Source organism: Vulpes lagopus, chromosome 10, assembly GCF_018345385.1.
Source record: "Vulpes lagopus strain Blue_001 chromosome 10, ASM1834538v1, whole genome shotgun sequence".
NCBI lineage: Eukaryota > Metazoa > Chordata > Mammalia > Carnivora > Canidae > Vulpes > Vulpes lagopus.
In genome coordinates, this window is record NC_054833.1 from 69,372,573 (window position 1) to 69,516,751 (window position 144,179).

Consider the following 144,179-nt stretch of genomic DNA (forward strand, 5'->3'; position numbering starts at 1 on the left):
TGGGGACACTCGCCCCGGCCTCAGCCCGGCTCCTCGCGGCCCCTCCCCCTCGGAGGCCTTTTGTGTCTTTATCTCTTTTTCCCCGTCTTCCTACCTGGATAGAAGCGCGAACTCTTCTCACTGTAGCGTTCCAGCTGGTCTCTCTTTAAATCTCAGGCCGAATTCGTAGGTTTTCAGGATGATTGGATGGTTTTCTAGGTAATTTGCTGAGGACGGGTGACCTGGAGACCCTACTCCTCCGCCATCTTGCCCCTCCCCCCATTTTTAACTTCTTGAAGAACCTCCACACTATATTCCAGAGTGGCTGTACCAGTTCACATTCCCACCAACAGTGCAAGAGGGTTCCCCTTTCCCCACATTCTCTCCAACATTTCATATTTCCCGTCTTGTTAATTTTCACCACTCTCACTGGTGTGAGGTGGTATCTCACTGTGGTTTTGATTTGTATTTCCCTGATGGCAAGTGATGTGGAGCATTTTCTCATGTGTTTCTTGTCCATGTCTATGTCTTCCTCTGTGAAATTTCTGTTCATGTTTTTTGCCCATTTCATGATTGGATTGTTGTTTCTTGTGTGTTGAGTTTGATAAGTTCTTTATACATCTTGGATACTAGCCCTTTATCTGATACGTCATTTGCAAATATCTTATCCCATTCTGTAGGTTGTCTTTTAGTTTTGTTGGCTGTTTCTTTGGCTGTGCAGAAGCTTTTTGTCTCGATGAAGTCCCAATAGTTCATTTTTGCTCTTGTTTCCCTTGCCTTCATAGATGTATCTTACAAGAAGTTGCTATAGCCAAGTTCATAAAGGTTGTTGCCTGTGTTCTCCTCTAGGATTTTGATGCATTCTTGTCTTACATTTAAATCTTTCATCCATTTTTAAAATAAATTTAATTTTTATTGGTGTTCAATTTGTCAACATATAGAATAACACCCAGTGCTCATCCCGTCAAGTGCCCACCTCAGTGCCCATCACCTACTCACCCCCACCCCTCGCCCACCTCCCCTTCTACCACCCCTACTTCGTTTCCCAGAGTTAGGAGTCTTTCATGTTCTGTCTCCTTTTCTGATATTTCCCACTTATTTTTTCTCCTTTCCCCTTTCACTATTTTTTATATTCCCCAAATGAATGAGACCATATAATGTTTGTTCTTAAGTCTTTCATCCATTTTGAGTTTATCTTTGTGTCTGGTGTAAGAGAATGGTCTAGTTTCATTCTTCTGGATGTGGCTGTCCAATTTTCCCAGCACCATTTATTGAAGAGACTGTCCTTTTTCCAGTGGATAGTCTGTTCCATTGATCTGTTTTGGGGCAGTACCATACTGTCTTGATGATCACAGCTTTGTAATACAGCTTGAAATCCAGCATTATGATGACCCCGGCATTGGTTTTCTTTTCCAACGTTCCTCTGGCTATTCAGGGTCTTTTATGATACCATACAAATCTTAAAATGATTTGTTCCAATTCTGTGAAGAAAGTCCAAGGTCTTTTGATACAGATTGCATTGAATGTGTAAATTGCCCTGGGAAGCATAGACATTTTCACAGGTTTATTCTTCCAATCCATGAGCATGGAGTGTTTTTCCATCTTGTTACATCTCCCTCAATTTCTTTCGGAAGTGTTCTATAGTTTTTAGGATATAGATCCTTACCTCTTTGGTTAAGTTTATTCCTAGGTATCTTATGGTTTTGAGTACAATTGTAAATGGGATTGATTGCTTAATTTCTCTTTTTTCAGTCTGTTAGTGCATAGAAATGCCACTAATTTCTGGGCATTGATTTTGTACCATGCCACGTTGCCAAATTGCTGTATAAATTCTAGCAATCTTGGGGTGGAGTCTTTTGGTTGTTCTATACACAGTATCATGTCATCTGCGAAGAGGGAGAGTTTGACTTATTCTTTGCCGATTTGAATGCTTTTTATTTCTTTTGCTCTCTGATTGCTGAGGCTAAGAATTCTAGTACTATGTTAAATTACAGTGGTGAGAATGGACATCCCTATTGTGTTCCTGATTTCAGGGGGAAGACTCTCAGCTTTTCACCATTGAGAATGATATTCTCTGTAAGCTTTTCATAGATCGCTTTTAAGATGCTGAGAAATGTTCCCTCTATCCCTACACTCTGAAGAGTTTTGATCAGGAATGGATGCTGTATTTTGTCAAATGCTTTCTCTGCATCTATTGAAAGGATCATATGTTCATATGATCATATGCTCTTATTGATGTGTTCAATCATGTTGATTCTTTTATGAATGTAGAACCAACCTTGCACCCCATGGATAAATCCCTCTTTGTTGTAGTGATTAATACTCTTAATGTACTGTTGGATCCTATTGGCTAGCATCTTGGTGAGAATTTCTGCACCCATGTTCATCAGAGACATTAGTCTATGATTCTCCTTTTTGGTGGGGTCTCTGTCTGATTTGGGGATCAAGATAATGCTGGCCTCATCAAATGAGTTTGGAAGGATTCCCTTCCTTTCTATTCTTTGGAACAGCTTTAGTAGAACAGGTATTCTTTCTTCTTTAAACTTTTGATAGAATTCTCCTGGGAAGCCATTTGGCTTTAGACTTTTGTATCTTGGGCGTTTTGTGAGGACTGCTTCAATTACTTCACTGGTTATTGGCGTTCAGGTTTTCTATTTCTTCCTGTTCCAGTTTTGGTAATTTGTGGGTTTCCAGAAATGCATCCATTTCTTCTAGTTTGCCTAATTTGTTGGCATTTAGTTGCTCATAATACGTTTTGAAAATGGTTTGTATTTTCTTGGTATTGGTTGTGATCTCTCTCATTTGTGATTTTATTATGTGCATCTTTTCTGTTTTCTTTTTAATAAGGCTGGCTATGGGTTTAACAATCTTATTAGTTCTTTCAAAGAACCAACTCCTGGTTTTATTGATCTGTTCTACAGTTCTTGTGGTCTGTATTTCATTGAGTTCTGCTCCAATCTTTATTATCTCCCTTCTTCTGCTTGGCTTAGGCTTTCTTTGTTCTTCTTTCTTGATTTCCTTTAGGTGTGAGGTTAGATTGTTTATTTGAGGCTTTTCCAGTTTTTTGAGGGAGGCTTGTATTGGGGTGTATTTCCCTCATAGGACTGCATTTGCTGTATCCCAAAGATTTTGAATGGTTGTATTTTCATTTTTGGTAGTTTCCATGAACATTTTTAATTCTTCTCTAATTTCCTGGTTGACCCATTCATCATAGATTTGCTGGGTGCCAGCACAGACTGGAAAACCACCCAGTGGTGAATGCTAACTTCTCTGTCTCCTGTTGGATCATTATTTAACTATGGCCTGAGGTAGGATAAAAGGGATTAATAAATGTTTTGTATGATTTTTTTCAAAATTTACAGATGAAAATGTAATCAAGAATGCTGACCTTATGTGATACAGTTTGGTGCATCTGTGTAATGACTGAATTTGAAACTCTTGGCTCAGCACTGACTTTTGGAAATGAACCCCAGGGAATAACTGAGGATGGAGAAGGGTAGCCTTGTTCCTCTGGTAGATTTTCATATCCTGGGGAGGCTGAGAGAAATGGGATGGTATGGATCTGCATCAGAAATGAGGGCCTCAGCAAACTGACCCCATCCCTTCTGGACTGCCCCTTCTTCTCTGCCTCATCCTGATGGATGAATACAACACTATTATGTCTCCAAAGACTCCAAAGGTCGATACTGACAATTGATGTGGATACTGAGGATGAACTCACATGAGAGCCTCTGGCTGGTATAGACATGGACTGCTAACCCTGCAGAAGCATGTTATGTGCAGATGGACTGAAGCAGATAAAATTATGTGAGAGTGATGAAGATTAGGAGGGGACAGGAGAGATAGTGCATTCCAAAGCTATTGCAAAGCTACAAGCCAGCTGGGTGGAGAGCATTCATTGTGTAACACTTGGCCTTGCACTATGCAGGCTGCAGCCTAGAGTTTGGGGTAGGCTAAAGAAAAGGAAATGGAAGTGATGTCTCTGTACTTAAGGAAAATAAGACCCATACTAGAAAATCAGTGGATTTGAAATTTAAGCAGAAGATGAGTGTGAGTCCTGGCATCCAGCAAATATGTGTTCTGGGTGCTGGGACCCTTGGCTGACTGCCTGAACAGTCACTCAGAGAGGGCATGTCAGAATGAGATGTATTAAAGAACTTATCCAAGATGAGGCTGACAGCACCCCATAATGTTACTACTGTTGGTAGGGACCTTATGAACCACCAATTTTCTGTCTAATATGAAAATACTCTTTCAAAACATTTTTCAATATAAAGCATAGATGTATTCATATAGATTATTTTTATTTTATCCCCTGGCTTCATGAATATGTGTATTTGCATGTGTGTGTATGTATCCATGCATATGTACCTGTGACAGGGAAGGCATAATGTGTTTTTCACCATTCTTGCTGTTTCCAAGCTTTGGCAGCTTAGCAGGGGTGGTGCTGGTTCTTCTGCCTTCCATCTCAGCTCCCTGTCAGTGCTGATCCTTGATATGTAGGCAGTGTCATCTGTCATTGATAGAACCTGAAACTGCAGAATGGATATAGTGGTGATACCTTTAATTACAACCAGGAGATCTGAATTATCATTAGACCTTTGCTCAATCATCTGTGTGGTCTTGAGAAAACAACATGTCCAGCCTTGGTTTTCTTTTGCTTGGCACAAAGGGTTTGAGGTAGGAGCTGCACCATGGTAATATTCCCTTCAAATTTTAACATATTGCAGTTAAAACTCATCAGTTACAACATTGAGATTATAAACTGTTTTGAGGGATCCCTGGGTGGCGCAGTGGTTTGGCGCTTGCCTTTGGCCCGGGGCGCGATCCTGGAGACCCGGGATCGAATCCCACATCAGGCTCCCGGTGCATGGAGCCTGCTTCTCCCTCTGCCTATGTCTCTGCCTCTCTCTCTCTCTCTCTCTCTGTGTGACTATCATAAATAAATAAAAATTAAAAAAAAATAAATAAACTGTTTTGATATAAGCCAAAGCTTCAGGGTTAAAACCTATTTTAGTTAAAATATTGAGAGTATTATATGCTAGGTTCACATTTGGAGATGATTGCAGTTTTTTGGCATATAGTTGAACTAGAAAGTGAGCTCTGAGAACCAAGATTAGAAGGGAAACATCCAGAAGAAAAAGCTCAGAGAGTGAATAGGTGTAGAGAAAGGGGAGGCAGGGTCTGCTCCACAGAGCACAGCAAATTATCACCTAATCTCTTCAGAAGCTGCCAGGTATTTATTTTCCTGTAGCTTTTTGGACTGGAACATTCAAAAGAGAGGAGTGTTGTACCTCTTTTCTGTCTCCCACAATCATGTGCACCACTATGAGGCGTGTGTATCATGAGCTGACATTGGTGAGGAGGAACATCAGAAAGGATATGAGTGCTTATAATGGATCTAGGTCCTCTTGCCATCTTCCTAAGAGTCTGTAGAACCCCGAGAGATGGGAGACGCTGCATTTTTATAATGTGAGTATTAGCAGGCACCAGAAGAACTGACATTTGGACTTGTTTAGATGAGAAATCAGACATTATTATTGCTGAGGCACCTGGAGGGCTCAGTCAGTTAAATGTCGAACTCTTGATTTTGGCTCAGGTCATGATCTTGGGGTTGTGAGATTGAGCCTCAGCTGGGGCACTCAGCCACTCAGTGTGGAGTCTGCTTGAGATTCTCTGTCTCCCTCTGTCTCTGCTACTCCCCCTGCTCATTTGCACTAACTCTTTCTCTCTCAAATAAATAAAATCTATAAAACAATTATTATTACTTAGGAAGGAACAGGCCTGAAGCATAAACACATCAAAGATTCTGCAGCTCTGCGCCCTGCACAGTGCATTCACCCTGAGCTATTCACTCTTGGCAACTATTTAAAACAGTGAAAGGACATGAACCACCTCCTTCAACCTTAGGTGGTTATTTTCAGAGAACAAGGAAATGACTGCTTTGCTCACACTCTGTCTTGAATCAGGTAGTGCTAAGCCTTCAAATTTGGCCATTGCATATCCTTATGAATTTTTAAATTATTTTGTTAATTTTAAGACAATATTGCTTGGACTTTGTAAGGACATTGAATATATAGATCAATTTGGGGAAAATGATCCTAAGCATCATCCCCATGATGTTGACTCATGACCTCTAGCCAGGCATAGTTCCTCCTTTATGCAGGTCTTTTTCTCTTGACAATGTTTTGTACTTTTCAGTGTCACACATCTCTTGCCTGATTTAGTGCTAAATATTTCATATTTTTAATCTTATTCCAAATAGTATTTTAGAACCCTAAAATATTCTTTGTTATTATTACAAAATGCAATTCATTTTTTGTCATGAATATATATATTCCTAAGTAGATTTTATTTTTTAGAACAGTTTTAGATTTACAAGAAAGTTGAGAAGAGAGCACAGAGAATTCACATATATCTGCACCCAATTTCCATCACTGCAAATAACTTGTGTTAGTATGGTACATTTGTCACAATTTATCTATAATCTATACTGAGGCATTATTATATACTGTAGTCCATAGTTTATTCAAATTTCCTTAGTTTTGTTTGTTTGTTTTTCCCTAATGTCCTTTTCCTGTTCAAGAGTTCCATCCAGAAAACCACATCACATTTTGTCATGCCTTTTTTATCTTTTCCTGGCTCTAACAGTTTCCCAGACTTTCCTTGTTTTGGATGAATTCAACAGTTTTGAAGAATATTGGTCAAATATTTTGTAGAATGTTCTTGGAATTCAGTTGGATTTTCCCTGATGTTTTTCTCATGATGAGAATGAGTTTACTGAGTTTTTGGAAGATAGACAATCACAGAGGTAAAGTGCCATTCTCATCACGTCGTACCAAGGGTTGAGCCTATCAACATGAGCTATCATTATTATTGTTCCCTTCATCACCTGGCTGGGGCAAACTTTATCAAGTTTCTCCACTGCAGAGTTACTCTTTTTTCCCCCCTTTCCCATATTGGACTTTTTAGAAGGAAATCACTGTGTGCTGCCCACCCTTAAGGACTAGAGAGTTATGCTATCCCTACTTGAAGGAAGAGTATCTACATAAGTTTTTGGATTCTTCTGCATGATGAGTTGTCTCATCTTCCCAGTGTATTTGTTTATTCAATCATTTATTTATATCAATGTACACTCATGAATATTTATTTTATGCTTAACTGGGTTATAATCCGATACTACTTTATTTATTTTATTGCTCAACTTTTAGTTTTAGCCATTGGGTACACACGTATCTTTGACATGCCTTCATCAATGTGGATTTGTTGCTCTTGTTAGCACTTTTTTACTTTCTGGTAGATATATGGTGCTCCAGGATTCTCTTGTCTATTTCTTGTCCAGTCTTAGAATTAACCATTTCTTCAGGGAGTCCTGGTTCCTTTTACTGGAGAATGATATTAGAAGCCAAAATATGAACAATAGGTATAATTGATTTTCTTTTGAAATCGAACATTTACTATTTTAATCAAGTTCTATCAATACAATTTTTCAAGCAAGAGCCAACTGGAAGACCAGGCCTAGGGATTCGTAAAGGAAACTAATCTTCCAAAGAGCAAGAACACGAAGGTCATCTTCTACTCCAGACGCATTGTTAGTGGCCACAGCAGCACCAGTTGACCAGTGTTAATCTGATTACCGAGTGTTTACCACATCATCAATTTTCAGAATGCTCCAGACGGTTTCAGTTGCTAGAGTCAGTGCACTGACTGAAACCAACAAAGGCTGGACAACCAGTTCCTCCAAAATGTTGGAAATACCACCCTTTCGGACATTAATGCTGGACATTTTTTTCTCCTTGGGCATGTCGGTTTCTTAGTTCTCTTACTGTAGAAATGGGATTCAGACCAGCATTTTCAGCTAGTGTAGATGGAATGACTTCCATAGCATCTGCAAAAGCACGAACGCAGTAGGATTCCATGCCACTCAATGTTCGTGAATATTCAGTTAACCGCAGGGCCAATTCTATCCCTGGAGCACCACCTCCTGCAATAAGAGCTCTCTTCTTCACTAAACAGCGAATAACACATAGGGCATCATGAATAGAGCGCTCAGCTTCTTTAATCACCAATTTGTTAGATCCACCAACAACAATTCTGTTTTTCCCCGGGCTTGTACAGCCTGTAATCTTAAGCAGTTTGCCAGAACCATTTAAACTGACCTCCTCAGCTAACTCAGCTGATCCCAGCATGTCAGCAGTGAATTGGTCAATATGAGAGCACCTGGCTTGGTTCCAATTGTCTTAAAAATGAATCCAGTGTCTTCTCTTTCAATATCCTTAACCACCATAATCTTCATCTTGTTCAGGAAATGTAATACAAGATCACTAAGAGTATCTCTCAGGATAGATTTCTGTATGAGGAGGACATTACATCCTGTTTTTTCATTTGCTTCACGAAATTGAGAATATAGGCTCTCTCCTCCCGAAGCACTTGATCCATCTGGACGTAGTCAGAAACTACAATTTGATTATCTATATCCATTTTGGGAGCAGATAAGCAAAACTGAGTAAGCCCAATCTTAGCCTTTTCAACTCTGGTTATGCCAGAATTTGCCACCTTCTGAGTAAGTACCAGCCCTTCTACCAGCTCACAGTCATCAATTGTCCCACCAAGTTTCTTAACTATTTTAATGTCTCTAAGATCTACACTAGTGGCGGTGGCTGGGTCAATCACTTTCATCACTGCATTTACACTCATTGGAGAAAGCAGACTTGAATACTGAGACACAACCTTTGAGTTCAAGGAAGTGATAGCACTATTTAATAGTTTCTCTGTCACTCAGTTCCACAGGTCGAGACATGTCAGTCAAGATTTCTATACCCTGGTTGGCATCTGGGAAGCCAGCGGCCCCGTGTCTCTGCAGCTGCAGGCGCTGGTTTAAAGGCGGTGGCGGGAAGCCGGTGCACGGTTGGTGTCGTCGCCCTTGCGCCCGCTCGGATTTTTCATAGTCAGAATTAACCAAAGAAAATAAGCCAAGATGTCTGTGGACCCGATGACCTATGAGGCCCAGTTCTTCGGCTTCACGCCGCAAACTTGCATGCTGAGAATCTATATTGCATTTCAAGACTACCTATTTGAAGTGATGCAGGCTGTCGAACAGGTCATTCTGAAAAAGCTAGGTGACCTCCCAGGCTGTGAGATCAACCCTGTCCAGGTTCGTAAATGCACAGAGAAGTTCCTCGGCTTCATGAAGGAATGTTTCGATAACCTTTTTGGCAAAATGGAGCAGCTGTTTTTACAGTTGATTCTGCGCATTCCCCCAAACATTTTGCTTCCAGAAGATAAACCCCAGGAGCTGCATCCTTGTAGTGAGGAAGAGTTCCGGTTCCTCCAGGAGGAAATTGAACAGTTACAGAAGTATAAGACCGAATTAGGCACTAAGCAGGCCCTTCTTGCAGAATTAGAGGAACAAAAAATTATGCAGGCCCAACTTAAGCAGACTCTGGTTTTGTTTGATGAACTCGAAAATGCTGGCCAAGATCACGGGACTAGTGATTTCAGGGAAAGCCTGGTGTTCCTGGTCCAGAACTCCAGAAAACTACAGACTATTAGGGACACTGTGGAACGGGAAGGCAAGAGAATGAAAATACTGTAATTTCTAAGTAGTGACAGGAACCCGTCAGAAAGTAGAATAGGAAGGGATTGATGTGAGTGATATTCTGGTGAACTGAATGTCTTACGGGATTTCATTTATTGGCTCTTTCTTGTACTCCACACTTCCCTCTGTCTGGCCACACTCTGCTAGGGCATCTACACTACCCTGAACTAATCCTTGGAGCCCATGTTCCCTAGAGGCCTCTCACAGATGGGAAGGGGTTCCTGGTCCAGCAGCATGTCACCGGGCACCAGGACTGCAGCAGCAGAGCCCTCCTGGGCTGGTCAGAGAGATCTGTAAAAGCAGTTCCTTGATCAGGGGCTCCTTGTAACCTTGATCCTTCTGACTTATTCTTTGGATGCGATTAAATGAGAAAAAGTTTAAGTGGGTGGCTTCGTTAGGAACCAGCCACTGCATGGCCAGATGGGCGCCGGCACCCGTGGCCTGCTCTCGTCCACAAATTGCCTTACACAGCAAGTTAGCCGATGGGAAGAAGCAAATAGAGAAACACCACCTGTGTGATCCTTAGTAAAGAGGAGAGAAGTTGTTTTCGTTCCTAAAATAAATGCTTTCTGTGATCATGGTGTTGGAGATGTGGAGCTATTTGCTCTCTGGGAGCCTGGTTGGGAAGACCATGGACACAGAAGAGGCAAGTGTGGCTGGAGTGGAGGAGCAAGCCTAGAACAGCCGGGAGCAAAGTATCTGAACTGACCACTAGGTATTTATGTCATTTTCCTCCCATACTTCAGTTTTGCCTTGTCCCTAATATTTTTAACTTACTTATTCATACTCCTACGCCTCAAATATTTAGTACCCACAGTGGGAAATTTTAGCTGCCTCATGCTTGGATTTAGTGGAATCTAATATTTTCTTCTGAAATTAAGCCATGTGAAGTGTTATATCACCCAGAAAAAGGCAGAATATCAGTAGCTGCTCCTACGGTGTTGCTTACTTTCCATGTCTTCCAAAAGAACGGGATTTCGAGTTTCTCCTTTATGTAGAAGAGTAGCTCAGGGCGTTAATACTTGGAATTAAATATTCATAGATTTTTTTTTAATTTTATTTATTTATGATAGTCACAGAGAGAGAGAGAGAGAGAGAGAGAGAGAGGCAGAGACATAGGCAGAGGGAGAAGCAGGCTCCATGCGCCGGGAGCCCGATGTGGGATTCGATCCCGAGTCTCCAGGATCGCGCCCTGGGCCAAAGGCAGGCGCTAAACTGCTGCGCCACCCAGGGATCCCAATATTCATAGATTTAAGATGCCTGTATTCACCTGGAATCTGTTACCAGAGTCTTTTTTTCCAATCCTGTACGTGAAATATATATATATTGTAAAGGCTTTTGTTTTCAATCTGCTGTTATTAAGTAATCTCTATGCCCAAGGTGGGGCTTGAACTCATGACCCTGAGATCAAGAGTTGTATATTCCAGGATGCCTGGGTGGCTCAGTGGTTGAGCATCTGCCTTTGGCTCAGGGCGTGATCCTGGGGTCCTGGGATCTAGTCCCTCATTGGGCTCCCTGCAAGGAGCCTGCTTCTCCCTCTGCCTGTGTCTCTGCCTTTCTCTGTGTCTCTCATGAATAAATAAATAAAATAAAGAAAATCTTTAAAATATTGCATACTCCACCAACTGAGCCAGCCAGGCGCCATGTTTGTAGCTTATTTAAAATTTCCTAGTATAGAGGGGCCTCTGGGTGGCTCAGTCGGTTGAGTGTTGAGTTCTTGGTTTCAGCTCAGATCATGATCTCAGGGTTGTGGGATCGAGCCCTGAGTCAGGATCCGCACCCGATGGAGAGTCTACTTGAAGATTCTCTCTCCCACTGCCCCCTCCCTGCTGACATGTGTGTGCATGCATACTCTCCCTAAAATAAGTAAATCTTAAAAAATAAAAAAAATAAAAAAATAAAAAGAAAGATTTCTATACCCTTTTCTAAAGCCTTCTGGAATGACTCAGAAATGATGGTTGGATGAATCCCTTTCTGAAGAAGCTTGGTACAGGAATCTAAGAGCCAGCAATGATGACCACTGATGTGGTGCCATCTCCTGCTTCTATATCTTGTGCCTTAGACAGCTCCACCAGCATTCTGGCTGCTGGATGTGACACTTGTATTTGTTTAAGAATGGTGGCACCATCATTTGTAATGAATGGTCACATCGCCTTTTCTATCTTGAATCATTTTATCCATTCCTTTTGGTCCAAGGCTTGTTCTAATAGCATCAGCAACAGCTTTGGCTGCGGAATGTTGCTGAAGTGGATCTGGGCCGGCTTGTCGCAGTCCCTGTAGGCGGTTTTGCTGTGGCCGCCAGTGGCTGCAATGGGGCTCCCCTCCAGTGGAGCCGCGTTCTCATGCATGGCCAACTCAGCTGGGTCTCGGTATAATTGATTTTTATTTTTATTTTTTTTAAAGATTTTATTTATTTATTCATGACAGACACACACACACAAAGGGGGGGGGGGGGGAGACACAGGCAGCGAGAGAAGCAGGCTCCATGCAGGGAGCCTGACATGGGACTTGATCCTGGGTCCCCAGGATCACACCTGGGGCTGAAGGCAGCACTAAACTGCTGGGCCACCCGGGCTGCCCATAATTGATTTTTATAATGAATTTGTATACTGCAAACTTGCTAAACATATTTATTATTTCCACTACGTGGTTTTCTTTTTTTTTTTTTTAAGATTTATTTATTTATTTATTCATGATAGACAAAAAGAGAGAGAGAGAGAGGCAGAGACACAGGAGGAGGGAGAAGCAGGCTCCGTGCCGGGAGCCCGACGTGGGACTCGATCCCGGGACTCCAGGATCACGCCCTGGGCCAAAGGCAGGTGCCAAACCGCGGAGCCACCCAGGGATCCCCCACTACATGGTTTTCTTTTGTTTTTTTGTACTTTATTTTTAAAAAATATTTTATTTATTTATTCATGAGAGACACAGAGAGAGAGAGAGGCAGAGACACAGGCAGAGGGAGAAGCAGGCTCCATGCAGGGAGCCCCACGTGGGACTGGATCCTGGGTCTCCAGGATCAGGCCCTGGGCTGAAGGCAGCATTAAACTGCTGAGCCACATGGGCTGCCTATACTTTCTTTTTAAACCTAAGTTATTATCTGTGAAGAAAGACCGTTTTACTTATTTCTTTTCAATCTGGATGTCTTTTATTTACTTTTCTTTCTTTCTTTTTATTTTATTTTATTTTTTTAATTTTCTTTCTTCTTTAAGTCTTAGAGGTTCTAAAATATATTGTAAATAAGGATATGTCTTCTTATTACTGAGGAATTTTTTAGGAAAGTATTTAATCTTCACTTTTAAGTATGATGTTTAACTAGAGGTTTTCCATTGATTCCTTTTACCAGGGTGATAACTTAAGAGTTGTCATTATGAATGGATGTTAGATTTTTGTCAAATTTTTTATCAGCTGAGATGATCACATGGTTTCTCTATCTTAGATTGTTAATATGGTGAGTTACATTGATTGATTTTCTAATGTAATCTTACACTAATCACTACTAAGTTAATGGCTATGTCCTCCACAAGGCTGCCCTCACTTAAGATGCGGCCAAACTTTGTGGTCTTTAGGCCACCTGCACTTAGACCAACTGGCTACAAATCCAGAAGGTCCCCACAACCTTCCTCAAGTTCAGTAATTCATGAGAATGACACATACAATTCAGGAAAACTGTTATTATGAGTACTGCTTTACTATAAAGCATATAGATTAGGACTAGTCAAATAAAAAGATACAGAGTAAGAAGATCTTGAATACAGAGCTTCCGTGTTCTCTCCCTCTGAAATCAGAGCATCAAGTTCTGTTTTCAACTTATTTTGAGTTTGAGTTTAATGTTGTCTTTCATTTCTGCTAGCCCAAACTATATTTTATAATTTTCACTATTTTTTATATTTTTTATATTCCCCATATGAATGAGGCCATATAATGATTTTCCTTCTCTGATTGACTTATTTCACTCAGCATAATACCCTCCAGTTGCATCCACGTATACCCGACATTTTTAAATTCACTTACAGTAAGCATGAACACAGGTGATGATTAGGATGTTTCCATATCTCTGTCAGTTCTGTTGGAACAAGTTGGCAGCCAGCTGCTCAGGGAGTCAGCACCAGAGATTCCATAGCCAGAGCTTCTGAATGTGACTCTGGGGCACAAGCCATTTGTTTGGTAGAACATGGACAAGACTGGATCCTCAAATACAGATTCCATCAAGAAGTGGGTCAGAAGCAAGAAGATAAGTTCTTGGACTATTTCCAGTTGTATTTGGTCCAAAGGAAGCTTTAGCCAAGAGGTCTCATAGACTGGTTAAATATATTCATATGATATTGGTCATCAGTCAAATACCCATGTCCAAACTGGGTAAATTCTAAGAATCAGAGGGGCACCTATGAAATTTTTGCCTGAGATAATAGTTCCAGGCAAATCTGTGTATGTTGTGCTGGTCATGACACCAACATGCCAGAAGAAGACCATCTAGCACCTCAAACAGTATTCTCTCCTTTCCCAGAAGAGGGCAATATCCAGTGCCCACTTCAGGCTTCTGCAAATTGTGTGTGTGGGAATCACCTCCATTTCTTTTGCAAATTCAGGAAGCCTAAAAGACATCTCAGACTTTTGAGTGTTAGGATCCAGAATGATATTACTTATATTTTAAGTTAGAAGAAAGACCTAGTGTCTTGGTTTCAGTTCAATAGTCTAATAGCCTGAAGCCATTCACATTAACTTTCCTAAGTATCACTTTGCTCATCTGTTAAATGGGGGTAATCTTTCCTGTCTACCCACTCAGTGTTTTTCTGAGTCAAATAAAACAAAGCGGGTTAAAGTTCCCCATGAAGTGCATACTGTTGTCAAAGATAGGAGCCCATTTGGGGACATCACTCATTCTTGGTATTAGAGCAATTGAAAGGAGGAAGAGGGTGTGTGTGTGTGTGTGTGTGTGTGTGTGTGTGTGTACATGTGCATGTGTGTAGGTGTGTGTGGTTGTGAGCTCTGTGGATATCACAGAAAAGACTCAAGCTCTTCAGGTTGAAAGCCTTGGTAGGGGAGGTACTGAGGAAAAGAGAAAGAGATAACAAGGCAGTTCTCCCTAGGACTTCTGGCTCCTGGAAGGACAGTGGAAAAGATGAAGCACTGCAGGAGCCACAGATGTGCAAACAGATGCTCTGGGGTGCCAGTATTTTATATACTAAGCCAGTGGTATACACCCTGTCCTTGGGATAGAGATCATTCTTTCCTTTTAGGTTTTACAACACATCAGAGAGATTATGGGGGATGATCTGATGCACATTAGGTCCAGAGAACTTCAAAGATAAGAAATGTGCAAAAAAGTGAGACAATTTCAAAGGCCAGGGAAGAAAGAACCAGAAAGCAAGGTTAATAGTAGAAAAATGAGAGGCAAGAAATCCCTTGCTTTGTTTTGGTTCTAAAAATAAAGACTTTTGGATTCCTAACAATAAATTATGAAATAAACTTAAATTCACACTAGTATATCATATTAAATATTGTTATGCAAAATGCTCTGTTTCATTAAAGCTTGTTTTTAAAAAAAATTATTTAGGCAGAGACAAATTAGGAAGTTCCAGCCATTGCTGAAGGGAGAGGCAGATTGCATTTAAATATTCAATACACTCTTTTTGAGGATATCAATTTCTTTCTTCTTTAATAATAAAGTTTTAATTATCAGTTTAAGTATGCCCTACATAGATTTTTTTTCTCCTTCATCATGTGTAAGAAAAGTCATTAGAACTTAAAAGAATCAAAGCTTGGAGAGAGCAGGGTCTGACAGGCAGTCACAGCAACAAAAAAAAGAAATTCATCAAGCAACACTGCTCAGAGCCTGGAAATCTAAAGTTTCTAAACTAAGATCTTCTGAAACCATGGAACTGAAGTTGCAGGAGGCATTTACTACCTTGATAGACTTTATGACAAATTTTAAGAAAAATGTGGAGGAAGGAAGATTGGACAGGGGAGTACTGTAGCCAAAGCCTGATCTTAAAGCTTTGGAATATATTAAGTGATGACTGACAGACTAATAACAAGAATTTATTGAGTTCTTATTACCTGGCAAGCTCTGTTCTGTGTTCTTTATATCCATTATCCATTGGCTTATCACAACTACTCCAGGAGGTTTATCTATAATTGGCACCATTTTAGCAGATGAGAAAATTAAGTCTTATGGAGGGCAAGTAAAATTTCTAGGTCCACAGAGATAGTAAATAGTAGGACTGAGATTAGGAACCCAGAGGCCATATTGTTAACCACAGTGATAAGCTGTCTTCCATGACAAAAACTTAGAGAACAAGAGAGAATACATTTGATTTGTTATATTTAAGTCTGTCTTGAAGGAGGAGGCAAGATGGAGGAAGAGTATGAGTCTTTATTTCATCTGGTCCCCCAAATTTAGCTAGATGACTTTCAAACCACCCTGAACACAACCTGAGATGTACAAAAAGAATAATTGGAATGCTATGGAGAGAAAAAGTGGTCCTTTCTCAAGCCATTCTGCGCTGGACAAAAATGACTAGAAGGAAGAACTCACCACAAAAGAAAGAACCAGAAGCAATACTCTCTGCCACAGACCTAATGGATATGGATTTAAGTACCATGTCAGAGATACAATTTAGAAGTACAGTTAAAAATTACTGGTGGCTCTCGAAAAAACCATAAAGGACTCTTAGAGATTCTCTTACTGTAGAAATGAGATCTAATCAGGCCTAAAGTAAAAAATACTTTAACTGAGATGCAGTCTAAACTGGATGCTCTAACAGCTAGGGTTAATGAGGCAGAAGAGAGAGTGACATAGAAGACAAATTGATGGGGAAGGAAGCTGAGGAAAAGACAGAAAAACATCTAAGAGCCCATTAGGAGAGGCTCTGGGAATTAAGAGATAATTTGAGAAAGAATAATGTTCAATTGAACAATTGAACAATTGATTGCCTCAGCAATCAGAAAACAAAAAGAAATAAAAGGCATTCAAATTGGCAAAGAAGAAGTCAAATCCTCCTGCTTCACAAAAGGCTCCAACTCAAGATTGCTAGAACTCTACAGCAATTCAGCAATGTGGCAGGATACAATATCAATGCACAGAAATCAGAGGCTTTTCTATACACTGACAATGAGACTGAAGAAAGAGAAATTAAGGAATGAATCCCATTTACAATTGCACCCAAAAGCATAAGGTACCTTGGAATAAACCTAACCAAAGAGGTAAAGGATCTGTACTCTTAAAAACTATAGAACACTTATGAAAAAAAAATCAAAGAAGACACAAAGAGATGGGCAAAGATTCCATGCTCATGGATTGAAGGAATAAATATTGTGAAAATGTCTACACTACCCAGAGCAATTTACACATTCAATGCAATCCTATGAAAATACTATGAACTTTCTTCACAGAGCTGGAACAAATAATCCTAAGATTTGTGTGGAATCAGAAAATATCCTGAATAGCCAGAGGAATGTTGAAAAAGAAAACTAAAGCTAGGGACATCACAATGCCTGACTTCAAGCTATATTACAAAGCTGTGATCATCAAAACAGTATGGTACTGGCACAAGCAGACACATAGATAAATGGAACAGAATAGAGAATCCAGAAATGGACCCTCAACTCTATGGTCAACTAATATTCAACAAAGCAGGAAAGAATATCCCCTGGAAGAAAAGACAGTCTCATCAATAAGTGGTGTTCGGAAAATTGGACAGCCAAATGTAGAAGAGTGCAACTGGATCATTTTCTTTTATCATACAGAAAGATAAACTCAAAATGCTTGGAAGATCTAATGGGAGATGAGAATCCGTCAAAATCCTAGAGGAGAGCACAGGCAACAACCTTCTTGAACTTGGCCCTAGTAACTTCTTGCAAGATACACCTATGAAGGCAAGGAAAACAAAAGCAAAAATGAACTATTGGGACTTCATCAAGATAAAAACCTTCTGCACAGCAAAGGAAACAGTTAACAAAACTAAAAGGCAACCTACAAAATGGGAGAAGATATTTGAAAATGATATATCAGATAAAGGGCTAATATCCAAGAGCTATAAAAAACTTATCAAACACCCAAGAAACAAACAGTCCAATCATGAAATGGGCAAAAGACATGAACAGAAATCTCACAGAGGAAGACATAGACATGGCTAACAAGCACATGAGAAAATGCTTTGCATCGTTTGCCATCAGGGAAATACAAATCAAAACCACAATGAGATACCACCTCACACCAGTGAGAATGGTGAAAATTAACAAGACGGGAAACAACAAGTGTTGGAGAGGATGTGAAGAACAGGGAACCATCTTGCACTGTTGGTGGGAATGTGAACTGGTACAGCAACTCTTGAAAACAGTGTGGAAGTTCCTCAAAGAGTTAAAAAGCAATTGCACTACTGGGTATTTACCTCAAAGATACAGATGCAGTGAAACACTGGGACACCTGCATCCCAATGTCTATAGCAGCAATGTCCACAATAGCTAAACTGTGGAAGGAGCCATGATGTACTTCAACAGATGAATGGATAAAGATGTGATCTATATACACAATGGATTATTATTCAGCTATCAGGATGGATACCTACGATTTACTTTGACATGAATGGAACTGGAGGGTATTATGTTGAGTGAAATAAGTTAATCAGAGAATACAGCTTCACTCATATGTGGAATATAATAAGAAATAGTGAAAAAGACCATAAGGGAAAGGAGGGAAACTGAGTGGGGAAAAATTAGAGAGGAAGAAAAACCACGAGAGATCTTTAACTCTGGGAAACAAAGGGTTGCAGAAGGGGAAGTGGATTGGGGGACATGTTAACAGGCATTAAGGAGGGCACACGATGAGATGAGCACTGGGTGTTATACTATATATTGGCAAATTCAATTTAAATAATATATATATAAAAGAAAAACGAGAACTGGGCAAAAAAATCTGTCTATATCATGCCATCTTTAGATATATGTTATAGTCAAAATCACTTATGGATACATACATTAACAAAGTTTATTTTAAAAATAATAAAATTGATATACTCAATCTAATCCTATAGCAAATGAATCTTTTACTTTGGATCTTGAAGCAAGTGCTGGTTTTGGATTCTTTAATATTTTATTTCAGATTTTTGAATCAGTATTTGTGATATTAGCCTATAATTAGTCTGTAATACTCCTTTTCTATGGTTATCAGATTTATATCAATGTTATATTTGCTTCATAAATAATTTAAATATTTGTGTTCATCGGTTAGAACAATTTATTTAGCGTTAGAATTATCTGTTCTTTGAAGATTTGGTGGAACTCACCTATGAAAGCATTGAGGCCTGATGCTTTGTGTGTGTGTGTGTATGTGTGTTGGGGTGTAGAATCTGGATGATTTTCTATATTTATTTTATTAAAATTAATCTATTTTGGGCACCTGGGTGGCCCAGTTGGTTGAGTGTCTGCCTTTGGCTCAGGTCATGATCCTGTGCTGTGTTCCTGGTTCAGGGGAAGCCTGCTTCTCCCTTTCCCTCTGCTTGTGCTCTCTCTCAAATAAATAAATGAATAAAATCTTCTTAAAAATTAATCTATTTAGGGCAGCCCCGGTGGCGCAGCGGTTTAGCGCCGCCTGCAGCCCGGGGTGTGATCCTGGAGATCCAGGATCGAGCCGCATCGGGCTTCCTGCATGGAGCCTCCTTCTCCCTCTGCCTGTGTCTCTGCCTCTCTCTTCGCTCTCTCTGAATGAATAAATAGATAAATCTTAAAAAAAAAATAATATATTTAAACTTTAATTTCCTGAGAAATTATTTCACTTTTTCTTTTGTAATGGTAGTCAATTTTAAGATTTCCTCTGTCAGTTGTTTTATACACACATGCTTCTTTCTTTCTCAATGTTAATGGTTTATTTATTTGTTAACGTATTAATTAGAGGTGGTTTCTTTCTCCTTTTAAAACATAATTAGTTTCTGATTATGTGTTCAAACCTCTTCCCTTTTACTTATGTAAGAATTACTTTTTTGTTATTTTCCTATATTTTTAATTAGAAAGGTAAGTTATTCATGTTCCATCTTTTACTTAAAATGAAGAATTTTAGAAGGTTCAAGAATGTGGGAGGAAACAAGTTTGTTTCTGATGTGAAATTCTTGGTGGAAGAAATGACTACAGGACTATTAAGTACAAGAATGTCTAATACATTATTTATTAAATAATTAATTTAGTTTGTTAGATTGACTATGTTGTAACCTCCTCTGTGACTCTCAAATCCTCAGTAAACGTCTCTACATTTAATTGGCTTATGTATTAGTGTTTTGGAAAAAGCATGTTAAGTGTCACTCAAATTAAGGATGTTAAATTCCATGGTCAGTATGTCAGAGGGCAGAGGGAAGCAAAGAAATTAAAATGATAGATAAACTGCAGAGGAAGTATTCTGAAAGAACAGAAACCAGAAGGGGGGGAAATCATGGGAATTCACCAAAATGTTGAGAGCTGAGCATTGGACTTTGCACAATAATTAAGATAGAGGATGGAAGGATTTTTACTTGATTATTAAAAGTACTTGGTGACCTCGTGGAGACATCTAGGTTACTAGGTCATGCCTTGCACAAACCCTTCACTGTCTCCAAAATGGGAAGTGTTATTTATGTTTCTATATTCATGGTGTTGAGATTAAAAGTCCATAAAAATCTAATCCTGGCAATCTTGCCACCAATTCCACATTCTCTTAGTAGATGTCTGAGTTATCTCCTGCCAACTACAGGAGACTAAGGGACATTGTAAACTACATGAGAAATTATCATTTATCAGTAATTCTGAGGAGATTCCATATAATTGGGAGTTTAAAATAGGCTCTTTGGTAATAGCAAAGTAGAAAAGTACTGGTGTATTTTTCTTCTAATTACTCATATCTCAGTTCAGTTATTTAAAAAAAAAAGGAAAAAAAAAGAAAATAAATGCTGTCTCTCTGAGCCTGTATACAGTTTTTCTACTTATTGATGTCCTGTTTTATCCTCCTCAGTATTAGTTCCTATTAACATCCTATATCCCTACATGATACGTGGAAATAAAGATCTGATATGTCAGAGGGGCTAATTGCAATTATCCTAACAAGCATCACCCACTGTCCTCTCTGCTGCTTCCTCTAGGCCCCAGCTCTTAGGCATTAGTTGCTTGCACAAGATTGTTCCAAAGCCATTGCCAGAAAGGTAAGCCAACTAGTACTTGGTTCCAGAGGCTTGATACTACCCAATGCTTCTTGCAATAAATCACTGCTCAGTATCTCTGATGGGCCTGCTACCATGCAGGTCATCTCCCTTCCTGACCTTACCTCAAGTCAAGACATGGAACCCCCTGAAAGCCTCTGACAAAGGAACAGGCATTGCTCCATACCCATTTTCCTGCACCATAATTCTCCCAAACACATTTTTATACTTCTCCTAATTTGCAACTAACTCACATCCAACCCCTCTGGATATACTTTCGAGGTCATTTCTTCCATGTTTGTATGCACAGGAAAGTGTAATTACTTTGAATCCTAAGTTCTTAGAGATGTATATCTAGTGCCTAGGTATTTCAGTTGGTGAACGCCTTTTCTTTGGCCACAAATCCAGGCTGATCTCAAATTTGTTCTTTCTTTTCACTAGGAAGAATTTAGTTGCATTTTAGGAATGAAGTCTGTTTTATAAGAATCCAGTCTTGAATTGTAGTTCTAGCTCTATTATGGATGTGGAATATGATTGACTGTCTTTAAAATGAGCATTAAAACCTGATGGGTACCAAGGTCTGCTTCCACTGTGAGATCTCCCCATCAGCAGGACATTCCATGGGATCTGCATGCTAAGTGGCATTGTTCTCCCGAGAACTTAGACCTAGGACAAAGTCAAGGATGATAGAGATACTGGATGAGTGTGTCCTGGTCCTCTTTCTTCACTGCATTAGCTGTTCACACTAAACCAGACAGGATCTCAGAACAGATGAGGTGGGACTGACGAATCTACCCTGCCATGCTGCCAGCAAATTCTAGCAAAGGCTTACCCACTGCAACCCTGCACAAGACCAGTGGAGGCAGGGTGTGATTGAATACAACATTCTTATGGAATGCGCAGGTAGGTTCCTGTAGAACAATGCTGTGGTCCATTATTTGCCACTCAACATTTTCCTTTATTAGTAAAGAAGCACGGTTACTTCTGAGCAAGAATATGTTGGAAAAAGGTTCTCCAGAGATTAAGATGTTGTAACCCCAACACTGACCAGATTTTCACTGTTGAAATCTTACCCATGCTTCGAGGCTGAGCTCAGGAAGTTAGTCATGGCTATTCATTGATTCCACCTTTCTTTGAATTCCTATATTGTTTTTTCTATAAACAGTTTATTTTTATATAAATTGTAGTCTGATTTAGATTATTTAGATATTTCAGGGATTAATTAATTTAGTTTCATTCTCTAGACTACCAGTTCTTTAGGGCAGGTAGGATATGCTATCCTTCAGCAATCCTTCCTCTTCCTACGCACATACCTCTTAGCAGAGTGATTATGATTAGGCAGTGTTTGGTGAGTACATGTTGAGTTATGCTAGATTGAATGACTGATTGTCCATTGTGACCACTCACCAGACTGATGAGAGAGGGCATCCTTCTGGGGAAAATTAGTCAAGCCACTGGAACAAGTCTGTCCCAGATGAAATTACTTTCTTACTCATGTGGAGCTTTTTTTCCCCATCTCAACCATTATGGTAGGTGTGTGGTGGTATTTCATATAGTTTTCTCTGATGGCTAATGAGTATGATATGTTCTTATGTCTATCAGCAATAGTATTCTCTTATGAAGAACCTCTTCATGATTTTTGCCCATTTTTAAGGGTCATCTGTGTTTCCTCTAATTAGCATTCTAGATATAAGCTCTTTTTAGATATGTGCATTGCACATCTGGGTTATATTTCACTCTTAATGGAGTATTTTTTGATAAACACACAGAAGTTCTTAACTATAATTTAACATCTTTTTTGCTTGTTTTCCTTTTTAAAAATCTTGCATAAGTCTTTGGGAAATCTTTCTCTATTTTAAGATCATGAAAATGTTCTTCTGTGTATGCCTCTTAAGTGCTTTATTGACTGGTTTTAAGATTGAGTCTGCAGTCCACCCAGTATGGCCATTTTTTTGTTGTTATGGTTTATGGTGAAGGTAAGGATCAGACTTGCCTGACAGTATGGAAATGTCTCTGACTTGCAGGTCCAAAGTCTCCACATAGATGTCTGACTGTCTCAGCAACATATATTAAAAGAATATTAATTTTCCCACTGTACTGAGTGATGCTTATATCATAAGTTAAGTGATAATATACTCACATATCTAATTCTTGGTTCTATTTTGTTCCATTGGTCAGAATATCTATTCTCATACCACCAATTTACTGCTAAACAAGTATTGCTTTACAATAGACCTTGATATCTACAAGAATTATTTGGTTTTGCTCTTCCAAATTACCTTGATTGTTCTTTGTCCTTTATATTTCTATATGAATTTTAGAAATGACTTGTCAGTTTTACAACCACACATGTACACAACTTCTGGGAGTTTGGGATTGTTTTGAATCTGTAGATTAATATGGAATGATGGCCCTGCTTTCGTGCTGCCCTGTTTCATATAAACAAACCTTTAGAAAAGACAGTTTAAAGCAGAGGCACTGCATATATTTGTTTATAGGCCCATTAGTACACCAGGACTGTGAGCTCATTAAGATAAGCAGACAAAAAAACCGTGTGGCTTTATAAACAGCTCGTGCTGACTGTACATGGCTGCCCAAGACCCTGCCTGCTGGCTTTTTACTTTTGTCCTTTTATTTTCTTCATTTGCCAAACCATTAGGGGGATTTGGAGACTGTATTGTTTCAATGAGAACTCTGAATTTGAACGCCAGAGCAGGCCCCCCAAAGCCATTTCAGAATCCCTATTGGAAATATTTCATTGTTGCCGTTGCCTTCAAACCATTTAAAAGCAGCTTATGGTAAAAACAGAAAAAAAGCTCAGCCCATGCATCAAGGAGCAAGACATATTACAGTTATCTTTAAGAGAGGTAGCAGAAAGAAACTTAACAGAGCACACATACCCTTCCTTGCAAATGATCTGCTGAGCTATGCTCTCTACTTTCCCAGATTGTTACTTTTCCCTTTCTAGACTGGCAGATTGCCTGTCCACAAAAAATGCATTTGGAACATCATGCAGGCCAAACAAACAGAAGTTAATGGGAATGGAGATGGAGGAGGACCCAGTAGTCACACACCTTTATCCCTAAGGTCTTTGCCCTTGAAAGAGAGGCAGCAAAATGCTTCAGCAATCAGATTTGCCCTCCTTGCCTGCAGAACATCCTCACAATGAAAAATGATTTGCACAAGTAATCTCTGCAGGGTACACAGTGAGTGGGCGAGATCTATCTGAATGTAGGGCATAATATTTTACCTCCAACTTTAAATTTTTTTTCAAGCATTAGAAGTTGAAATACTTGCATAATGAGTTATCACATACTTAAACTCAGATTCTATCATTAACATTCTATGTTGTACCACATATCTATCCATCTATCTTCACATTCTACCCACCTATCAAATTAGCCTGTTGTTGCTTTACAAAACTAATAATAGATATTAAGGAAATGCCTTTCTGGCAAAATAAAGTAGCAGGGATTGACTAAAACAATGAAAAAGTGGACAAACATGAAATATTTTTTAATGATTTTATTTATTTATTCACGAGAGGCACAGAGAGAGAGGGAGAGAGGCAGAGACACAGGCAGAGGGAGAAGCAGGCTCCATGCAGGGAGCCTGATGTGGGGCTCGATCCCGGGTCTTCAGGATCACACCCTGGCCCAAAGGCAGGCGCTTAGTCACTGAGCCACCCAGGGATTCCCAAACATGAAATATTTTTAAGGCACTCTGGAAGGCAGCATGGAATAATGATCTCTAGGATATATAAAACAAGGAGATGAGCTCTACAGTAGACCTAGGTTACTACCCCAAGGATGTTTCCAGGCTGCAATGCAAAATGACAGAAACCAGACTGAGACTGGCTAAGACTCTGCATTGCAGAGATGGAGCTGACAGTCTGGAGACATCCAAACAGAGTTCACAGAATTGAGTGCTAGAAAGGAGACAGATGTCCAGAGATGAAACTCCCAGAGATCTGCAAAGGGTTCCCCTTGGGGACTTGGCTGAATACTACTCAGTATATACATGTGAGAAAACTATTCAAGATCACAAAAAGATCCCCCCCTCACTAAAGCAAAACAAAACACCTTAAAGTAAAAAGTGCCCAGAACTCACAAAAAGTGAGGAATATGAACTAGTCTTACCAGTCTTACTAGAAAACCTCACTATTCACTCATACGGCATTGGGTACACAGGAGGGTCTTGCCTCTGTAGTTGGGAATACTCTGTCCTATGCCCAGAAATTGTGTTCTCTCACCCAGCAAACTTTATAAAGCAAGGCCCAGAAAGAATAAAATATTTTTAAGTGGGCAGGCCAGGTGGCTCAGCGATTTAGCACCGCCTTCAGCCCAGGGCCTGATCCTGGAGACCGGGGATCAAGTCCCAAGTCACGCTCCCTTCATGGAGCCTACTTCTCCCTCTGCCTATGTCTCTGCCCCTCTCTCTCTTTCTCTGTTTCTCTGTCTCTGTGTCTCTCATGAATAAATAAATAAAATCTTTAAAAAATATTTTCAAGTAACTTAATTGTGATCCAGAACAAAGCTCAAAAATATGTTTGGAATAGAAAACTAACACTCTCAAATATAAAATTCACAATGTCTGCAATCCAGTGAAAAAATACTATGCATGAAAAAACACTAAATATTATTCACAATAATGAAAAGTAAAGAGAAACCTAAAAGTGGTGTTGTTAATGGGAGACCACCAGAAATAGCAAAGTAAATAGAGCTAAGATTGTTATATAGATTTAAGTCCTTGTCTTCTTCTCCGTTGATAAGAATTTCTAGAAGTTTAGTTATCCTTATCCTGGCAGACAGGAAGATACCTTTACAAGTAGAGATTTCCCTTATAAATGTAAATTTTCCTTCTGAAAGGGTTATTTTTACTCTGTTTTCAGAGCTTCCTTTGTATCTGCTCTTTCTTAAAAATAATGAGCTTAAATTTATCTTTATGTCAAAGAGACATATTTTGGAGTAGCAATTCTGTTCACCTCCATCAGGAACAAGGCATGGAGATTTCAGGTTGTACTACAAAGCTGTGGTCATCAAGACAGTGTGGTACTGGCACAAAAACAGACACAGATCAATGGAACAGAATAGAGAACCCAGAAGTGGACCCTCAACTTTATGGTCAACTAATATTTGACAAAGGAGGAAAGACTATCCACTGGAAAAAAGTCTCTTCAATAAATGGTGCTGGGAAAATTGGACAGCCACGTGCAGAAGAATGAAACTAGACCACTTTCTTTTTTCTTTTTTAATTTTTTATTTATTTATGATAGTCACAGAGAGAGAGAGAGAGAGGCAGAGACACAGGCGGAGGGAGAAGCAGGCTCCATGCACCGGGAGCCTGATGTGGGATTCGATCCCGGGTCTCCAGGATCGCGCCATGGGCCAAAGGCAGGCGCCAAACCGCTGCGCCACCCAGGGATCCCCGAAACTAGACCACTTTCTTACACCAGACACAAAGATAAACTCAAAATGGATGAAAGATCTTAATGTGAGACAAGATTCCATCAAAATCCTAGAGGAGAACACAGGCAACACCCTTTTTGAACTCGGCCACAGCAATTTCTTGCAAGATACATCCATGAAGGCAAGAGAAACAAAAGCAAAAATGAACTATTGGGACTTCATCAAGATAAGAAGCTTTTGCACAGCAAAAGAAACAGTCAACAAAACTAAAAGACCCACGGAATGGGAGAAGATGTTTGCAAATGACGTATCAGATAAGGACTAGTATCCAAGATCTATAAAGAACTTATTAAACTCAACACCCAAGAAACAAACAATCCAGTCATGAAATGGGCAAAAGACATGAAGAGAAATCTCACAGAGGAAGACATGGACATGGCCAACAAGCACATGAGAAAATGCTCCGCATCACTTGCCATCAGGGAAATACAAATCAAAACCACAATGAGATACCACCTCACACCAGTGAGAATGGGGAAAATTAACAAGGCAGGAAACAACAAATGTTGGAGAGGATGTGGAGAAAGGGGAACCCTCTTGCATTGTTGGTGGAAATGGGAACTGGTGCAGCCACTCTGGAAAACTGTGTGGAGGTTCCTCAAAAAGTTAAAAATAGGGGATCCCTGGGTGGCTCAGCGGTTTGGCGCCTGCCTTTGGCCCAGGGCGCGTTCCTGGAGTCCCGGGATGGAGTCCCGTGTCGGGCTCCCGGCATGGAGCCTGCTTCTCCCTCTGCCTGTGTCTCTGCCTCTCTCTCTCTCTATCATAAATAAATAAAAATACATCTAAAAAAAAAAAGTTAAATATAGATTTGCCCTACGACCCAGCAATTGCACTGCTGGAGATTTACCCAAAAGACACAGAAGCAGTGAAATGCCAGGACACCTGCACCCCCGTGTTTCTAGCAGCAATGTCCACAATAGCCAAACTGTGGAAGGAGCCTCGGTGCCCATCGAAAGATGAATGGATAAATAAGATGTGGTCTATGTATACAATGGAATATTACTCAGCCATTAGAAACAACAGATACCCACCATTTGCTTCGACGTGGATGGAACTGGAGGGTATTATGCTGAGTGAAATAAGTCAATCGGAGAAGGACAAACATTATATGGTCTCATTCATTTGGGGAATATAAAAAATAGTGAAAGGGAATAAAGAGGAAAGGAGAAAAAATGAGTGGGAAATATCAGAAAGGGAGACAGAACATGAGAGACTCTTAACTCTGGGAAACGAACAAGTGTTGGTGGAAAGGGAGGTGGGTGGGTGGTGGGGTGACTGGGTGACGGGCACTGAGGGGTGCACTTGACGGGATGAGCACCGGGTGTTATGTTATATGTTGGCAAATTGAACTTCAATAAAAAAAAAGGAACAAGGCATGGATGTCTTCTCTCACTACTCCTATTCAACATAATACTGGAAGCCTACCTATGCAGTAAGATTTTTAAAAAGAAATAAAAGGTACATGGATTGGAAAGAAAAAACTAAAATCATCTTTGTTTACAGATAACATGATTGTCTATATAGAAAATTATGAAGACTTGACAAAACATTCTTAGAATAGGCATTTAGAGCAAGGTTTCAGGATAGAAAGTTAATGTATAAAAGTCAATTGTTTTCCTAAATACCAGCATTAGCAACTGGGATTTGAAATTACAAAAAAGAAGACCTTTTACATTAATCAAAAAATTAAGTACTTAGGTATAAATGTTATATTTACAAGATTCTTTTTTAGATTTTATCTATTTATTCATGACAGACACACACACACACACAGAGGCAGAGGGAGAAGCAGGCTCCATGCAGGGAGCCTGACGTGGGACTTGATTCTGGATCCCCATGATCACACCCTGGGCAGAAGGCGGCGCCAAACTGCTGGGCCATCAGGGCCATCATATTTACAAGATCTATATGAGTAAAACTACAAAATACTCATGAAAAAAATCAAAGATCTCAATTAATGAAGGGATACTCAATATTGATTAATAGGAAGATTAAGTATCATTAAGAGATCAGTTTTTCCTACTTTGATGTATAATGTAATCTCAATTGTATTAGTTTCTCTGAACTACTATAACAAGGTACCACTCATTGGCTGTTTTAAAACAATAGAAATTTATTCTCTCCCAGTTCTGCAGGCTAAAAGTCTGAAATTGAAGTGTTGGAAGGGCCATCCTCCCTCCAAAACCTAATCTAAAAGTGTATCCGTCCTTGCTTCTTCCAGCTTCTTAAAACCCTGAACATTCTTTGGTTTATGGCAATATAACTCCAGTCTCTGCTTCCATTGTCAGAGGGCCATTTTCTCCCTGTGTATCTCTGCAGTATTTCCCCTCTCACATGTCTGTCCCTGTGTCCAATTCCCTCTTCTAATATAATCATCAATCTAATTGGGCTACAGCCCACCCTAATAACATTATCTTAACCTGATTACATTGGCAAAGACTACTTTCAAATAAGACTACTTTCAAATAAGGTCACAATTACAAAAATGAACAGCATGGATCACAGATCTAAATGAAAATGCAAACTATAGCTTCTAAAGGCAATGTAGAAGAAAATCTAGGTGATCTCGAGTTTAGTGATAAAATTGTAGATACAATACCAAAAGTGCAGCCCATGAAAGGAAATATTGACTTTATTAAAATTAAGAATAATAAAAAGATCTGTTCTGCAAAAGACACTGTTCAGAGAATAAAAAGCCACAAAGTAAAAAAGAAATCTTTGCAAAATGTAAATCTGATAAAGGGCTGACATCAAAATATACAAATACTTAAGAAAAGAAAAGAAAAAAGGCCAAAACACTGACAGCACCAAATGCTGGTAAGGAGAGGCATGATTTAGTGATAGCTTATAAGTGTATATTTATGTAAAAACTTATCAAATTCTATGATTTAAATGTGAGGTTTATTGTATGTAAAATATACCTCAATAAATCTGTTAAAAATATTACAAACATTAGTACACTTCTCACTAAACACTTTATCATGCTTTTCATTTATTAGAGTTCAAATTTTATTTATTTTTATTTTTATTTTGAGATAAAAGTCACATATGATGAAATATTAAAAATTTTAAATGAATATTTGATGGGTTTTGACAATTACAGACGCTTATATAATCCTAATCTCTGTCAAGATACAAAATATTGCCATCACTTCTGATAGTTTCTTCACATCCTTTCCCATTCAATGGAGAACGAGAGACCCCCAAATGCCTCCACCACCACGATCAGGCAACTACTGTTTTAATTTTTCATTTAAATCCAATTAGTTAATATATATTAGTATTATTAGTTTCAGAGGTAAAATTTCATGATTCATCAGTTGTATAACACCTAGTGCTCATTACATCACGTGCCCTCCTTAATGTCCATCACCCAGTTACCCATCCCCATCTCCTCTCCCCTCCCCTCCAGCAACCCTCAGTTTGTTTACTACAGTTCAGCATATCTTATGGTTTGCCTCCCTTTTTGTTTTTATTATTTTATTTTATTTTATTTTATTTATTTTATTTATTTTTCTTTCCCTTCCTCTATGTTCATCTGTTTTGTTTCTTAAATTCCACATATAAGTGAAATCATACAGTATTTGTCTTTCTCTGACATATTTTGGTTAGCAAAATATCCTCTAATTTCACCCACTTCATTGTGAATGGCAAGATTTCATTCTTTTTGATGGCTGAGTAATATTCCATTGTGTATTTATGCCACACCTTTTCTTTTTAAGATTTTCATTTATTTATTTGAGAGAGAGAGAGAGAGAGAGAGAGAGAGAATCTGAAACAGACTTCACACTTAGTCCCAAGCCCAACAGGGGGCTTGATCCCAAAACCTTTTTTGAAGATTAGTTGACCATACAGTTGAGTGCCCATTTCCGGGTTCTCTATTCTGTTCCATTGATCTATGTATCTGTTTTTATGCCAGTACCATACTGTCTTGATGATCACAGCTCTGTAATACAGCTTGAAATCTGGACTTGTGATCTCCCCAGCTTTGGTTTTCTTTTTTGACATTCCTCTGGCTATTCAAGGTCTTTTATGGTTCCATACAAATTTTAGGATTATTTGTTCCAGCTCTGTGAAAAATGTTGAGGGTGCTTTGATAGGGAGTGCATTGAATGCATAGATTGCTCTGGGTACCATAGACATCTTTACAATATTTGTTCTTCCAACCATGAACACAGAATGTTTTTCTATTTCTTGGTGTCTTCCTCAATTTCTTTCATAAGTGCTATAGTCTTCAGAGTACAAATCCTTTACCTCTTTGGTTAGGTTCATTCCTAGGTTTATTATGGGTTTTGGTGCAATTGTAAATGGGATCAATTCTTGATTTCTCTTTCTGCTGTTTCATTGTTAGTGTATAAAAATGCAACAGATTTCTGTGCTTAATTTCATATCCTGTGACTTTGCTGAATTCCCATATCAGTTCTAGCAATTTTTTGATGAAATATTTTGGGTTGTCTACATACAGTACCATGTCGTCTGTGAAGAGTGAAAGTTTGACTTCTTTGCCCATTTGGAAGCCTTTTGTTTCTCATTGCTGTCTGATTACTGAGGCTAGGACTTCTGGTACCATGTTGAACAACAGTGATGAGAGTCGACATACACTCTTGATTTTTATTTTCCTCATAGCTTAGTTTTGCTAGAACTAGATATGTATGTGTTGATTTTTTTTTCTAGACCTTCGCATAATGACATCATTAGTATATATTCTTCTATATAAAGTATCTTTTACTCAGTGTATTGTTTTTTTTTTTTTTGAGGGATTCGTTCATGATGTTGTTTGAAGCATCAGTTCATTCCTCTTTATTGTAGAAGAGCATTCCATTGCCCAAATATACTTCTGTTTGTTTATCCATTCTCCTAGTGATAGAAACCTAGGCTTTTCCCAAGTTTTGACTATTTTAAATAAAGATATATTAATATTCTTTAACAACTTTTTTTTGTCAATACATACTTTCAGGTCATAAGAAATGGGTAGAACCTTTTTCAAAGTAGCTTTTTATATTTCACCAGCAATGGTTGAGAGTTCCAGTTGTTCCTCATCCCTCATCCTCACCAACATTTGGTGTTTTATGGTATCTTATTTTGACATAATTGTCCATTTCAGAGTCTATTTCACTAATACCCTGAATATCAGTTTCTACACAGTACCTGGCCCAAAGACAGAAATTAACAAAAAGCTACCTTTCAGGAAGTGGAAACGTAATGTCTTTTACTGTGTGATTTCCATGCAATCATTCTGAGTCAAGGGCCTCTTTCTTCCTGTCTCCAATATACATTCCAAATTCTCCTAAGACAGCCCTGCTAATTCTCTCTTAATTTCTGCTTTCCTTACTCATAAGCATATTTAATTGGATGGCTATATCTAATACACCTAATATATATGCAGATGAGTAGTCACTAGGAACGTTTGAATATTTTAATAAGTAATTAACAATTTTAATAGCTGGGTTCCTTCTCCAGAGACTCTTATTAAAGAGAACTGTGTAATCTCCAGTCGATTTTAAAGAAAAGCAATGTTTGCTTCCCTTTGAAAGAAATCTGCATCTTTTGGGTACTTTGCAACAATATAGTATTGATTCCTCTTCAGTTTTTCTTTACTGTTTTTGTCTTATTGTGGTGACATTGTGATGGTACTCATTTGGCGATCTCTGTCCCAGCCAACATAGAAAAGTAGGAAGCTCCTGGTCAGACACCACCACTTTTAAGATTATTGGAGGCCTCTATAGTACTGATGAGGATACAGAGGTGGCCAGAGAGTCAGCGCAACCCATAAAAGGTCCCTTGTACCTAGTAGGAAAGCACAAGGACAGTGACCAACAAGGCTGCTTGTGATAATGATGATAAACATGTCATTGTCCACACATCAAACATGCCAACCAGAGGTGAGAATTAGACAATCAGGTTACAATCCAAGTTTTGATGCTATAAACCTGTTTTTTTATCTAAAAACTGGCTTCAGAAGTAACTATTTCTCCAGATCAGCATTTGACTTAACAAATTAACTTATACTAAGTGACTAGCAAGGCCTCTGATACATTATAGTCAGTTAATATATATTAGCCTTCCAAAGTCCCCTTGGAAACAACCCATCCATTTTTCTTTTGTAGCATTGTCAGGGGGGTGTAAGTATATACCTGTTAGTAATCAGTGTCAGGAGAAACCAGTGTGTCCTATGCCTATCTCTGTTCCTGAAATGTACTTCTGATTCTGGAAGCAATGATGAGAGGGATGCATTCATACCTCCTCACAAGCAAAGGCCTGGTCTTTCATGATGGCACATATGGGTTTCTGAAAGAGCCAAAACAGCAGGTGAAGTAACTTTAACAAACACCAGGAGATGCTGTGTGATGCTATTTGAAGCCACTAACTAGTGCTAAAGCATAAACTTCCACCACCTGTCTTCAGATGGACAGGCTTCATGATACAATTATACTCTAACTCATTTTGGGATTGGACTGAGGTTAGACTTTTTTCTAAGAACTTATTTTTTAGAGCAGTTTTAGTTTAACAACACGATCGAGAGGAAGGTACCAAGATTTCTCATATAGCCCTGTCTCTACACATGCAAAGAACTCCCCCTCATTATCAATATCACTCATCAAAGTGGTACATTTTTTAAACCAATAATAAACCTATACTAATACATTATAATCACTCAAAGTCCATAGTTCACCTTGGGGCTCATTCTTGGTGTTATACATTCTGTGCCTTTGGACAAATGTAAAAAGATATGTGTTTATCATCACAGTGTCATATAAAATATTTTCACTACCCTAAAAATCCTGTGTTCCATTTATTCATCCCTTCCCCCACCAGGCAACCCCTGACAACCACTGATCTTTTAATTGTCTCCATAGTTTTGCCTTTTCCAAATATCATATAGTTGGTATCATACAATATTATATACATATGTATACAATCATACAGTAACCTTTCCTGATTGGCTTCTTTTGCTTAGTAATGACTAATTTCTTGATATCTCGTTTCTTTTTAGTTCTGGGAAATAGTCCATTCTCTAGATGTATGACAATTTGTTTATCCAATTGAGTACTGAAGGCCATCTTGGTTGCTTTCAGGTTTCTAGCACCTATGAATAAAGCTCCTATAAAATAAAGCTGCTACAAAAATAAGGTTGCATTTGGGTGCAGGATTTTTGTGGATTATTTTTCAATTCTTTTGGGTAAACACCAAGGAACACAAGTACAGGATAATATGGCAAAAATGTGTTTAGTTTGGTAATGAACCATGAAACTTTTTTCCAAAGTAGCTGTACCATTTTGCATTCCCATTAGTGATGCATGAAAGTTCCACACCTTTGTCAGCATTTCATGTTGTCAGTGTTCCAGATTTTGACTTTTCTTTTTTTTAAATAAATTTATTTTTTATTGGTGTTCAATTTGTCAACATACAGAATAACACCCAGTGCTCATCCCATCAAGTACCCACCTCAGTGCCCGCCACCCAGTCACCCCCACCCACCCCCGCCTATCTCCCCTTCCACCACCCCTAGTTCGTTTCCCAGAGTTAGGAGTCTTTCATGTTCTGTCTCCCTTTCTGATATTTCCCACTTATTTTTTCTCCTTTCCCCTTTATTCCCTTTCACTATTTTTTATATTCCCCAAACGAATGAGACCATATAATTTTTGTTCGATTTTGACTTTTCTAATAGGTGTGTAGGAGTATCTCATTAGGTCAGACTTTCAAAAGTACCTTTTTTGTGTGTGTATACCTCACTTATTTTCTCTCTCTTACCCTGTTTCCCTTACTCCCTCACAGGTATTTCCTCAGGGTAGTCTCTCAGTGAGTCACTTCCACAAGAATTCCTATCTCAAGCTCTAGGAACCTGACCTGACATTGATAGAGTGACAAAGTCTAGTTCAAAAAGTAAGACTTTCAACAGCTACATGGATATTTCCAAATAGTTCGATGTTTTGCCTTTGTAGTCAAAATATCTGGATACATGTCTGCCAGTGTTTGGCATTCATTTTAAAGAAGCCAAGAAACAGGGGTTTGTTAGACAAATGAATGGTTGGTGTAGCAGTATTTCAGGCTTTGAACCTCTCACACTGGAATCTTCTAGCCTCAGGGCTGTAACACCATAGCACATGTTCGATCTAGAAGAATGGTGCTGGGAAATCTATGTATAAGTGTATGAAATCTGTCCCTCCTAACTTGTTCCTCCTCTTCTGGTCTGTATTCCATCCTCCATCCTGGCACCAGATTAATTTTTCTCAGAGCTTCACATAATCAGATATTAAAACTCCATGTGTTTCCTGGGAAAGAGAAGTAACATAAATGTGTAAATTTGTGGTCATAAAACAATAGGGCGGGTAATTCCTATAGAAAACTGGTGATGAGCAGGCCCTACCTACAGAGAATAAGTTAATTTTTAAATGGTAATAAAACACTTTCTTGAGCAAAACATCTGCTCATTGACCTCAGCCTGAGGTCTGTGATTTTGTGCTCCTACTATTTTATATCATGACTGTGTTCAAATGTCTGGAATATCTTCTACCTAGCTTTATGGAAGTACCCATATTTCTCTGGAATCTGGGCACACAATGTCTTCAATAGTTGACCCCAGCCTACCTTCCCAGTTTTTTCTTCCCTCTGCTTCTATGTATCCTCCAATATTCCTGTTGAACTCTGCTGTTGACTATTCCTCCAAGTAGGCAGCACTTTGTCATCTGATTCTGCTTATGTCATCCTTTTTGCTTGAAATATTCTCTCAATGCTGTTTACTGAAATATGACTGTTAGAATCCAGAAGCTGTCTCATCTACATCCTTCAACAATTAGGCTTTTCTAATTACTCCTACAGAGTGTATTTCTACTTTTCCCTTATATTTACATAGCCCATTAGAGAAAAATTTTATTCACTCCTTGAAGCCATTTTATATATTCTTACCACCAATTTATAGATGAAGAAACTAAAATATTGAAGGCTAAGTGAGTTGACTAAGACTGTATGGTTATCATCTTAACAAACCACCTTTCTATGAAATTTTACTTGGACTTGCATACCCAGTATCTGTATACCAAACTATACCTTTACTATTGGTTTTATGAGCATGTGCCTTACCTTTCCAATTTTTTTTTACAATCCACAGGACTTCTCACAGTGCTTGGATCATAGTAGAAGATCAACGAACACTCAAGATTTGAATAGAGTTTATGCTAAGTAGAATGTGTGTGTGTGTGTGTGTGTGTGTGTGTGTGTGTGTGTAGGGTGAGCAGGGAAAAACATCTACAGCAACCTGGGGTGATGGGTGGGGGGGGCTTGTAAGCTTAGAGATGTTTCAGATAACACAGTGTCATTATTTTCCCCAAATTGGGTATTGACAGTTGAAACTGGCATAGCTGGTTCCCCTAAACTTGTTTTAAAAAGTACAAAAACAAAAATATCTTGAATTTCCTCATTGATGGTGACTATCTGCCACCCTCTGGCCATTTCTATCTTTATTTTTTATTTTTATTTATTTATTTTGTATATTTTTTATTGGAGTTTGATTTGCCAACATATAGTATAACACCCAGTGCTCATCCCATCAAATGCCCTCCTCAGTGCCAGTCACCAGTCCCCCCATCCCCCCACCCACCTCCCCTTCCACTACCCCTTGTTGCTTTCCCAAAGGTAGGATTCTCTCATGTTTTGTCACCCTGTCTGCCATTTCTATCTTTAACTCACCACTGGATCCACCTCTTTTCTTATCACCTGCTTGAATGCAAACCAACCCTTCAATACAATAGAAGCTTTGCCCAGCAATGCCATGATTTCTGGAGTAAAAATGAATCTGCTTTGCAAAAGTTCTTTTTTTTAAAATATCTATTTATTTTTTATTGGAGTTCAATTTGCCAACATATAGCATAGCACCCAGTGCTCATCCCATCAAGTGCAAAAGTTATAAGGAAAAAAAAAGGCATTGGAAAGATTGTGTGCATGTGTGTTCAGGCTGAACACAAATGTCTATGCACACCCAATTATCAGGTTTTTTTTTCAGAAGACATCAATAACAAAGTTCCACTGTGTTATCAGTGAGATGAGTCCCACATGATGAAATGGTCTCCATAGAAATGATTTATCATGCTTTGCAAAAATAGCTTGTTCTGAACGTGAGAAAAAAATGAAATAGTACCTTGAATCCCATGTGACCTCTCCCCACTGCTAATTTAGCCTATGAGCATCTGGGTCATGGTTTGGATAGGAGCACGAATTTAGGAAATAAGCTCTATTCCATACAAGTTCTGTGGAAGAGCCAAGAGATACGCATTCCTGGGAATCTGGGACTTGGTTCCTATCATTTATTTGTTCCTTTTCACCAGAGACCCCAGAGGATGTGAGCTCTCTGGATCTAGACACTGTACCTTGAGAGTCATGATAGCTATCTTTTTTTGTGTGTGCATAGCATGCACTGTATAACCATTCTAGATAATTAGCTCATCTAATTCTCATAGGAACCTTAAGTATGAGGGTAGTGTTATTAGGCCCTTTCTTATAAAGAAGCTTCTGTTCAGATTGATTGTGCAATTTAGCCAAAGTCTTTCACAATCAATACAATAGTTAAGAGTAGAACCCAAGTCAATAAACTATACTTTATTGACTCTGGGCCTTGCACAATGCATTCTTCTGGTAGATGTTCAGATGAATGAATGGATCTAGGAATAAATGAGTGAGGATAGGAAGATGTTGATTAAAGTCTTGTTAACTGTCAAGAGTCTACTCAAGGCTGGGGGCAGGTTGTGGGGTTCATACCATAGATCTATCATATACTCATGCTGGTGAAAGCCTTGCTAAATAAATTGCTTAAGCAAATCTCTCCAGCAACCTACCTAATACATTGATTGATAGCCCCTGGGAAAACAATTCACTTAGGTCAGCTAAAGCTGAACCACTCAACCTAAATTCAGAAGTGCATGGAGGCATAGTTTCCCCCAGCCAGAAGCTCCATGTAAGGGCTCTGGATTCTCAGTCACTGGCCCTGATCTAACTCAGTCTCTGTTTCTGGCTCTGGCTCAGCCCTAGCCAGATGGAAGATATTTCTGAAGATGTAGGGTGGTTTAGGAGCTGTGGCTTCCAGATAACAGAAGTGCTGAGTGGGCTTTCGAATACCACACCAGAGGGACTAATGGGGTGGGAAATTTTCAAGAACTATGATTTCTTCCTGGGAGAAGAGGATATTAAAAAAAAGTCATCTCTGCTTTGTCTACGTGTTGGTAAGCATTGATTTTTTTCCATCCGTGGTCTTTTGATGAAATTACCATGCCTGAGGACATCAAACAGACTTACCATCCAGACAGGACATAGTCTTGTCCAATTCAGATGTACAGGGCTCTCTGTTTCTCTTATTCAGCCATAGGAGGTGCAGTTTATGTTCCTCATGGAAACAAGGCCAGAGTCCCAGTCATAGAAGTTACAAAACAATAGGGAAGACCTGGTATCCACCCGTCAGATCTGAGCACACGATAAATATCTTTCCAGCTCTTCTCTATGACTCCTGTCACTACATTTTTACTCTAGACACCCATAACTCATAGTCATTACCTCTAATGTGACAGAGAGTACTGAGACCAGCTATAAAACAGGGACGATTGCAAGGCCCAGGATGGCTGGTTCCTGCTTCTTGAGAGAATAGTAGAGAGAAGCCTCAGTATATAGGGGACACATAAACTGGCTACAGTGTGGTCTGTTCTTTCATCTTTGGCAAAGCTGGTAGTTTATGGATCCTAGAGTAAAGAGAACAGAATTATTATTTCTGATATTTTGCAGTATAAAAATCAGGGAAGATTTTTCGCCTGTGCTATGTGCAAAGTTCTGATGAGGTTCTTTTTATCAAGTCTCGGCCCTAGAGACTCTTATAAACTATGTGGCAGAGAGACATGTAAAAACTGAATATATTTAAAGACCTAAATATAAGATCTGAAACCATAAAATTCCTAAAAGAAAACCTAGGCAGTAATCTCTTGGACATTGGCCTTAGCAACCTTTTTCTGAATATGACTCCTCAGGTAAGGGACAAAAAAAAAAAAAAAAAAAAAAGCAAAATTAAACTGTTGGAACTATATCAAACTGAATAAGTTTTTGCACAGCAAAGGAAACTGTCAACAAAACAAAAAAGGCAACCTACTGAATGGGAGAGGGTGTTTGCAAATAATATATCTGATAAGGGATTAATATCTAAAATATACAAAGAACTCGTACAGCTCAATACCAAAAACAAGAAAACAAATAATCTGATTAAAAACTGGGCTGAGGACTTGAATGTACTTTTTTTCAAAGAAGACAGAGAGGTGATCAACAGACACAGAATGCTCGATATCACTAACTGTTAGGAGAACACAAGTCAAACCCACAATGAGATATTGCCTCACACATGTAGGTTGGGGGTTCTGGGATATCACAGTTTAATCATGTCCACACAGAAAAAGGCTTAGTTCCCTATGAAAGCAGCTTGGGCAGGACTTTCATTTTTGTAAGACTTTATGTCATTTACTATTTTAATTCTGGATCTAGTAATAACATTCCTGATATGGAACTGTGCCTTTGGGATGAAATAGTTCCCTATTTGAAACACTTCATTTTCTTGGACTCCTAACAACTCACAGAGTGTCTTAAAAAAGTAGACATCTATCTTGGAGCAGCACAAATAGGGATGAAAACATGGTGCTGAAAGTTCCAGGTCCAAAAAGAACTCTGGGAAAGATGGCTGAGATAGTGTCATCACCATCTTCTAACTGTGGCTACATTCTTAAGCCAGACCTGGGGAAAAGAATTATTCCTATAGACTTTCACTCCACCCCCAAATCTTCAACATTAAGTGCTGAGATTTTTTTTAAGTGCCAGGATATCTGTGAATCACTAGGTCTTGAAATGAAAAGTCTTCTATTTTCACACTACTCCTTAGGCATCTACCCAGCAAAATAAGCTAATGAGGAAAAGCTGGCCACGTTTCCTACAGGATTTAAGACACATACTCATTTCCAAGAGTGGGCAAAAGATGATTTTGTGATAGCTTTAAGTAAAGATTAAATACATCTGTGAGCCCGCAAGGCCACCAGCAGGAATCTCTATTGAGGGGGAAAATGTTTTCTCTGTTTACAGACATCCTAGCAGTGACCTTTGCTATACAATTACTGGAGCACTTTCATACACTGCTGAAATTCTGGGTGTGTTTTTTTTTTTAAGATTTTATTTATTTATTTATGAGAGACAGAGAGAAAGAGAGAGAGGCAGCGCTAAACTGCTGAGCCATCAGGGCTGCCCTAAACTTCTGACTCAGGGAGCATTTGTTTAGTGGGTTCCAACCCTGTTGATTTTATTCATGGCAAGAAACTAAGTCTCTTCTAAGAAACCGAGTGGAATGGGTGAGGGCAAGGATTTGAGTGAATAAAATAGCTGATATTTGGAATGTGAATGAATTTCCATCCCAGCACAGTTTTTGTTTGTTTATGTTTTTGCTTTTCTGTCTTTTTTTAAGACTTTCTGAGGAACCTGCTATTCAAGATGGACACCTGACTGGAAGTTACAGGCATGGGCTGATGTGAGAGGAGGAGGAGAGGAAGGAGAGAGGCAGACAGACAAGGATGAAATCAGGATATGAGATAAAGACAGGATATGAGGTGATGAAGAAGGTGAAATAAAAGATGAAGCTGAGAAAGGGGGAGGCAATAAGTAGAAGTGAAAATAAAAGGAAAAAATTAAAAAGCATATATGTATAGAGGGATTGGAAGGGAATTAGGGAGAGAAAGGTGATACAAAGTGTGTTCCAGTGAGAGAAGCGAGAGGGAGAAAACAGAGTGCAAGTGAAAGCCTTCAAAAGGGAGGGAAGTTGGGCAGCCCAGGTGGCTTAGCGGTTTAGCGCCGCCTTCACCCCAGGGCCTGATCCTGGAGTCCCGGGATCGAGTCCCATGTCGGATCCCTGCGTGGAGCCTGCTTCTCCCTCTGCCTTTGTTTCTGCCTCTCTCTCTGTGTGTGTCTCTCATAAATAAACAAAATCTTAAAAAAAGGGGTGGGGGGGAGAAGTGAGTATAAAGACAAAGAGGAAGGGAGTCATACCTGAGAGCTAAGTAGAAGAAAAACAGCTAGCACAAGAGAAAGCTCTCCATGGGCAGGGATGGAGGGATGTTGGCTGGTCCAGAGAAAACTGGGGTCTTCTCTTTCCTCTGATGTCCTGGACGTTTATCCCATGTTACAACCCCATAGCTGATGAGTTAGATGGTGAGGTGAAAATAATGGAAATGCCTCTACTTCATGCTGGTGGCCAGACTGCAGTGTGATTAACAATTCGAGAGATTGTTTTTCCAACTTTGATGCATCTCTAGCATATGCTTAAAATTGTTTTTTATTAAAAAAAAGTTAATCCCTTCATGAAATTGAATTGTGACTACCTTGTTTAGATGACAGTGCCCTCTTTGGGGGCTGAGGCTCTGAGCCTGGGCATGCAGGGTTAGAAGTAAACCTCTTCCAAGAGGAGGTTCACTTTGGTCTCCTCTCCTAGCCTGCCTTTTGGGGCTAAGTGCTTAGCATTGTAGGAAAAAGTTGGCTGCAACATTAATGTTGTTCTTAGAGCCAGGGCCCATGGTAGGGACAGAAGTCTTAGGAGAGGATCTGGAGGGACCATGATGCTTATAAGACAATGTGTTCTGAACACCTGCACACCAGCAGGTCCAGATCTACAAAGCCATGGAACTCAGCATTAATCATGGTGTATTAGCAGAAAAGTTCATGAATAAGAAGGCATGGTCCTGATTATCAACTCAGACAGGCATGGAAATTCCTGCTTAAAAACTCACCACAGTATCATCTCATTGGTATTGTGCTTCTTGAAGAGAACTACAGTCTGATAGTACAAAGTAATAAGGACCAGCCCCTCTCTGAAAAAGGAGATCCTCAGGCTGGGGTCAGGGGATTCCAAAGGTCATCAGATCCAGTCAACTGCCTCCAACTGGACTCCACACCCGTGGACTGGGAAGGACAGGCAAACACAACTCAGGGAGATGAAGTGGGAAGGCTGGAGCTACCATCCCACTCTATTGCATGCTCACCAAGCCCTTTTGTCCAATGAAATAATCTTGGTTATAACTACAGAGATCTGAATATTAGGGGAAACTTAGAAGTCAGTTCTCTCTGGATTTGTCATTAGAAAACGAACATTTGAGTTAAAGTCCTTCCTTTAACCAGTGGGATATCTTTTATTAAAAACTCAATCTCTAGGGTTCCCTGGGTGGCTCGGCGGTTTAGCGCCTGCCTTTGGCCCAGGGCGCGGTCCTGGGGTCCAGGGATCGAGTCCCGCGTTGGGCTCCCTGCGTGGAGCCTGCATCTCCCTCTGCCTGTGTCTCTGCCTCTCTCTATGTCTATCATGAATAAATAAAGACAAAATAAAAAAAAACTCAATCTCTCTGAGGCTCAGTTTTTTCACCTATAAAGTGGCATGATGATGCATACTCTATAAGCTCATTGTGGAAATTAAAGGCAACACAGGGCCAGTGTCAACACCCTTCCAGTATATAATTGGTGGCAATACATAAAAGCTTTATCATTACTGTCTTTAAAGAATCTGATGATCTAAACAAAAATTCATGAAAACCACATTTCAGTTAGCTCAATGAGGAAGAAACAATTCTTTCATAAGTGTTGTTTTGGATTATGCTGAATATATATGTACCCTTCCCTCTGCCCCCTCGGTATTTCCTCATACTCTGTATCCCAACATTCCCCAGGCAGATTCTAAGTAAACTTTGTGGTCAAGAAGAGGCCCTTGGTCATAAGGCTGCTTCCCCTGTAATGGTAGAAGAGTTCATTCTCCCACTCCCTCTCCACTTGCGTGACTAAAATTGAATTAATAGAATTCAACAGATTAAGAAAAGTAATGTCATCCCACAACTTCATTACCTTGTAAGAGATAATGGCAACTCCAGATCCCAGAGGGCAATTACAAAACGATAGCACATCATTCATGAATAAACCAAATACATCCACCCCCTTTCTGAGCTGATTTTCTGCACCTTTCTGCAGTGCTTCAGAGAGAGCCTTTCAGCTCAGGGGTGCAGTGAGCCTCCCTTCTCAGCCCTCTACCTTCTCCTTTCTTAATCATCAGCAGGGATGACTGCTCTTTCAGCCATAGCATGTGAGGGAGAACTCAGTGCATAGCTGCATGTCAAGTGCCTATCCAATAATTATATATTACCTTTGCAAAAAAATGTAATTTATTGTCTTAAGGATGCAAACTACAATAAGGGCTAGGATGCAGCTGTGCCTCATGAGTAACTAAATCTCAGATATTGCCAGGCACCAGGACTATTTAATCTTTCATGTATGCTCTTTGCAGATTGGCTTCTGTCCCTCAGATAGACATCTTCCACATGGCTGAATTCAACCTGGCCCCTGGATATGTGCCATTAGGTGTGACAAAAACTTTATCACCAGTGAGGCACTGAGGCTTGTTCTCTTATGCTTCAAGCTAAAGTATCAATAATAATAATAATAATAATAATAATAATAATAAATATTTTTAAAAAAAAAACATCTCTAACCTATCTAGCTTAGGTCAAGGGTCTGGGTCTGCTTTTAGAGCAATGGCTACATCTAGGGAAGCTGGATCAATAAAAATATGGCATCTCTTTTGGAAACCACAGTGTTGGAGTGATGAAAGAGGGACCTATTCCCAGTAGGAGAGGAGAAGGTAAGGTATACTTTCTTGGAAACTCTAAGACCAAGCCAAAAAAATCTATTATGATAGTGTAAGGATTTTCAGAGACAAATCTAATGAAGATAGTTGCTTTTAATGTTAGGCCACCCTAAATGGGATTTTCTGCTTTGTTTGCCCATTTCTCCATTGCAATCACAGAAGCTTAGTTTCTTTGTGTTCACAGTGTTGATGTTGGATGAACTGGAAGAAGTGGGACACTAAGTAACTTACCAACTGAAGATAGGGTCACTCTGACTTTGAAAACTCATTCTTTCCTACTTAAACTTTAATGATTGAGATCTTCAAAGTTGAACACTAGGCTCCTTTTTTTTTCTCACTTTTTATTGAGGATATCACTTTTATTGAGGATATCATTCAAGTCATTATATACCATTATAAATATATGTAAGTGACACAGAGACATATTTTTTTTCAGGACACAATTTATCTCTGAGCTCTAGACATACATAGTCAAATGCCTTCCTGATTTCTCTCCTTGAATGTTTCTAAAGCACACCAAATTTATCATGTAAAAACTATATTCATGACCTTCACCAAATTCTCTCAACTAGGTCATCATCCACTGTGACCTAACAGATTAAATACAAATATTTTTCATCCAGTGTCATGAACCTGAAGCCTTCTTCTCCTTTAGCCCCTATACCTAATTCATTACCAAGACATTTACTAATTAAACACTTCTTCAAAATACCCATTTCTCTATGTATCAAATACGGTTTTAGTACAAGCTATAATTACCTTCTGCTTGAATTGCTAAAATGGCTTCTATTTGGTCTAATGTCCAACATTCCCACCTGCAGCAAAAGTGACCAGTTCAAAACTAAATAAAAGGACTTTGCTTACATTGTTAAAAATTCTTCAATGCTTACATTAACCTGAGGATAAAGCAAAAAAATATTTCCTGTTTCCATGTGAAGCAGGTAGAAGTAAAGTTGGAGCCCCATACAGATTCAAATGCACTGAGTCCAACATGACCCTCAATGACAATTTCAGCATGAAGGCCAATAGAAAACATTTGGGACATAGGGCACTTATCTTAATTGGCCTATACTCAAAGGATATCAGAGGTTTTTTATCTTGGGCATCTGACCCTTTAAGCAGTACTACATAAAGTATATAAAGCATGGTTTCTGCTTAATTGTAGAAACAGATCCTCAAAAAGATATACATGAAAAGACTCCAATCATAAAAATCAGAAAGATCCCCAGACATAAATAAAACATAGCTCAGAGACCTAAAATAAACCAGGCTAAGATGCAATATATAACTGTATGTGTGGAGGTTGTGTAGATGCATGTGAATATTGAGGAGAGATATCAAAGATAGCAAGGAGCTCATGTGAATTTCAAGTCCCCTAGAAATAATTTTGCTGTCAAAGTTTCAGATCAGCAAATATTAAGTTGTTTAATAAGCCATTTAACATAGTAGTTAAAAACATGGGCTCAGGAATACCTACTTCCAAACCTGGCTCTGTTGCATTTACTGCTGCACTCTGGGCAAGTTACTTAACCTACTTGTGCCTTATTGTTATCAATTATGAGAGGAGTGATGATAATAGTATCTACTTTATTGGATATATTCAGAAGATTAATTAATTTATGTAATTTAAGGGCATTCCATGTTCTAATCCCTGGATCCATGACTATCTTACTTATGGCGAGGAGACTTTACATCTATGATTATGATTAAGGGACTTGAGTTGAGAAAACATGAGGTACTGTATTTGAAGGATACTTTCACAATGAGAGCCTTTAGATCTGGAATAGCAAAAACTCTCATGCTTCTGCTTCCCTATTAACAACTGACTATAGTCTCTTTCCCATTCTACCCCACCCATCTACCCTGAGTTGAAACAGAAACACTAAATGTTTCTCCACTCAATCCCCAGCTGACCACCACCAGCCAATTGGTACTGGGAGATAAAACTAAACTAATTTACCTCCTTTTAGTTAGATGTGGCTAAAAGGCATTTCAGGTGGAGGGAACAAGAGTGGAGGGTCAAGCAGCAAAGCCTCAGCTATAAGGAAGCCTGAGAAGAATAGAATAATAATAATACCGATAATAGATAAATAGCATTCATTTTGTACTTGTTATATAATAGGCACCAGATACCTCAATTATTATGACTCTGTGAGATAGGTACTATAATTACTTCTGTAATATGGATGGGGAAATTAAGCAATGGAGCAATAAGTATCATGCACAAAGATGAATGCCTGATAAGATTTGGTAGATCTGAGATTCAACTTTTGGTAGTTTTGCTCCAGAGCCTGCTCCTTAGCCTCTGCCATACTCTGGGGATAGACCTGGGTTATATTGTGGAGTGTCTTGAATGACAGGACCTATCCTATAGGCAATGGGTAATTACAAGAGGTTTCTGAATGGAATGCGATTATGCCAGAGCTGTGCTCCAGAAAGACTGATCTAGCATTATCCGGTGGATAGACTCAGTAAACCACAAAAAGGAATGAAGAGCTAGGAGGAGGATCCCTAGCTCTTAGAATGAAGATCCAAGAAGCAGCATTTGGGAGGGAGAGGTAATAACTCGAGTTGGAAGAGGTACTTAAACTGCTTAACTGGGAATCACTTTAGAAAATTATCGGTCCAAACTTTGAACTGAGCACTGGGAAAATCAGTTTATGTAGCTATAAAAGCTTAATGCAGGTGGCTAAGTTGATTGCTTTGATAGTTTCTAAACTGAGTAATGCCGTGTTAGAGAAAGGGAGGCTGTCTCCTTCAGGATGAAATATATTTGTGTTAATTGCACACACATAAACATAAAGAATTAAATAATCAGAGAGAAAAAGAACCTCATAAAATTGATAATGGTTTTCTAGTATAAATCTCCAGGATGCGAGGGTATCAGGGCATGCTGAGATGATTCAGTTCAGTATCCCTTCCCTCTCTGCTGATGGCTACTCTAGACATGGCTGGTAGACAAACTAGATCCATAGCCAAACCCACAATTGTCATAGTAATTCCAAGACAAAGAAAGTTTGGGAGGACATACTACCCAGCCTAGTTTAAAGAAACTATTTTTCCTCAGATAGAGTATTTACCCCTTTACTTAAATATACATATATATATATACATATATATATATGTGTGTGTGTGTGTATATATAAAGATTAAACCTCTTTAATGGTTTATTCTCTGTGACATTCACTTACATATCCCACATAGCCCTAACAGACAAATATCTGTTTTCTTAGTATAACTTATCCCCTTGGAGGCACAATGCATTAGGCATTAAAGACAGTAGAAAGATGATCATGCTTGGATTTATAGATTGTGAGACCCACTCAAATTCATCTAAAGGCCTCTATGCCTCAGTTTCCTCATCTGTAGGGTAGGCATAAATATTTGCTTTGCACAATTGAAAGGTCAAATGAAAGACTGGCTGTGAAAACTGTTTTGTAAACTGTAACACATCCACACAATGTCAGTGGTGTTGTTATTTTTGTTGCTGTCATTATCCCCCTAAGGCTCACATAGAAAGGGTATTCTACATAGAGAGAAAATTGTGTATGAATGCATAGATCTAGAAACAGGATGGCAGGATCAGTGAGTGTCCAAGAATTATTTGAAACCACAGTGTATGTGCTCACTAGGGGAAGAGTGGGGGTCAGTATGAGTCAGTCAAGGACTGTGTGTGCCCTGCCAGGGAGCTACCAGGTGTTGAACTGAGCATTGAGTGTTGACCTTTGTCCAGATCAGGTGACATCCTGACCATCCCAACCTGACACATCTCCCCAACTCCATGATCATTTTGCCTATTTTAACTCAACTTTCAGCTCTAGCAGAGACCATTTTTGTCTTCTGGGCTGATGCTTGAAGATCCGGGATGACCTGTTCTGCTATGGAAAGATGGGCCTCTCTTCTGCTCAAGTCAAGTCCCTGCCCCAGAACTCATCAACATGTGTTAGTCTCCTTCAGATCAGGAAGGAGGCTGAAAACAATAGGGGAAGAGAAGATGATCAGAAGAGCTTATCTTTTATGACCTCATGTATAGGAGGAGGGAAAAGTTATTTATTAGATTTCTAATATGCTTTGCAAGTACTTTAATAATCATATAAGTATAAATCAGTATTGTTATTTCTATTTTTATAGATGAGGAAATAAGGCTGAGAGATGCCATATAAGATTCCTAAGCTACAACTGAGAGAATGTGGGATATGTAAGTGAATGTCACAGAGAATAAACCACAACTCATGTCTTAGTCTTCATTTTGCTCCATGGCAGAGAAGTATGATAAAGACTGCCATACAGGGATGCCTGAGTGGCTCAGTGGTTGAGCATCTACCTTCAGCTCAGGTCATGATCCTGAGGTCTTGGGATGGTGTCCCACATCGGGCTCCCTGCATGGAGCCTGCTTCTCCCTCTGCCTATGTCTCTGCCTCTCTCTGTGTGTGTCTTAAATAAATAAATAAATAAATAAATAAACAAACAAACAAACAAATAAATAAATAAATAATACTCTAAAAGAAAAAGAAAGACTGCCACACAGGAATAAAGTCTTCTGGGATCTATCAGGGGAAGGTCTATAAATTGGCACTCATGGAAAATTAGGTGGCAGGGATTCACAGCACTGATGGTAAGGTCCCATGCATGCCATTCCCTCCTTGCCTCTCCACTGTCTCTCAGATTCTCTCCTGCCCTTCCAGTGGATTCTTTACCCTGGAGACAGATAGATATCAAAGCACTTGGTCTCAAGCCTTACACAAAACAAAGGCTCAACAGCCGCTAGCTGTTATTTTCTAAATAAGAGTGAAACTCAAGGCAGTGGCTTATCTTCTTTAAATACCTTCTATTACTTTCTACTCCTATTCATAAGAAATTCCTCATTTCGGGCCATTCTCACTTGTGCACCCTCTTCCCTGTTCAGGCTGAACAGTTGCACTTTTGACAACATTCCCAAATTCTTTGCTCCCATGTCTTAGCCTTGTGCTGCTTAGTCTGTGAATTGTTCACCAGATCAACTTCTCAGACACATAGTGTCCATTCAGCTGTCACTTCCTCATAGAAATCTTCCCTGACTCCTACTCTGGTTTTCATTCTGTATGCTTTGTGCTCCTTCCATCCTAACATTGCCATAGCTTACAGCCATTATTTGTGTATTTATCTTCCTGGGATACAGTGACTCCCTCAGTCATGGACCATGTCTTATTGACATTTCATCCCTAGTGCCAAGCCTGAAGACCCATAGTGGATGCATGGGGTATGTTTATAGAGGAAAAGAATGCTTTTCTCCAGTGGAAAGGCTCTTTGCTTCTTCACTTTCTGCCTCAATAAACTTTTCTTTATCACCATTCTTCAGGGCTGGGGTTAGTTTTCCACATCCTCCATGAAGTTTACCTCACCTCTCTCTCCTTCCTATGAGGACAAATACACTCTTTTCCCCCTGAGTTCCCGTCTGCACTGGTAGCCAAACTATATGCCACTGTAAGTGTAAGAAGGAAGAAGAGGCTTTTTTTCTGTTCAGAATTAAAACCAAACAGATCTTAATGACTGTGTTTGTATCACTGTGACACTGGATTTTAGTAAGGCAAGTTTTTTGGAAGAGTTATAGAAATGCAAGGGTGCCATAGTTATCCAAATTCACATATAGCCTTTTACTGGAAATATTTTGAGCACATGCTAATAAGAAATTGTGTGCTCATCAGTAATGCAGCATTATGTCAGGATGCTGTAATAGGAAAGTACACTAATTTTTGCACAGTCACTTCCTTGGGAAAGGTGACACCTAAACAAATTCAGAAAGATTGTTCTCAATTAGATTTGAAATGGAGTTCCCTGAGGACCCGACAGACACCTTCTCTGAAAAGTGTTGCATATAAGCAAGTGGAAATATATTCATGAAACTGTGTTGGTCTGCTCAAAAGGTGTTGGGATGGTTTAGAAGAGTACTTGAGGTACCTGTTTCCCACAGTGAAGATCTGATTGTTCTTACTGCTCCTTTGAATTTAGACTACTAATGTTGCTGAACCATGGGCAGCTCTCCAGGGTTTGGAAGGAAAACTTCTCACTGCCTGGAATGCCTGCTTTTCACTCTTACCTAAGCTAGAAATGAATTTCTGTTCAGCCATTTTGTTAGAGTCTGCTAGTGTTCACAGTTTATCCCACCCAACACACTTTTCCATGACCAACAACTTGGAATTTAACTACAGACTGCATTTTAATGTTCTGTAACTGAGGTGTGCATGTGTATGATAGTGGAAGCTCAACATAAGGCCTTCGAGAGCTGGATCATGATTTCTGCTTCAGTATTTAGGACAGAATTTGCATTTTTTCCCTCTGGTCTATTTTTGGGAGCATTTGTGTAAATTTCGTGTTACATTTTCCTTCAATGACTGGAAGGGCTCACTGGTAAAGACATGTAGTCCTAAATGTGTATGTGTATAGGTTTTAAATCATGTATTTAACTTCTTTAATACTTATTAGAAGTAATCTGACTTTTCTCATTATTTTGTGTGTGTTTCAAGTTATATTTTTCTAGGAATCTGTCCATACCATCTAATTATTCAAATTTACTAGCATAGCGTTATTCAAATATTATTTTATTAGAGTTTTATTGTCTCTACTAATGTCATCTTTTTCAATCCTGGTAGTATGAAATTCTTTATTCTTTTTTTAAAATCAGTCTCTGCAGGGCTTATTTACTTTATGAATCTGTTTTTTAAAAAACAACTTTTGACTTTCTTGACCAGATTTACTAAACATTTGCTTCTCTTTCACCAATTTCTGCTTTTACATTTAATATTTCCTAAGGTGTGCATTTAAACACTTAGGACTGTACCAGGCACATAGTAACCACTCAATAAATGTTAGTATTATTCATGTAAAGACTAGTACTAGAGACTCAGCTCATGGTGTGTGTTATTAGAGTTTATTAGAAACTAGAACTTTGGGGCTTCTGGATGTCTCAGTCAGTTAAATGTCTGCCTTTAGCTCAGATCCTGATCTCAGGGTCTTGGGATCAAGCCCCACATTGGGCTTCCTGTTTAGCAGGGAGTCGGCTTCTCCTTCTCCCTCTCCCTCTGCTCCTCCCCTCTACTTGTGCTCTCACTCTCTCTCAAATAAATAAATAAATAAATAAATAAATAAATAAATAAATAAAATCTCAAAAAAAATAAAAGGAAAGAAAAACTAGAACTTTTACCATCTCCTACATAAGGAGACCTCAGAAAATTTTCAATCTATTTGGCTACATCAAGGCTTTTATTCTAATATATATTATGCAGATACATTCTTTCCATTGTTCTTCATTTCTTCTGGAACCTTTGTGTTTCTACCTGGAGGCATTTTCTTTCTGTTGAAAATCTCCTTAAGTATCCACTTACCATGGATCTTCTAGTAATAAATACTTACATTTATCTATATCTAAAATGTTTTACTTTCATCTTCATATTTGAAGCACTAGAAATGGTTTTCTCTTAATATTTCAAAGTTGCCATCCTAGTGTCTTCCAGTTGCTATTGTTTCTATTGAAACATTAGCTGATAGTGTTATTTTTGTTCATTCCTTCTGGAGGAAAATTTCCCTTTTCTCCTCCTGCTTATAAGAATGTTTTCCTTTAGGGGCATTTGAGTGGCTCAGTTGGTTAAGCACCTGACCCTTGATTTTGGCTCAGGTCATGATCTCAGGGTCATGAGATCAAGTCCCATGTTAGGCTCCACACTCAGCTTGGGGTATGCTTGAGATTCTCTCTTTCCCTCTGCCCTATGCCCCACTCACTCATTCTCTCTCAAAATAAATAAACAGATTAAAAATATATATATATATTTTTTTTTTCTTTCTTTTAGTTTTTAGCAATTCAGGTTTGATGTAGCTTTGTGTCTTTTCTTTTAATTCTTGAAGTTCTTTCACTATTTTTTATATTCTCCAAATGAATGAAACCATATAATGTTTGTCCTTCTCCAATTGACTTACTTCACTCAGCATAATACCCTCCAGTTCTATCCATGTTGAACCAAATGGTGGGTATTCATCTCTTCTGATGACTGAGTAATATTCCATTGTATACATAGACCACATCTTCTTTATCCATTCATCTGTCAATGGACACCGAGGCTCCTTCCACAGTTTGGCTATTGTGGACATTGCTGCTATAACCATTGGGGTGCAGGTGTCTCAGAGTGGGAATTATCAGAGAGGGTGACAGAACATGAGAGACTCCTAACTCTAGGAAACGAACAAGGGGTAGTGGAAGGGGAGGCGGGTGGGGGGATGGAGTGACAGGGTGATGGGCACTGAGGGGGGCACCTGACAGGATGAGCACTGGGTGTTATATTATATGTTGGCAAATCAAACTCCAATTTTGAATGATTATTTCCTCATATAATACTTTACCCCATTCTGTCTTTTTGTACACATACAGGTACACATATACACATACATGCATATACATACATGCATGTTGTACACATATGCATATATATGTAGGCATATACATTCACCATTTCCCATATATCTCCTAAGCTAGTTTCTATATTTATATGTTTTATCTATGTTTAAATCAAGATATATCATTAATACCTTCTTCAATTATGCTTAATCTGCTATGAAACTAATTTAGTTTGAATTTCTTAATTCTATTTATTGTCTTTACCTTTATAATTTGTTTCTTTTATAAATTCTACTTCTCAGGTAAAAATCTGTACCTTGTTATCTAATTTTTAAAATATATTCATTATATTTGTTTTAAACTCCATGTCTGAAGGGGAAGTGGGCAGGGGGTTGGGATGACTGGTTGATGGGCAATGAGGGGGGCACTTGGCGGGATGAGCACTGGGTGTTACACTATATGTTGGCAAATTGAACTCCAATAAAAAAATTTAAAAATTAAAATTAAAATAAAATAAATAAATAAACTCCATGTCTGACACCCACCAGCATCTATTCATCCTATGAGTCTACTTCCCATGTTGGTGGGCTTTCTGTTTACTTCTTTTTCAGTCACATCATCTTTTCTCCTAGTATTACTGGCAAGCAGGCAAGCATTCATTGACTATCAAATGTGTGTATGAAAAATTGTAAAGATCATTCAAATTCTGGCTGATAGTATCTTTCTCCAGAATGAGATTATACCTGCCTCTGATAATTAGGATAAAAAATTAACCTTAATTTAGTCAGAAAGTAGGGTCATTTCAAACAGAACTTCAGACATTTTGAGGGATTTTTGTCTCTACTTCATCTTAACTCTGAGTGTATAACCTTCTGTGGGTCCCAGTGTAACATATGGGCTGTTTGGTGGCCTTTTGTCCTTAGTAAGCTTTGAACTCCCATTTTGTTTCCCTATCTCCATTAGACTTCCAGAATCTCTACTTGTATTCTAAGCTTCTTATTTTCCACATGTCCACTTATTTTTATGGGCATTCAGTAACCATTTAGGGAGTGGCAAATGTTCAGATAAAATCAGTACTAAATGTTGTCTCTGAATCTCTTTTTAAGATCTTGGTCCCTCAATTCTTTCCTTATTTTGAGCTCTCTAATGCTTTCAATCCCCCCCCCCCACAACACACACATTTTGACAAGCTTTTCTAGTCATCTTTAATTGATAGAATGTTCTGCTAATACTTATTTATTGTTACCAAAAGCAAAAATTTTATTTTTTAGTCTAGATCATGAAAAATCATAGGAATTTAGGTATTCTGGAGATAATGTGATTTTAAAAAAGAGTTATATCATGGGGCACCTGGGTACCTTAGTTGGTTGAGCATCCAACTCTTGGTTTTGGCCCAGGTCATGATGTCAAGATCACAGTATCAAGTCTTGTGTCAGGCTCCATGCTGAGTGGAGAGCCTGCTTAAGATTCTCTCTCCCTCTCCCTCTTCCTCTCCTGCTTTCTCTCTGTCTTTCAAGTAAATACAATATTTTTTAAGAGAGTTACATCAGAGTTTTAATCTGATGGTAGTATGGAGGGCCATTTGATAGTAATCTGCAAAAGTAAATTAATAAGGGATGGTCATAAATATAATAAGAGTTTTTATTAAGTATTCGGGATATACTAAGTGCTTAGTGTGTTTTCCTCCTTGCCTTCAGTATTTTCCATAAAATTAATTCAAATAAACTCAAAGGTTATTTTGGTCCTCAATTAAGTGCAAAATAGGGAAGACTGACTGAGAAATAGTTAAAAACTCACATTCCTGAACTATTTTTATAAACAAAAAAAGAAATAATGAACTTATATGGGAAAACACATAGTTTTTGTGTTTCTGCTCAATGTCAGTGTCATACAGAAGAGTGAATGAAAAAAAATCATCCCTCTCAGTAGAATGAATGTTTAAATACAGATAGATAGGCCTATAGATAAATGATAGATAGATAATAGAGAAAAACAGACACAGATATAGATATATAGACATATATAGAAACACAAATGCACACACACAAACCTGGGGAAAGAAGGAGAGATTGGGGAAATCATTCTGAGAGAACAAAAGGAAGGAGCTGAGTTTGGAGGATGAGTAGGAGTTAGATATATAAAGGATAAGAAAAAAGCTTTGTAGATTAAGTACAGAAAAACTTTTTTTTAATTTTTATTTATTTATGTTAGTCACACACACATAGAGAGCGAGAGAGAGAGAGAGAGGCAGAGACATAGGCAGAGGGAGAAGCAGGCTCCATGCACCAGGAGCCCGACGTGGGATTCCATCCCGAGGCTCCAGGATTGCGCCCTGGGCCAAAGGCAGGCGCCAAACCGCTGCGCCACCCAGGGGTCCCCAAGTTCCACAGAATCTGTGGATCCACAGATCCACAGAAAAACTTCACAGCAAGCTCTGTCGGGAGATCCAAGTTTTCCAAATTTTAAATTTTCACTTAAAAGCTTAGATTTATCAACAATACACAATATCAGCTGCTTTCCTTGAAGTTTCATTAATGTTTAGAAAATATCCTATCCCATGAAAAAAAAAATCACTTGGCCAGCTTGCCAACCAAGTAATTGTGTGTGTGGTTTTCCTCAATATAACTATTATGCTTCAACACACATCAGAAGTGTTTAAGGTATATTCCCCATTTTACTTTACAGAACATGGAAAGATAATCACTCAAGGAATGAAATTTAGTAACATTTATAATTTATAATTTTTACTGCTTCATCAAGGACATCTTAGAGGATAACTGGCTTGTTTTATTATATTTTATTTTTAAAAAGATTTTATTTATTTATTCATGAGAGAGAGAGAGAGAGAGAGGCAGAGGCACAGGCAGAGAAAGAAGCAGGCTCCATGCAGAGGCACAGGCAGAGGGAGAAGCAGGCTCCATGAACGAGCCCGATGTGGAACTCGATCTGGGGTCTCCAGGATCAGACCCAGGGCTGAAGGCGGCACTAAACCGCTGAGCTACTCAGGCTGCCCAATTAGCTTGTTTTATATTCCGGGTTCTGTTTTGTTGTTATTGTGCATATGTGGCACTGAGGAGTACCATGACTATACTGTGGGACCACTATCATGATCCAGAGCATGGGACCAAGGATTGTCTCCAGCTTTGATTTTATCCCCTCAGTACAAATGTCAGACTAGCTGTATTATGAAGACTTGAGAATTGCTGATGTTAGGACTTAGAATGTGGACAGAGTCCTCTCTCTCCTCCTCCTCCTCCTCCATTTCCTGCTTCTCCTGTTTTCCCCCCTCCTTCATCAGTCTGCTGTCCCTGAATTTTACAGACACCTTTCTTATGAGTAGGAAGTGATGGATGCTAAACCATCTGTAGATTGGAGAATATTCTGGCTCACCACTGGTTCTGACTCCTTTTTCCAGTGTCTTCTCTGCATTGACTCATCCAACCTTCATGCTGTCAAAGCAAATAAAATAAGAGAATGTCAGTGCTAGGGGAGGAGGGGCAAGATGGCAGAAGAGTAGGGGTCCTCAACTTACCTTGCCCCACCAACTTACCTAGATAACTTTCAAAACATCCTGAACACCTATGAATTCAACCTGACATTTAAAGAGAGAACAGCTGGAATGCTACAGAGAAAAAATAATTTCACTTCTCACAAGATAGGAAGGCAGAAAAATAAATAAATAAATAAATAAATAAATAAATAAATAAATAAATAAAAACAGGGGAGGGGCATCACGAGTAGCACGGCAGAACAGAAGGAAAGCCCAGCCCTGCAGAAGTGGGAACTTTAAAAATCCACCCTGGATTTTTCCCAACAGAAAAGTGTTTAGCAGGTAAATCGAGGAAAATTCCAAGAGCCACAGTGAAGCCTCAAGATTCCCAGAGTCACTATTAGAGGAAGTACACCCGGGGGAAAGCTCACCGCAAACCTCAGGCCAATATAGGCAAAGGGCTGGAGCACTGCAGCCCTCCAGGAATTTGAGAGAAGCCAATCAGTTAGGTGGGCCAGCTCTGGACAGGTGGCTGTACCCTGTTCCCTGCGGGACACACGGCCCCCAAAGCATGGGTCCAGCAGCACAGTGCCTCAGATACCAGGGCACCCAATTGGACAAAGCCAACGATGCTGCCTTCCCCCTGGGACAGGCAGAAGCAGGGAGGGCACAGGACGGCAATAACTCTCCTGCCACTGGGCACCCCCAAGCTGTGCAGATCAGTCCACCCACACTTGCCCCAGGAGCATCTAGGCCACTGTGGACTGGGAGCTCTGGTTAGTTACTCATGGGGAGCTCAACTCCAGAGTTGGAAATCTGGCCACCACCATTTTGCTGTTTTTCCTCCTTGTTTCACCTTGTGCCTGGGAAGGGAAAGGTGCCAGAAAACAAAAGCCTCACAGGGTAAACAGCTCACACAAAGCCGGGTAGCCAGCAGAGGGTGGAGCATCTCTGTCCAGGCACAGACTCCTGAGAATCAGGACAGCAGACCCCTATCCTGGGAAGAACTGCTGGAAGTACAATAAAAGAGCAAGTTTATTGACCAAGCAGCGCTGGAAGGCTCCAGGACAGAGGGAAAATCGAGGGAAAATAGTATATAGAACTAGAGGTTCCCCCTTTTTATTTTTTCCTTTTTCCATTACAACTCATTTTTTATATCAGACTAAAAATTTCCAATTTTTTTCCTCTTTTCCCACTTTAACTACAATATATTACCAGCTCTTCATTTTTAAGTTTCTTCCTTTTTGACCTTTATATTTCTTTTCTTTTTTTTTGACCTTTATATTTCTACAATTATATGTCTTAGATATATTTTTCACTTCTTTTTTTTTTTTAAATCAGATTTTTTTTAATTCATTTATGATAGTCATACAGAGAGAGAGAGAGAGAAGCAGAGACATAGGCAGAGGGAGAAGCAGGCTCCATGCACCGGGAGCCTGACGTGGGATTCGATCCCGGATCTCCAGGATCGCGCCCTGGGCCAAAGACAGGCGCCAAACCGCTGCGCCACCCAGGGATCCCTATTTTTCACTTCTTGATTCCCTTCAACGTTTTCAATTTAATTTTGGAAGATATATGAGATATGGATTCTTCTTCTTCTTCTTCTTCTTCTTCTTCTTCTTCTTCTTCTTCTTCTTCTTCTTCTTTCTTCTTCTTCTTCTTTTTCTTCTTCTTCTTTTGTTTTCTCTGCCTCATTTTGGCCTACAATGGCAGAAGTTAATACCTTCTAAAAAATGACCAGCATACATCCAGAATCAAGTGGAATACCGTACTGGTTCATCTGTGAGAATATATTCTATCTTCCTTCCCATTCTGTCCCCCTCTTTTATCTTTTTCATGTTTTGATTGTCAATGTTGGGGCTTTCTCTAAATATTGCTGGTTTAGGGCAGCCTGGGTGGCTCAGCGGTTTAGCACTGCCTTCAGCCCAGGGGTGGTCCTGGGGGCCCGGGATTGAGTCCCACATCAGACTCTCCCTCTGCCTGTGGATCATGGAATGAAGCCTGCTTCTCCCTCTGCCTATGTCTGTGCCTGTGTGTGTGTGTGTGTGTGTGTGTGTGTCTCTAATGAATAAATAAATTAAATCTTTAAAAATAAATAAATAAATATTGCTGGTTTATATAAATTTGAGATTGAGCATCTTCTAATATACACAACAAAATATACTCAGAACCAAGAGGATCACCATTTAGGACTCCTGAGGTAGACTATATTCTCTCTCCACTACCATGTCTTTACCAACACCATCCCCAAGCCACCACCCCCCTTTTTTTCATTTTTTTCTCTTTTTCCTCTTTACTTTTTTTCTTTTTTCTTCTTGTTTGTGGCTTTAAGCCTTTAATTATTTACTACTTGGTTTTAAAACTTGTTTTTCACTTTACTGGTCCTTTTGTTTTATTTTGTTCTGACCTTTGTTTTCATTTTCTGGTCTCAGACCTCATCAGAAACATCTAGGGGTGGATTTTACTTGGGTTGTGGTTCATGTTTTTTACTCTGCTCGCTCCTATAGCCACTCTGCACTGAACAAAATGACTAAAAGGAATAACTCACCACAAAAGAAAGAACTGGAAACAGTACTCTGCCACAGTTACAGAATATGATTTTTAATTTGATGTCAGAAAGCCAACTCAGAAGCACAGTTATAAAGCTGCTGGTGACTCTGGGAAAAAGCATAAAGGACTCTAGAGACTTCATTACTGCAGAATTGAGATCATATCAGGCTGAAAACAAAAATAAATTAAATGAGATGCAATTCAAACTGGATGTCGTAACTGCTAAGGTTAATGAGGTGGAAAAGCGTGTGAGTGACATAGAAGACAAGTTAATTGTAAGTAAGGAAGCTGAGGAAAACAATTAAGAGACCATGGGGAAAGGCAAAGGGAAATAAATGATAGCCAGAGAAGGAAGAATCTTTGTATAACTGGGGTTGCAGAAGAGGCTGAGAGGGAGAGAGGGAGACACAAAGTATATTTGAACAAATCATAGTGAAGAATTTCCCTAATTTGGGGAGAAAAACAGGCATTCAGATCCAGGTGTTAAAAACTTCCTCCCCCACCCCAAAATTAATAAACACCATTCAATACCTCGATATTTAAATGTGACACTTGCAAATTCCAAACATAAAGAGAAAATCCTTAAAGCAGCAAGAGACAAGAGATTCTTCACTTATATGGGGAGAAATATCAGACTAACAGCAGACCTCTCCACAGAGACCTGGCAGGCCAGAAAGGGCTGGCAGAACATATTCAGGGTACTAAAGAGAACAACATTCAGCCAAGAATACTATATCCAGCAAGGCTCTCATTCAGAATAGGAGGAGAGATAAAGAGCTTCCAAGATAGGCAGAAACTGAAAGAATATGTGACCACCAAACCAACTCTCCAAGAAATATTAAGGGGGACCCTGTAAAAAAAAGAGGAAGCCCCAGGAAATAATCCACAAAAACTGGGACTGAATAGATTTTACGATGACACTAAATCCATATCTTTCAATAGTTACTCTGAATGTGAATGGGCTAAATGATCCCATCGAAAGATGCAGGTTTTGACTGGATAAAAAAAAAAGCAAGATCCATCTATATACCATCTACAAGAGACTTATTTTAGAGCTAAGAACACTTCCAGCCTGAAAATAAAAGGGTGAAGAACCATTTATCATTCAAATGGTCCTCAAAAGAAAGCTGGGTGGGGTAGCAATCCTCATATCAGATAATTAAAATTTATCCCAAAGACTGCAGTAAGAGATGAAGAGGGACACTATATCATACTTAAAGGGCCTATCCAACAAGAAGACCTAACAATCATGAATATTTATGCCCCTAATGTGGGAGCTGCCAAGTATATCAATCAATTAATAACCAAAGACATACTTCGATAAAAATACACTAATAATAGGAGACTTCAACATGGCACTTTCTGCAAGTGACGATCTTCTAAGAACATCACCAAAGAAACAAGGGCCTTAAATGATACACTGGACCTGATGGACTTCACAGATATTTACAGAACTTTCCATCTGAACGCAAGTGAATACACGGTCTTCATGTGTACACAAAGTACACATGAAACTTTCTCCAGAATAGACCAAATACTGGGTCACAAATCAGGTCTCAACTGATACCAAAAGATTGAAATTGTCCCCTGCATATTTTTAGACCACAGTTCTTTGGAAGTAGAACTCAATAACAAGAAGAAATTTGGAAGAAACTCAAACACAAGGAGGTTAAAAAGCATCCTACTAAAAGATGAATGGGTCAGGCAGGAAATTAGAGAAGAATTAAAAAGATTTATGGAAACTAATGAACATGAAGATACATCTGTTCAAAATCTTTGGGATACAGCAAAAGTGGTGTTAAGAAGGAAATACTTCTCAGTATAAGCCTCCCTCAAAAAACTGGAAAAACTCAAAACACAAGCTAACCTCACACCTAAAGGAATTGGAGAAAGACCAGCAAGTAAAACCTACACCAGGCAGAAGAGGAAGATAATAAATATTAGAACATAACTCAATTAAATAGAGATCTGAAGAACTGTAGACAGATCAACAAAACCAGGAGTTGGTTCTTTGAAAAAATTAATAACATACGGGCTCCCTGCGTGGAGCCTACATCTCCCTCTGCCTGTGTCTCTGCCTCTCTCTCTCTCTCTCTCTCTCTGTCTATGTCTCTCATAATAAATAAACAAAATATTTTTTAAAAAAGAATTAATAACACAGATAAACCATTAGCCAACCTTATTAAAAAGAAAAAGACTCAAATGAATAAAATCACAAGTGAAAGAGGAGAGATCACAACGTATACCAAGGAAATACAACTGATTTTACAAAAGTATTATGAGCATCCATATGCCAACAAATTAGGCAATTTAGAAGAAATGGATGCATTTCTGAAGTACAACAAATTATCAAAACTGGAATAGGACAAAACAGAAACCATGAACAGGCCAATACCCAGGGGGGAAATTGAAGCAGCCATCAAAAACCTCAACAAAACTAAAGACAACCTACAGATTGGGAGAAGATATTTGCAAGTGATATATCAGATAAAGGGCTAGTATCCAAGATCTATAAAGAACTTATGAAGCTCAACACCCATGGAACAAACAATCCAATCATGAAGTGGGAAAAAGACATGAACAGAAATTTCACCAAAGAAGACATACGCATGGTCAAAAGCACTTGAGAAAATACTCATCCCTTGCCATCAAGGAAAACAAATCAAAACCACAATGAGATACCACCTCACACCAGTGAGAATGGCAAAAATTAACAAGACAGGAAACAACAAATGTTGGAATCGATGTAGAGAAGGGGCTACTTACCCTCTTGAACTGTTGGTGGGAATGTGAACTGGTACAGCCACTCTAGAAAACTGTGTGGACCTTCCTCAAAGAGTTAAAAATAGAACTACCTAAGACCCAGCAATTGTAGTACTCGGGATTTACCCCAAATATACAGATGCAGTGAAAGACCGATACATCTGCACCCCAATGCTTATAGTGGCAATGTCCACAATAGCCAAACTGTGGAAGGACCTTGGTGTCCATTGACAGAAGAATGGATAAAGAAGATGTGGTCTATGTATACAATGGAATATTACTCCGCCATTAGAAATGACGATACCCACCGTTTGCTTCAATGTTGATGGAACTGGAGGGTATTATGCTGAGTGAAGTAAGTCAATTGGAGAAGGACAATCATTACATGGGTTCACTCATATGGGGAATATTAAAAATATGAAAAGGATTATAGGGGAAAGGAGACAAAATGAATGGGAAAAATCAGAGAAGGTGACAGAACATGAGACCCTCCTAACTCTGAGAATTGAACAAGGGATAGTGGAAGAGCAGGTGGGCGGATGGATGGGGTGACTGGGTGATGAGCACTGAGGGGGGCACTTGATGGGATGAGCATTGGGTGTTATACTATGTGTTGACAAGTCAAACCTCCATAAAAAATATACAAAAAATATAAAAAATAAAACAGTTAAGATATATATGTAAAGAGAGAGAGAGAGAGAGAGAAGATGTGGTCTATATATACAATGGAATATTACTCAGCCATCAGAAAGGATGAATACCCACCATTTGCTTCAACATGGATGGAACTGGATGGTATTATGCTCAGTGAAATAAGTCCATCGGAGAAGGACAGTAATCATACAGTTTCACTCATACAGGGAATGTAAGAAATAGTGAAAGGGATTATAGGGGAAAGGAGGGAAAATGAATGGGAAAAATTAGAGAGGGTGTCAAAACATGAGAGACTCCTACCTCTGGGAAATGAACAAAGGGTAGTGGAAGGGGAGGCCGGCAGGAGGTTGGGGTAACTGGGTGATGGGCACTGAGAACGGCACTTGATGGGATGGGCACTGGGTGTTATACTATATGTTGGCAAACTTTAATGGGAAAAAAAGAGAATGTCAATGCTAAAGTTTTTCCAGGCATTAATATTTCTTGTGCACAGATGAAAAATTTAAAGATCTTTTCTCCAGCTTCCTTGTACATTTTTCACTTCATATCACAGCAGCCTTGAGAAGCAAGTAAATATATACATTTTTGTTGTTTTAGTTATAAAGAAACCTAGGCTCAGAAAGGCTGAAGGTCATGGCAAAAAAATCCAACCTTAGTTACTCCTTAGTTACCCCTGTTTTCCCCTCTGAACATCCCAGTTCTCAGGGCAAATAAACAATGTCTCTTCCTCCGGTCCAATACAATCATATTCAGATCCATGTGTAGTCAACAGAAGAATGTCCTTAGCCACCGCAACATTTCTAAGAGCTTGGTTTGGGCTTGAACAGCAGCCCAAATGTGGTGTGTGTGAAAAAACACAGACAGGAATGTCCTTGCATTCCTCTCTCCCTCTCTTTCCCCTCTGCCTCTCCCACCCCTCAAACTGTCAGAGCCAGATCAAGTCCCTGACATGCTCTGCCTCTAGAGTTTTCTGAAGATGGCAACTAAGTGGGCTGGAGACAATAACTCCTCTACTGTGTTAGTCACCTCCCCAGTGGGGACAGCAGAGAGTCCTGACTACCAATGAATCCCCCTAACAAAATGCTTCTCAATGTGTAGACACTTTAATGAGCCCACCCAGATTTGTGGCCTGACATCAGGGCAGAGGGAACGAGAATAATTAGATGCCCTTATCACAGGTCCAGGAAGAAATAATGCACATGGTCAGAGAGCAGCTGGCTAAACAAGACCATAAACCTTTCATTGGAAATCAATTTCTGCTTTGTGGTCACCTGGTCTCTGGAGACGTCAAGGTGATTGGCAGGTGCTGAGGGTGGAGATCAGAGGGAAAAAGGGAAAAGACATCTGTGTGCAGCTGCAGAGATGAGTACCAACACACTGCTGCATTTCCCAGAGCAGAACCTCTAGCTTTCTTCAGTGGCTATCCCTTCAGATACCAGATATGAAATGGCTTTCAGGATTTGGTGAATTTATCCCTTTGCCTTCAACACCTGATCTCTCCTGGTAGGGATGGGAGGCAAACCAGGTTTTCCAGTTTCAATAAAGATTCTGAGCAAAAGCATTCTCTCTGACTCTGTGAAAATGGATCCTAACGACTATAGAAGGGTCTAAATCCTTCTCAGGGTTTCAGTGTCTCCATCAGGTAATGCAGACTGTATTCAGAGTGGGTGGAAGACAAATGTCCCAGTCTTTGTGATAGGTTATTAACCTTAATCAGAGGAAACTAATTTTTCAGTATATAGCAATGACAGTTACAACAAAAAACAGGAGTTCACAAATAAGCATCTCCCTTCATATGTAACAAGTCTGGTTTTTATACTCTAGGAAGTACAGCTTATTTCAGAAAAAAAAAATTGAATTAAAGGCACATCATGGAGCCTGATGAAGATAACAAGGACCACGGTTGGAACCACAGGCAATCCTATGGACTTGTTTCCTTGATATTGAAATGAGGGGACAGAATTTCTGACCTCTGGGGGTGTTTCTGATTTTAGTCCATCAGTCATTGAAGCTCCCTGTTTTTCTTCCTCTAATATCCCTGAACTGCTCTGATCACCATTTTGATCAGTAGCAGTTTAGAAGGTGGATGGGCAAGACAAGGGGGGACATTTAATTCCTCTCTTGGCTCCTAGAATGATTGTGACCTCAGGCTCAGGGAGAAGGGCTGGATTTGTAGATTATGAGAAAGCTTGGGATTTTCAATGAATACCCATTATTCTAAGTCTTTTATTTTTAATGGACTATTTAAAATATAATCTTTGTATCTTTTAGGCTTTGAAAGGTTGTGGAAACCCCTGTGAACAAAGAAATAATAATTCTTTTCACTGGACAGATATGGTGAAATGAAATATTTCTTTCTTATCACTCTTATTTCTATGCCCCAAGTTTTTGAGGGAACTTGTGTGACCACAAAGAGTTTTTCCCTGAGTAATACTTTTTTAATCTTGTGTTTCTGAACTACAGATGGATTTGTGCTGTCCTTAGCACTTTCCTCCTCAATTATCTTTGTAACAAAATGAGAGAGCTAGATGGGAATGGGAGACCAATTTTTGGAGCTACTGACTAAATAGGGGCTTTCCCAAATTATTTTTAGTTGAGAATTTAATAGTATTCACTGAATGTGGAAGAAAGCAGTGTAGTCTTCTTTTCCTTCTGACAACAGCATAGTAAAGTTTGGTCTCTTTCTGGTGGAATATAAAGATGTATGAGTCAACTGGGCCCTGAAGAGTTGAGTGAACCCAAATTAGGGGTGTTAGGTGAAGTGGCACTCATCCTGGCAGGTAGGCAGTAAATTAAGCACACATTGGATCAACAGATCAAGGGGAAATATCAAGCGAGAAATCAGGTAGGTGTGCAGGTATAGCAGTGATAGCTAGAACAAATAAGGGTCAGAAAATTCAGCCTATAGGATAAGTCTCTTCTGAATGAGGATGCAAAGCTGGCAATGTCAAGCCTGGGGACACTAGGTAATTTAGGCAAGAAAACCATGGAGAGAAAATGAGTGGGAAATACCAGAGAGGGTGATAGAACATGAGATACTCCTAACTCTGGGAAACGAACAAGGGATATTGGAAGGGGAGGTGGGTGGGGGATGGGGTGACTGGGTGACAGGCACTGAGGGGGGCACTTGACGGGATGAGCATTGTATATGTTGGCAAATTGAACTCTAGTAAAAAATATACAAAAATTTTTTTAAAAAAGAATACCATGGAGAGTATATGTATCAGGGCACCAGTATCCTGAAGTTACATCTTGCCCTAGATCAGTTGCTTTAGTTTAGCATAAAGTTGTTCTTGATGACTTCTTGATCATTCTATCTCCCACTGCCTATCTGGTACAAAACAAAAATAAAATTCTTAATTTAAAAATGAAGAATAAGTGAAAAAGGAGTGTTAATGCATGTTAACATAATTACTGCTGACACTTCATATGCTAGGTCCTAATTCTCTCCTTGTTTCCCTGTTCTGTTCTTTGCCTGAGACTGTATCCTGCTGCTGACGTCATGATGCTGTCCTCTCCTGGGACTGCCTTCTTGTTCTTACACTGTTATAACTAAACCTGGTTCTGATTAAGTCTCCGTCCTACTGGCTGATCTGTTTGAAGGTGAAAATAATTTCTCTGCCCTTTTATTCTCCTTGAACTTTTCTAAGAGGAAGAGATGCTGATCTAATTGGTCAAAGACAAGATTACTGACCAGGAAATGTTTAATAGAGTTTGCAGGGTCATTAGACATGTAAAAAGGGGATGTTCTCTTTTCTTCTCTAATGGATTTTCTCACATTCTTTGTTCTTTCCTCTCTCATTTTTATCTTATTTTTCTACAGATATTTATTGAGATCTTTATTTGTTCCACAGGTATTTGCTATGTGCCAAACATCATGCTAAGGGCTAGATATGTAATGGAAAATTAAACAAAACAAACAAAAAACAAACGCAAAACAGATTTGATCCTGCCTGCTGTGGTCTGAATGTTTGTGTATCCTCAAAATGTATATATTAAATCCTTTTTTTTAAATTTTTATTTATTTATGATAGTCACACAGAGAGAGAGAGGCAGAGACACAGGCAGAGGGAGAAGCAGGCTCCATGCACCGGGAGCCCGACATGGGATTTGATCCCGGGTCTCCAGGATCGTGCCCTGGGCCAAAGGCAGGCGCCAAACCGCTGCGCCACCCAAGGATCCCTATATTAAATCCTAATGCCCAACAGATGATATGAAGAGATGTGTTCTCTAGCAGGTGATTAAGTCATGAAAATGAAGCCCTCATGAATGAGTTTAATGTCCTTTCAAAAGAAGCCTGAGAGCTCCCTTGCCTTTTCTACCATGTGAGGATATAACGAGAAGTATGTGACCCTCATCTGACCATGTTGGAACTCTTTTTTTTTTAATTTTTAAAGATTTTATTTATTTATTCATTCATAGAGATGCAGAAAGACAGAGAGAGGGAGAGACACAGGCAGAGGGAGAAGCAGGCTCCATGCAGGGAGCCCGACGTGGGACTCGATTCCAGGACTCCAGGATCATGCCCTGGGCTGCAGGCAGCGCTAAACCGCTGCGCCACCGGGGCTGCCCCATGTTGGAACTCTTATCTCAGATTTCCAGCCTTCAAAACTGTGAGAAATAAATGTTTGTTGTTTGTAAGTAACCTGGACACTGCCCTCGTAGGGATTTCAGTCCAGGGAGGAAGATATACATCAAGTCATTAAAAGTAAATCTAAAATTTATTTTATTTTTATTTTATTTTATTTTTACGGCATTTTCTCTTTTATTGAAGTATAGTTGACAATGTTAAATTAGTTTCAGGTGTACAACGTAGTGATTTGACAAAATTATGCTGTTCTCACCACAAGTGTAGCTACCATCTATCACCATACAATGCTATTATAATATTATCAACTATATTTCTATGCTATAACTTTTATCCCTGTGGACTTAACTTATTCCTTAACTGGAAGCCTGTATCTCCTATCACCTTCATCCATTTTGCCCATCCCTCTGCCCCCTCCGCTCTGGTTACCATCAGTTTGTTCTCTGTATTTATGGGCCTATTTCTTTTTTTTTCTGCTTTTTTTATTGGGGTTCAATTCGCCAACAAATAGCATAACACCCAGTGCTCATCCAATCAAGTGCCCCCCTCAGTGCCCCTCACCCAGTCACCCACAGCCCCTGCCCTCCTCCCTTTTCATCATCCCTTGTTCGTTTCCCAGACTTAGGAGTCTCTCATGTTCTGTCTCCCTTTCTGATATTTCCCACTCATTTTTTCTCCTTTTCCCTTTATTCCCTTTGACTATTTTTTATATTCCCCAAATGAATGAGACCATATAATGTTGGTCCTTCTCTGATTGACTTATTTCACTCAGCTTAATACCCTCCAGTTCCATTCACGTCGAAGCAAATGATGGGTACTTGTCGTTTCTAATGGCTGAGGAATATTCCATTGTATACATAGACCACATCCTCTTTATCCATTCATCTTTCGATGGACACCGAGGCTCCTTCCACAGTTTGGCTATTGTGGACATTGCTGCTAGAAACATCGGGGTGCAGGTGTCCCAGCGTTTCATTGCATCTGTATCTTTGGGGTAAATCCCAGGCAGTGCAATTGCTGGGTCATAGGGCAGATCTATTTTTAACCCTTTGAGGAACCTCCACACAGTTTTCCAGAGTGGCTGCACCAATTCCCATTCCCACCAATAGTGCAAGAGGATTCCCCTTTCTCCGCATCCTCTCCAACATTTGTGGTTTCCTGCCTTAATTTTCCCCATTCTCACTGGTGTGAGGTGGTATCTCATTGTGGTTTGATTTGTATTTCCCTGATGGCAAGTGATGCGGAGCATTTTCTCATGTGCTTGTTGGCCATGTCTGTGTCGTCCTCTGTGAGATTTCTGTTCATGTCTTTTGCCCATTTCATGACTGGATTGTTTGTTTCTTGGGTGTTGAGTTTAATAAGTTCTTTATAGATCTTGGAAACTAGCCCTTTATCTGATATGTCATTTGCAAATATCTTCTCCCATTCTGTAGGCTGTCTTTTAGTTTTGTTGACTGTTTCTTTTGCGTGCAAAAGCTTCTTATCTTGATGAAGTCCCAATAGTTCATTTTTGCTTTTGTTTCTCTTGCCTTCATGGATGTATCTTGCAAGAAATTGCTGTGGCCAAGTTCAAAAAGGGTGTTGCCTGTGTTCTCCTCTAGGATTTTGATGGAATCTTGTCTCACATTTAGATCTTTCATCCATTTTGAGTTTATCTTTGTGTATGGTGAAAGAGAGTGGTCTAGTTTCATTCTTCTGCATGTGGATGTCCAATTTTCCCAGCACCATTTATTGAAGAGACTGTCTTTCTTCCAATGGATAATCTTTCCTCCTTTATCGAATATTAGTTGACCATAAAGCTCAGGGTCCACTTCTGGGTTCTCTATTCTGTTCCATTGATCTATGTGTCTGTTTTTATGCCAGTACCACACTGTCTTGATGACCACAGCTTTGTAGTACAACCTGAAATCTGGCATTGTGATGCCCGCAGATATGGTTTTCTTTTTTTAAAATTCCCCTGGCTATTCGGGGTCTTTTCTTATTCCACACAAATCTTAAAATAATTTGTTCTAACTCTCTGAAGAAAAGTCCATGGTATTTTGATAGGGATTGCATTAAACGTATAAATTGCCCTGGGTAACATTGACATTTTCACAATATTAATTCTTCCAATCCATGAGCATGCAATATTTTTCCATCTCTTTGTGTCTTCCTCAATTTCTTTCAGAAGTGTTCTATAGTTTTTAGGGTATAGATCCTTTACCTCTTTGGTTAGGTTTATTCCTAGGTATCTTATGCTTTTGGGTGCAATTGTCAATGGGATTGACTCCTTAATTTCTCTTTCTTCAGTCTCATTGTTAGTGTGTAGAAATGCCACTGATTTCTGGGCCTTGATTTTGTATCCTGCCATGCTACCAAATTGCTGTATGAGTTCTAGCAATCTTGTGGTGGAGGCTTTTGGGTTTTCTATGTAGAGTATCATGTCATTGGCGAAGAGGGAGAGTTTGACTTCTTCTTTGCCAATTTGAATGCCTTTAATGTCTTTTTTTTGTCTGATTGCTGAGGCGAGGACTTCCAGTACTATGTTGAATAGCAGTGGTGAGAGTGGACATCCTGTCTTGTTCCTGATCTTAGGGGAAAGGCTCCCAGTGCTTCCCCATTGAGAATGATATTTGCTGTGGGCTTTTCGTAGATGGCTTTTAAGATGCTGAGGAATGTTCCCTCTATCCCTACACTCTGAAGAGTTTTGATCAGGAATGGATGCTGTATTTTGTCAAATGCTTTCTCTGCATCTAATGAAAGGATCATATGGTTCTTGGTTTTTCTCTTGCTGATATGATTAATCACATTGATTGTTTTACGAGTGTTGAACCAGCCTTGTGTCCTGGGGATAAATCCTACTTGGTCATGGTGAGTAGTTTTCTTAATGTACTGTTGGATCCTATTGGCTAGTATCTTGTTGAGAATTTTTGCATCCGTGTTCATCAGGGATATTGGTCTGTAATTCTCCATTTGGTGGGGTCTTTGTCTGGTTTCGGAATTAAGATGATGCTGGCCTCATAGAACGAATTTGGAAGTACTCCATCTCTTTCTATCTTTCCAAACAGCTTCAGTAGAATAGGTATGGTTTCTTCTTTAAACGTTTGATAGAATTCCCCTGGGAAGTCATCTGGCCCTGGACTTTTGTGTCTTGGGAGGTTTTTGATGACTGCTTCAATTTCCACCCTGGTTATTGGCCTGTTCAGGTTTTCTATTTCTTCCTGTTCCAGTTTTGGTAGTTTGTGGCTTTCCAGGAATGCGTCCATTTCTTCTAGATTGCCTAATTTATGGGCGTACAGCTGTTCATAATATGTTTTTAAAATCGTTTGTATTTCCTTGGTGTTGGTAGTGATCTCTCCTTTCTCATTCATGATTTTATTAATTTGAGTCTTCTCTCTCTTCTTTTTAATAAGGCTGGCTAATGGTTTATCTATCTTATTAATTCTTTCAAAGAACCAACTCCTGGTTTTGTTGATCTCTTCCACAGTTCTTCTGGTTTCGATTTTGTTGAGTTCTGCTCGAATCTTTATTAACTCTCTTCTTCTGCTGGGTGTAGGATCTATCTGCTGTTTTTTCTCTAGCTCCTTTAGGTGTAAGGTCAGCTTTTGTATTTGAGTTCTTTCCAGTTTTTGAATGGATGCTTGTATTGCGATGTATTTCCCCCTTAGGACTGCTTTTGCTGCATCCCAAAGATTTTGAACGGTTGTATCTTCATTCTCATTAGTTTCCATGAATCTTTTTAATTCTTCCTTAATTTCCTGGTTGACCCTTTCATCTTTTAGCAGGATGGTCCTTATCCTCCACGTGTTTGAGGTCCTTCCAAACTTCTTGTTGTGATTTAGTCCTAATTTCAAGGCATTATGGTCTGAGAATATGCAGGGGATGATCCCAATCTTTTGGTATCGGTTCAGACCCAATTTGTGACCCAGTATGTGTTCTATTCTGGAGAAAGTTCCATGTGCACTTGAGAAGAATGTGTATTCAGTTGAGTTTGGATGTAAAGTTCTGTAGATATCTGTGAACTCCATCTGGTCCAGTGTATCATTTAAAGCTCTCGTTTCTTTGGATATGTTGTGCTTAGAAGACCTATCGAGTATAGAAAGAGCTAGATTGAAGTCACCAAGTATAAGTGTATTATTATCTAAGTATGTCTTCACTTTGGTTATTAATTGATTTATATATTTGGCAGCTCCCACATTCGGGGCATATATATCGAGGATTGTTATGTCCTCTTGATGGATAGATCCTTTAAGTATGATATAGTGTCCCTCTTCATCTCACTACAGTCTTCGGGGTAAATTTTAGTTTATCTGATATAAGGATGGCTACCCCTGCTTTCTTTTGAGGGCCATTTGAATGGTAAATGGTTCTTCAACCTTTTATTTTCAAGCTGTAGGTGCCCTTCTGTCTAAAATGAGTCTCTTGTAGACAGCAAATAGATGGGTCCTGCTTTTTTATCCAGTCTGAAACCCTGCGCCTTTTGATGGGGTCATTAAGCCCGTTCACGTTCAGAGTTACTATTGACAGATATGAGTTTAGTGTCATCATGATATCTATTCAGTCCTTGTTTTTGTGGATTATTCCACTGAACTTCTCCTTGAAGGGGAATTTTAAGAGTCCCCCTTAAAATTTCTTGCAGAGCTGGTTTGGAGGTCACATATTCTTTCAGTTCCTGCCTGTCTTGGAAGCTCTTTATCTCTCCTTCCATTCTGAATGAGAACCTTGCTGGATAAAGTATTCTTGGTTGCATGTTCTTCTCATTTAGGACCCTGAATATATCCTGCCAGCCCTTTCTGGCCTGCCAGGTCTCTGTGGAGAGGTCTTCTGTTACCCTAATACTCCTCCCCATAAAAGTCAGGGACTTTTTTTCTCTTGCTGCTTTAAGGATCTTCTCCTTATCTTTGGAATTTGCAAGCTTCACTATTAAATGTCGAGGTGTTGAACGGTTTTTATTGATTTTAGGGAGGGATCTCTCTATTTCCTGGATCTGAATGCCTGTTTCCCTTCCCAGATTAGGAAAGTTTTCATCTATGATTTGTTCAAATACATATTCTGGCCCTCTGGCCCTTTCGGCGCCCTCGGGAACCCCAATTAAAAGTAGGTTTTTCTTCCTCAGGCTGTCGTTTATTTCCCTTAATCTGTATTCATGGTCTCTTAATAGTCTGTCTCTTTTTCCTCAGTTTCCCTCTTTGCCATCAACTTGTCTTCTATGTCACTCACTCGTTCTTCCACCTCGTTAAGCCTCCTCGTCAGGACTTCTAGCTTGGATTGCATCTCATTTAATTGATTTTTAATTTCTGCCTGATTGGATCTAAATTCTGCAGGCGTGAAGTCTCTTGAGTCCTTTATGGTTTTTTCTAGAGCCACCAGGAGCTGTATAATAGTGCTTCTGAATTGGCTTTCTGACATTGAATTGTAATCCAGATTTTGTAACTCTGTGGGAGAGAGGACTGTTTCTGATTCTTTCTTTTGAGGTGAGGTTTTCCTTCTAGTCATTTTGCTCAGTGCAGAGTGGCCAAAAACAAGTTGTATTGGGAAAAGGAGAAAAAGAGAGGAGAGAAAGAAGGAAAGAAAAGAGAAAAAGAAAAAAGAAAAAAGGAAGAAAAAAGGAGAAGAAGAGAAAGAAGAAAGAAAGGAAAAAAAGGGTGGGGGAAGCAAACAGAAATCAAAAAGCAAAAAAAGAAAAAAATACAACACGGGAGAGTATCTTCTGATTCTGTATACTTTAAGTCCCTTGACTTCCCCTGGAACTTGTCCATCTAGCTGGTCTTCTGTGGGAGGGGCCTATTGTGCTGATTTTCAGGTGTTAGCACTTGGGGGAGCTGCTCTGCCCCCCGACTGGTGCAGGGCTCAGTGGGGGTTGTTTACCCCGTGAGACCCCAGGAGGAACAACCGCAGTGGCGGCGGTCAGCTCTGGGACCCTGGAGTCAGCTCCCACAGTAACTAGGGAGCTCTCTGTCTGCAGGGCCTGGAGGCTCCGGGGTGGGGCCGCTGATCTGCTCAGCTCGCGACAGGAGCGTCCTTGCTGTCCTGGGCCCTCCCGGCCTTTGCCTGTCCCAGGGGGAGGCCAGATCCTGGGCTGTGTCCCAGCGCCCTGTGCTCCGTGGCCTGCGCTGTTGGATTCGCGCTCCCGCCCCGCAGCCCCCTCGCGGAGCTGCCGCCCGAGCCCCTCTGAGCTGCTCCCGGGTCAATGCGTGCGCGCTGCAGCCCTTTAGGGAGCTCGGCCGCAGGGTGTGGTGCTCTCCCCAGGGCTCAGGTGTCTATTAGTGTCCCAGGGAGCTGAGGGCATCCCCGTCCTCCTGGGGTCCTGCTCTAACTCCCTGCGAGCGCCTTTCCGCCCGGGAAGGTTGGTGCAGCTCCTGCTTCTCCGGGCCGGGGCTCTCCTGTCCTGGGGGCACTCGCCCAGCCTCAGCCCGGCTCCTCGCGGCCCCTCCCCCTTGGAGGCCTTTTGTTCCTTTATTTCTTTTTCCCCCGTCTTCCTACCTTGACAGAAGCGCGAACTCTTCTCACTGTAGCATTCCAGCTGTTCTCTCTTTAAATCTCAGGCCGAATTCGTAGATTTTCAGGATGATTTGAAGGTTATCTAGGTAATTTGGTGGGGACAGGTGATTTGGGGACCCTACTCTTCCACCATCTTGCCCCTCCCTCCAGAGCTTAGCCTCAAAATTCTTTTAAAGTAGAAGAAATGGTGGCGATATTTTAAAGACCCTTGTGTTCCTTATAACACATGAGTTCCAGTGTGCAGTTTGCAAAGTCAGTCAAGGAAAATGTTTTCCAGCTGCAAAAGTTTTTAGAAACCCACGTACAATTCTCATGATTGCTGTTTTACAGCTACATTGGCACTATCTCACTAGCTCCTGGTCATGGTCTAATATATGTAGTCTGAAAATATATTGTGGACTAGCCCCTGGTCATATAATATATGTAGTCTGAAAAGAAACAACCACATTCAATTAAAGCTCTAGCTTGAGGGCCATATTCTGCTTTTATGCACCGCTATATAGCACTAATCTGCAAGCTCCCAGAAGGAAATGGATAGTGACTGCCCTTTAATCTTTGCATCTCAGGTGTAATTATAATAGTAGATAAAATTATTTGACTATTTGTGAAAGGCATTGTTAAAGCATTTAACTGTATCATAGTTAATCTACAATATAATCTTCTAAGGTAGGTATTACAGTTGTCCTTACTTTAGAAATACAGATTATTGAGATAGGCTGAAGTTAACAAATCTGCTCACAGATACAGCCAGTCAAAGTGTCAGCACCAGGATTTGAATGTAATTGTCTGACTTCAAAATGAAGAAGCTATGGCTGGAGCCTAACCCTACAAGGCTGAAAACTGATCATCTTTCTGGTCTACATTTAAGGGTGATAAAAAGCCAACTAAAGATTTGTAAGAGATTTTAAGAAAAATAAAGACACAACGACACCCGCGGTGCCCTTTCCTGACCCTGTTGGCTTAGGGACAGTCCTGCTTGGGAAGAGAAAGCAGTTTCCAGAGGCATGTGACTTGTTTGATTCAGAGAGGATTCAGGTCTATCTCTTAGCAGTGAGCCCATCCCAGTTCTGACAAGTTTATTTCTCAAACTTTTTTACTCTACACTGCCTCCAAGGAATCAGTTTATTCCATCTAGTTGATCCCTCCAATATTGAAAGGATCTTTTGGGGTCCTGTTTTGATCAGTATCTTCATTCTGGTCCTTTATAAGGCAATAAAAAAAGAATTGGGTTTGGCTGAGAACATAATGTGCATCAGGCACTGAATTTTATAAAAAGTCTGACCTCAGCTTAGAACAGGGAGGGCAGCCCGGGTGGTGCAGTGGTTCAGTGCCGCCTACAGCCCGGGGTGTGATCCTGGAGACCCGGGATCGAGTACCACGTCAGGCTTTCTGCATGGAGCCTGCTTCTCTCTGCCTCTCTCTCTCTCTCTCTCTCTCTCTCTCTCTCTGAATAAATAAATAAATAAATAAATAAATAAATAAATAAATAAATAAATAAATCTTTAAAAAAAAGAACAGGGAGTTAATGGATTCCCCTATTAAAGGAGATAAGGAAGTCTGTATTAAAGGAGATAAGGAAGTCTGTGTTTCCTCCTGAAATAACTGAAGCGATCCCCAAACTTGAGTGAATCTTACATTGTAATGAAGTCCTCAGTGGAAGGGGGCCTTTCAAGACAATCTGCTTTCTCTGTCCCTTTATGTCTACCATATTTTAGCTTGAAACTCTTCTTTGGTCCCATGGCACACAGCCCTCTCCCTTCTGGACAACATTTGCTAACTTCCTTTTCTCTCTTCACCATCAGAATACTCCCATATTCCTGAAGAGTAGTTTGCATGTCTCCTTTCTCAGTGGTACCTGGTCTGACCATGAAATACCTGCATTCCCTGGTCATGGTCACCTTTCAATTCCACTGCTCCCTCTACTCCTCCCCTGGAGAGGTCCTGGGTACAGGTACTTACCTAGTAGAGAACAGCAATGGCTTCCATTTCTTGCCACTTCTAACCTACCAGTAATGCCTCAGTCAAATGATTTCTCTAATCTTTGATGCTGCTCTGTGAATAAAAAAAATCCCTATAGTTATAATAACTAGGAAAAATAGGCATTGCTCACTAGAAGATAGGGATTTTTTTTCTTGCATAATCTCATTTGATGCTCACACAATCCTGAGAAGTAGGTACCACCATGGTTTTCATTTAAAGGTGAAGAAACTGAGGATCAGAAAGGTAAATGTCTTACTTAAAGTCCTACCTGAAGGTAGACTGGATATAAATCTAGGCAAGCTGGCAAAGTATGTCCTCTTAATCACATCTCTGACTTCATGGTATGGATCTCAATGAAGTAGTATGGATCGGTCCCACGACATTTACTGCTGAAAAAAGACTACATTTGTTTCTATATCTATCTATATCTATATCTATATTTGATTTAATGCCTGTATTTAATTTGATGCGTATATTTTTATATTTCTAGGAAAGAATCTGGAAAGATAAATAACAAACATTAACAGATAGCATGGCGTAATGCTAGAAAATTGTACTATCAATGGTGTGACAAAACTAGATCATTTTTCAGGACTCCACTTTACTTAAAGTAGGCAAAAATGGATTTTTATTGGCTTAAGACTAAAACTCCCAGAGATAAAGTTAACTAAGCATATTTAGTCCAAAGAATAATCAAGATCATCCCCCTTATTGCTCTATATCTTTTGTTCTGCTGTACTCTTGACTTTATTCCTCCTGAGACAGAAAAGCAAGCAGTATCAGGCTCATGTGGGCCCTCAAAATTCATATTTCAAGTCAGTAGAAGAAAGACTTATGTTTTCCTATGTCCTATAATCAATCTCATAAGAGACTTCCTTACTTGGTTCACATGTCCATGCCTTTCACTGTGTCCTTGAGGAGGGAGTACTTTCATTGATCAAACAGGAGCTACATGACTGTGTGAAAGGAGGGGACCAGTAAAATTCTGAGGGTTAGAGAATCTGTGTACCTTCCATTCGCCTTTCTCAAACTTGTTCCTATGTTATAATTGTTAGAAAATGTGTGTGCTTATATTTATATATACATATGTGTGTGTATATGTGTGTATATATAAGTATTATACACACAAAGATGTGAGAATTAGGCAGTTGCAATGGACACTCTCTGGCTAGTAACAAGCAGCAAAATTTGAAAACATAAAACAAGTCCAACTGAAATTGGTCAAATGGCAGTTCTTGTTTCATTAACTGGGTATTATTGTTCTAAGAAACAATAGAGGTCTATTTTTCAGCTTGTGATTTTTATCGGGAAACAAAGTCAGAAGTTTCCTTAGGCATTTCATGATCTGTTTTGGGGCTGCTGTTAAATAAGGAAAAGGCATTGAATTTATTTTTTTCTTTCATTTTTTAAATTGAAGTTCGATTTGTCAACATAAAGTATAACTCCCAGTGCTCATCCCGTCAAGTGCCACCCTCAGTGTCTGTCACCCAGTCACCCCATCCCCCCAACAACCTCCCCTTCCACTACCCCTTGTTCAATTCTCAGAGTTAGGGGTCTGTCGTGTTCTGTCATCCTAATTTTTCCCACTTATTTTCCCTCCTTTCCCTTATAATCTCTTTCACTATTTCTTAAATTCCCCATATGATGACTGTCCTTCTCCAGTTCCATCTACATCGAAGCAAATGGTGGGTATCTGTTGTTTCTAATGGCTGAGTAATATTCCATTGTCTACATAGACCACATCTTCTTTATCCATTCATCTGTCGATGGACACTGAGGCTCCCTCCACAGTTTGGCTATTATGGACATTGCCACTATAAACATTGAGGGGCAGATGTATCAGCTTTTGACTGCATCTGTATCTTTGGGGTGAATCCCCAATAGTGCAATTGCTGGGTCATAGGGTAGTTCTATTTTTAACTCTTTGAGGAACTTCCACACTATTATCCAGAGTTTCTGTACCAGTTCACATTCCCACCAACAGTGCAAGAGGGTTCCCCTTTCTCCACGTCCTTGCCAACATTTGTTATTTCCTGTCTTGTTAATTTTCCCCATTCTCACTGGTGTGAGGTGGCATCTCATTATGGTTCTGATTTGTATTTCCCTGATGGCCAGTGCTACGGAGAATATTCTCATGTGCTTTTTGGCCATGTGTATGTCTTCTATGTAGAAATTTCTGTTCCTGTCTTCTGCCCATTAAATGATTATATTGTTTGTTTCTTGGGTGTTGAGTTTAATAAGTTCTTTATAGATCTTGGATACTAGTACTTTATCTGATAAGTCATTAGCAAGTATCTTCTGGAGGTTGTCTTAAGTTTTTTTGACTGTTTCTTTTGCTATGCACAATCTTTTTATCTTGATTAAGTCCCAATAGTTCATTTTTGCTTTTGTTTCCCTTGCCTTCACAGATGTATTTTGCAAGAAGTTCCTGTGGCCAAGGTCAAAGAGGGTGTGGTCTGTGTTCTCCTCTAGGATCTTGCTTGATTCTCATCTCACATTTAGATCTTTCAAGCATTTTGAGTATATCTTTGTGTCTGGTGTAAGAGAATGGTCCAGTTTCATACTTCTGCATGCGGCTGTCCAATTTTCCCAGCACAATTTATTGCAGAGACTGTCCCTTTTTCAGTGGACAGTCTTTCCTGCTTTGTTGAATATTATTTGATCATAGAGTTTAGGGCCCATTCTGGGTTCTCTATTCTGTTCCATTGATCTCTGTGTCTGTTTTTGTGCCAGTACCACACAGTCTTGATGATCACAGCTTTGTAGTCCAACTTGAAATCCGGCATTGTGATGCCCCTGACTCTGGTTTTCTTTTTCAATATTCCCCTGGCTATTCAGGGTCTTTTCTGATTCCATACAAATCTTAAGATGATTTGTTCCAAGTCTCTGAAGAAAGTCCATGGTATTTTGATAGGGATTTCATTGAATGTGTAAATTGCCCTGGGTAGCATAGACATTTTCACAATATTAATTCTTCCAATCCATGAGCATGGAGTATTTTTCCATCTCTTTGTGTCTTCCTCAATTTCTTTCAGAAGTGTTCTGTAGTGTTTAGGGTATAGATCCTTTACCTCTTTGGTTAGGTATATTCCTAGGTATCTTATGCTTTTGGGTGCATTTGTAAATGGGACTGACTCCTGAATTTCTCTTTCTTCAGTCTCATTGTTAGTGTATAGAAATGTCACTAATTTCTGGGCACTGATTTTGTATCCTGCCACATTACCAAATTGATGTATGAGTTCTAGCAATCCTGGGGTGGAGTCTTTTGGGTGTTCTATGTACAGTATCATGTCATCTGCAAAGAGTGAGATCTGTATCCAGATTGAGAATGATATTTGCTGTGGGCTTTTTGTAGATGGCTTTTAAGATGCTGAGGAATGTTCCCTCTATCCCTACAGTCTGAAGAGTTTTGATCAGGAATGGCTGCTGTATTTTGTCAAATGCTTTCTCTCCATCAATTGAGAGGGTCATATAGTTCTTGTTTTTTTCTCTTCTTGATGTGATCTATCACACTGATTATTTTACGAGTGTTGAACCACCCTTGCATCCCAGGGAAAAAATCCCACTTGGTCATGGTGAATAATCTTCTTAATATACTATTGGATCCTATGGCTAGTATCTTGGTTAGAATTTTTGCATCTGTGTTCATCAGGGATATTGGTCTGTAATTCTCCTCTTTGGTGGGTCTTTGGTTTTGGATTCAAGGTGATGCTGGCCTCATAAATGAGTTTGGAAGTATTCCATCTCTTTTTATCTTTAGGAACAGCTTTAGTAGATTCGGTGTCATTTTTTTCTTTAAACGTTTGATAGAATTCCCCAGGGAAGCCATCTGGCCGTGGACTTTTTGTCTTGGAAGGTTTTTGATGACTACTTCAATTTCCTCTCTGGATGTTGGCCTACTCAGATTTTCTATTTCTTCCTGTTCCAGTTTTAGTAATTTGTGATTTTCCAGAAATGCATCCATATCTTCTGGATTGCCTAATTTATTGCCTATTTAGCGTTGCTCATAATACATTTTTAAAATTGTATTTCCTTGGTATTGGTTGTGATCTCTTCTATTTCATTCATGATTTTATTCATTCATTTCCTTTTAATAAGGCTACGGATTTTTCTTATTAATCCGTAATATTATCTTATTAATTCTTTCTGGATATAATTTGGCAGCTCCCACATTAGGGACATAAATATTCATGATTGTTACGTCTTCTTGTTGGATAGGCCCTTTAAGTATGATATAGTGTCCCTCTTCATCCCTTACTGCAGTCTTTGGGATAAACTTTAATTTATCTGATATGAGGATTGCTACCCCAGCTTTCTTTTGAGGACCATTTGAATGGTAAATGGTTCTTCATCCTTTCATTTTCAGGCTGGAAGTGTCCTTAGCTCTAAAATGAGTCTCTTGTAGACAGCAAATAGATGGGTCTTGCTTTTTTATCCTGTCTGAAACTTGCATCTTTTGATGGGATCATTTAACCCATTCATGTTCAGAGTAACTATAGAAATATATGAATTTAGTGTCATCGTAATACCTATTCAGTCCCTGCTTTTGTGGATTATTTCTTTGGGCTTCCTCTTTCTTTCACAGGGTCCCTCTTAAAATTTTTTGCAGAGTTGGTTTGGTGGTCATATATTCTTTCAGTTTCTGCCTATCTTGGAAGCTCTTTATCTCTCCTTCTACTCTGAATGGCAGCCTTGCTGGATAAAGTATTCTTAGCTGCATGTTCTTCTCATTTAGGACCCTGAGTATATCCTGCCAATCCTTTCTGGCCTGCCAGGTCTCTGTGGAGAGGTCTGCTGTTAATCTGATATTTCTCCCCATATAAGTTAAGAATCTTGTCTCTTGCTGCTTTAAGAATTTTCTCTTTATCTTTGGAATTTGTGGGTTTCACTATTAAATGTCAAGGTGTTGAACGGCTTTTATTGATTTTGAGGGGCAACCTCTCTATCTCCTGGATCTGAATGCCTGTTTCCCACCCCCAAGTTAAGGAAGTTCTAAGCTATGATTTGTTCAAATATGCTTTATGGCCCTCTGTCCCTCTCGGCATTTTCTGCAACCCCAATTATCCGTAGATTCTTCCTTCTTGGCTATCATTTATTTCCTTTAGCCTTTCCTCATGATCTTTTCATTGTTTTTCTCTTTCTTTCCTCAGCTTCCTTCCTTGCCATCAATTTGTCTTCTATGTCACTCATTCTTTCTTCCATCTCAGTAACCCTCATTGTTAGGACATCCAGTTTAGATTGCATCTCATTTAATTGAATTTTAATTTCAGCCTGATTAGATCTAAATTCTGCAGTAAGGAAGCCTCTTGATCCTTTATGTTTTTTTCCAGAGCCACGAGTAGCTTTATAATTGTGCTTCTGAATTGGCTTTCTGACATTGAATTGTAATCCATATTCTGTAACTCTGTGGCTGAGGGTACTGTTTCTGATTCTTTCTTTTGTGGTGAGTTCTTCCTTCTAGTCATTTTGCTCAGTGCAGAGTGGCTGTATGAGCAGGCTGAGTCAAGAATATCAACCACAACCTAAGTAAATTTCACCCTAGATGATTCTGATGAGGTCAGAGACCAGAAAATGAAAACAAGATCAGAAGAAAATAAAACAAAATTTGTTTTTTGAAATACAAATTTTATTTATTTATTTATTTATTTATGATAGTCACAGGGAGAGAGAGAGAGAAAGAGGCAGAGACACAAGCAGAGGGAGAAGCTGGCTCCATGCACCGGGAGCCTGACATGGGATTTGATCCCGGGTCTCCAGGATCACACCCTGGGCCAAAGGCAGGCGCCAAACCGCTGCGCCACCCAGGGATCCCCTGAAAAACAAAACAAAACAAAAGGTAGTAAAAAATAAAAGGCCAAGAATCCCAAAGAAGAAAAAAAAATGAAAGAAGAGATAAAAACAAAGAGGAGAAAAAGAGAAGAAAAAAAGTGGGGAACTGGGAGAATGTGGTGGTGAAGAAGCTATTGTGGAGGGAGAATGTAGTCTACCTGAGGGGTCCTAGAGGGTGATCCTCTTGGTTCTGAGTGTATTAAGTTCTGTATGTTAAAAGATGCTCACTCCCAAATTTACATTAATGAGCAATACTTTTAGAGACCCCCAACATTGACCACCAAAACATAAATGAGATAAACGAGTGGGGCAGAATGGGAAGGAATAGAGAATATAATCTCAAAGAATGAACCAGCACGGTATACCACTTGCTTCTGGGTGCATACTGGTCATGTTTTAGAGGGTATTAACTTCTGCCATTGTAGAACAAAATGAGACAGAGAAAACAAAAAGACAAAACAAAAAAACATATCTCGTATATCTCCCAAAATTAAATTTAGTATGTTGAAGGGAATCTAGAAGTGGAAAACATATCTCAGACACGTAATTGTAGAAATATGAAAGTCAAAAAGGAAGAAACTTAAAAATGAAGAGGTAGTAAAATATTGTAGTTAAGGTGGGAAAAGAAAAAAATTGGAAATTTTTAGTCTGTTATAAAAACAAATTGTACTGGAAAAGGGGTGAAAAAAGGAGGGGAACCCTTTAGTTCTGTATACTATAAATCCCTCAACTTCCCCTGGAGCTTTCCAGCACTGCTCGGTCAAGAACTTGCTCTTCCCCTGTCTTCCAGCTGGTCTTCTGCAGGAGGGGCCTGCTGTGCTCACTCTCAGGTGTGTGTACCTGGGGGAGCTGCCCTGGTCCCGCCAGGTGCATGACTCAGTGGGAGCTGTTTACCCCTGGAGGCCCGTGTTCCCTGGTGGTCCCGCCCCTCCCAGGCTCACAGTGACACCAGGAGGAACAACACTGGTGTCGGCCAGCACTCCAGCCCTGGCGTCAGCTCCCTGCAGTAACTACGCAGCTCCCAGTCCGCACTGGCCTGGATGCTCCTGGGGTGGGGGGCGCTGACCTGCACAGCTCGGGGGCGCCCAGCGGCAGGAGATTTCTCGCTGTCCTGTGTCCTCCCCACCTCCGCCTGTCCTGGAGGGAGCTCAGGATTGTGAGGCGCAGCCGGGCGCAGCCCCCTCCGCCCGGAGCCCCCGCCTGGCCGCCCCGCGCCCCCCGAGGCCCCGCCGAGTCCGCGCTCTAGCCTTTTACGGAGATCCGCCTGTGGTGTGAGGGGCGCTCTCGCCCGGGCCCCCTTCCTCTCCGAGTGACCCCAGGAGACCGAAGGCTTCACTGCCCCCCCGGCGATCCTGGCCGATTTCCCTGCTGAGCACTTTTCTGTTGGGAAGAATCCAGTGTGGATTTTTAAAGTTCCCGCTTCTGCCGGCCGGGCTTTCCCGTCCCCAAGGCTCTCGCCACCCGGACTTAGCCCAGCTTGATTCTTTTTTATTTATTTTTTTCTGCCTTCCTACCTCGTTAGAAGCAAAACCCTTCTCTAGGCAGCGTTCCAGCTGTTGTCTCTAAATCTCAGGTCAAATTCATAGGTGTTCTGGATGTTTGGAAGTTATCTAAGTAGGTTGGCGGGACCAGATGAGTTGAGGACCCTTCTTCTGGTATCTTGCCCCCTATTTTTTTTTTTAATTTTTGATGTTTAACTTTAATTTTAGTTAACTTACAGTGTAATATTAGTTTCAAGTGCGCAATTTAGTGATTCCATACTTCCATACAACCGCAAGTGCACTCCTTAATGCAAGGATTAATTCCCATCACCTTTTAGCTCATCTGTCACTCTCTCTCTCTCTCTCTTTCCCCTTTGATCATTGTTTTTATATCTTAAATTCCACAAGTGTTTACCCCTCCAGGGGTAAACAGCTCCCACTGAGTCGTGCACCTGGCGGGACCAGGGCAGCTCCCCCAGGTACACACACCTGAGAGTGAGCACAGCAGGCCCCTCCGGCAGAAGACCAGCTGGAAGACAAGGGAAGAGCAAGTTCTTGACCGAGCAGTGCTGGAAAGCTCCAGGGGAAGTTGAGGGATTTATAGTATACAGAACTAAAGGGTTCCCCTCCTTTTTTCACCCCTTTTCCAGTACAATTTGTTTTTATAACAGACACAAGTGTCACTCTCTCTCTCTCTCTCTTTCCCCCTTTGATCATTGTTTTTATATCTTAAATTCCACATTGTTTTTATATCTTAAATTGCACAAGTGCAAGTGCACTCCTTAATGCAAGGATTAATTCCCATCACCTTTTAGCTCATCTGTCACTCTCTCTCTCTCTCTCTTTCCCCTTTGATCATTGTTTTTATATCTTAAATTCCACAAGTGAGTGAAATCATATGGTATTTGTCTCTCTTTGACTTATTTTGCTTAGCATAATACTCTCTCTAGACTTTACCACTTCTTTAAATGTTTGGTAGAATTCACTCATGAAGCCATCTGGTCCTGGGTTTTTGTTTTTTGTGAATTTTTTTTATTACTAACTCAACAGCTTTGCTGGGAATTGGTCTATTCAAATTTTCTATTTCTTTATGCTTCAGTTTTGGCAGGTTATATGTTTCTAGGAATTTATCCATACACAAAAGTAAATTGAAAAACTAGAAATTTCATTCTTTGGCGTGTGTCTATCCAGTTTTCCCAACACCATTTATTGAAGAGACTATCTTTTTCCCACTGGATATTCTTTCCTGCTTTGTCAAAGATTAATTGACCATATAGTTGTGGGTTCATTTCTGGGATGTCTATTTTGTTCTATTGATCTATGTGTCTATTTTCCTGCCAGTACCATAGCGTTTTCATCACAACAGTTTTGTAATATAACTGAAAATCTAGAAATGGGAAGCTTCCTACTTTGCTTTTCTTTTTCAAGGTTGCTTTGGCTATTTGGGGTCTTTTGTGGTTCCATACAAAGTTTAGCTTTGTTTGTTTTAGCTTTGTGAGAAATACTGGTGGCATTTTGATAGGATTATATTAAATGTGTAGGTTGCTTTGACTAGTAAAGACACTTAATATTCTTCCAATCCATGAGCATGGAATATCTTTCCATTTCTTTGTGTCATCTTCAATTTCTTTCATCATTGTTTTCAGAGTACAGGTCTTACAGCTGTTAGGTTTATTATTAAGTATCTTATTTTTTGTTTAATTCTAAATTTTGTTATTAATTTCTTAGTTTCTCTTTCTGTTGCTTTATTACTGATGTACAGAAGTGCAACAGAATTCTATGCATCAATTATGTATCCTGTGACTTTACTGAATTCATTTAATAGTTCTAACATTTTTTGTTTGTTCATTTTTGGAGTTTTCTGGGTTTTCAATATATAGTGTCATGTTATCCATTTCTTCTTGGTTGTCCTATTGGCATATCGTTTTTCATAATGTTCTCTTATAATCCTTTATATTTCTATGGTGTTAGTTGTTATTCCTCCTCTCTCATTTGTAGTTTTAGTTATATGAGTCCTTTATTTATTATTGATAAATCCAGCTAGAGGTTTATCAATTTTATTAATTTTTTCAATGAATAAGCTGCTGGTTGCATTGATCTGTTCTATTGTGTGTGTGTGTTCTGTGTGCTTTGTTTTGGGCTTTGTTATTTTGTTTTAGTTTTTATACCATTTATTTCTGTTATACTCTTTATTATTTCCTTCCTTCTGCTTGTTTTAGTTTTCATTTATTGCTCTTTTCCCAGGTCTCTTAAATGAAAGGTTAGGTTATTCACTTGAAATTCTTCTTGCTTTCTGATGGAGGCTTGTATTGCTATCTTTGTCCCTCTTAGGAGCACTTTTGCTGCATCCCAAAGGTTTTGGACTGTAATGTTTTCATTTTCACTTGTTTCTAGTACTTTCTAAATTTCTTCTTTTATTTTCTGGTTGACCCATACACTGTTTAGTAGCATCTTATTTAACCTCCAGGTATTCGTTGTCTTGTGCAGAATTTTTCATGTGGTTGACTTCTAGTTTCATATAGCACTGTGGTAAGAAAAGATGCATAATGTGACTTTGAGCTTCTTGAATTTCTTAGAGCTGGCTTTGTGGCCTAATATCTGATCTATTCTCAAGGTTGTCCTGTGTACTCTTAAAAAGAATGTATTCTGTTGTCTTAGGATGGAATATTCTGAGTTAGTTAAATCCATTTGTTCCAGTGTGTCTCTACAGGTCATTGTAAGTTTGTTGACTTACTGTTTAAATGATCTGTCCATCCATGTAAATGAGGTGATATAATTCCCTATTACTGTATTATTGTCAATTTATTTCTTTATGTTTGTTATGAATAGTTTTATGTATTTGGGTGCTCTCATTTGGGATGCATATACATTTACAACTGTTATATCTTCTGGTTGGATTGTCCCCTTTATTATTATATAGTGCTCTTCTTTGTTTCCTATTATAGTCTTTGTTATAAAGTCTATTTTGTCGAATATAAGTAGTGGTACTCTAGCTTTCTTTTGACACCAATTTGCATGATAGATATTTCTCCATCCCCTCACTTTCAATCTGCAGGTGTCTTTTGGTCTAAAATGAGTCTTGTAGGCAGCATATAGATGGATCTTGTTTTTTTTTTAAGTCCATTCTGTCACCTTATGTCTTGTGAGTGGAGCATCTAACCCACTTATATTCAAAGCAATTATTGATAGAAATGTATTTATTTCCACTTAGTTGTTTCATAATTGTTTTTATTGTTCTCTAATCCTTTCTTCTTTTGACCTACTTCCATTTTTCTGTCTTTCTTTACTTGGATTTCTTTCTCATTATTTTTTGCATATCTGTATTACTCACTTTTGATTTACGATTACCATTAGGTTTGTATTTAACAACTAAATATAGCAGTGGATATTAAATTGATGATCATCAGGGGCACCTGGGTGGCTCAGTTGGTTAAACGTCTGCCTGCCTTCGGCTCAGGTCATGATCTCAGGGTCCTGGGATTGAGCCCTTCATAAGGTTCTCTGCTCATCAGGGAGTCTGCTTCTCCCTCTCTCTGCCCCTCTCCCCATTCATGCACATTCTCTCTCTTTCTGTCCCAAATAAATAAATAAATAAAATCTTTTAAAAAAAAATTGATGGTCATCAACCAATTCTTTACTCCTCCCCATGTTTTAGTTATATCTTGTCATATTTTACATCCTTTTATTCTGTGAGTTCCTCGGCTGATATTTTACAAAAATATTCATTTTTACTGCTTCTGTGTTTCATATCTTCATACTGTCGTTTTTGTTCTTTCTTTTCCACTCAGAGTTCTCTTTAATATTTATTGCATGACTGGTTTAGGAGTTTTGAAGTCCTTTGATTTTTGTTCTGGGAAACTCTTTATCTCTCCTATTCTGAATAGTAGTTTTGCTATATAGTAATTTTGGCTGCAGACCTTTCCCATTCAGCATTTTAAAATATATCATGCCACTCCTTCTGACTTGAAACATTTCGGGAAAAAAAAAATCCCCTGATAGCCTTATGTTACCATCTTGTCTTCCCGCTTTTGAATTTTTTTCTTTAATTGCTATATTTTGCCATTTTTATTGTAATGTGTCTTGGTGTGGATCTGCTTTTATTCATTTTGTTGGTAGTCCTCTGTGCTTCTTGGATCTAGATATCTGTTTCCTTCTCCAGATAAGGAAAACTTTTAGCTATTAGTTCTTCAAATAAATTTTCTGCTCCCTTTTCTCTCTCTTCTTCTGGAACTTCTATAATGTGAATGTTATTATGTTTGGTGGAATTACAGAGTCACTAAGTCTATCCTTGTTTTGCATAATTTTGTTTCTTTTGTTCAATTTGATTGCTTTCCATTATTCAGTTTTCCAAGTCATTAATTTGTTCCTCTGCTTCTTCCAGCCTGCTATGTAATCCATCAAGCATATTTCTTCTGTTGTTTGTTAAGCTCTGTATCTCTATGTTATTCCTTATCCCCCTGTTAAGAGTCTCATTCATGTACTTTACTCTTTTAAGACCAGTGAGAATCTTTATGATCATTATTTTAAATTATCTATCAGGCATCATACTTATATCTGTTTCATTTAGTTCTCTGGCTATGGACTTGTTCTGTTCTTTCATTTGGGACAAATTCCTCTTTCTTCTCATTTTGTCTAAGTCTATGCCTGCTTCTCTGTGTTAGGAAAGTCAGCTACTTATATTCTTAGGGAAATAACTTCATGAACAAAAACTCCAAGGTTGGAGATGTGTTGCCGTCAAAGGTTATGCCTAGTCTTCTGAAGGAGGTACCCACTGTCCTGGGACTGAGGAGAATGTGACTAGGAAGGACGATTCCCCCAGAGCATGGTAGGGTGGGACTTAGTGTAAGAAAATTAGGTAGTAGTTTTGGCACTGTGCTGGTTGCCACAGGTGGCTCTGTGTTAATACTAATGGGCAGATGAGGGAAAAGGTTCTGGTAAGTTCCTTTGTTCCTGGAGGGGTTTCTCTGTGAATACTACCTCTCTGGGACATGCTTCAAGAAGAGCAAATAACCTCCTTACTGTGTGCCCTAGGCATTCTTTTGATTGCTATTTCCACACTATATGTCTGCAAACTGTTTGCCTTGCCTTCTTTCCAAGATTAGCACCAATGCCTCTGCAGTCTCCTGGAGCCAAATCCATTGACCTTTAAAACTCTAGGCTTTAAACCCTGCTGGTTTCAAGAACTCTCAAAATTGGGCCCCTCTTGCTTTCCAAGATAATTGCTATGAGGATTCATCTTCCCTCTGTGCTAGTCTGTCTCTCCACCCTTTCTGTGACCACAGCTCCCACTCCACTGCAACAGTCATGATCCTTTTCTCTCCTAAATGATGTCTCCCGGGATCCCTGGGTGGCGCAGCGGTTTAGTGCCTGCCTTTGGCCCAGGGCGCGATCCTGGAGACCCAGGATCGAATCCCACGTCAGGCTCCCAGTGAATGGAGCCTGCTTCTCCCTCTGCCTGTGTCTCTGCCTCTCTCTCTCTCTCTCTCTCTCTATCATAAATGAATAAAAAATAATAATAAATAAATAAATAAATAAATGATGTCTCCCCACTTCCTACCTTCTTCAATGTGGCCTCTTCTCTACCTTTTAGTTGTGGAGTTTGTTCTGCTAGTCTTCAGGTCTATTTCTGAGATATTTAGGATGATTTGATAGTTATCTAGTTGTATACATGAGTCAAGGTAAGCCTGCAGTCCTCCTAGGCTGCCACTATCTTCCCTGGTCCCTGCATATCTATTTCTTGGAGGTAGCAGAAGGTTCTTAGGGGGTAAGCTGCTTCATGCTTGATAATTCTGTGGTCCCCAAGAAAGCAAGTATTGAGATGTCCAGGGCTCTTTTTAGAACCAAGATGGTTATGTCATAGCAGAAATTCCCTGCAGAGAGGACCAGAGTCCTCCTGGTTGGCTAGGAGGGACCAGTCAGCCCTAAGGACAACATTCAGTCACCCAGCGGTTTGAAAAGATGCTGTTTACTCCTCCCAATCTTCAAATTTCAAAGACAGGGACTGTTGGCAGGGGTATGTGTAGAGAATTAACTTTACCCAAAGAGAAGTCTGGCCTTTGTTCTCAGCCAGTGGGAGGTGATCTCAGGTCCCTGGATTGTCCTGCTTGATAGGACATTGTGTTTACCCGAGGGCTTTGGCCACTGACAGTCTAGCAATGTGATTTGTGATGGGACTGTTCACACAGCATGATTACGATTTGGGCACATGGTATTTGTGTCCCCATTCAGAGGAACTAAGGACTAATGGTGTCAACCTGACCTCTGGGAGGACAAAAGACTAAAAGTCGGCCACTTAGGCAGCATGTGGCTGAGCCCCAACAAAACTTTGAACATAAAGGCTCTGGTGAATTTCCTGGTCAGCACCATACAGTGCATATTGTTATGCATCATGGCCATACAAGGCTTGACTTGCTAGCCAAGATTCCACAGGGAGAGAAAAAGACTAGAACTACTCCTATACATACCTTATATGGCTCTTCCCTTGGTTACTTCTAATTTAAACCCTAACCGTGCAATAAATTGTCTGAAAGGGATGCCTGAGTGGCTCAGTCAGTTAAGCATCTAACTCTTGGTTTTGGCTAAGGTCATGATCTCAGAGTTGTAAGAGCAAGCCCTGCATCAGGCCCCACACTCAGCAAGGAGTCTGCTTAAGATTTTCTCTCTCCCTCTCCCTTTTCCCCTTCCTCCTCTTTAAAATAAAAAAATGGGGGGATCCCTGGGTGGCTTAGTGGTTCAGCGCCTGCCTTCGGCCCAGGGCATGATCCTGGAGTCCCGGGATTGAGTCCCACATCGGGCTCCCTGCATGGAGCCTGTTTCTCCCTCTGCCTCTCTCTCTCTCTCTCTATCACAAATAAATACTATTTTTAAAAAATTAATAAATCTTTAAAAATATTAAATTGAATCTGTGAGTATAGCCATTTTCACTGAGTTCCATGAGTCCTTCTAGCAAATTATCGAAATTAAAGGTGGTTTTGGGAACTCTCAAAACTTGCAATTCATGTCAGAAGTATAAGTAGTCTTCTGGGGACTGTCCACTCAGAATGAAGCTTGGTTAATCTTGGGTAAGATCCGTACACAAGAGTAAAAACTGGATAAGATACAAGGGCATCTGCACTGAAAAATCTGTGAGAATATGAACTTAGATTCAGTAGTCTCATGGTGTCATTTCAGGGGTGGGGACTGGATGGAAGGTGGGTGGACCAAATAGGATCAAATCACGGCGACATTTATTTATTTATTTTTTTTTCACGGCGACATTTTAAAGAGGATAAATAAATAAATAAATAAATAAAAGGTCTAGAAGAAGTGATGCATGGACACACACATTCACATATGCATAAACACATATGCATGCACATAGACACATATTCACACACGCATATACATTTACACAGAGAAACATACCTGTGTACACATACAAACATGCACACATTCAACCAGACCCTTGAAGGAACAGAGAAAGTGAGTTACCCACTTGCTCCTATTCTGGGCATACAAAATTGTGTTTTCAGATTCCTCAAATCTTTATGAAGGCCCCCCCCTCCCCAAGCATAGGTGTAGAGATTCACTCAGGGCAGGAGAGTATGAGGACATTAGGAGGGCAGAGGTAACACAGGGCATTACAGGCCTGGCAGGGAGGCTGAGAGGGCCATGTTTAGCTTATGTCACAGCACCATGAACACGAGTCCCTGTCAACTGCAGCCCTAGCCACGGATTAATTGGAATTCCAGCCACAGAGGCTTCTCAGCAGCCAGTGAGGAAGGGGCTGTTCTGCCCAGATTAAGTCACTTCTATGGTCAGGGATCCAGAAGAACCCTAAAATACAGCAATAACTTAGAACAGCAGCCAAAATAAAGTGCATTTCTTCCCAAAGATGCCAAGAAGACAAAGGTGTTTGCTTTGCTAACCTTGAGTTTTGCTCAGAAACATTTAACTAAAAAATGAGGGAAACCACAGTAGTAATATAATTTTCTTTTAAAGCTTTCCTCTAGGGAAACGGGTCAATATAAGTCCAGGACTTCTGAGAGACCAGTCCTGTCTGATGAGGGGAGCATGGAAAGAATGAGTGGAGTCTGCACTGACTGCAAGATGATGGTGTCTAATGAAGAGTATGCCCAGGCTCAACACTGCACTCAGCTCCTACAGCCCACAATCTTGTTTCTGCCTGAAGTCCCCAGCATGGCTTTCAGTGCCTCCTCTAGAAACCAAAAGCTTGCTTTCCACCTTCAGCACACTCCACTGCTCTCAGACATGTTTTGTTTCAGCAGCACTAGCTCCTCCTGGAGCTGAGCCTGTTCTATCTATCTCTCCTTCCTGGATGTTCAGGCTTTCAGAGTCCATGCCAGCTCTCCTTGACACAGCACCCAGTTGGCCTAGCCCCACACAATGACAACTCATCTCACCCCCTTCCCTTGGACCTGGAGGATGGATAAAAAACTGAGTAGCTATTGGTTGGACACTTACCCATATCTTCTGTACCTTGTTTACAACTAGACTACAGATAAGCAATTAGAACTGCACAATCTTAACTCAGACTTATTTTATGTCCCTAATAAGTTCCCCCAACTCCCAGCACTGGAAAAAAAACAGAAAAAGAAAAAATTTGCAAAATTAAGTGCAAGGCATTCGGTTAGAAATTGTACACACAATGTTTACTTGTTTACTGCCATCTTCATAACAACCCTATGAGAATAGTATTACTCTCAATATTTCCATTGTATGAATGAGCTATTTGCTCAGGGTCATGCCACTTGGGCTTTTATTACCCAAGGATAGAATCTCTGTTTCTGTCCTCTCTCGTTCATTCTCTTTCTCTCTCCCTCTCTCTCTCTCTCTCTCTCTCTCACACACACACACACACGCACACACACACATACACACACACACCTTTGCAAATGGTGGAAATTCTTTTGAACTAAAATATAAACCTTTGCCAAATCACTGCAAATTTTAGAACTTGCCTTTTGCTCTAACAGGCTCCTTACTTTACTGAACTCTTATGCCAGTGAATGTCCTGGACTGTCTGAAAAGGGTGAGTAATTAGCAAGTAAAAAAATACTTGATTAACAAGGCTGCTTACACTAAGATTAAAGAGTAAGGGCCTTAGGATGAATTCCAAAGAGGAGGAAATGGCTTGGAGGGGGTTTGAAGGGGATGGGGTGGGTAGGTGTCAGCTCACAGCCCTGAGAAGTAGGCAGTCACTTAGGGAAAAGGAACTGTAAAAGTCATAAAGAAACCTTGAGTTCGAGAGGGGACAGACCAGGGCCAATCCATTTATATGAAAAATTAAGTTTCATAGTAACCTTGTGTAAAGGACAAATCCATTTCAGTTTTTATTTCCTCCCCATTTGTACTTGATGTAGCCACAAAACCATAAACCCTCAGTTGGCAACTCACCTTCTCTCTCAATTCATCTGATGTGATTCCGTCTCATTACTTATCTCCCAATGCGGTGGCTTTTAAGAAATGCTGGTAACTCCCCTTTCCTTACTGCCCCCTTAAGCCCACCCCACCCCTCTGTCTGTGCCTTGGAACCTGGGAGGTGAGCCCACTGATTAAGGACAGATCTCTCTGGGGAAATAGGCCTCAGGGAGGAATCCCAGTTTTAGGAGCTGTCTCTTTCCTGGCCCTTGTTTCCCACAGCTCAGACTTCCCACCTGGGCCAGCATCTAAGAAACCTGTCACAGTGGTCCTACATTTTCTTTGGGCCAGCCTGAGCCAGCAGCAGTAGGACCATGAGCTGCCAGGGTTCTCTGTCTGCAGTTAGTCTGCTCTGGTGGTGAATCAATGTGGCACTGGGCAGAACGGGAGGACTTACACATGGGATGGCTGGACTTATGCATATAATGCCTTGGTTGCCCTTGTGGGCTATAGTGTTCCTGCAAGGACAGCTCTGATCCCACTGTCTCACAATCCTACTCCCCCCAGATGTATCTCATAACATCTGGGGAGATTACTCACCCACCACACTTAGGATCATGACACTTAGCAGGACTGAAATTTCCATTTTACACAAAAGGCACATTTGTTTAGCTGTATGCATGATCCTTAGTTAGAACAAATAGTCTTAGCCACACAAAAAAATAAAATTTATGATTCACTGACAAATAATAGCATCTGAAAACAACAGATGTACTTAAAATGAAGATATACTTCATTTTTTCTTTCCCAAAACACTTCTGATTGAATAATGTATTATAATGATTAAGCTGCTAGTTTCCAAAATGTTTTTAAGAGTTTATGAAGCGATCTTTCCTCTGAGCTGTCCAGGGAGGATCTGAAGTGGTGGTGAAGTTGAGAAAAGTGGATAGTCTTTTAGCCTAACGGCTTCTGGTGGTTGGAAGAGGGAGAGCCTGGGAGTTTCCAGGACTGGGGTGCAGGGTGTATGGTGAGGTTGGACTGAGGTCCCAGGGTAGGCCCTGAACTAAATATTCATCAAGGCAGTGACCAGGCAGGGGAGCTTGCTGCTTTCTACCACCCTAAGCCAGAACCAGAGGCCACTGTCCTGAGCTGCAGCTGTGAGGATTTCGAGTAGACCTCAAGGCGGACTCCAAACTTCATCCCAGGCCTAGAGTAGGGCAAGCAGCCCTAAGAGGCTGAGGCCAGCAAAGATCAAGTGACCAAGACTTGTACTATGTCAGTGAGGTCTGCTCTGAAGAAAATATTCACTAGATGATCCCAAAAGCCCTGGAAGAGCAAAGAAGTGTGGATGGTGAAGGAAGAAGGTCAGTAGGTGGATGGTGGATGAGGTGGGAGGAACCTGAAACAGAGACTCCCTTGAGGCTTTTAGTTAAATTAGTGCATCTACTCCTTCCTTCCTCCACCCCACTCCCTGCCCCCATCAAAATGATTTCAGGTCCTGGTCTTCTCTGACAATATGATATCATCCCTGTAAGAAAGTTGGGTATTTGGAGAGGGGGCAGGAGGGACAGTGTGGAATGAGGAATTCTGGGTTCTGCTTCTCCTTGAGGCATGGATATGAGTGTGCTATGAGCCAGTCAGCCACACTCTTCATGGCCTGCCATTTATTTTATCTTCAACACTCAAGAAGCACTGAGGTCCTTCCTACAGCCTCCCCTAACCTTACCCTCCTCTCTGTATGTACTGGGAGGGATGGCTCAACTTCATATTAATGGAGTCAAAGTTGAGTCTTCTTAAAACAAAGTATAGTGTCCAAAACCTAATGGGTCTCCATGTGAAAGAAAGAGTAGGCCAGAGTAGGAATTGGGGGGAAGATGACGACCAAGAAGTGGTAATTTGCTAGATGTCAGGAACAGGAACGGATATTCTACCTGCAATGTCTTAAATACCAGGAGGTCAGGAAACTGGTACTATTTCTAGAATTGTTACTTCCTGGTGTGTAATCTTGGGCAAATCATGTTTCTAATCTGGGCCTGTTTGCCTCATCTGAAAACTAGAACTCCTCCAGGAATCAATCCCTCCATCCTAAAAGTTAATGTTGAGCTGCCATTTTGGATGGAGCACACTCAGAAATCACCCCACATTATCTCTGAAGACAACTCTATGTCAGGCTATTAGAGCATGAAGGGACCTTAGAGTCTCCTAGTGCAGTGCTCCCAAAATTTAACCTTACAGAAAATCTTCAGGAATGTTCATGTAAATGCAGATTCCTGGACCAGTGCCTCTCTACTAAATCCTCATCTTCTGGAGTAGGGTAAGCAAGTCTGTATTTGCCAGTAACTACCCAGATGACTCTATATCCCTGGATCAGCCCCTGTCCATGGACACATATTTGGGAATCACACTGATTCAGCATACACTCTTTATGACAAAGATGAGAAAGTGGGACCCCAGGCACATCATGTAGCAGCTACAAGCCCAAGTCCTCCTGCCCCACCCTGCTGCCTCAGCAAAACTGCACTATCACTTCTACCCACTAGAGGGCTCCCTCCTCAGCAGAGTCCCAGTCACTGCCAGTCTCCCTTGTCCTTACAAATCTCCATAGAAGCTCCATTGTACAATAGCATTTGCTTTGAAGGCTTTGATAATTTTGTGCTAATCTAGTCGTGATTCATTAAAGTTGGAAGTTTGGTGCTGGCCTCACTTTGGTGTTTGAGAAGCCCAGGATGGAAACTGGCACATGCTGGTTTCACTGTCCCCATCTTAGGCAAAGAGATCTTTTTCAAAAAACTAATTTAATCATGTCAGCCTTTTACTCAGAATACTTTTATGGCAGTTGACCTAGGATTAGGATTAAAAACAACAACACAGCTGACATAGCGTTGTATGATTGTTTCCCTTTACCTTATGAGGAAAGTGATTCTCTTAAACAGTGCCTTTTTACTTGAGGTTCACTCTGCCTAAGTTTTGCTTCCCTGGGTCTTCACCTGGCTGGCTCCTTTGCCTCACTCATGTCTGTGCTCAGTGTCACATCCTCAGAGGTTTCCTCTTGATTATAGCCCCAGTCACAAGTTTTTTATGCCACCACAATGTTTTAGTTTGTTTTTATTTTATTATATATATATATGTATATATATATATACACACATATATATATCTTTTTATTGAATTTCGATTTGCCAACATATAACACCCAGTGCTCATCCTGTCAAGTGCCTCCCTCAGTGCCCGTCACCAGTCACTTCATCCCCTCACTTTCCTTCCCTTCCATACCCCTTGTTCATTTCCCAGATATAGGAGTCTCTCATGTTTTGTCACCCGCTCTAATTTTCCCACTCATTTTCCCTCCTTTCCCCTATTATCCCTTTCACTATTTCTTATATTCCCTGTATGAGTGAAACCATATGATGATTCTCCTTCTCCGATTGACTTACTTCACTCAGCATAATATCCTCCGGTTCCATCCACATTGAAGCAAATGGTGGCTATTCATCCTTTCTGATGGCTGAGTAATATTCCAGTGTATATATAGACCACATCTTCTTTATCCATTCATCTGTTGATGGACATTGAGGCTTCTTCCACAGTTTGGCTGTTGTGGACATTGCTGCTATAAACATTACAATTACCACTCCTTGAAATTCTCTCTCTCTCTCCTTCTGTCACTGCCCACCCCCCACACACACACACATTGTTGTTTGATGGTATTGCTATCCCCCAGTTAGTGAATTCCATGAGGGAAAGATCTTTGCTGTCATAGTCAAACCTGTGTCCCCAGAACCCAGGACTCTGTACATGGCAGGTACCCAGTAAAGAAAAGGCACCTGGGTGATTCAGTCAGTTGTTCCCTTCAGCTTAGCTCATGATCTTGTGGTCCTGGGATCCAGTCCCACATCTGGCTCCCTGCACAACGGGGAGTCTGCTTTTCCCTCTTCCCCTCCTCTCTTCATGCTCTCTCTCTCTCTCTCTCTCTCTCAAATAAATAAATAAATAAAATTTTGAAAAAGAAAAGAAGAAACCAAAGATGTAGTAGTGTAGGCCAGGAGCACAGATTAATTCAACCTGTCACTGAGGCTTTTGAAGTTCAGTGGGAAAGATAGTCTCATAAACAATACATTGTCCAGCCCTGCAATAAGTGGTTTGAAAGAGGGATAAAAATTACTCTTTAGGAACATGGATGGGACATCTGCAGGGATGTTAGGGAAAGCTTCATGCAAGAGGAACAGTTGAGCTCATCTTCAAGATGAGTTGGAATTCACTTGGTGGAGAATGAAGGAAGGCATTTCAGGCAGGGGGAAGAAAAAGTGAGAGGTGACTTTGATTTGAAGATAAATGAAGAGTAAGTGTAAAATAAGGAAGAGAGTGATAAAAGTGAAAGAAGCAATGTTGGGTGGAAAACCTAGGGATGAAGGAATAGAAATAGCCTAGGTTTTGAAAGCTCTGCATTCTCTCAGAATTTTCAAAGTGATTCTGAAGGCACTGGGGAGCCAAGAAAAAGCTCAATACATAGATCAAATTGCTTTTGTAATTTGTTTTGTTGTTTTGTTTTCTTCAATCAGAGGAATAATTTTATTTTATGAAGATTATGAATGGTAGCTGTGGTGAAAGAAGGAGTTGAGGGAGGTGAAGCCAAAGTCAGGAGACATCTAAGAGGGTGTTATAATAACTCTGGCAAGAAATGACGAATGGTCCAAACTGGGAAAGATTGTGTTCAATAAAGGGAGACAGAACACGAGAGACTCCTAACTCTGGGAAACAAACTAGGGGTGGTAGAAGGGGAGGTGGGTGGGGGTTGGGGGTGACTGGGTGATGGGCACTGAGGGGGGCACTTGATGGGATGAGCACTGGGTGTTATTCTATATGTTGGCAAATTGAACACCAATAAAAAATAAATTTATAAAAAAATAATTGTGTTCAATAAAGTGAATTGGACAAAATTTATCATTTACCATAAAATTTAATAGAACATGATATATTAGTCAGAGTTCACCAAAGAAAAGAAATAATAAGACAGACAGATGCTTAGATACTTAAAGATAGGTAGATAGATATAAAGAGAATATTGATAAGCAATTGGCTCATGCATTTGTGTAGGCTGAGAAGTCTCATGATCTGCCATGTGTCATCTGGAGACCTAGGATTGCTGGTGATGTAATTCCAGTGTGAACACTATGGCCTGAGGATCAGGAGGGCCAATCGTTTCAGTTTCAGTCCTAACACATGAGAAGACTGATGTTCCAGCTCATCCAATTAGGCAGAGACTGAATTCTCTCTTCTTATACCTTTTATTTCATTCAGGACTTCAATGAAATAGAGGATACCTAGCCACATTGTGGTAGGAAATCTGCCTTACTCAGTCTACTGATTCTAATGCTAATCTCATCTAGAAACACTTTCACAAACTCACATAAAAATAATGTTTAACTAAATATCTGGGCACCCCATGACCCAGTCAAGTTGTCACATAACATTAACCATAGTCGGTGACTTGTTTCACCCATTTGTTAATTCTTAAATCTAAACTTAATCTCTACCAAACTCCAAAGTCCACATTTGTGTGGTTGAAGTTGAATCTACTGCAGGGCAAATTCTTGTCCTTTGGTTTACTTCTCACTAGAGCTGGACAACCTGTTAAAGACAAACAAAACAAAACAAAACAAAACTCATGACATTAAAATTTGTATACATTTAAAGAAGATAAGTTACCTCAGAATTATTATTTCTAAACCTAGGTTTAAAATTTTCAGAGCCAATGATTTTGTTTTATAATATGTGAAACTGCTTCTTGACAGAAAAAGGTATGGTTTTTTTTTAAAGGTATGTTTTTAAAGTCTTGAAGTACAAGAAGAAGGAAGTGACTGAATACAGAGATAGTCTTTATGTTTGTAATGCCAAAAATGACAACCTCTGCTTCACCTATATTTCTTGCCCCTTGTTTATAGAATCACAAAATGCATTGGCTTCCTTACCTTCTCATACTATTTTATTTAAATAAGGGCATGTTGAAAGAAATAGAGAAGAGAAGATATAATAATATATACTGACGTTCAGTATGTGTAAAACGCAACCCTATAAGGTTAATGTTAGCATCATTCTGATTTTTGGAGTGAGGAAACCAAGGCTCAGAGCAATTATGTCATTGTACCAGCTAGTACATGGGTCATGTACATGAATTAGGCTGGGTGTATAGAATTGTATAGGCCAAGTTTGGAATTTAAAAGAACTATTTATGGAATTAGTTGTTTTTTTGTTATCTTTTTATTTTGAAATAATTTCAAATTACTGAAAATTTGCAAGAATTATAGAAGGCAACTTGTGCCTGTAAATATTCCCCAATGTTAGAATCTCATTACATTTCCCTTTTCTCTCTCTATAGACAGCTATGTTTATTTTTAACTACATTTTATTGTAATAACTCATTCTTGTGGAAATACCAGAGAAAGGGAAAATGAAAAAATTGACAAACTACTATTACCAATTTCTCATATGCCCTTTCAGAAATAGTCTATATATACAAATATATGTCCCTTATTTAAAAATAAAACATGTTATAGACATTGATTTGCATCTTTCTTTTTATACTTGGAAAAATACCTTAGAGATAACTTCCTATGTAAATACATACTTCTTTATTTTTAACATCTGTATCCAATTAGATAATTGAACTTTAATTTAACCAGCCTCAATATTTATGTGTACTATTATTTCCAGTCTTTGACTATTACAAACACTACTATAATGAACATGTATATACATACATTTTTGCTTTATGCAAGAGTATGTAAGAAAAGTACCTAGAAGGAAAATATGCCCTCCCACCAATTTTTAAAACAAAAATGAAGAGACTCAAATTTTCCATTTATAAACCATTATCTAGAGGATGAAACCTCAAATGAATAACTCTAAAGATGGCTAATCTATAAGGAAAGGCTAATATTAGACTGACCCTGCCTTGTGGGTAATTCCATCTATAGTTTTTCTTCTTTCTCTTTGCTCTAGTGAGTTCAACCAAATGGGATTACCACAGATTATCCATTTATTATTTCTAAAATAATTAAATCTCTGTATTTTACTTGTAAATATTCCTTATCCTTTCAAATAGGAAAGTAAAATGCTGTCACATGTAACAATAAATGGAATGAATTTACAATTAAAAACAAAAGGAGTTTGAAAATTGTTCAGATTTCCAAATTTTCTTGTCTACTTTAAGTATGATCTCATTATTATAATTTTATGTGGCTAAAATAATTTGAGTCTTTTGTGAACCATCATGAAACATTGAGTTATTTCTTTTAAACTTTGTGTTTAACTTGTTCTTTTAAAATATTTTGAGATATTTTCTTAAATCAAAAATTAAGGTCATTGATTTTAGTCCTTTCTTTTTTTTCTAATGTAGTTCTTTAGTGCTATCAATTTCTCTGTAAATACTGTTTTAGGTCAATCTCACAAGTTTGATGATTTTCATTTTTCTTTAGCTCAAAATAGTTTCTAATTTCACTTATTTCTTTTTTGAAGTGTGTTCTTTCTTTCCTTGATTTGTGTTTATTTTTATAAGTCTCAAGGTAATATTGGTCAGTGTTCTTTCCTGTGCTATTTTTTTGGGAGTTTGTGTTAGATTGATATGAATCTTTGATACAGTTGAAGGGGAGCCAGAAAATGCCACCTCAAAACATGCCTCTTTTTCTTTTTCTTTTTCTTTTTCTTTCTCTTTTTCCTTTCTTCTCTTTACTTCATTCTTTCTTTCTTTCATAGGCTCCACACCCAACATGAGGATCAAACTCAGGAAACCAACATTAAGAGTCACATGCTCCACTGGCACCATGTCTCTCTGATATAAGGATTATCCTGAACTGATTATTTTCAAGAAAGAGCAGAAACAGAAGAAGTTACTGAGTAGAAAACTGAGTAGAAGTTACTTTTTTGTAAAATATATTTATATTTATGAGGTAAACCACCATTTGTAAGGGTTTCTTCCTCTCTGTAACAGGAAGAAATGGATAACTAAATCTTTAGAAATCCTTATCAACAAGATTCAAGAGACTTCGTGACTGCAAAATTTAGATCTAAAAAGGCCAAAATTAAAAATCAATTAAATGAGATGCAATCCAAACTGGAGGTCCTAATGACAAGAGTTAATGAGGTGGAAGATAGAGTGAGTGACATAGAAGACAAGTTGATGGCAAGGAAGAAAGAAGAGGAAAAAAGAAAAAAACAAAAGACCGTAAGAAAGGTTAAGGGAAATAAATGATAGACTCAGAAGGAAGAATATACGGATATTGGGATTCCAGAGAGCCCTGAGAGGGACAGAGGGCCATAAAAAATATTTGAACAAATCATAGCTCTGTAGAACTGTAGAACCTCCCTAATTTGAGGAGGGAAACAGGCATTCAGATCTAGGAGATAGGGAGGGTACCCCCACCCAATCAATAAAAACCATTCCACACCTTGACATTTAATAGTGAAACTTGCAAATTCCAAAGATAAACAGAAAGCTCTTAAAGCAGCGAGAGACAAGATTCTTAACTTATACAGGGAGAAATATTAGATTAACAGAAGACATCTCCACAGAGACGTGGCAGGCCAGAACAGCTGGCAGGATATATTCAGGGTCCTAAATGAGAAGAACATGCAGCTAAGAATACTTTATCCAGCAAGGCTGTCATTCAGAATAGGAGAGAAAAAGAACTTTCAAGATAGGCAGAAACTGAAAGAATATGTGACCACCAAACCAGCTCTGCAAGAAATTTTAAGAGGGACCCTGTAAAAGAAAGAGGAAACCCAAAGAAATAATCCACAAAAACAGGGATTGAATAGGTATTACGATGACACTAAATTGGTATATTTCAAAACTTAATCTGAATGTGAATTAAATGATCCCATCAAAAGACGCAGGGTTTTGGACTGGACAAAAAACCAAGACCCATCTATATACTGTCTACAAGAGACTCATTTTAGAGCTAAGGATGCTTCCAGCCTGAAAATGAAAGGGTGGAGAACCATTTATCATTCAAATAGTCCTCAACAGAAAGCTGGGGTAGCAATCCTCATATCAGATAAATTATAGTTTATCCCAAAGACTGTAGTAAGAGAAGAAGAGGAACACTATATCACACTTAAAGGGTGTATCCAATAAGAAGACCTAACAATCATGAATATTTATGGACCTAATGTGGGAGGTGCCAAGTATATCAATCAATTAATAACAAAAGTAAAATCATACTTATATAATAATACATTAATAGTAGGAGACTTCTACAGGGCACTTTCTCTTTTTTTAAGATTATTTATTTATTTATTCATGAGAGACACAGAGAAAGAGAGGCAGAGACACAGGCAGAGGGAGAAGCAGGCTCCATGCATGGATCCCGACGTGGATCTTCATCCCGGGTCTCCAGGATCAGGCCCTGGGTTGAAGGCGGCGCTAAACCACTGAGCCACCCGGGCTGCTCTACACGGCACTTTCTACAAATGACAAAACTTCTAAGCACAACATCTCCAAAAAAATAAGGGTTTTAAAGGATACACTGGACCAGATGGATTTAACAGATATTTACAGAACTTTCCATCCAAACGCAACTGAATACACATTCTTCTCAAGTACATATGGAACTTTCTCCAGAATAGACCACATACTGGTTCACAAAGCAGGCCTCAACCAATGCCAAAAGATTGATATTGTCCCCTGCATATTTTCAGACCATAATGCTTTGAAACTAGCACTCAATCATAAGAAGACCCATAATGAATGGGTCAACCAGGAAATTAGAAAAGAATTAAAAAGATTCATGGAAACTAATGAAAATGAAGCTACAACTGTTCAAAGTCTTTGGGAATACAGCAAAAGCAGTGCTAAGAGGGAAATACATTGCAATACAAGACTCCCTCAAAAAATTGGAAAAAAAACCCTCAAATATACAAGCTAACCTTGCACCTAAAGGAGCTGGAGAAAGTCCAGCAAATAAAACCTACACCAAGCAGAAGAAGAGAGATAATAAAGATTCGAGCAGAACTCAGTGAAATAGTGACCAGAAGAACTGTACAACAGATAAACAAAACCAGGAGTTGGTTCTTTGAAAGAATTAATAAGATAGATAAACCATTAGCCCACCTTATTAAAAAGAAAACAGAAAAGACTAAAATTAATAAAATCACGAAGAAAGAGGAGAGATCACAACCAACACCAAGGAAATACAAACGATTTTAAAAATGTATTATGAGCAGCGTAATGGATGCATTTCTAGAAAGCCACAAACTACCAAAACTGGAACCAGAAGAAATAGGAAACCTGAACAGACCAATAACCAGAGAGGAAATTGAAACAGTCATCAAAAACCTCCCAAGACACAAAAGTCCGTGGCCAGATGGGTTCCCAGGGGAATTCTATCAAAAGTTTAAAGAAGAAATAATACCTATTCTACTACAGCTGTCTGAAGGATAGAAAGAGATGGAATACTTCCAAACTTGTTTTATGGGGCCAACACCACCTTAATTCCAAAACCAGACAAAGACCCCACCAAAAAGAAGAATTATAGACCAATATCCCTGATGAACACAGATGCAAAAATTCTCAACAAGATACTAGCCAATAGGATCCAACTGGACATTACGAAGATTATTCATCATGACCAAGTGAGATTTATCCCGGGGATGCAAGGCTGGTTCAACACTCGTAAAACAATCAAAGTGATAGATCATATCAACAAGAGAAAAAACAAGAACCATAGGATCCTCTCAATAGATGGAGAGAAAGCATTTGACAAAATACAGCATCCATTCCTGATCAAAACTCTTCAGAGTGTAGGGATAGGGGAACTTTCCTCAATATCTTAAAAGCCACCCATGAAAAGCCCACAGCAAATATCATTCTCAATGGGGAAACACTGAGAGCCTCTCCCCTAAGATCAGTAACACGACAGGGATGTCCACCTCACCACTGCTATTCAACATAATACTAGGTTGTTGTCTAGCCTCAGTAATCAGACAACAAAAAGAAATAAAAGGCATTCAAATTGGCAAAGAAGAAGTCAAACTCTTCCTCTTTGCAGATGACATGATACTGTACGTAGAAAACCCAAAAGCCTCCACCCCGATTGCTAGAACTCATACAGCAATTTGACAATGTGGCAGGATACAAAATCAATGCCCAGAAGTCAGTGGCATTTCTATACACTAACAATGAGAATGAATAAAGAGAAATTAAGGAGTCAATCCCATTTACAATTGCACCCAAAAGCATAAGATACCTAGGAATAAACCTAACCAAAGAGGTAAAGGATCTATACCCTAAACACTACAGAACACTTCTGAAAGAAATTGAGGAAGACACAAAGAGATGGAAAAATATTCCATGCTCATGGATTGGAAGAATATTGTGAAAATGTCTATGCTACCTAGGGCAATTTACACATTCAGTGCAATCCCTATCAAAATACCGTGGACTTTCTTCATAGAGCTGGAACAAATTATCTTAAGATTTGTGTGGAATTAGTAAAGACCTCGAATAGCCAGAGGAATGTTAAAAAGAAAACCAGAGTCGGAGGCATCGCAATGCCAGATTTCAAGTTGTACTACAAAGCTGTGATCATCAAGACAGTGTGGTACTGGCACAAAAACAGACACAGATCAGTGGAACAGAATAGAGAACCCAGAAGTGGACCCTCAACTTTATGGTCAACTAATATTTGACAAAGGAGGAAAGACTATCCACTGGAAAAAAGTCTCTTCAATAAATGGTGCTGGGAAAATTGGACAGCCACGTGCAGAAGAATGAAACTAGACCACTCTCTGACACCAGACACAAAGATAAACTCAAAATGGATGAAAGATCCAGATGTGAGACAAGATTCCATCAAAATCCTAGAGGAGAACACAGGCAACAGCCTTTTTGAACTTGGCCACAGCAACTTCTTGCAAGATACATCCATGAAGGCAAGGGAAACAAAAGCAAAAATGAACTATTGGGACTTCATCAAGATAAAACGCTTCTGCACAGCAAAAGAAACAGTCAACAAAACTAAAAGGCAACCTACAGAATGGGAGAGGATATTTGCAAATGACATATCAGATAAAGGACTAGTATCCAAGATCTATAAAGAACTTATTAAACTCAACAGCAATGAAATGAACAATCCAATCAGAAATGGGCAAAAGAGGGATGCCTGGGTGGCTCAGCAGTTGAATGTCTGCCTTTGGCTCAGGGCGTGATACTGGAATCCCCGGATCGAGTCCCACATTGGGCTTCCTGCAGGGAGCCTGCTTCTTGCTCTGCCTATGTCTCTGCCTCTCTCTCATGAATAAATAAATAAAATCTTAAAAAAAAAGAAATGGAGAGAAAATGAGTGGGAAATATCAGAGAGGGTGACAGAAAATGAGAGACTCCTAACTCTGGGAAACGAACAAGAGGTGGTGGAAAGGGAGGTGGGTGGGGGTTGGGTTGACTGAGTGACGGGCAATGAGGGGGGCACTTGATGGGATGAGCACTGGGTGTTATGGCATATGTTGGCAAATTGAACTCCAATAAAAAGAAATTAAAAAAAAAAAGAAATGGGCAAAGACATGAACAGAAATTTCACCAAAGAAGACATACGTATGACCAATAAACACAGGAGAAAATGCTCCGTATCATTTGCCATACAAATGGCAAATAAAACAATAAATAAATAGGGAAATACAAATCAAAACCACAATGAGATACCACCTCAGACCCGTGAAAATGGTGAAAATTAACAAGACAGGAAACAACAAATGTTGCAGAGGATGTGGAAAAAGGGGAACTGTCTTGCACTGTTGGTGGGAATGTGAACTGGTGCAGCTACTCTGGAAAACTGTGTGGAAGTTCCTCAAAGAGTTAAAATTAGAGCTACCCTATGATCCAGCAATTGCACTGCTTGGGATTTATCCCAAAGACACAGATGCAGTGAAAGACCGAGACACTTGCACCCCAATATTTATAGCAGCAATGTCCACAATAGCCAATCTGTGGGAGGAGCCTTGATGTTGTTGGCAAGTCAAACTTCAATAAAAGCAAAATAACAAAAAAAAGGAATAAAATAAAATGAAATGACTGATCCTATGTTGTATGAATTTCACCTCAACACAAACAAATACATCTATGTACTAGATCTAAATACTACCTATGTCATAACATCGTGAAGATTCAATATAAAATAATTATTAACTGGCAGTGCTGTGTAACAGGCATTTTTCTGGAGGCTTGGAAACATGACAAAGCAAAAAACAGAACCTGCTTCTACCTTCATAATTTTGAGTCCAGAGAGAGGATATAGACAAGTATACAGATAATTTGAATCCTACAGTACATGTGTCAGAGGAAGTCACAGAAGGGGACTTTATCTGGATTTGGAGTCCCTGGGAGATTTTCTAGAGGAATACTGAGATAATATTTGCAAAAAGCCTGGAAGAAAGCAAGTTTTCAACACTTTATATCTGTCTATGATTACTATGACCACATGATCCTGAAAAAGCTAGATAGCTTTCCTCTGGTTTGTCTGCTGATATATTATGCAAGCTCCACAAGCCATTGCCCTCCACGTATGTCCACTCCTTCTCCTTGCTGGAACACACCTTCTCAGAGAAGGACCTCTTCAGGTAGCTCCTTGCTCTCCAACACTGCTTATTAACAGTGTGCATAAAGGGAGCAAGTGTGCCTTAGCAGGAAACTTCTGTCATGAATGCAATGGTGATGACAGAGCAAACATGGCCATGGGAGGAAGTCACATCCTGAGGTCCTGAGGGACCTCAGATTCCCCAGAGAGAGAGAGACTGAGAGAGAGATGGCAAGAGCTGGTTCTCAGGCAGACCACCCAGAGACAACTGAGACAACTGAGCTACGGAAGGAAGTGTGGAAGGAGGCACCCAGGAGAAGGAATTATATCACTTCATAGGTGTGTTCCCAAAGAGCCAGCCTGGTATTCTTTCCCAGAGCCACCTGTAGAAGAGTTACAGGATAGTGTTGCTGCAACTATTCACACTTAACTGTTCTCAGCACACACTTTTCACAAGCAGTGCCCAAGAACACGTGAGCTGCAAGCTTGGGAAAGGGCACAGAGGTGAAAGAAGAGGGTAGTCAGAACAGAAGAGGCAAATCACTGAAAGCTTAGTTGGCCCGTGGCAACATAGTAAGGTGGGGGAAGGATGACACACATGAAAGCCCCTCTCCTCTGACACTGCCCTCTGTCCCTCCTTCCTGAATCCCTATAAAGAGGAGACATGAGGGTGTTCCATGTTATGAGTCCCATATCTACCAGAATCTAGCAGTATGGGAGTTGTTTTTCAATAGCATTAATTCTCTACTACAGATGACACGGCCTTGTTACAGAGTCCCAAGGTCTTTATTGTGAGATTCTCACTGAAGGTTCCTGTAGACTCCATAAAGCATATTTTCTCACCTGTGATATCTCTGATAACATAGGATCTGCCAGATTACCTATGTGCAAATGGTTAGACAGTTTGCACTAAAGCTTGGACCTGGAACAAAGCCTATTTCTGCCCTTGAACTCGAAGGCAGACTTTGAGTGCAGACTTGAAGCTGTCAGCTTTTTTGTGTCATCTGTATATAGGCCAGGAAAATATGGTTAGGTGCAGAGTATGCTACTTCCCGAAGAGACACACTAGCTGTTGTGCTTCCTTATTCTTTGTAGAATGTGCACAATGCAATAATTTGTCTTTTACTTTAGAGAGAGTATCCTGGAATGATCCTGATTTCTTGATCCCTACAGGAATAGCAGATGCTCCCGAATTTCTGTAGGGCTTATCTCCCACCCTATAAAGTGCATGCTTCAGATACAGAATGTCTATATCATCCAGATTTTTTCACACGAGGCAAGAGAGCCCTGACACAAAACTATAAATGTGTAGCATTGTTGATCTCATGTGAATACAAAGTGTTTATCTTTTTTCTTTTGATTAGATTAGAAAATGGGGGAATCCCTGGGTGGCTCAGCGGTTTGGCGCCTGCCTTTGGCCCAGGGCGCGATGCTGGAGTCCCGGGATCGAGTCCCGCGTCAGGCTTCCTGCATGGAGCCTGCTTCCCCCTCTGCCTGTGTCTCTGTCTCTCTCTCTCTCTATCATGAATAAATAAAATCTTAAAAAAAAAGATTAAAAAATGAAACATAAACCAAATACGCCTAAAGTTGTGTTAATCTGCTGTATGGGGTCTCTGTTGCTAACAGGATGATGAGTGATCCAGATATAAAAAGAAATTTATAGAAACATATTCTGAGATGGATTTTGAGATACAATGTGTTTATTGGAAATCAGCTTCAGGGAAGGAAAGGGACATGAAGTAGGAAAAGAAAAAGGAAGACATTGAACTGCAATAGACGTACAACAAAGCCCTAACAAATCTAGATCTCTGGAGTAGGTATTGTTCATCAGAGTTTCCATTATTAATCTAAAATGACCAAACTTTTATCCCTTCCCCTCACTTAGTCACCAGACACAGCTGTCTGGGAAGGTCCTGCCATCAGACAAGGTATCTATCTGAAAATGATGGAGACACTGAAGGGGCTAACATCTGGAGACTGTCTACTGATTAAACTCACTGCAAAAAACCGCAAATGTCAAAATTTAGTTGCTGATCAAATTAGGAACTACTCTGCTTTCAAAACTCTGATTATTATTTGATATCACAAGTGCCTTTACTGTTTCGGTCACAGATGGCTGGGTTTGCTGTTACTGGCAGCCGGAAGTACTCACGGCTGTTAAAGTAGAACAAAATATGCCATTCCAAAATATACCACTTTGGTATGTTGATCATTCTGAATTAAAATTGCTTACAAAACAGTCTGGTTCAAGAAAGATATTGGTACCCTCTTTTGTCCCCCTGAAATCAGGAAATAAATTTCTACTCTGAAAGATACCATTCCTATGCCAGTATCCTTGCCACCAGAGATAAGGACTTTAGAGCCAAGAAGTATGTATAAATAAAGCTTGTTGCTTCTTCACCAATTTAGTACCCCAAGCCCAAGCCCCTTTGGCTTTTCAATTCTTTAAAAATTTATTTCTTGTCTAGAAGGTATAAATATTGTCTGCTTTGGGTACTTCTTTGAGTCTCATATGTTTAATTGGTATGAAATTAAATTTTTTTTCTCCGTTTGCTGTCCATTTAATTATTAGGCCATCCAAAGAACCTATCTAGCAGGAAAGAAGATTTCCACTCCTACACAATACAGCAGCAAACCCTTCTGCAAAGATGGGCTCTAGCAGCAGACCTCTATGTTTGCCATGCTTTGAAATGATCCTTCTCTCCTAACCAAATTGGCCTTTGCTATCCCCAAGAGAAGCCTTGAAGGATAATGGTTCCACTCTATGAGAAGGGCAGGTCATAAACATGGAAAGCAGACAGACAAAGCTTGTGTCCTTTCATCTCTATACTTCTATCTCTGCCTTTAAATCCCACCCATACTGATATGGGAGTGTGTAAAGCCAATAGTCTGGAGCAGGTGGGGGTTAGATTGTAAAGATCATGAGCTACTACATCATGGATGACTTTTCCTGTCACCAGTGAGGAATGAGACATTTGTGTGCATGGGTATGTTCAGAAGTTAAGATTCTGCTCCTCTAGGGTACATCAAATCTCAAGTGAAATCCTCATTTCTGAAGTTAAATTTCACTTACAGTCTCAGGGTAAGTGAGGGCAGGGCTTGTTTTATGCCACCTCCACATAAATGCTGAATTGAATGGTTTTGAATCATTTGTTTCAAATAAGCTGCCTAGTTTTCTGTTTCATTTTGTTGTGTTTTTAACTAGATTTTGGCTTTTAAAACAGTATTAATTTTATTTTTCTCTAAGTTTTTTTCTTTTTTTTTTTCTAAGTTTTTTTCTAGTCAGCTAAACTGCAATCTTTCTATAGCAGAAATAGACTTTTAATGGAGTGTGGAAAGAGCCTTGCATCTTCCGAGTACCACTCAGAAGTACAACTTCTTCCTCATTGAAGTTCTAGAACTTAAAAACACTGTGTCAAAATTAGTAATTAACTACGAGAGCTTAACAGCAAACTTGACAAACAAAAGAAAGGATCAGTAAGCTTAAACCTTCCAATATAAATTGTCTAAATTGAAATGCCTGGAAGAATAAAAAATAATTATAAAAGAACAATGCCTCAAGGAAAAACATCAAATGGGCCCATCATGTGTAATTAAAGTCCCAGAAGAAGGGGAGAGATAGAGTTAAGAAATGTTTGAAAAGATACAACAAACTCAGGAAACTTCAAGCAAAGAAAGTCACATGTAGACACAGCATAGCTGATTTGCTGAAGATAATATATTGATAGCTGGGGGGAAAAGACTTTCTATTAAGTAGCATAACAATAAGAATGATGACTGACTTCTAATTAGAAATATCAAATGCCAAAAAAAAAAAAAGAAAGAAAGAAATATCACGTGCCCAAAGACAATAAAATATCTTCGAAGTACTGAAAAAAAAATGAATTTGTTAATCTAGAGCTCTCTACTCAAAAAACTCTTTACAAATAAAGGCAAAATAAAAATATTGTCATATAACAAAAAAAGGAACAAATTTCAATGGACCATCACTAAAAGAAATAGTAAAGGGAAATTATCCCAAATGGAAGCCCCAAATTTTAAACAGAATTGATAAGCATAAGAAAGAGTAAATATGTAAAATCAATCTTATAAATTAAAATCTTTGTTGAAAGCAATTATAACGTAGGATTTTTAGTATGCGAGGAAATAAAATATAAGGCAATAATAGCATCAAGCACAGAAGGTGGTGAATGGAATTATACTACTGCAATGCAATTATGATACATGTGAACTGGTGTAGCATTAATTGGAGTGGACTGTAACTGGTTAATGATATGCACTGAAGTACATATAGCTGCTGAAAGAGCTAATACAGCAAAAGTGTAAATAGAGGGAATAAAAGCAATTGATGAATCCAAAAGACAGAGAAGGTGAAAAGGGGAATAAGAAACCATCCAAATCATCCACATGCAGAAGAATGAAACTAGACCACTCTCTTACACCAGACACAAAGATAAACTCAAAATGGATGAAAGATCTAAATGTGAGACAAGAGTCCATCAAAATCCTAGAGGAGAACACAGGCAACACCCTTTTTGAACTCAGCCACAGTAACTTCTTGCAAGATACATCCACAAAGGCAAAAGAAACAAAAGCAAAAATGAACTATTGGGACTTCATCAAGATAAGAAGCTTTTGCACAGCAAAGGATACAGTCAACAAAACTAAGAGACAACCTACAGAATGGGAGAAGATATTTGCAAATGACATATCAGATAAAGGGCTAGTTTCCAAGATCTATAAAGAACTTCTTAAACTCAACACCCAAGAAACAAACAATCCAATCATGAAATGGGCAAAAGACATGAAGACAAATCTCACAGAGGAAGACATGGACATGGCCAACATGCACATGAGAAAATGCTCCGCATCACTTGCCATCAGGGAAATACAAATCAAAACCACAATGAGATACCACCTCACACCAGTGAGGTTGGGGAAAATTAAGGCAGGAAACCACAAATGTTGGAGAGGATGCGGAGAAAAGGGAACCCTCTTACACTGTTGGTGGGAATGTGAACTGGTGCAGCCACTCTGGAAAACTGTGTGGAGGTTCCTCAAAGGGTTAAAAATAGATCTGCCCTATGACCCAGCAATTGCACTGCCTGGGATTTACCCCAAAGATACAGATGCAATGAAACGCTGGGACACCTGCACCCCGATGTTTCTAGCAGCAATGGCCACAATAGCCAAACTGTGGAAGGAGCCTCGGTGTCCATCGAAAGATGAATGGATAAAGAAGATGTGGTCTATGTATACGATGGAATATTCCTCAGCCATTAGAAACGACAAATACCCACCATTTGGTTCAACGTGGATGGAACTGGAGGGTATGATGCTGAGTGAAATTAGTCAATCGGAGAAGGACATTGTATGTTCTCATTCATTTGGGGAATATAAATAATAGTGAAAGGGAATAGAAGGGAAAGGAGAAGAAATGTGTGGGAAATATCAGAAAGGGAGACAGAACATAAAGACTCCTAACTCTGAGAAACGAACTGGGGGTGGTGGAAGGGGAGGAGGGCGGAGGGTGGGGGAGAATGGGTGACGAGCACTGAGGGGGTCACTTGACGGGATGAGCACTGGGTGTTATTCTGTATGTTGGTAAATTGAACACCAATAAAAAATAAATTTATTTTTAAAAAAACAAAAAAATAAATAAATGAACTAGGGGTGGTGGAAGGGGAGGAGGGCAGGGGGTGGGGGTGAATGGGTGACAGGCACTGAGGGGGGCACTTGACGGGATGAGCACTGGGTGTTATTCTGTATTTTGGCAAATTGAACACCAATAAAAAATAAATTTATAAAAAAAAAGAAACCATCCGAATATAAAACAAATAGCAAGGCATTAGTGTTGCATTCAACATTTTTTGTGATCATATTGAAAAAATGGGCTTAACCACTCTACTCAAAAGACAGATTGTTAGAGTGGGTTAATAGCAGAAACAACAACAGCATACTAGCTACTCTTTAAATATAAGCACATAAACTGACATAAAAAAGGAAAATATACAATAAGACATCAATCATAAAAATAAATAAATTATTAGAACTTCACTGATAGCAAAGTAGATCTCAAGATAAAATGTTTCACCAGAAATGCAGAGGGATACTTTAGAATGATAAAAGTATTAATTTATCAGGAAGAAATAGCAATCGAAAATACGTAGAAACCAATAAGATAGTTTTATTTTTTTAATATTTTATTTATTTATTCATGAGAGACACACAGAGAGAGAGAGAGAGGGAGAGACACAGGCAGAGGGAGAAGCAGGCTCCATGCAGGGAGCTGGACTTGGGACTGGATCCCAGGTCTCCAGGATCACGCCCTGCGCTGAAGGTGGCGCTAAACTGCTGAGCCACCAAGGCTGTCCCAATAAGATAGTTTTAAAATATCTGAATCAAAAATTGAATAAATTAGAAGTAGAAACTGACAAATCCATACTCAAGTTGATCATTAGAATACTCATCTCAAGAACTGACACAGTGTGCTGATGAAAAAGCAATAGCTGGCTAACCTTAACTGGCATACTTCTGAAATTAGGGATAAAAGAGTCTATTTGGGGACGCCTGGTGGCTGGGCGGTTAAAATGCCTGCCTTCGGCTCAGGGCATCATCCTGGAGTCCTGGGATTGAGTCCCACATCGGGCTCCCTGCATGGAGCCTGCTTCTCCCTCTGCCCATGTCTCTGCTTCTCTTTGTGTGTGTCTCTCATGAATAACTAAATAAACTCTTTAAAGAAAAAAAGAGTCTGTTTGTTCACAAATAATAATTTAGAAAAAAGCATCCCCGGTTGGACCCAGGGAGTGACAGCTACAACCAGAGTCACAACCCCTTATTTTCTTCTCTTTAGTCTCACAAGACATTGATTGCAATGTCCTAAGTGCTGCTTAAGACTGACTATCTAAAGTTTTCTTTTCTTTTTGTCTTCATCATGCCTGAATATTAGCCAAGCATAAAACTTCCTGTATTTATTCCTCTCAGGACAAGCTGATGCAATGTTTTTTAAAGTTTGTGAATTCCTAAGTATCAAGTATATTATACTCCATTAAACAAAATCAACATTCAACTATATTTGAGATCAGCCCTTATCTGCCTTGGGTCCCTTGTGAAGCTGCTATGAGACAGTATTTTTAAGATTCTAAAAGGTCTTTCATTTGTGTGACGGGGCTTATAAAGCCACACCCTAAAAAAAGTCAAATCTTAAAGGGTTTTACAGTCACTTACCTATTAGGCGGGAAGCTGGGCGTGAGTGACAGGAAGATGGACCTCAGAAGTCCTAAGGGAGAACCCCAACCTAGGGCTGCCAAGGGACCACCCCATCCCTCTTATCTAGCAATAGGTCTGTAGTTATAATATATCCAGGCAGGGGAAGAGTTAAGTTTGTTGCACTTGTTGCACTTGTGCAGAAAGCATCAACTTGTTCTTATTTGACCTATATGTCTAGAACAGAAATAATGTTGTGGTTTCATATCCCCTGCAGGTATTTTGGATATGTCTTGGGAAAGGATATGTACAGTTGGTTAATTATTATGTAATTCAGGCCTGTCACTCAAATGTTGTAACCCTAGGACCCACCCAAAAGAAAAAAATTAATATAAACCTTGAGTTTCCAGGGACTTTGTCTTGCTTCACTGGCCTGCTCCTCCCTTGGTGTACACTTTAATAAAACTGCTCTGTTTTGGGCAGCCCAGGTGGCTCAGCAGTTTAGTGCTGCCTTCAGCCCAGGGTGTGATCCTGGAGACCCAGGATCGAGTCCCGTGTTGGGCTCCCTGAATGGAGCCTGCTTCTCCTTCTGCCTGTGTCTCTGTCTCTCTTTCTCTGTGTCTCACATGCATAAATAAATAAAATCTTTAAAATGAAAACTGTTCTGCCTTACTTTCATTTCTCCTGTAATTCTTCACTGTGGCACTAAAAAGAACAGAGGCATCTTTCCTCTTCCATTACATTTTCTGTAAAATACCTAGCTTCATCTTTACCCCCAGATATTTCCTAGTACAGTCTGGATTAGATCTTTGCCCTTTAGGACCTTTATTATTTTGAAATCTTTTGTTGCAACTGACTGAGAATGGGATATAGTTTTATTTTCTACTAATTTCTACTACTAACCAGGATTTTCAACTAATCCTGGTTCCTAGATTTCTTCTAAATTTTGTTTTAAATGAATTATTCCTTCATATTGTACTTCATAGCTCATATCTATCTGTGCTTTATCATGTATAGCTAATCAATTTACTATTTTTGAATTCTTCCTGGCAATTTTTTTGTCTAGATCCAATAGCTTATTAAGTACATTTTTACTTTCCACATTACCACAGGCATATTTGTTAAACCTTCCACTACTACACAACAAGATTCCCCTTTCCTGTAGTTTCAATAGCATTTTTATTTAGTTAGTTTATATTTCTGAAGCCCTCACCAGCATCTTTGTCAAAGTCTATAGGCTTCTGTTAAATCCTTCTAACATTTCATCCACTGCCTGGGCTAAAACCACATATCTTCAGTTTCAGATATGGCAGCCCTCTAACTCCAGATACCCACTTTTGCTACAGTTACTAACTTTTTTCCAGTTAATATTGTTGCATTACAATTACCCTGTACATCATCAGTTTAAAACAACCATGTTACTTTGCTCACAGTTTTGTGGGTCAGAAATTTGGAGCGTTCGGCTGAACTGTTATTGCTTTAGGTCTCTCATGCAGCTGATATTAAATGTCACCTGGTGCTACGATCATTTTAAGATTCAACTCGGCTGTAGTTACAAGAAGTCTCCCTCACATGGCTGGCTGTTAGTGGAAGTTTTTGGCTGGGAGGTGGGCTTGAGCTGTTAACCAGAGCACTTGCATGTGACCTATTCAACACTGTAAATTTTTTGTAGTCTAAATTCTTACATGATAGCTGGTAACCAAAGAAAATTAGGTATAGAGACACCAGGGTGGCTCAGCGGTTGGGTGGTTTAGCTCCGGCCTTCAGCCCAGTGTGTGATCCTGGGGTCCTGGGATCAAGTCCCGCATCGGGCTCCCTGCATGGAGCCTGCTTCTCCCTCTGCCTTTGTCTCTGCCTCTCTCTCTCTCTCTCTCTCTCTCTCTATCTCATGAATAAACAAAATATTTTTTAAAAAAGAAAATTAGGTATAAACATCATGATCTCTTCTGACCTAGGATTAGAAGTTATATAGCATCATTTTCCTTTTTTTTAATAGCATCATTTCTACCACATTTTGTTGCTTACAGTAGTCATAAGCCTGCACAAATTCAAGTAGAGGTGAGTTAATCCACATCTCTTTCTAGGACATATGAAAACTGCCATATAACAGTCACTCCATTTCACAAATAAGAACACATCCCAGTTATTTGGTAAGTTAGTGGCAGAGACTAGAATAAAGCCCATGCCTACTGAATGCTTTATAATCTATTTGGGAAGTAACTGAGGACAGAGTTCTTTTTTTTTTTTTTTTAATTAATTTTTATTGGTGTTCAATTTACCAACATACAGAAAAACACCCAGTGCTCATCCTGAGGACAGAGTTCTAATGACTATGAGAGTGGCCCTGAAGATCCAAGTCCCTAATCTCTCCTGGGGCTAAGTCTTGGCAATGTATTTATTTTTTCCCTAAAATCCTTACTATTTAAAATGCTAAAATGTTCCCTTATTTAAATTTAAAAGGGATATGGAGAATCTCACCTCTGGCAATGACTTCTTTCCTGCACCCAAAGAGGGCAAGTTTTGATATCTAAACGCATCCCACATGGAGCAGCCATTACCCTTCTTTCCTCTTCTTCCTGGATGAGGAGCAAGAAGGAAGATGAGGGTTTTTTGTTGTTGTTGTTGCTTGCTAAAAATCAGTGGGGTTCTCTATAAAATCCTCAATTTTGTTCTTCTAGCCTTTAGGCAATCTATGAAATTGAAGCAAATACTGTGTCAGTCAACATCACTTTGAGCGGAGAAAGTTGCAACCCTTGAAATCAAGGGAAGGCTAAAATGTACATGTTGACTGAGAGTATGGGCTCTGAAGGCATCATATGTGAAAACCCTCTCCCACAAATGAGTCATTTCTGAGCTCCCTTCCAATTGTTATCATTATTATAACAAGTTATGTCTTACTTGTCAATATAAGCATTTTTTCCCTTTTTCCCTGGTCTTTGAGAAAATTCATACATACTTGCTCACCTGGAGTGTATGAGAATTTTTAAGATAACAAGAGGTAAGAACTCCAAACAAAGGAATTTGAATACTTTTCAGAAAAGTGACAAAAATTAGTAAGATAACAAGATTGAATAAAAGATTATTAGTAAGATTGAATAAAATTTTGAAACACTTTGCAATCTTTGCTATTTTTAGTCATCTTAATGGACCTGATACGTCAACACAATTCCTAGAAAACCAGAATCGAACTGAGGTTGAATCAGCAATAAACTCCACTTCAACCAATCCACTGGCAAGCCAAATTCAACAGCCAATCATTTTTCCTCATGATATTTGTGTTTTTTGCATTTATAAGTCCCACCCTTGCCTTAGATATTGGATATGGTCTTTATAGGGATGGTGTCCTTTGTTCATATTTGTAGAAGAGTGCAAAGAGTGCATCTTCAATGATATAAAGTTCTTGTCTCTAGAAAATCCTTGATGGTTAATCTGAGGATACTATCCCACAGAACTTAAATACCTTTATTGAATTTTCCTACTTTTCAGGAATCTGAATTTTCAACATTTCTCATGGCTATTATTTTTCCTTTATTATTGTCAATTGCAATTATTTTTGAAAACTAGTAATAACAGATACTTGATAATCAAGATGTTTCCAACAATGATGCCCTTGATTCAGCCTAAAACAAAAATCCACAAATATTAAGCAATACAAAAGTGATGTAACCTGGGGCATAGAGTGGCAAATACAAGCAACCAAAGCTTCCAGAAACTTAACTCTGTAACAGAGACTGCAGGGCCATTCCATCACCTTCTTGAGGTTCCAAGAATTGAGTGTCCTGCAGTAAACATTATATAGCCCACCAGAGCTGCAATATCACCTGGTCAATCATTTCATTTTGCATGTGGGAAAACTGCAGCCCAAAAGATCATTTGTTAATATCACTCAATGAAGTCTTTGTAGGAAAGCTAACTTGTGGGTTAGGAAGACAGGTGTACCTAATGTGCAGCTCATGTGTAGTATTCCACGATATAAGCTTTACAGATGAAAACTTTTGTCAAGCAAAATGACAGCCAGCTGCAGCCTTTGGGACTAAAGATCTAGCAAAGGGTTGATTTGTATTTATCTTTCAACCAACTATAAATCCCTTGGGAAGGTGCCATGAGAGACTCTGTGTTTTAATGAGAATATTAGAAGATTTAGAGAGAAAAAGATCTGGTTCAATTTTCATATCTTCCAGTCAAAAGAAGTGTGACTTGGGGGCAAATTATTAATGTCTCAACTTTTGGTGTAGATCCAAATCCTCTGGGAAAATTTATTGAAAATCCAGAGACCTTACCCTGTAAATGTTTTATATATTTATACTTAAAGGAAAAACACTATGCCAGGTGCAAGGGAGATATTGGTAAGGCAGCCATTGGTGCCTGTCCCTTGGAGGGAGGAGACAATCAATAAATCATTTGCATTATATGCTCATGTGCTATAATAGTGAGAAAAGAGGATGCTTTGGATTAAATATGTAAAATATAAAACTACTAAAAACTTCAAACTACTGTATCTCAGAAATTTAAAGAAAGAATAACTAATGTGGGTTTGGAAAGTAATATGTAGAAAGTAACATCTCAGGTGCCTGGATGGCTCAGTTGGTTAAGCATCTGACTCCTGGTTTCAGCTCAGGTCATGATCTCAGGGTGGTGTGACCAAGCCCTGGCATCAGGCACCACACTCAGTGGGGAGTCTGCTTGAGATTCTCTTTTTCCTTCTCCCTCTCTCTCCATTTCCAAGCATGTCTATGCACTCTCTTTCTCTCAAATAATTTTTAAAAAGAAAGAAAAGAAAGAAAGAAGAAAGAAAGAAAGAAAGAAAGAAAGGAAGGAAGGAAGGAAGGAAGGAAGGAAGGAAGAAAGGAAGAAAGAAAGAAAGAAAGAAAGAAAGAAAGAAAGAAAGAAAGAAAGAAAGACCTCCTGGGTGTTTCTCTACTATAGAGACAGTGATTTTACCTTGCTGTGATTCAATTTGTTCATCTGTAAATTAAGGATAACAATTGCAACAATTAGTTGATTTTCTAAGACAATTAAATAGTACCTGGGATATGGTAGACATTCCATAAATCCTAGATATTATATTTATTTTTATATAAGTAGGTTTTGTCAGCTAGAGAACTCTAAGAAGGATGCTCTAAGGGCTAGGCATGGAAGTAAGAAAGCATAGAGAGCACTCAGAGAATGGAGAGTAGGACAGTAAAAATCATAACCAATATTTATTCAGTGTTTACAATGTGTCAGGTACAGTGTTAAGCACTGTAATATATTAACTCATTTAATATTATTTTACACTGAAAAAATTAACAGACACTATAGTCCCTGTAGAACAAAGTCAGTCATTTTTATGCTTCCTATAGCTTCTGGAAAATACATCTGTGTATAGAAATTGCAATGCTTCATCTTTGCAAATAACCATCTGGCATGCCAATTTCATTTACACCATAGTAAATGTGATTTCTAGTTTCCCAGAAATCCCTTTGCAGTGTTTAGATGAACAGTGAACACAGCCAGATATCCATTATCTGTCAGTCACATAATCACATCCTGAAAGGTGTAAAATCCATATACTACTGCTGGCTCACACTGCCTCTCTGATCTAGACACATCTCCTCATTAGAAAAAACACAGACAGTGGTGTCCCCATTCATCCAGAATGCTATAAAAGGCACTAGACGTGGAAAAAAAATTAGGGTCCCAAATTAGGCAAGCCCCTTAATCTTTGAGGTCTAATAAAGGAGATCAATTGGAATAATGTCAAAGTGCTCTGTGAACAATGCAGTGTGATGCTAGGCTAGTATAGAGTGCCAGTGTTGAATCAATATGGTAGTGATAAAGTATGTACTCAGCTGGGCAAGAGTTTCTTTATTGCTTTGTTTCCACCAAACACCCTAATTTTAACTATGAGCTTCCTCCCACTAGGCTCACAGGATATTCAGTAGCTCATGTGCCAGTCATCAGTTTTCATAGGTCTCTGCAGAGATTGCAGACTTTTCAGACCTTGTGGCCTCCTCCGGTCTGTGATTCATGTGCCTTTGTCATGTGACAAAGAACCTGGGTTCTTTGTCAGACTGGGTAGGAACCCTGATGCAGAAAGACAGGAGATTGCCCTTTCCTTACTTTCCTTACATATCTTGTCAACTGCTGGGTACTGCCAGAAAGCCGGGAATGAGGCCACCACTCCTTCACATCCCTCTTTCCAGCCTCAGTCCTGGCACATATCTCCTCTTCTCTCTTTACCCTTCCAACTCCTCTCCCCATTTCTTCTCCTGAACATTTAGCATCCTCTGTGTGATGGACATGGGCTCTAACCACTGATAGAAATGATTCCTAACCTTAGACTGCTTTTGGTCTTTACTTTAAGACAAATCCCAGGCCATGGGATCATAAACATGATAGGGCCTCATTATCCTTCAAATAAGGGGTGAGAGTGCAGAAATAATCATATGAAGGTAACGATACAAAATTAATATACCATTCAGCTGCATATGTAAGTAATCACACATGCCAGAGTGTGGAAAGAAAAATAACTGTCAGAGTTAAAAATATTTGAGTTCAAATCTTAGCACTGTTTTACCATTAGCTGTGTGATTGCAAATAAATTATTTATCCTCTCTGAATATTTCTGCAGAAACCTCTATTTTAGAGTGTGAAGTGAGGATTTATGATGTATACATCATAGACATATTATGATGATTAAATGAGATAAATGGAGAGTTTCTAGTGTGTTTATTAGTTCCTTTATTCATTTGTTTTCTTTAACGAATGCACTGTATTAACAAAAGTTACTCACTGGTAGATCATAAAACACTTCCTGTGTATTTTCAAGATTGAGGGACGTCTGGGTGGCTCAGCGGTTAAGCCTCTGCCTCTCTGCCTTTGGCTCAGAGCGTGATCCTGGAGTCCCAGGACTCAGTCCCCCATTGGCTCTCTGCATGGAGCCTGCTTCTCCCTCTGCCTGTGTCTCTGCCTCTCTCTCTTTCTATGTCTCTCATGAATAAATAAATAAAATCTTAAAAAAAAAAAAAGATTGAATTATCATTAGGACTAAAGTGGATTTTAGCAGCTACAAAAGAAAATGGAATTCCTGGGGACAGCAGCAGCTTTCTCTTGAGGCCACCAAATAAGAGAAATCTCTTCTCTGACACTAGCCTCACTGAACTGTGTCCATGAGCCCAGGCAGAGAGCACAGTACGCTAAAAACACCTCCAACCCAGGGAGCATTTGCTGAGGCAATTATATAACTGCATTCCTTAAAATTAATGGAAGTTGCATGTTGGCAGTACTTCTTTACACTGAGTCTGGACATTGCCTCTCTCCTCCAAATGCTCTCCTCATTACCTCTGCCCCTTGGGGAGATGCTGGACTCACAATAGACATTGATGTGAATGACTTTTCCACGTCAGGGCCCCAAAAGACAGAGATACCCTAATAGATGGGAAAACCAACCACTATCGTCTCAAGCTGGTCTTGTGAATCCTAGAGAGATAGAGATGAAATTAATAAATTTTTAAATTCAATTATAGAAAGCAAATAAATGGATATGTAAGCAGGGATGTTGACCTCATGTGATAGTACTTGTTGCTCTGGCAAAATGATTGGATTTATGAACTGGGTGACTCCTGGAATTAAACCCAGGAGTAATTGAGAACTGAGAGAGTAGTTCTTGTCTGCTGTACGTCATTTTTCTCAGGGCTTGGGAAGGCTGAATGAAAGAGGCTATAAGAGATAGGGAAGGATCTGCATCAACATGATTTGAGAGTCTCAGCACATTTTTTTCCCATTGCCTTTGATGTGTCCTTTCTCCTGGGCTCTGGCCCATCCATTTTTCCTTCCCATAGGATAAAGACATCCCAGATTTAGTGCTGCTAAGGCCACCAAAGAGTGATGCCGGCACCTGATACTGTCACAGGTTTAGAGTTCTCAAGCTAGAACTGGAGCAGGCTGGCATCTCTCTGAGATAGTAACAACAGAAGCAAAACAAATGTGCATAGACTGGAGTATTTGAAGGAAACAAGGTCAGAAGGGTACTAAAGAGAGAGAGTACGGTCAGGCCAAAAAGCCATCCGGCAGGAAACATATTGAGCACTACACTGGGGCAATCCAGAGGATGAAATGGGCTAAAGAAAAAAATGTGAGGTAAAATCTTTGCACCTGGGCAGAGTAAGAGCTCTTAAGAAGGATGGACCTGAAGCCCTTAATCAGCAAAAATATAAAGTGTTTATTCTTGGCCTCCTGGAGTCTGGGGAGCTTGGCTATAACCTCTCAGTACACTCAGTTTAAGAAAACTCAAGGGGAGATTTGTTAAAAGCTGTTCTTAGATAAAATAGAAATTAGAGCATTTCAAATCTGAGTACTCCAAGTGACTAATCTATCAATGGTGGATAAACTTCCTTTCTATTATTTCTCAGATACTATCAGAGCATATGGGTTTTATTTTATCATCCAGAAAAGTAAAGGTTTGTGTGAGAGGAGGTACAAGAAGGCAGCCTATCTATGTGTGAGTCCACACAGTTTTTGAATGGATGCTTATATTGCGATGTATTTCCCCCTTAGGACTGCTTTTACTGCATCCAAAGATTTTGAACGGTTGATTCTTCATTCTCATTAGTTTCCATGAATCTTTTTAATTCTTCCTTAATTTCCTGGTTGACCCTTTCATCTTTTAGCAGGATGGTCCTTAACCTCCACGTGTTTGAGGTCCTTCCAAACTTCTTGTTGTGATTAAGTTCTAATTTCAAGGCATTATGGTCTGAGAATATGCAGGGGACTATCCCGATCTTTTGGTATCAGACAGACCCGATTTGTGACCCAGTATGTGGTCTATTCTGGAGAAAGTACCATGTGCACTTGAGAAGAATGTGTATTCAGTTGAGTTTGGATGTAAAATTCTGTAGACATCTGTGAAATCCATCTGGTCCAGTGTATCATTTAAAGCTCTCGTTTCTTTGGAGATGTTGTGTTTAGAAGACCTATCAGGTATAGAAAGCACTAGATTGAAGTCACCAAGTATAAGTGTATTATTATCTAAGTATTTCTTCACTTTTGTTATTAATTGATTTATATATTTGGCAGCTCCCACATTCGGGGCATATATATTGAGGATTGTTAAGTCCTCTTCTTGGATAGATCCTTTGAGTATGAGATAGTGTCCCTCTTCATCTCTCACTACAGTCTTCCGGGTAAATTTTAATTTATCTGATATAAGATGGCTACCCCGGCTTTCTTTTGAGGACTATTTGAATGGTAAATGGTTCTCCAACCTTTTATTTTCAGGCTGTAGGTGTCCTTCTATCTAAAATAAGTCTCTTGTAGACAGCAAATAGATGGGTCCTGTTTTTTTATCCAGTCTGAAACCCTGCGCCTTTTGATGGGGTCATTAAGCCCGTTCACGTTCAGAGTTACTATTGACAGATATGAGTTTAGTGTCATCATGATATCTATTCAGTCCTTGTTTTTGTGGATTGTTCCACTGGACTTCTTCGTAAAGGGGAATTTTAAGAGTCCCCCTTAAAATCTTGCAGAGTTGGTTTGGAGGTCACATATTCTTTCAGTTCCTGCCTGTCTTGGAAGCTCTTTATCTCTCCTTCCATTTTGAATGAGAGCCTTGCTGGATAAAGTATTCTTGGTTGCATGTTCTTCTCATTTAGGACCCTGAATATATCCTGCCAGCCCTTTCTGGCCTGCCAGGTCTCTGTGGAGAGGTCTGCTGTTACCCTAATACTCCTCCCCATAAAAGTCAGGGATCTCTTGTCTCTTGCTGCTTTAAGGATCTTCTGTTTATCTTTGAAATTTGCAAGCTTCACTATTAAATGTCGAGGTGTTGAATGGTTTTTATTGATTTTAGGGGGGGATCTCTCTATTTCCTGGATCTGAATGCCTGTTTCCCTTCCCAGATTAGGAAAGTTTTCATCTATGATTTGTTCAAATACATATTCTGGCCCTCTGGCCCTTTCGGCGCCCTCGGGAACCCCAATTAAACGTAGGTTTTTCTTCCTCAGGCTGTCGTTTATTTCCCTTAATCTATCTTCATGGTCTTTTAATTGTCTGTCTCTTTTTTCCTCAGTTTCCCTCTTTGCCATCAACTTGTCTTCTATGTCACTCACTCGTTCTTCCACCTCGTTAACCCTCGTCATTAGGACTTCTAGTTTGGATTGCATCTCATTCAATTGATTTTTAATTTCTGCCTGATTAGATCTAAATTCTGCAGTCATGAAGTCTCTTGAGTCCTTTATGCTTAGTTGTATTGGGAAAAGGAGAAAAAGAGAGGAGAGAAAGAAGGAAAGAAAAGAGAAAAAGAAAAAAGGGGAAAAATAGAAGAAAAAGAGAAAGAAAAAGAAAGAAAGGGGAAAAAAGGTGGGGGAAGGAAACAGAAATCAAAAAGCAAAAAAAAAAAAAAAAAAAGAAAGAAAGAAAGAGAGAGAGAAAAAAACACGTGGGAGTATCTTCTGATTCTGTATACTTTAAGTCCCTTGACTTCCCTTGGAACTGGTCCATGTCGCTGGTCTTCTGGGGGAGGGGTCTGTTGTGCTGATTTTCAGGTGTTAGCACTTGGGGGAGCTGCTCTGCCCCCTGCCTGGTGCAGGGCTCAGTGGGGGTTGTTTACCCCCTGAGGCCCCAGGAGGAACAACCGCAGTGGCGGCGGTCAGTTCTGGAGCCCTGGAGTCAGCTCCCACAGTAACTAGGGAGCTCTCCATCTGCAGGGCCTGGAGGCTCCGGGGCGGGGCCGCTGATCTGCTCAGCTCGGGGCAGGAGCGTCCTCCTGTCCTGGGCCCTCCCGGCCTCTGCCTGTCCCGGGGGAGGCCGGATCCTGGGCTGTGTCCCGGCGCCCTGTGCTCCGGGGCCTGCGCTGTTGGATTCGCGCTCCCGCCCCGCAGCCCCCTCCGCGGAGCCGCAGCCCGAGCCCCTCCGAGCTGCTCCGGGTCCCGCCGAGCGCTGCAGCCCTTAGGGAGCTCGGTGCACTCTCCCGGGGCGCAGGTGCCTGTTAGTGTCCCAGAGAGCCCGAGGGCATCCCCGCCCTCCTGGGTCCTGCTCTAACTCCCTGCGAGCCCCTTTCCGCCCGGGGAAGATTGGTGAAGCTCCTGCTTATCTGGACGGAGCTTTCCTGTCCTGGGGATACTCGCCCCGGCCTTAGCCCAGATCCTCTCGGGGCCCCTCCCCCTTGGAGGCCTTTTGTTCCTTTATTTCTTTTTCCCCCGTCTTCCTACCTTGATAGAAGCGCGAACTCTTCTCACTGTAGCCTTCCAGCTGGTCTCTCTAAATCTCAGGCCGAATTCGTAGATTTTAAGGATGATTTGAAGGTTATCTAGGTAATTTGGTGGGGACAGGTGATTTGGGGACCCTACTCTTCCGCCATCTGGCCCCTCCTCTGAGTACAGATTTTTTTAAATTCAAAAGTCAAAACTAGGGCAGCCCTGGTGGCGCAGCGGTTTAGCGCCACCTGCAGCCCGGGGTGTGATCCTGGAGACCCTGGATCGAGTCCCACATTGGGCTCCCTGAATGATGCCTGCTTCTCCCTCTGCCTGTATCTCTGCCTCTCTTTCTCTCTCTAGCTGTGTCTCTATGAGTGAATAAATAAAATCTTTAAAAAAAAAAGTCAAAACTACATGGATTGACAGTTTGCCTCCTGAGTAAACACATACCACAGATTCTGTCTCCTCCTACTTCCTGTATAAGCAAATTAGAACAAGACCTGGTAAGCCTTAAGAGTTTATGGTGAATCCAGCGAAGCCCAGAACAGGTGTCCATATAAGTATATCTCACTTGACACAGTCTGAGTTGGAATGGCTGTCTCTCCAGAGACATATTGCCAATTTCCCTTGTCTTTCTTCAGGAGCTAATATTCTTCTGGCTCTGGCAAAGGAGAAATCTCTCAGCTTACATTCTGAATCCTTGGAAGCAGGTAGAAAACAGTAAAATCCAAAATTTGTCTAAAAAGTCTCAGCCACTTCCTATTTGTAGAAAATTATCTATGTATTTCTACACTTCCAGGGAATTTTTTTTTAAGTTTTTATTTTGGAGAAATTCTTAAATAATCTAGGTGTAGCCCATTTCTTCTTATCCTCACAAGGTTGGTAGATGCTCCTTCTAATATTTGAATTAGTAGAGCACTGCAGGAAAGCTAATCTGCTAGGAAGAAGTTGTCTTGCTCCTTCCAAAGCCAAATATAAGTACTTGGACACTCTGCCCTCATTGAGCTCCAGGCTCTGATTTCTCTCCTCCCCACTATACACTGAGGGACAGCTGAATACGTGAATAAAGGTGACTAGGTAACAGGATGAAACGTCTATTCTCTTAAACAATTGTAAAATTCCTATTGAAATCTTGTTCTCTTCATTTACAATGTAAAATACTTATCTCCTACATAGTGGAGAGGTAAACATAGTATACAAAAGAATATAAATTACAAATTAGTGGGGATTCCTGGGTGGCTCAGCGGTTTGAGCCTCCTTCAGCCCAGGGCTTGATCCTGGAGACCCAGGATGGAGTCCCATGTCAGGCTCCCTGCATGGAGCCTGCTTCTCCTCTGTCTGTGTCTTTGCCCCCTGCCTCTAGGTCTCTCATGAATAAATACATAAAATCTTTTTAAAAAGTTACAAATTAGCGTATTCTAAATCTATTGTTTTGAGTTTAAAATTACTTACATAAAACTGAGGTGGAAGTGGCATAATTGACTGATGGAAGCTGGTGGGATGCTCAGAGCAGCTTCCAAGCTTTCGGAAGAACCCGAAAGCCCACTTTTCCTCTGTGATGAAACTTCACCTGATAGTGCCTAGGTGTTCTCAGCCCAGCTCATGATGTAAGGAAATATGTATCCTCTCAGATCCTCAAGTGGAGCTGTGAGGCTGATGTTTTCAACTGGTCTCCTCGGGGCCCCTTTTCCAAGACTCAACAACAGTCTCCTTCCCCTAGGAACCCACCAGAGAGGGCACCAAAACAGTTTCCCACCTAGAGGCTGGGAGAAGTACATGAACAAGCAGAACTATTTGCTCTTCCTATGTAAGAGGCTTCATGCATTTCACTATTAATAAAATAGATCTATTTGTTTCTATAAGATCCTCCCTAGACAATAGGATCCTTTTGGTTCTGACAAGAGATCATTTCCCTATTTATAAAGAAACACTTAGGCCTTTCAGAAAAGAATCTAGTGGTTTATACACTCAGCCAAGGAAAGGATATACTTGACTAGACTTGGCCTCAGGCAGTCAACGAGACTGAAGAGTCCACCATGTTCTAGTGGGGACACAAAATAAAAAGACTAGGGCTTTGAGTCATACAGGCCTCAAAGTTCATCCTGACACAAGTGTCTTAGGACACTAGACACAATTTCCAGCACTTGAAAGGTTCAGATTCTGGGACACCAGGGTGGCTCAGCAGTTAAGCATCTGCCTTCAGCTCAGGGCATGATCCCAGGGTCCTGGGATCAAGTCCCATGTTGGGCTCCCCACAGGGAGTCTGCTTCTCCCTCTGCCTATGTCTCTGCCTCTCTCTGTGTGTCTTTCATGAACAAATAAAGAAAATCTTTTAAAATAAATAAAGAAAGCTTCAGATTCCTCAGTATTAGACATTTACATTACAGCGTATCTCTAAGAACTAAATGCATATAATAGTGACCAACACGTGCAAGAAACAAATAGCATTGACTTTACCCAAATACCTTAAAATCATAGAGAAAGTAGAAAACTATTAAACTCATTTTAGGGGGTTATCATAAACATAATAATAAAACTTGACAAAGACCAGAAGAGGAAAAAGAGAAAGAAGAGGGAGGAGGAGGAGGAAGAAGAGAAGGAGGAAGAAGAAAAGGGAAACAAGAAGGGAAGAAAGGAGGAGAAGGAAGAAGAGGAGGAAGAGGGGAGGAGATGAAGAGGAGGAGAAAGAGGAAAAAGGGGAAAGAAGAAAGTTATTACTAACATTTCTTAAAACATGCATGAAAAACTCTTAACAAAATATTAAGAAATCAAATCTAACAATACACCAAAAGTATCATACATTATGGCTAAGTAATGTTTATTCTACTTAGCAAGTGGCAATACAAAGTTGATTTAACAATTAAAAAGTAAATGTTATAATTCATTATATAAACAGAATGTAGGAGAAAAATAATGTGATATCTTCAGAACACAGTGAGAAATGTGACAAAATAAAGGAAATAACATATTTGGAGGAGAGATAATTGACATTAATTTTTCCTTTATTTATTCAAAAGAAATTATATATATATATATATACCAAGAGACTTGAGCAGAGTTCATAGCAGCTTTATTCATAAGACACTCTAAAGTAGAAACAACCTAGGTATTCACCAAAAAAAAGAATGGATGAACTCATTGTGGTAAATCTATACAATGGAATAATATTTAGCAGTAAAAATAGAATGAACCAATGAGGCACATAGCATAATGAATGAGATTCAAAAACCATCTGACTGAAAGAATCTTTACATAAAAGTGAATGTATTATATTTCACTTACATGAAATTCTAGAAACAATCACAATTAATAGCGAATTAATCAAAATAGTGATTTCCTCTGAGGTAAGGGTGTGGGAATTGACTGAAAAGGCACACCAAGTACCTTTCTAGGGTGTACTGGGTTGAACTGTGTTCCCCCAAAACATGTTGAAGTCCTAACATAAGGTAACTGTGAATGTAGTCTTTTTTTTTTTTAAGATTTATTTATTTATTTATTAATGAAGACACACACACACACACACACAGAGGGACAGAGAGAGAGGCAGAGACACTGGCAGAGAGAGAAGCAGGCTCCATGCAGGGAGCCCGACATGGGACTCCATCCCAGGACTCCAGGATCAGGCCCTGGGCTGAAGGCAGCACTAAACCGCTGAGCCACCAGGGCTGCCCTGTGAATGTAATCTTATTTGAAAATAGGGTCTTTGTAGATTTAATCAAGTTTTCTTCCATACCGGGGCGGGGGGGTGGGGGTGAGGGGGTGGGGGGGTGGCAAATGCAATGCGTGGTGTCTGGTATCCTTATAAGAAGAGAGAAACTTGGAGACACAGGTGCATGTGCAGGCACACACAAGTCCCACATCGGGCTCCCCGCAGGGAGCCTGCTTCTCCTTCTGCCTATGAGTCTCTGCCTTCTCTCTGTGTCTCTCATGAATAAATAAGTAAAATCTATAAAAAACAAAATTTTATTTATTTATTCATGAGAGACAGAGAGACTCATAGGCAGAGGGAGAAGCAGGCTCCCTCCTGGGAGCCGGATGCAGGACTTGATCCTGGAACCCCGGACCATGACCTGAGCCAAAAGCAGATGCCCAACCGTTGAGCCACGCAGGTGCCCCTGGATAGTCTATATCTTGATAAAGACTTGGATTACAGTGATGCATGCATTTGTTAAAACTTATTTAATTGTACACTAAAGATTTTATATTTTATTGTATGTTCTAAAGATGTAAAAATAAAAAGTAAAAAATTGAACAAATATTAATGATATATAAATAGAAGTTTGGGGAAAAAAGCCTACTGATGTCTAAAATTTACCTTGAAATCCATAAAAAATGATTGATTTCTGGATAGAGGTGTAGATAGAGCTATACTAAAGAAAGTAACATAAAATACTGATCGTCAAGTTGATGGGTACATAAGTCCCAGGAACACAGTCAGTTGCAGGAAGTAATTATTGGGCTGGTGGGACTGGGAACCTCAAAACAGCCGACCCCAGGCCAGCAACCTCCCAATAACGCCGCCTTGCTGCCCTACCCTAACTTAGCTTACAAAGACCTGTAATCCTTGCCCTAATCGGAATGCTGCCCTGCCCCCATCTTCCCACCAAAAACTTTTTAAAAAATATTATTTATTTATTTATTCATGGGACACACACACACACACACACACACACACACACACACACAGGCAGGGACACAGGCAGAGGGAGAAGCAGGCTCCATGCAGGGAGCCCGATGTGGGACTCGATTCCAGGACTCCAGGACCACGCCCTGGGCCAAAAGCAGGCACTAAACAGCGGAGCCACCCAGGGATCCGCCAGAAAACTCTTTATAGACCACCCGCGGTTTGCCTGGGCACAACTTCCCTGGCCCGCGACTTCCCCGCTATCTCCCTCCCCTGCGGGCCTGCGAAACCTCGCCCGAGAGCGCGTCCCATTAAAAGCCTGTTTCGACCAGCTTTTGTCTGGCCTCTCTATTCCATTTCAATACCGATCCGATTAAACCTGACAGTAATAATTTCTTGAGTCTCTTATCCAAAATCACTGATAAAGTAGGGGCAACTGAAGAACACTGACTTTACTCAAATACCTTAAAATCATAAAGAGAGACAATTAAAATTATAAATGGTTCTCCTGCTCTTAGTGACTACCGGGTCAGATTGATGAAACAGAAATGACTATCTCAAAAGAGGAAAGAATATGAGTGAAGCAAAACCCCTGGAACTAATTCAGAAACTGGCAAATTCCAGGCTGCAAAGGGGACACTGTACTAACACACTGGAACATAGCACAGACCTGGATTAGGACATTGTTGAGAAGAAGGATAGGAACGTTGAGTTTATAGAGGGCTCTGACACAGAAGAACACTGGGTTCTCTCTCTGTCTGAGCCAGAATTCTCATCTTGGCTGGGAGGGCAAACTTTAGTCTCTGATATGAACAAGACTTTCATTATCTTGGAGTTTCAGTTTCCTTAAATGTGAAATATCCTCATTAACTGCATAAATACAAGTGAATTTATTATTTTAAGGACTATAAAAAGTATATAAATATAAAGTAATTTTATTGTCAATTGTCCTAAATTTAGCTGCTTGTACAATTTTCCTTTCTAAGGATGGTGGTGGAGAATAATTAGGTGAGGGTAACTGGTGAGTGTTTCTTCAGAAAAACAGACTGGGCTACTTGGTCTTATATTCTGCTCCATCTCAGAGGCCCTGGATTCTCAACACAGCGGCTGTTCCTCTGATTCTTACCTCCTTGAAAATCAGCCAAGGAAGTGCGTTCTGTCTTCACTTATCACCTGAGAAAAATGCACTGTGCTGTTTTGTGACAATTATCAGTAAACTTGTCTGGACAGTTATATTTTTGGCAAAATCAGCAAGATGCCTAACCTAGTCCTCTGATTTTCTCACCAATATCTTATGACCTGTGGCAGATGAAAGATAGCTACAAATTCTTTGCTACTTCTCCAACTAAGAGATGAAATCTTATTCTTCTTCCCTTGAATCTGAGCGGACTGTTTGACTAGTTAGCCCAATACAATGTGGTAGACATTGCTCTGGGCAAGTTTCCAGCCATAAGCCTTAAAAGAATGGCAACTTCTACTTCCTGTTAGAATGCTTGCTGAACTGCCCTGACACACCTATTAAGAAGCCCAGCAGGGCAGCCGGGGTGGCTCAGCGGTGTAGCACTGCTTTCAGCCTAGGGTGTGATCCTGGAGACCCGGGATCGAGTCCCACGTCGGGCTCTCTGGCGCCTGTTTCTCCCTGTGTCTGTGCCTCTCTCTCTCTGTCTCTCAAGAATAAATAAATAAGATTTAAAAAAAAAAAAAAAAGAAAGAAAGAAAGAGAGAAAAAGAAGAAAAAAAAAAAAAGCCCAGCATAGGTACATGGAGATGCTTGTAGAGAGAGAATGATGCCTGGCAAGTCCTATCTGTTTCAGCTAAAGAAGTTCAGAGCAAGTGTCCCAAAATTGTGCCACTTTGGCATACAGATTATTTTGAGCTGAAACAATTAAGTACCAAAAGACTCAGGAAGAGGGTTTTTGTTTTGTTTTGTTTTTATCTCCCACTTAACTGCCTAAAAGAATTTAGATAGAGGCTAGGTCTAGAAAGAGAGCTATCAATGGAAATAACTACAGATTATGGAGTATATTGTTGGGGAAGAATTCCTCTACCTTTCAAGGTCCTTTTAGCTAGACTAAGAATCAAATTGATGTTAAGTTAATAGGAGAAAATCAAACTTAATCACATACATATGGGCAACCGTACAGACACAGGAATTCCAGATATAAGCAACATGATGATTGTTTGAACTAAGGAGAACGGTTGGGCTCTGATGATACAAATGAAAGAAATACCACTAGCAGGAAGCTGAAAGTAGATGCTTGGAAAACAAAGTTTGCCCTATTATGTAGATAACTTTCCTAGGTAAAGTGGAAATTCTATTAATAGCTCTCTTCCTTACAATCAGGCTGTTGACGGGGAGATAAAGTGCTTTATATGAATCTGATGTAGGAAAGACATTAGGGTTTGAAACCAATGGCCAAGAAAGAATTCTTGACGCGTCTTTGGTGCAAAATGTGGTTTTATTAAAGCATGGGGAAAGGACCCCTGGGCAGAAAGAGCTGCACTGGGGTCGTGAGGAGTGGCCCACTATATACTTTCAAGTTGGGAGGGGGTTAGGGATATGTAAGTCTCTAAGGAATTTTGGAAGCAAGGTTTCCAGGACCTTGAGGGGGCCAGCTGTTGTTGGGAAAGGTCATTTATTACCATCTAATAAAACCTGAGTCATGAGACCCTTCAGATGCATACTGGTGGGCCATATGCAGGGGGGATGATTGCCAACATTTATCTTGGGGGGTTTAGAGATAAAGGAAATTTCTAAAGGAATTTTTATATGTTAAAGTAGACTCACCGGATGGGTGGTGGTGGCTAGGATTGCCTTTTGCCCTTAGCAAAGTATTAATATTGAGGCAGTTGAGTTCCTGGAGGAATGTCACTCTGCCCGTTTCAAGGACTTGTCAATGGGCCATAAGTAGTAAGGAAATTCAATAATTTTTCTTCTGCCTTTGTTTCCCACATCAAATCTACAGGGTTCAGAGTCCTTTAAACTTAAAATAAGATTAATGTCAAAGTTGCCCATCTTGGAGCTGCCTGCCCTATGGTATGGTAAGCTGGATGGAGCTTGGCAAGACCTTTTTGTTCAACTTCCTCCCTATACCATTGTCTCTGTATATCAGGACAAACATTTGTTTACCAAACATTTGCTCTTTCCATCTTCCTATAGATTGTCTTTTTTCTCTTTTTTCCCTACCTCCTTCTCCTTAGCACAAGATGACATATGAGCCTCAATTACATGACTCACTTTGAACCTCCCATGTCTATATATGGCTCCCATATACATATGAAATTACTATTTTTTCCTGTCAATCTTTTTTATGTCAGTTTAAGTAATAGATCATCCAACAGTACACAGAAGAGTCAAGTATTTACCTCCCATAACAGCTCAGCTAGCTGGAAAAACAGATGAGTGGAGAAGCCTTTTTGCACATTCCAATCCCACTTGTTTCCTAATCAAGAAACAAGTCAAGCCAGCAGCTAGGATCAGATGGTGCCAGTTAAGTTGCCCCAGGCATTACCAGCTTTTTCAACCATTTCACCTGTTGCCCCAGGCGTCACAGAGGAGAGTCATGCTATCTGTGCTGTGCCATGTTCCAGTTCCTGACATAAAAATATGAGCAGTAAAATGAATGTTGTTTGAGGGAGGCTATTAAGTATTAGATTTGGTTTGCTATACAACATCTAAGTGGAATATGGCCCTTCTTTGCTTTTTTCCATGCAAACACAGAATTTAAGGCATTAAACAACCCAGGGGGATTCCTGGATGGCTCAGTAGTTTAATGCCTGCCTTTGGCCTGGAGTGTGGTCCTGGGGTCCCTGGACTGGGTCCCATGTCCGGCTCCCTGCGTGGAGCCTGCTTCTCCCTCTGCTGTGTCTCTGCCTCTCTTTCTCTCTCTCTCTCTCTCTCTCTCATGAATAAATAAATTAAATCTTTAAAAAAAAGGGGGGGATCCTAGATCAGGTGTCTATCTACTTCAGTAAACATCTTAATCTGTTATCTTCAACAGAGAGCAAAGCCATTCTGGTTTATTATGAAACCTCTATTGTCCAGAATATGATTTGGCACTTCACACTATACCTTATTTTGTTGTCACAACTCCTCAGTGCCCAGGAGCAAGTGTATCAAATACAGATTTGGTCTCAGAATTTCAGAAGTCAAAGACCTTAGTATTTCCCCCTTTGCAATGTGGGTCTAAAAGCACTAACGTCCAATTTCCTTAGAGTGGAAGTATTTTCCCTACAGATACCTGAACCCATTAACATCAATATTGTTTAGTAAGCCCATCCACTGAGCATACCATGAGGAAAATAACCCAGCTTTGTCTTGCAAAATGAGAATGACTTCCTGCCTTTTGTTTTTATTTCTCACTGAAACCTTAACACCTTGATGTTAAAACCAGGACCTAACAATCTTTCAGAAAAATTATTCATTGAAAAATATCTGTACATTTGTATATTTTGCTTCTTTGTTTTATAATCACCTACTGTAGCTACCTGTTTTTTTTTTCTAGTGTTCCTCTGTATCTTTTCTCTTTCCACTGTTCACTCAGATGTAACAAAGTTGGCAGTATTTGTCAAAAGCCTGTGGTTGAATGAAAGCCTGACATTAGATATTTATCATTTTGGAATTTCTTTCATTTCTGGACCTTTTCTTCTGATTTTGCTAAAGAGGATATGTTTCAGTCATTGCTGAAATTAATTTGTTATTTTTTAATATATCGCCTTCTGGGTTAAAAACTAAACAATGCAAAGCATTTATTATTTTATCTCTCCTCTGTTTATTCTAGTGTGAAATTGTTTTCCAGGAGGTGATTTATTCTATGGCAAGGCTTTTCCCTCTTGGTAGGTAATTGTAGTATTTGGAAAGAAGATGCTAACTGGACTTGTCTGTTATCAAAGGTATCATTATAGTGTGTCAAAAATGTTTCTGACACAACATTGAGCTCATTGTCCTTTATTCATTTCCCATGGCTGCTTTTCTATGGGGATGAGCAATTAACTTACATCTCTGAAATTAACCGTTGTGGCTTTAAAGACATAGAGCAGAGAGAGACAGGTTATGCCTGTCCAATATGCCTGAAGTCACCACCTCTGTCTACAGATACTTCTCTTTCAACAATCCTCTGCAGACAAAAAGACTGATTGTCTTGAAGGACAAAGCAAAGTCAGGGCAAGTTAGAGCTATTGGAGGCATGTGTAATAGAATTACAAGAAAATTGTCCAATGCCTAAAAAGTCAGATAGTCACTGCAGTTATCTTAATTGGTTAGTTCTTGGCTAGTAATCATAAGAACTGGTAAGCTAAAAAAAAAAAAAAACTGGTAAACTAGAAACAAACTCCAGTCCAGATCAGATATTTGACTTAGATGGTCTCTCTGAGGTGGAAGAGGAATTGAGGGACATTGACCTTGATGTTTATATAAATGGAAAATTCCAACTTGCTGACCAGGACCAACATCCTTATAGATATGGTAGTGAAGTAAATGGTAATATGATATGGTAAACAGACAAGGTTTGCTGGAGCAGAGATTGTATAGAAATGTATTCATAAGAATTGAGGCCCAGGGTGGGCTTACCAACAGAAAGAGTTATGGTTATAGATCCTGCACTCTGGTTGAGGATTGGACTAATAACAAGAACTAGATCACGCTTTTGGGCTGAGACCCTGGTATGGAGCTAGTCAGTACCTAGTATTCTGCTGTTAGTCAAGGATGGTTAGTAGTTTCTGCAGGTTAGAATCAAGTGTAATGGATAATGGACGGAAATGGGAATCAACCTGTGCCTGACATATTAGAACACCATTCATAAAACCAAGGCCATGGGTTTCACTTACCTGGGTATAAGTTCTATTAAATAATAAAAATTCAACTGAATAAATTTCAAAGATTTAACTGCTTTTATTAATTGACTCATGAATTGGGCAACAACGTTTCTAGCAATTATAAAGAAGCTCTGTCGAACTGCAGAAAAGGGAAGGTTTTGTTTTTGTAAAATTTTACTTATTTATTCATGAGAGACACACAGAGAGAGGCAAAGACAGAGGCAGAGGGAGAAGCAGGTTCCCCACAGGGATCCCAATGTGGGACTCGATCCTAGGACTCCAGGATCATGCTGAGCCAAAAGCAGACACTCAACCACTGAACCACCCAAGTGTCCCAAAAGAAAAGGTTTTTAATAACAGATAGAAAAGGAGTGGAAAAAAGAAAATTATTAGTAAAGAATGCATTGTATTAGGTAAGATTGCCCTCTTAAGTAAAGGAATCTATCAGTAAATTTCTGACCAGGAAATTCTTTGTTGACTGGTTAAAGAGCACATTTATGGAGGGAAGAGGGCTAAAACTACAGTTAGGTTAGGCATTAAGTCTTGGTTTGCTGGCACAGATCCTTAACATAAGTAAATCCATTTTGGACCTGTGGGGTTCTTTTTAACAATCCCTACTTTTGTTGTTTTTTTTTAAAATTTTTTTAATTTATTTTTTTAATAAATGAATTTTTATTGGTGTTCAATTTACCAACATACAGAATAACACCCAGTGCTCATCCTGTCAAGTGTCCCCCTCAGTGCCCGTCAACCATTCACCCCCACCCCCCGTCTTCCTCCCCTTCCACCACCCCTAGTTCATTTCCCAGAGTTAGGAGTCTTTATGTTCTGTCTCCCTTTCTGATATTTCCCACACGTTTCTTCTCCCTTCCCTTATATTCCCTTTCACTATTATTTATATTCCCCAAATGAATGAGAACATACACTGTTTGTCCTTCAATCCCTACTTTTGATCAGACTTTCAGCTAAACTGACAGATACGATAAAAATTTAAGGCATTAGCACTATTCTCAGCTACCACATAGTTTTTTCAGTTTTTCTTGCTCCTTTCATATAGTATCCATAGCTCATGACATTTTTACTTAACCTCTATGATATTCGCAGGCCACGTCTTTAGGTTCACATTCTTTAAGTTGGTAAATTTCTACATTGCTTTTTTGACATTCCAGTCTTAGAGATAACATTTGCTTGGTGGTAATTATGAACATTACTTAGAGCTTTGAAAGTATACAACACAACAGAGAGATATTTAGTAATTATTGTGAACAGGATAATTTCCAATGTATATAGTGCACTTTGAAGCCATGGCCCCAAGACCCAAGCCAACCAAAATAAAATATATATAAAAAAAGACTGCTAAAGGAGTCACCTTTTTAGCCAAGTGTTTTGCTTAGGGATCTTGTGTAATTGAGTTTCAACTTCCTCGGAAGTGTTCATCTAAGTACCATAAATGTGTTGGCCTTCTTATCTCTTAGATAATCAAGAGTTATCCTATTACCAAGAACAACTTGTACCAGAAAGTCTAAGGATCTTTTTTGGACTGTTATTATCTTAGCAGCAAAATCTGAAATATCTTTAAAAGTTAAGGAGAGGCTTCTGATCTTATTTTTATTTATATTTATTCCTAACCAGGGAAGGAATGGTAGTAAATGAAACAAATGAAACAAATTCTGAGTCATGAATGCCTGGTAGTAGGTCCTTTCTAATTCAACAATGTAAATTGAGAATATCAACCAATGGGATGTCTTAGTTCATTTGTGGAAAATTAGGGGCACAGTTAAATAGCCTAAGAAGTATTGTCCAGATGTGCACCAGCTATGTAGGTATTCATAGAATGAAGGAAAATGATAATTACCACTACAAAGATAAACTCTATAGGGCATAGACCATTCCCATTATTAGGGTGATATTGTTAATAAATTCATTCACAGGTATTGTATTTACCCATTCAAGTCAGGGTCAGTCAGAGTAAAGGGCATACGGTAAAAGAATATTTAGGCTTGAAATAAAGAATTATTATTATTTTTTTAAAGAATTATTTTAAAAAAGAATTATTTTAAATGCCTTTCAAATTTGGGTGCTGCAGGAGAGATCTCTTGATGAGGCCAAATCTGATACAGATAATCATGGGACTGTGGGGGTGCAAATGTACTAAGATTATGTAGATAATTGTTTCTAATTAGATATGTAGAGTTATAATCAGAGAACTGTAAAAACAAAGCACTAGATGTTCTGACCATAAAAGTTAAACTTAATAAGAGACTTCTAAGGGGGGGGTTGATTGTAGTTTATGATGACATTGGAAATAGAAGAGAAATTGGTCAAAAGGAGGATCAGAATGTCTCTAGGATCATAGATAAATTAGAATCTTTGATGATTCAAAAACATGAATATGAAGGGTTATTCCCTTAGCCTGGGAGATATGGATGACAGCATTGTCTTTCCAGACCAATTCCAGAGTAAAGAAAGAAGGGGAAGAAGAAAAAGGAGGAGGAGGAGGAGGAGGAGGAGGAGAGAAGAAGGATGAAGAGAGAAGGAAGGAGTGGGGGAGAAGAAGGGAAAAGGGATTTATGTTTAGTTGAAATATTAAATCTTAATACATTACCTAGTGCACAATCAGTTACCTAATGTCAGCTGCTTCTCTTCCTCATCTATTTGATTAGAAGGTTTCCAGTGTCTGCACAGAATCAGCTGCCAGATGGAGCCTTCTTTTGCTGTGCAAGTGTACCCAAGGTTCAATGCCTTCTAGTTTTACATCAGTGTCATGATCAGGAGCACTTGGCAAAATCCATTCCAATGGAGCTTAAGGGCTGTTTTCTTTTGAAGATATTTCCAGAATACACAATCACTAAGCTCTTAACTGTGACCAAGAGGATCCTTTGAATTGGGATCTAGGAAATTTTCTTTAACCTATTGATTATATGCTTGAGCACCAGTCATTAAAGACTTACAGTAGCTAGTCATACTAATGTGGATAACAAGGGATCAACAGAAAGTTGTATATCAATAGACATTGGTCTATTGGTGGCTGTCTTCTGTGGAATAAGTTTATGTCTCCCAAAGTGAGTACCGTGAACAGTTAGCAAGACCTAAGGCAATGCTTTAGGCCAGAGAAATCCAATAGTTTAGAGGTTTTAAGTGTAAGGAACCCATTAGTTCTTTAGAACTTGCCTAATGATTGAAGATGAGAGGGAAAGTGATAATTCCAAGAAGTTTGCAAGACTTTTGTTAAGACTCATAGGATTTGCCCAGTAAAGTGATCACTGGAGATTGGCAAGGTATGTCTCAAGGGGGAAGCACATTTTTTAACAGTTTATTTGCTGTTGGGGCATCACCCTTGTGGGAAAGGCTTCAACCCATCTGGAAAACATAATACAATAACAATAACACATTGATAACCTATACTAAGTGGCAGTTGAAGTCAAGTGGCAGGTGTTCAGAGGGTTCAGAAGGAGGAAATCTGAGGCCTCTGGGAATAAAAATAGTTTTCCAAGAGTATGGGCTTGATAAGTTAGATATTGGTAGTAAGCTACTTTTGTAATTGTATTTCCTCACCAGTGTCTATTTATAATTTTAGTCATCATCAATGCACCTCAGTGGGCAAGGGGATGTAAAAACCAAAACGAGAGTTTGACCAGAGGGACAGGAAGAATTGAGAGCTATCTTGAATTTCCCAAATCCCTGATCATTCATTTAATTTAAAGCCTTAGGACAACTCAGGCATGAACAACTAAATCAAGTTGTGTCTTATAATATATAATAGTACTATGCTTAGCATGTTCTTGCTTGATCATTCCCTGGGCTGGGTTATCTCTTTCAGGCACAAATAAAGAAAAAGTTTTGAAATAGTCAGGGAGCCCTCAGAAAGGCAGTTGTTGGAGGCACTTGTTTCAGGCTTTATAAAAGCCTTCTTATGTTTATCTTTCTAAGGAAAGTTTTCAGGGACTACCATTTTAATAAATTCATAGAGTGAGGAAGCTAACAGAGAAAAATTAGAAACCCATACTCTACTGTAACCAGGCGTGCCTAGAAATTCATGAAGTTATAGCTTAGTTATGAGTCTAGAAAACTCATAGGTTAGCCTAATTTTTTTAGGAGATAGCTGAATTCCTTCAGTACTTAGATTATGACCTAGGCAATAAAATGTATGTTAAGGCCTTATAGTTTTTCCTTACAGACTTTATGCCCTTTTCCAGCTAATTGTTGTAGCAAATAAATGAAATCTTTTACGGATAACTTTTTGGTAATTGAAGCATGACAACAGATCATCTATATATTGTAAAAGGGTCAATTTCCCTGGGAACTGGAGAGTAATTAAATCTTGATGGAGTACTTGGGAGAAATATGAAGGGAGAATAAGAAATACCTCAGTAAACCAATGAAGTATGAATATCCAGGTATATTGTTTATTGTTCCAAGTAAAAGTAGGTAGATATTGGGTGTTGGGGTCCACAGAAATACTGAAAAAAGCTGAACTAAGTCTAATAGCCATGCAGAGTTGAGCTATTGTGGACGTTGCTGCTATGAACATTGGGGTGCAGGTGCCCCTTTGTTTCACACATCTGTTTTTATGGGGTAAATATCCAGTAGTGCAATTGCTGGGTCATAGGGTAGCTCTATTTTTAACTTTTTGAGGAACCACCATGCTGTTTTCCAGATTGGTTGTACCAGCTTGCATTCCCTCCAACAGTGAAAGAGGTTCCTTTTTCTCCACATCTTCACCAACATTTGTTGTTTCCTGTCTTCTTAATTTTAGCCACTATTACTGGTGTGAGGTGGTATCTCATTGTGGTTTTGATTTGTATTTCCCTGATGGTAAGAGATATGGAGCATTTTTTCATTTGCTTGTTGGTCATTTGTAGGTCTTCTCTGGAGAAATGTCTTTCATGTCTTCTACCCATTTCTTTACTGGGTTGTTTGTTTCTTTGCTGTTGAGTTTGTTAAGTTCTTTATAGACCTTGGATACTAGCCTTTATCTGACATGTCATTTGTAAATATCTTCTCCCATTCTGTAGGTTGTCTCTTAGTTTTGTTAACTGTTTCCTTTGTATGCAGAAGCTTTTAATCTTGATGACGTCCCAATAAGTCATTTTTGCTTTTGTTTCCCTTGCCTTTAGAGACTTGCCTTGCAAGAAGTTGCTGTGGCCAAGTTAAAAAATGTTGTTGTGTTTTTCTTTAGAATTTTGATGGATTTCTGTCTCATATTTAAGTCTCTCATCCATTTTGAGTTTATTTTTACAAAATGTATGGTGTAAAAGAATGTCCAGTTTCATTCTTCTGCATGTGGCCGTCCGAGTTTCTCAACACCATTGTTGAAGAGATTGTCTATTTTCCACTGGATATTCTTTCCTACTTCATTGAAGATTTGTTGACCACAGAGTTGAGGGTCAATTTCTGGGTTTTCTATTCTGTTCCATTGATCTGTTTTTGCTCCAGTCACATGCTGTCATGTTGATCATAGTGTTGTAATATAGCTTGAAGTCAGACATTGTGATCACCGCAGCATTGGTTGTTTTTTGCTTTTTTTCCTCAACATTCTTTGGGCTATTCAGGGACTTTTCGGGTTCCATACAAATTTTAGAATTATTGGTTCCAACTCTGTGAACAATTTTGAAAGGGATTCCATTGAAAGCACATATTGCTCTGGGTAGCAGAGATATTTTCATAATATTTCTTCTTCCAATCCTTGAGCATTTTTTCCATCTCTTTGTGCTCCCTCTATTTCTTTCATAAGTACTCTAGTTTTTAAGGCATAGATCCTTTACCTCCTTGGTTAGGTTTATTCCCAGCTATTCTTATGGTTTTTGGTGCAATTGTAAATGGTATCAACTCCTCAATTTCTATGTCTTCTGTCTTTTTGTTAATGTGTAGAAATGTAACTTATTTCTGTGTGTTGATTTTGCATCCTGCCACAGATCGCTGAATTGCTGTATGAGTTCTAGGAATCTTGGGGTGGAATCTTTTGGGTTTTCCACATGCAAAGAGTGAGAGTTTGATTTCTTCTTGGCCAATTTATTATTATTATTTTTTGTTTTGTTTTTTTAAGATTTTATTAATTTATTCATGAGAGACACAGAGAGAGAGAGAGAGAGAGAGAGAGGCAGGCTCCCCGCAAGGACCCTGATGCAGTACTCAATCCTGGACCTTGGAATCAGGTCCTAAGCTGAAAGCAGACACTCAACTACTGAGCCACCCAGAGTCCCTCTTGGCCAATCTGAATGTCTTTTATTTCTTTTTGTTGTCTGATTGGCTGAGGCCTAGGACTTCTGAGTACGATGTGAATAGTAGTGGTGTGAGTGACCAGCTACCACATAGTTTTTTCAGTTTTTCTTGCTCCTTTCATATGGTATCCATAACTCATGACATTTTTACTTAACCTCTATGATATTCGCAGGTCACGTCTTTAGGTTCACATTCTTTAAGTTGGTAAATTTCTACATTGCTTTTTTGACATTCCAGTCTTAGAGATAACATTTGCTTGGTGGTAATTATGAACATTACTTAGAGCTTTGAAAGTATACAACACAACAGAGAGATATTTAGTAATTATTGTGAACAGGATAATTTCCAATGTATATAGTGCACTTTGAAGCCATGGCCCCAAGACCCAAGCCAACCAAAATAAAATATATATAAAAAAAGACTGCTAAAGGAGTCACCTTTTTAGCCAAGTGTTTTGCTTAGGGATCTTGTGTAATTGAGTTTCAACTTCCTCGGAAGTGTTCATCTAAGTACCATAAATGTGTTGGCCTTCTTATCTCTTAGATAATCAAGAGTTATCCTATTACCAAGAACAACTTGTACCAGAAAGTCTAAGGATCTTTTTTGGACTGTTATTATCTTAGCAGCAAAATCTGAAATATCTTTAAAAGTTAAGGAGAGGCTTCTGATCTTATTTTTATTTATATTTATTCCTAACCAGGGAAGGAATGGTAGTAAATGAAACAAATGAAACAAATTCTGAGTCATGAATGCCTGGTAGTAGGTCCTTTCTAATTCAACAATGTAAATTGAGAATATCAACCAATGGGATGTCTTAGTTCATTTGTGGAAAATTAGGGGCACAGTTAAATAGCCTAAGAAGTATTGTCCAGATGTGCACCAGCTATGTAGGTATTCATAGAATGAAGGAAAATGATAATTACCACTACAAAGATAAACTCTATAGGGCATAGACCATTCCCATTATTAGGGTGATATTGTTAATAAATTCATTCACAGGTATTGTATTTACCCATTCAAGTCAGGGTCAGTCAGAGTAAAGGGCATACGGTAAAAGAATATTTAGGCTTGAAATAAAGAATTATTATTATTTTTTTAAAGAATTATTTTAAATGCCTTTCAAATTTGGGTGCTGCAGGAGAGATCTCTTGATGAGGCCAAATCTGATACAGATAATCATGGGACTGTGGGGGTGCAAATGTACTAAGATTATGTAGATAATTGTTTCTAATTAGATATGTAGAGTTATAATCAGAGAACTGTAAAAACAAAGCACTAGATGTTCTGACCATAAAAGTTAAACTTAATAAGAGACTTCTAAGGGGGGGTTGATTGTAGTTTATGATGACATTGGAAATAGAAGAGAAATTGGTCAAAAGGAGGATCAGAATGTCTCTAGGATCATAGATAAATTAGAATCTTTGATGATTCAAAAACATGAATATGAAGGGTTATTCCCTTAGCCTGGGAGATATGGATGACAGCATTGTCTTTCCAGACCAATTCCAGAGTAAAGAAAGAAGGGGAAGAAGAAAAAGGAGGAGGAGGAGGAGGAGGAGGAGGAGAGAAGAAGGATGAAGAGAGAAGGAAGGAGTGGGGGAGAAGAAGGGAAAAGGGATTTATGTTTAGTTGAAATATTAAATCTTAATACATTACCTAGTGCACAATCAGTTACCTAATGTCAGCTGCTTCTCTTCCTCATCTATTTGATTAGAAGGTTTCCAGTGTCTGCACAGAATCAGCTGCCAGATGGAGCCTTCTTTTGCTGTGCAAGTGTACCCAAGGTTCAATGCCTTCTAGTTTTACATCAGTGTCATGATCAGGAGCACTTGGCAAAATCCATTCCAATGGAGCTTAAGGGCTGTTTTCTTTTGAAGATATTTCCAGAATACACAATCACTAAGCTCTTAACTGTGACCAAGAGGATCCTTTGAATTGGGATCTAGGAAATTTTCTTTAACCTATTGATTATATGCTTGAGCACCAGTCATTAAAGACTTACAGTAGCTAGTCATACTAATGTGGATAACAAGGGATCAACAGAAAGTTGTATATCAATAGACATTGGTCTATTGGTGGCTGTCTTCTGTGGAATAAGTTTATGTCTCCCAAAGTGAGTACCGTGAACAGTTAGCAAGACCTAAGGCAATGCTTTAGGCCAGAGAAATCCAATAGTTTAGAGGTTTTAAGTGTAAGGAACCCATTAGTTCTTTAGAACTTGCCTAATGATTGAAGATGAGAGGGAAAGTGATAATTCCAAGAAGTTTGCAAGACTTTTGTTAAGACTCATAGGATTTGCCCAGTAAAGTGATCACTGGAGATTGGCAAGGTATGTCTCAAGGGGGAAGCACATTTTTTAACAGTTTATTTGCTGTTGGGGCATCACCCTTGTGGGAAAGGCTTCAACCCATCTGGAAAACATAATACAATAACAATAACACATTGATAACCTATACTAAGTGGCAGTTGAAGTCAAGTGGCAGGTGTTCAGAGGGTTCAGAAGGAGGAAATCTGAGGCCTCTGGGAATAAAAATAGTTTTCCAAGAGTATGGGCTTGATAAGTTAGATATTGGTAGTAAGCTACTTTTGTAATTGTATTTCCTCACCAGTGTCTATTTATAATTTTAGTCATCATCAATGCACCTCAGTGGGCAAGGGGATGTAAAAACCAAAACGAGAGTTTGACCAGAGGGACAGGAAGAATTGAGAGCTATCTTGAATTTCCCAAATCCCTGATCATTCATTTAATTTAAAGCCTTAGGACAACTCAGGCATGAACAACTAAATCAAGTTGTGTCTTATAATATATAATAGTACTATGCTTAGCATGTTCTTGCTTGATCATTCCCTGGGCTGGGTTATCTCTTTCAGGCACAAATAAAGAAAAAGTTTTGAAATAGTCAGGGAGCCCTCAGAAAGGCAGTTGTTGGAGGCACTTGTTTCAGGCTTTATAAAAGCCTTCTTATGTTTATCTTTCTAAGGAAAGTTTTCAGGGACTACCATTTTAATAAATTCATAGAGTGAGGAAGCTAACAGAGAAAAATTAGAAACCCATACTCTACTGTAACCAGGCGTGCCTAGAAATTCATGAAGTTATAGCTTAGTTATGAGTCTAGAAAACTCATAGGTTAGCCTAATTTTTTTAGGAGATAGCTGAATTCCTTCAGTACTTAGATTATGACCTAGGCAATAAAATGTATGTTAAGGCCTTATAGTTTTTCCTTACAGACTTTATGCCCTTTTCCAGCTAATTGTTGTAGCAAATAAATGAAATCTTTTACGGATAACTTTTTGGTAATTGAAGCATGACAACAGATCATCTATATATTGTAAAAGGGTCAATTTCCCTGGGAACTGGAGAGTAATTAAATCTTGATGGAGTACTTGGGAGAAATATGAAGGGAGAATAAGAAATACCTCAGTAAACCAATGAAGTATGAATATCCAGGTATATTGTTTATTGTTCCAAGTAAAAGTAGGTAGATATTGGGTGTTGGGGTCCACAGAAATACTGAAAAAAGCTGAACTAAGTCTAATAGCCATGCAGAGTTGAGCTATTGTGGACGTTGCTGCTATGAACATTGGGGTGCAGGTGCCCCTTTGTTTCACACATCTGTTTTTATGGGGTAAATATCCAGTAGTGCAATTGCTGGGTCATAGGGTAGCTCTATTTTTAACTTTTTGAGGAACCACCATGCTGTTTTCCAGATTGGTTGTACCAGCTTGCATTCCCTCCAACAGTGAAAGAAGGTTCCTTTTTCTCCACATCTTCACCAACATTTGTTGTTTCCTGTCTTCTTAATTTTAGCCACTATTACTGGTGTGAGGTGGTATCTCATTGTGGTTTTGATTTGTATTTCCCTGATGGTAAGAGATATGGAGCATTTTTTCATTTGCTTGTTGGTCATTTGTAGGTCTTCTCTGGAGAAATGTCTTTCATGTCTTCTACCCATTTCTTTACTGGGTTGTTTGTTTCTTTGCTGTTGAGTTTGTTAAGTTCTTTATAGACCTTGGATACTAGCCTTTATCTGACATGTCATTTGTAAATATCTTCTCCCATTCTGTAGGTTGTCTCTTAGTTTTGTTAACTGTTTCCTTTGTATGCAGAAGCTTTTAATCTTGATGATGTCCCAATAAGTCATTTTTGCTTTTGTTTCCCTTGCCTTTAGAGACTTGCCTTGCAAGAAGTTGCTGTGGCCAAGTTAAAAAATGTTGTTGTGTTTTTCTTTAGAATTTTGATGGATTTCTGTCTCATATTTAAGTCTCTCATCCATTTTGAGTTTATTTTTACAAAATGTATGGTGTAAAAGAATGTCCAGTTTCATTCTTCTGCATGTGGCCGTCCGAGTTTCTCAACACCATTGTTGAAGAGATTGTCTATTTTCCACTGGATATTCTTTCCTACTTCATTGAAGATTTGTTGACCACAGAGTTGAGGGTCAATTTCTGGGTTTTCTATTCTGTTCCATTGATCTGTTTTTGCTCCAGTCACATGCTGTCATGTTGATCATAGTGTTGTAAAATAGCTTGAGGTCAGACATTGTGATCACCGCAGCATTGGTTGTTTTTTGCTTTTTTTCCTCAACATTCTTTGGGCTATTCAGGGACTTTTCGGGTTCCATACAAATTTTAGAATTATTGGTTCCAACTCTGTGAACAATTTTGAAAGGGATTCCATTGAAAGCACATATTGCTCTGGGTAGCAGAGATATTTTCATAATATTTCTTCTTCCAATCCTTGAGCATTTTTTCCATCTCTTTGTGCTCCCTCTATTTCTTTCATAAGTACTCTAGTTTTTAAGGCATAGATCCTTTACCTCCTTGGGTAGGTTTATTCCCAGCTATTCTTATGGTTTTTGGTGCAATTGTAAATGGTATCAACTCCTCAATTTCTATGTCTTCTGTCTTTTTGTTAATGTGTAGAAATGTAACTTATTTCTGTGTGTTGATTTTGCATCCTGCCACAGATCGCTGAATTGCTGTATGAGTTCTAGGAATCTTGGGGTGGAATCTTTTGGGTTTTCCACATGCAAAGAGTGAGAGTTTGATTTCTTCTTGGCCAATTTATTTTTTGTTTTTTTTTTGTTTTTGTTTTTTTAAGATTTTATTAATTTATTCATGAGAGACACACACAGAGAGAGAGAGA

At 39.5% G+C, this 144,179-nt stretch overlaps 1 protein-coding gene and 1 pseudogene across 1 annotated transcript; one reads left to right on the top strand and one right to left on the bottom strand.

The window, feature by feature from the left end:
• Nucleotides 1-7,606: 7,606 nt before the first annotated feature.
• LOC121500251 lies at nucleotides 7,607-11,925 on the bottom strand (annotated as a pseudogene).
• On the top strand, nucleotides 8,651-98,241 carry LOC121500252 (protein MIS12 homolog). The gene is made up of 2 exons (XM_041771814.1): nucleotides 8,651-10,292; nucleotides 98,181-98,241. Exon 1 carries the CDS (start codon nucleotides 8,957-8,959, stop codon nucleotides 9,572-9,574), a length of 618 nt encoding a protein of 205 aa, XP_041627748.1. The 5' UTR covers nucleotides 8,651-8,956; the 3' UTR covers nucleotides 9,575-10,292; nucleotides 98,181-98,241.
• Nucleotides 98,242-144,179: the final 45,938 nt, after the last annotated feature.

Coding starts and splice junctions, on each gene's coding strand:
- LOC121500252 (XM_041771814.1), top strand. CDS start 8,957: ATGTCTGTGGACCCGATGACCTATGAGGCCCAGTTCTTCGGCTTCACG.